Genomic DNA, 144,179 nt, shown 5'->3' on the forward strand with positions numbered 1-144,179 from the left:
TGCTAGGCTGTGATCTCTTAAGCAAATTGAATATGACCTGACCTTTACAGATCCAGAGATAGTATGTGCCACCTCTGTAATGTGTGCCCTGAGGGCAATGGTGATAATATATGCCCAAGTCGGGGAAGTGGAGGTTCCCGGCATTCCTGTTCACCCCGATATGTTTGTGTACAGGATTACAGTTTTGCTTGAAGCAGTGCCCCAGGTTGAAAAAGTATGTTGGAGGGTATATGTATATGATTTCTTCAAAAATATTTCAACTAATGGAGATTTCACAGAATCTATTTCACCAAGAAACAAAATCTACTTTTTACTTTTTTATAATGCGGGGGGGAGACCCCCCTCACCCATTCCTACCTAACTTATACCCTTACCCGACACCCCATCTATTATGCATTACCAATATACCATTTCCCCTACCATTTTTGGTGAAATGGGTTCAGTGAAATGGTATTAGGTGAAATGGTATTTGAAGAAATCTACGGTAACGTTGGAGAGTGTCATCTAATTTTATCTTTAGACCCGTTGTGTCCCCAGAGCTTGTAGCAGGTACAATAATTTTACTGGACTTGCAGGGATTGGTGGTGTCAGAAAAGAGGATTGTGGTAGTGGGAACGGATTCAGACGGTTGTGAATGTGGCACAGTACTGTGTACTGAGCCAACAGCCCCTTTAGAGAAATGCAAATGACGCAGAATTGTTTGATAATCGGGTTAATGATGGAGAAATATTGCTGGCTATTTGCATACCCTGTGAGATAATTGTGGAATAGTGCAAACTGCAGCGTTCTATGATGGGCCTTGTAGTACCGCCCCTTTCACTGAAAGCAACCTAGCACAGGTTCCTAAGATGTTATTATATACAACCAGTGGCCATGATGTACGCCTTTTACAGGGAATGGCGCCTATTCTAATTATGCTCAAACCAGGTGCAGTGTTACCCCGGGTGAGAAAATATTCACTGTCCAAAGTGGCCAAGGAGGGGATACAAGATACCATTTCCGCACCCCTAAAGCAAGGAATTATTATGAACTCCAACTCCCCATGTAATACGCCTATATACCCAATTAAAAAAGGCGAAGGATTCAAGTTGGAGAATGATCCAAGCTCTCTGCCCCTTGTATGACATTGTAAAAGCACAATTTCCAGTATTTCCTAACCCTGCAACCATTTTGTGCAGCATCCCAAAACAAGCGACACATTTTACTGTAGTGGATTTGAACAGCGCCTTCTTTTCCATACCCCTGCACTCAGCCTCTCAGTACCTCACCACGTTTACACCTGGCGGAAAGCGGTACAAGCACATGAAATAACCACAGTTATACTGTGAGTCCCAGAGTATCATTAATAGAATACTCCATGCAGATTTAGGAAATATTCAGATGTCCAGCACTATCATCCAATATGTGGACAACTTGCTAGTTGTCCACATATTGGATGATAAAGGGTATAACGTCGATAAAGCTAAGTTGCACTATTGTCTCCAGGAGGTTCTCTATTTGGGGCAATTGATATCTTTTCCATGGGAAGAAAATAATACCAGAATGTGCTGTATCAGTACACAATGCTCCCCATCCAAGAACTGTCAAAGAAATGCAAAGGTTCCTTGTACTGTGTAATTACTGCACAGCGTGGATCTTAGATTATGCCGCGTACACTAGGCCCCTATTACTAGTTCCTCAAAGAGGGGCAAAAGACAGGCAATAAAATAACGTGAACAGAGGATATGCTCACATGCTTCAATGAACTGAAAGAAGTTCTTTCCACTGCCCCAGTATTAGCACCCCTGATTATACACAAGTGTTTTATTTGTTTTCTCATTCTGACACCCAAATGATGACAGCAGTATTCACTCAGAAAAGTACAATGGCCCAAAGGCAATGGCCTATTACAGTGGAATGCTGGACTCAGTGATACAGTGCCAGTTCCCTTTGAAACAGGCGTTTGATGCCGATGCCTTTGCAGTAGAAATGAGCAATTACCATGGGGTGCTCCATAACATTGTATGTGGAACATTCAGTATTTGCCATATAAGAACATATTAAATGCATACTGACCACACAGCGGGCATCCACATATGAGATGATTCTATCTAGCCAAATGTTCCCATAGTGCGATGTAGAACAGTGAACCCTGCTACTTTTCTAAGAGAAATGTGTAAGAAGAAAGACTTTGCTAAGCAGGATTGTGTGACCTTTGATGGGTAAGAGGAGGACATAGCAAAAGCAAAATACAGCCCTCTTGAGGTGGGGGTACTTTTTGTTGATGGTTCAGCAACTATTAACCAGGCTATGGGCCTGAGACATATGGGTGCAGCACTTGTACGCCTGGCGGATGGCGAGTACGAGACCTTGGTACAGAAAACACCCCCCATGCATTATTCAGCCCAGGCAGCAGAGCCTATGGAGCTTATTGAGGCGCATTTAGAATCCCAGGGATGTCGGGTGACCATTTATTCTGATTTAGCCTACATGACCACAATGGTACACTCTGGGCTTGCAAAATTGAAAATTAGGGGCTTTAGGGGCCGTTGATGGGTCCCCGGTCTAATATGCAGCACTATTGAATGCATTGATCAATGCCCTTTCTGAGCCGTCAATGACGGGGGTGGGTAAATGCACCGCCCATACCAATGACACTGATGAAATCTCACTCGGAAATACTGCCGCTGACCCGGTGGCCAAACAAGCAGCTTATCTCCCAGTGCATAATATTTCCAAATACTGAGTAACAGCACAGCGATGAGAGCAGGCGCTAGCACCGTACACATCACTACCAACAGCACGAATTATTAAATTACAAGGCCGAGCGCCACAGGAGGAGAAGGAGTTGTGGCAGAAATCGGGGGTGCACACAGTCCACTGATCTGTTGTGGTGACAAGACAGCATGGGCAAAGTTGTTATGCTGTGTGAGCTTTGCTGGTCGCATTCGACCAGTTGCATCATCCGGCTCATTTGTCAAAACAAAATATTGCTGCAGATATACAGGAGGACTGGTTTGACCCCAATCTGTAGGAAGTGTTTACAAACATATAGTAGTGGCCACACATTTTGAATGATAAGAGGTGCACTGCCCTGACCTACTGGGCCCTTTCAAGAGCTTCACATTGACTATACCGATATTGGAGAGTGGTGGTGTAATGGGAGTAGGTATCTAATAGTGGTGGCATGTCCCTTCTCCCGGTGGGCCAAGGCAGGTCCTTGTGCACATTCAGAAGCTAAGTGCATAGAATGGTTTTTGGTTAGAGAGGTTTTTCAGCACTGGGGTGGGTGTGACATGTTGTGGTCAGACAATGGCACCCACTTCTTTAATTAACTCTTTAAGCAAGTGGCTGAATTATTGGACATCAAGCATTGGATGTGCACAATTTATCACCCTCAGGCCAACAGGTTTGTGGAGAGGATCAATGGATTAATTAAGGCCAGGCTGTCTAAGCTGTGTGCCAATCTGCAAAGAAACAGGGTGCACTGCCTCCCTCTTGCCTTGTTTAGTTTGTGCATGTAGCCCAGTTTAAGTTGTGATTTTGTTATTGAAAATGTACATTTCTAAGTAAAAAAAATCGAATTTATCCTTACTATGTGTGCATGAAAGTTCAATATTGAAAGGGCTGTTGTTGAGTTTATGCATAAATTGGTTAATTTCTGCCGTGTTTCCTGTCCAAATTACACAAATATCATTGATATATCTTTTCCATACCAGGAATATATCTCTAAGCCTATGATACTCTGAGCTAGTTTGTGGGTTATCTCAAATTGTCACATAAACAGATTGCCTCTTGTCAAGGCATACTTAGCCCCCATTGCCACTCCTATCAATTGTGTATAGTAACTATCATTAAAATTAATATTGTTGTTTGACAAAATAAAGAGAAGTATTTATTCTAGAATTTCACAGTGAAGGTAGTGTGATACTGATTTATTTTATTTTAATTTTATTTTATTTTATTAAATGCTGAAAAGACAGTAGGGATCAGGGCATGGGAATACAAAACACACAAGACACTACGAGCAAAACATAAAACATAGCCCTAATAAAGGCTGCTATAAGGAGGCCAAGTAATGCCTACTCAAACAGGTAAGCCTTTTCGAAAAGAGAGAAAAGGTGTTTCCCAATGCAAGTTGGGAGGAAGGGCCTTCCAGGCAAAAGATGCTGTATAGGGAAAAGATTTTCCATTGGCTTTCAGCCGTTTGGGGCACGGGCAAAGTAGTAACATAGAGTTACTTTACTTGAACCTAGCATTTTAGCAGGTTGATAAATGGTCAGTCTTTTCTTTAGATATTTGGGAGCTGCAACATAGACTGCCTTATGAACAAATCTAGCCATTTTGAATTGAATTGTGGCTCTTATAGGGAGCCAGTGGAAGGACTTTCGATGTATTGTGATATGCTCACTGGGTGGTACTTGTTATGTATGCCAAACCGCATTTGTTTTGAACCACTTGAAGGGCGTGAAAATTCTTTTTGGAAGCACCCCCCAAAAGGGCGTTACAATAGTCCATTCTAGATAGGAAACTAACCCTATTCATATTCAATGTTTCACAGGTCTTCTCTAAGATCAGTGGTTTGATTTTCCTCAGGAATATAAGATGGTATTGTGTGTTATGTATGATATTATTTACTTGTGCATCAGGGCTAACATTCCAGTACAAGAAAGTGCCCAAGGCTTTGATCTTTATTTCAGTTTTAATCACGCATCCATCTAACAAGAAGGAGCTGTATTTGAGGTCCAGTTTTGATCTCTGATAGGTGGAGGCAAAAAGTAGAATTTCTGATTAAGCATCGTTAAGGCACATCCAATGCTCAACCATCCATTGTATTACCATTTTAAAAGTATTATTCAATCTAACAGAGTCCTGTTCATAATTGCCATTGAATCTCAGCATGAGCTGAGTATCATCAACATAGTTGGTGAAACAGATATGTGTGCCCTCCAGCAAATCACACAAAGGTTTCATATACATATTAAACAAAGCTAGAGAGAGACAGGCCCCCTCCGCTACTCCAAAAAAAATGGGGGCATAGTCTGACAAGGCCTCACCCCAATTAACTGCTGAGACCCTATTCTATAGGGAGAAGTGAATCCACTTTATAGCGTTTGGAAAACACTTACCCGTTTTGTCCAAAGATGTCAAGAGAGTGTGGTGATCCATTAAATCAAATGCCGCTGATAGGTCCAAAAGGACCAACAGCCCACATCCACCTGAATCTACAATGCTAAGCATATCTAAATGCAAATCCAAAAGCGCACTTTCCGTACTGTGGCCCGGCCTAAAGCCTGTCTGTTTTTTTATGGAGGACATTATTATGTTATTATTTACCTTATGGTGTCAATTGCAAGCTCATGTTACATTGATGTGTAGAGTGCCTTTGCATTGTATGTCACTAACATGTAAGGTTCTTGTCAATCTTTAGTGTCCAATATTTGTAGTATGCTCATTGAGTCCCTAGTTTATAACTCTAATATGTACTCGTAGTCGCTCATCTGGATATCAATGTATTTAGACATTGGTTCAGTGATCCATCCTATAGTTGACACGAAAGGTCTCAGACCAAAATTGTCTTAAAAACATTTCCTAATATACATAATTACATTTAATACATTTGCTACATTGGACACCCAATATTGTTCTGCTGAATACATGCATATTACACAAATCATACACGTTTATTCCCTGCTATATTTATTTATTTATTTATTTAAATTTGTATAGCGCTCAAGCAGCCCGGGGGCATTAAGGCGCTGTTACTTGTAAGAGCTTAGTTACAGAGGTACAAGCATGGTAGCAGTCGTTGGCACCTTATAAATCAATACAGGAATAGTTCCATCATTACAAACATATGCAATTTGTATTACAACTTATGCAGTGGGTCATATGTTTAGAATTCAAGCTGTTACGAGGGACCTTATGAGAATGGGATGGTTTTCATTGCTTTACAGAAAGCGATGAGGGAGGCCTCACCTCGAATTGTGGTACATTTCAATACAACTACTATTGGATTTTCCCCACACCCTCAATCACACTTTCATGGTTACAAACTGACATCATAAATCTACTATTCACAAACACTCAGAACACATCTACTAAATGTGTCTATCTCTTTGGCTGTTTGACAGACAGCCAAGGAGATAGGCACATTTAGTAGATGAGTGTCCAATGTAGAAAATGTATCAAATGTAGATATGTATATTAGTAAATGTTTTTAAGACAATAAACAGAAAAGGTATTTATGGTGAAAACAAATAGGAAAAGAGACATCATTTATTGAGTGGTAATCACTGTCTAGCACTATTAATCTTGATCATAATTCTTTTTTGTTATGGTACATCAACCTGGAGAATCAAGACTTTACCTGGTACCCTTGTTTAGTGTTTTCGGTTCACTAACCTGCCAGGGCTTCTCTGCTCTATGTTCAGTTTCTCTCCTATCCAGCTCACAACATTTCTCCAATATTGGGTCAGCATCCCTTTCTCATTATCTCCACTGCCTTTATTTGGACTCTTGTTCTCAGCAATGTTTGTGTCAGTAATAATTGTACAATGTTCATACTGGTAAGAATTGCACTGCCTTTACTTTGGCTCTGGTACTTTGGTACTTTTATCATTAATGATTTCACGTGGATTCTCTCGTCTAATACGCAGTGCATGGCATTCACCCAGAAGAACCCCGGTAACCTGTTCACTCTCCCTGGGCTTACCGGCACTATACGGCATCTTCAGCATTCCTTGTGTTTCACCGGCTTCTGCGCTCCCGGTCCATTGACTGGCAGCGTGTCTTGTGAGTTGTTCACTTCCCACTTTGCCTTCCTCTGTGTTCGGTAGCTATGTGGAATCAGAAAAATACAATATTAAAGCTTTTACACCATGCAAAGAGAAATACACCGACACGGGCTTGTAAAGATTCCCAGAATCTTTATTACAAAACTGAACAGTTACAAAACAAAGTACACAAATAGCTATTTGGCCATCAATACATCACAGAGACCACCAGCAGGGTTCAATGTGAGCAGTGAACAGGATTTGCTAGCTGGACATCAGCGTATTTATACATTTTCATTATAACGATGTCCAGCCTCTTTCAAGTTAATCATGTACTGGGCTAGGGTCACGCCAGGTTCGTTCCTAATTTACATATCTCGTGCATGCGGTTTACTTTTTAATACATTTACTAACAAACATTATTATTCTCTAAGTTTAACTTTACACTCTTTACATATGCTTTAATACAGGTCAAACAAATGTTTTGCATGTCGTATTTGGATGGTGTTATTGTTCTCGTATACTTGTAGGTTAACATCGCCAATTCAAGTAATCCCCTGATCCCGAGGTCAACAAAGGACAAGGTCTACATGACCCTAACATGTATCCTGAAGGCAGGTTGGACATTAACTCTCCTCCGGAGGTTGAAGGGGTTAAAGCAAGAACAAGAGAACACAAGACGGCCATTTTAGGCCACAGGGTAACTTTGTACAATTAACTAAAATGGCGGCTCTAACCTAAAATGGAGGCTTGATTCACTCAAGGTCACAACCTTGTTATACGGATTTCCTCGCAAAGCGACTGGGCATAGGCCAACATATACAATGAGGACGAAACAATATTATATCAGTTCTAACAAACCCTCCTTTTGGCCTATGCCAAGCGCTAAACTACCTTCAATCATTTTGCGATTAACTCTACATTTCAACATCTATACCCCCCGAATCATTGTCAGACATATCTATTGCCATTAGATCAGACACTAGAGTTTCTTTCAACACATACTCCTTGGAAACCTTATCTGGGGCGTATATTTTATGCCCTAATACACTTGATGCTTGCGCGCAACATCCCCCTAATACTGAACATATACCAGGGAGACACTGTATACAACAACAAAGGAACAGAAAACTTCCAAAGATAATCAGCAGGGCTGAAAACAACTTCCATCCCTACGACCGTAGGAGGTCCCAAAACCATGCACTAAGTTCCCAGTTTCCCTCAGGAACATGCACTTCTGAACTAAGAACATGTAGATTTTGGATAGCCCTAAAGATCGTTGAAGAGGAGTCTGGTACGTAAACGCAGCAAGCGGACCCCACTAATTTACATACTCCCCCACGCTCAGCCAGAATGACATCTAACGCCATCCGGTTCTGAAGAGCCACTAATCATATCGCTTTCTGTTCTAACGTCATATTATAGAGTATGTCAGTGGTCCGGTTGATGGTTCTCTCCAATACTCTCGCTAGTCCCCTGATATCTTCTGAATTCATAATTTGCCCAATAAATGGCACAAAGGATTTCATGATGTCTCCCAGAGTTTGCGCTGGAGTATCCCCTTTCACACCTCGTTGTGGACGAGTTTTCGAAATTTCTGCAGTACTGGCAATAAATACCCCAGGTAATAGAATCCCTAAATAGCAGGTTCCTTGCCAATCCCTGGGCAACCATGGAAATGCCACATTACCACAAACAAAATAGACAGGTTCGCCTATGTACAGAGGTCTGTTCTCACTAGTCAAATTCGCAACCTTGGCGCATTTTCTAAAATTACCCATTGACCGTGTTCCATTCCTCTGTATGCAAGAGGATACTGAATCAGGGCTATGATTAACAGAATAAGATGGATGCGTGGCATCCTTATTGCCTATAGGAGCCATTTTGAAAGAGATCAAAGACTGAAAAGGGCGAGACAAACTATCAGAGGGCCTAACAGAAGCAACGTTTGGTTTACTCCTATTTGCAAAAAATGAGCATCCCAGGGGCATCAAAACACGTTTTTCAAAACTATTCAAATTTGCACCATCAAAGTTCCCTGAGATGCTGTCATTCCATCGGCCGAAGAATAGTGCTCTAAGAGACGCATAACAAGCAGTTGTCAAAGGTAAAGGATGAATATACCAACCTAGCCCCTTATCCCCATGTTGCGGTAGATGTGAACAGATCCAGCAATTGGTTCTATTTAAAATTGCATGAGTGGCATTCATGATTAACAAAAGGGTATTATTCTGATAGTTCCATCTATGCGAAGAATCTCTAGGCGATAAAGTATGCAATTGCATGGAAGGAGTGGGGATAACAGATAAATTTTCAATAGGTAAAAAGTCCTCTAGCGGATATGCTTCCTCCAGATACCATAACCCAAAACCAACAGTTACTAAAAATCCAATTATTATTACAAAAAGGCAACAATACACTTTGGGGGTCCCATTGCATGCTTGATCATTGTCTCTGCTAGTCACATATTTATCTAAAAGTTCGGTACAAGCGGTAGCGGGTGCAGACATTGTAGTCTTCAATCAAAAAAACACCAATTGTTCGTTTGCTGGCGACTCCAGTCGCGCGTCTTCTCAATGTCTTTCCCACAACCCTTAGCCAACAGAATCCTTCCATACAGTCGGGCCAAAAGGCAAGCCTTCAAATGATTTCCTCAATCGCACAGTCAAACCGTGCTGTACGTCTATTTCCTTGGACGTAAATTATATTTCACAATTTCTGGTGCTGAAGGATCAGAAAAGAAAGTGTCATTACTTCCTACTGGAGGTGGCGAGTGAACGGAAATGGGATCAGAAAAGGATTGATCCGGAAGCTCCACTGTTGGAGAGTGCGGAGACAAGATGGCCGTTTTGTCTGGCCTGGTGAATTCTGGAACGGTCTCCGATATTCTCTTGTCGGTTGTTGCTGTTTCAGGCATGTTGGTTACAGCAGTGGGAAGGGATTCTGTGTCTTCTGTATCGTATGGCACAGGCTGCGGGATCCGTTTGGTGTGCGCCGCATGGATCCAGTTCTTACGACCCGCTACCCGCACAGCAGTCTGGGTGACTAGCAGGACTTGGTAGGGACCCCTCCACCGAGGTGCAAGGCAAGACGACATCTCAAAAACTTTCGTGAGTATCCAGTCCCCCGGTCATAGACTGTGACCAGGACCCTCGTATCGTACAGGTTATGTCTCTCGCAGCTGGTGATAAATTGAAAACAGATTTTTTTTCAACTAGTTGCAGTAATCTGAAAGAAGCACATTCTCTATATCCTGTAACAAGCTACTTTTTGGCATACCCCAAATATTAGCAGGTCTCCCCATTACCACCTCAAAGGGAGAGAGCCCAGTCTTAGTTTGAGGGGTTGTTCCCATCGACAGTAACACGATCGGTAAGGCATCCGGCCATTTTAACTTGGTGCCAGCACACGTCTTAGCGAGCTTGTTCTTTAGAATGCCGTCATGCCTTTCCACTAATCCGGCACTTTGGGCATGTCTGGCCGAATGGAACCGTTTATCAATTTGTAATCCTTTGCATATTTGTAGGATTACAGCAGCGATAAAGTGTGGCCCATTATCCAACCAGATGACTCTCGGCAGCCCAAACCTAGGAAAAAACTCTTTCTAACCTAGGAAAAAACTCTTTTGCCGTGGTTATGGCCGTTGCATCTCTAACAGGGAAGGCCTCAACCCACTTACTAAAAGCACAAATAACAACCAACACATATTTAAGATTATTGCAATGTTCCATTTCAATAAAATCAAAATGAATAACCTCAAACGGAATAGAAGATGGAGCGAAACCTCCTCTAGGAGTCGAGGTACCTTTTCCTACATTATGCTGCAAGCAGACCATGCACCCTTGGACAAAGCGCTTCGCAGTTTTGAAAATCTTATCATTGGCCCATACACTGTGTAGCATTTTAGTCAATTTACGCGCACAGACATGTGTCGGACCATGAGCCATAATAACCATCATTGTAATGTAGGCGTCGGAGTAACCATTTTCCTTCAACATTGTCCACCCATCATCATCCAACCTTCCGGCACCATCGACCCATCTCTTAGGTTCCTCTATAGTAGCATCTGCTTGAATGTCTTTTACAGAATCAATACTTTCACCAAAAGTGCAAATATTTACAGTTTTTCTTACAGCATACATTTCTGAACTAAAATCAGTGGCAGTTTGCTTAGCTATCTGATCAGTGAAAGCATTCCCTTTTCCTATATCATCTGTAACTTTTTGATGTGCTGCACATTTTATGATAGCTAGCTGAACAGGGAGTGTGAGTGCTGAAAGTAATCGCACTATTAAAGTGCCATGCTGAATTTTCGTGCCATGTGAGGTCAAAAACCCTGTTCTTTCCAAAGTCTACCGAAGTTGTGAACCACCCCAAAAGCATACTGACTATCGGTATATATATTTACTGTAAGTTCTTCAGAAAGTTCACAAGCTCGAGTTAACGCTATAATTTCTGCGGCCTGCGCGGAATTATGCATAATTCTTTTGGTTTCCACAATCGTGCTTAAAGTAGTAACAGCATAAGCAGCCGTGGATGTACCATTCGGAAGTTTGAAACAAGAGCCATCACAAAATAGCTCTCCTTATGGGCTGTTCAAAGGCGTGTCTTTCAGATCGATTCTACCTTTAGTCTCTTGTTCTGTCACATAAAGGCAATCGTGTGACGTTTCGTCACCATCAACAGTATCTTCCGGGACAGGTAAAAGTTCAGCCGGATTTAATACACAACACCTCTGAATTTGAATGTGGGGAGCAAACAAGATCAGTTCATATCTTGTCAATCGTGCAGAAGTGAGGTGTTACGTTTGAGTTCTATTCAATAAAATATCTACAGAGTGAGGTACCATTAGGGTTAACGCATGACCCAGGACCATTCCCTCACTCTGTTTTACAGACGCAGCAGCAACAGCTCTCAAACATCTCGGCAAAGCGCATGCAACAGGATCAAGGGAGGATGAGAAATAGCCGCACGGCCTATTCTTCCCTCCATGTTCTTGCGTTAACACAACCAAAGCACATCCATCACGTTCATGCACATACAACACGAAGGCCTTGTCATAATTAGGAGTTCCTAAAACCGGCACTGAACACAGCGCGGATTTGAGCAAGTCAAATGCTGTCTGGTGTTCCAAAGTCCATGGAAATGGCAAATAAATGCCCTTCTTTGTCAAAGCCAGCATTGGTTTAATCGTTAACGAAAATTTAGGGATCCACAATCTACAGTAAGAAGCCATACTTATCAGGGCTCTAACTTCTTTCTGTGTATTTGGGACAGACATGCCAGAAATAGTCTTTATTCGTTCAGGTGTCAACCGTCTTCCCTCCTTTGACAGGAGATAGCCTAAATAGGCAACCTCCTGACAACAATATTGGAATTTTTTGAGTGAAGCTTTGTGGCCATGTTTCGCTAGATGACAAAGCAACAACACGGTGCCTTCTTTACAGGCACTCTCAGAATCGGCAGCCAAGAGGAGATCATCTATATACTGTAGTAATGTGCAAGTAGTAGGCAACTCGAGAGTATCGAGCTGCTCTTTTAATGCCCTACTATAAATATTTGGACTCGCAGTGTACCCTTGTGGTGCACGAGTGAATGTGAACGAGCGTCCACCTAGGGTAAACGCGAACAAATGCCTGCTATCCTTGTGTATGGGAATACTGAAAAACGCGTTTTTGAGGTCAACAACGCTAAAATGAGTGGCAGAAGCTGGAATCATGGTTAGTATCGTTGTAACATCAGGTACAATAGGAAATTGGGGAGCCACAATTTTGTTAATAGCACGTAAATCAATTATAAACTGAAAGGGAATCGCATTATCACCTTTTTTGTATACTGGCAAAATGGGGCTGTTACACAGGCTACCCGTAATTTCCTCAATTACTCCACGATGTACAAAATCAGAGACTATACATTTCAAAGCCTGTTCGCCTTCAACTGAGATCTTATATTGCGGGATGCGAGGCAATTTAACTCCATGTCTCATAATAATTTTAACATGTTCAATTTGAAGAATGCCCACATCATTATCATCAATTGCCCGTAAGCATTCCGGAACATTACTGAATTCTGGCGGTAGAGGTCGAGTCAAAAACTGAGAGGCGAGTGATTGCTGAGGTGAAATTGTTAACCGAACTCCGTCCGGAGAACAATGTATTACTGCATGCAATTCCTTCTACAAATTTAACCCCAGCAAGTTCTCCCTACAGTTTGTGGTAAGTAGAAATGGACACTGCTCTGTGAAGGCACCCAGTGTTATCGGTACCGGCAAAGAGACCGGACAAACTACAGGAAAACGTTGGACTGCCCTGACAGGGGAATATTTGGAACCCGTCAATGGTCAATGGAACATTTCTGAGCTCCCGTATCTACTAAAAATAGATGCTTCCTATTTCCCACCGCCATCTCAACGTAGGGCCCTTTCTGATGAACGGGAATAGGCGTCGGTTCCAAATCCTGCTTTGGGCAATCCTAGCGAAACAGAATATTGTCAAAAGGAATCTCTTCAGAGAGGTACGGGGCAGAAGGATGATCAAACATGTTTCTATTATCCACATTCGAAACTTGCTTATCTTGTGAAGGAGGTTGCTGTGATTCTGGTGCAAACTGACCTCTGCCAGGGCCTCCTGCACCTGGGCGACCTCTGGATCGTCTACCCATGTTTCCAAATGACCTTTGCTGCAAGGTCGGACATTGTGCGCGCCAGTGGCCTTCCTGTTGACAATAGGCACACTGGTTAATGGTTACCTCACTCTGTGTCCCACCGTGCTCACGATCACACGCGAACGCCGCAGCTCACACGGTCCAGATCTTAGCCGTCCCTGCTCACCGCTTGCCACAAGTTTCCCAAGCCGGCAATTTGGACCTTTTCCCAGTTGCACTGCTTGAGCATCGAGGCCACCTCTTTGTTACTCCAGCTCTTCCGGGATAGAAACAGCTACTACTCTGTCCACCTGAGTTACCCACTGCATATAGCAATTTTAGCCATCTGGCCACCACCCAGGAATTCGTCCTGGTTAAGGGGTTTCCATTACCTTGGTTCCATGAAGAAGGCTGTGATCCACTGTCTAGCCGAAACGTCCTGGGACCATTCCCCCCCGGGGGGTATCAGGTCCCTGTTTTCCAATTTGTTTTGATTTATGTCAGTGACGTCGATCTACTTTGGTCACCCTCTAGCCTGGCTTTTGTCAGACCCATCCAAGGTTCTGTGTTAGAGCAACAAAAATGTTTTGTTGAGCTTGGTATCAATATGTTTTTGCTTTGTACATGTCTAAATATGTGAAGAAACAATATGTAATGAAAACATTATACAATGCAATGCTTGTACCATTCATAGGTCCAGGTAACTTTTGTTTGCTTTAAAAATGTACTGCATCCTATGTTTGGTTTATAAATGAATCCTTGACGGAGGAGAGTAAATAAAAAACACTCCCAGTCTTATACTAACTAAGTGTTTGTGGTATATATCCTTACTCCTTGGTACTTTCCCACTGTTCCTTTGTATTCATATCAATGAGTATTTTAACAAAGGAGAAGATATAGCAAATTTTATTTGCAGTCCAATCATCTGCAATTAGCTTTGACTACGTCAGCCAGGACCACCCCCCTTGTGTTTTCTCGTTTATGATAGCCCTTAGTCCTGTGCTTTGTTTTGGGCTTTCCCTTTCGTATATTCATAATGGTTACCGGAGCCAGGGGCGTACTTCCCTGTGGAATGTACTGACCTCTAAATTGATTACCCCCTCTAGGGTTTCTAACAATCTGTTGTAATAGGACTTTTGTTTTCAGGTCACCCTTTTTTTTTCTCAAGTTTTTCCTTTTCATTATTCACACGATTTTCATAGTACTGAGCCATGTGCAGCACTTCTGATTGAGACTTCGCCTGCCAAGCGCTTTCGGAAGACATGATCTATAACTGGATGTCAGGTAGCAATCCACGTACAAATTTGTCGACAAACAGCCTTTTCCCTGACTCTGTGCCTAAGTCTTGTCCAGTGAAATCTGAAAATACCTGTTCAAACCGATTGAAGAAATCGGTAGCACCCTCAGACTTTCCTTGGACACAGGCCCTAAGCTTGTCCCAAATGATTCTTTTTTCAGGAACTATAGTTTTCAATTTTACAATAATCCTATCAGGCAAGGTTAATATCACTTGAGGCGGTCACTCACCAGCTGATCTTTATCTATCTAGCCTAACCATGTTATCCCATGTATCTCCTAATCCAGGTACATCATCTACAGCCCTGATCTGTTTCCATAAATCAACTGGCAGGAGTACGGGAAATAATAAATCAATATCACTTAAGGTGAATACCGATGACTGTAAGACCGACTCTATTTCTTTATAGAACCCGGTCGGATTCTTTCTTACATCGGGAATAGATTGCTTTATGGTGTTCACTTGCTGTCTTGAAAACGGGACGTGAACAAACTGCGACACGTAACGTGCAGGGATGTCCACCGTGAGTATTCCTCGCGCAGCATCGGCCGCAATCTCAACTTTCGGGACAAATGTCGGAGGGACCTCTCTCATAGGCAACTGAGAAGTAGGCAGCTCTGAACGCTTACTAAGCAACAGAGCCAAATCAAGCACTAAGGCAGTCGAAGAAGTATCAATCTAAAAGGCTCTCTTATAAACACTCAATAATTCTGCGGGACAACAAATGTTTCTTTTTACACACTCATTCTGCAGGTATTCTACCATAACCTGTACACCTTCTTTTGCATTTCTAACGTATACTGACTATATGTGTCAAATACTTCATCTGGAGTTATCGACATATCCGAAATCCATCTTATTGCATCCTTTGTACAAATTCGTGCTTCCTCACCTTTTAATTCACGGTGAGGAGAAAACCGTTTCTGTAAGAACATAGTACCTAAACTATCACCTTCTGCTTCCTCATTCTGTAACTCTTCCAACTCCTTCCTATGCACAAAAATCCTCTCAACATGCTCATATACCTTCTCCGCAGTATCTCTGGACAACGCTAAGGCGTTCAAATCCCGTAACCCTTGTGGGAAATCTACATCGTTTAATCTATTCCACATTATACTCAAATGAGTCCCTAATCCTTCAATAAAAACATTTTTCTCAGGAATACCTTTTCAATTTTCGAGTGTGGAAAAAACATCAGCTTGTTCACCCTTCTGCATACAATGTTTAGCCCAAGCGATCAATTCATTCTTTTTTTCTGGGGACACAGTATTACGAGTCACAACCCTTGGTCTCGCTCCCTGGTCTACTACAAGCGATGCAGAATCACTTGGAAGAAGAAGAGTAGGCACATTCTGAATATCAACAGGTGGAGGCAAGGGGGCAGGCAAAGGAGCGACGGCTGGAAGAACAGGAAGAACAACAGGGAGGACCGGAGGAACTATAGGAGGGGGAATAACAACGGGAAGGGGCAAAGCACCAGGAGGAGGGACGTACGGAGGTGGCGCAGAGGCACCGGGCCTTCATTCATGCAAAAGTTTATTAATCAATTCATCTGACGTATGAAAATCTTTTGAAGGCTACATTTTCTGAATGCCTAATTGAAACGCCCTGTCCATGTTCCTAACTGACTCCAATTGTTTATTTTGATCATATAACCGTGCCTTTTCGACACTTGTCATATGTCTACGCATATGTTTCTCTCTACTCTTTTGTTGCTGCAAAGCTTCTGTTTTCCAACTATGCAATGCATCAAATGCTGCAGCTCTAGCCTTTTTCTTTACTAATACAGACTCTAGATATTCTATACGAGGGATTTCAAAGCTACCATTGGTTGGCCACCGAAGATTAGAATTATGTCTGGTCTGTCTGTGCCAAATGTCATTAAATGCTATACTACCAAAACCATAGTACATGCCGGCGACCCCTCCTGTGGTGTGGAATGGCTATCTTCCAAAGATTGCCTGTCACTGCGGAATAATGCCATAAAGCAGGCAGACAATTTCCCAGGCATATCAAAGTTCTGATATTACCTGGTCAAATAATTGTGCTCGCGAGCACAATGTGCCAAATTCAAATTGTCAGGGTTAAATTAAGAATCGGGTCATGATTCATCTGACCAAAGGACTGGGAGGCCGATCGGGTTACTAAGGACAATGCTAAGGACCCATGTGTCTGGTGATTTCGGCAAATGTACCCACCTCGATATATGGACCCTCGTCAAGACGTCGTCTCGGGCTACAGCTCACCGTTCAGGGATCGGATCGTGCAGTACTGTCGAGGAATTCACTTCTCGTCCAGAAGGGCTGCTTCTGTTGGCACCGTCCGATCCCGGTCCGGTAGCCGAGCCAACCTTCAACGAGAAGAAGTCGATCTTGAGGGTTCCTGTTCGGGCGCCATCTGTGGAATCAGAAAAATAAAATATTAAGGCTTTTACAGCATGCAAAGAGAAATACACCAACACAGGCTTGTAAAGATTCACAGAATCTTTATTACAAAACTGAACAGTTACAAAACAAAGTACACAAATAGCTATTTGGCCGTCAATACATCACAGAGACCACCAGCAGGGTTCAATGTGAGCAGTGAACAGGATTTGCTAGCTGGACATCAGCGTATTTATACATTTTCGTTATAACGATGTCCAGCCTCTTTCAAGTTAATCATGTACTGGGCTAGGGTCACGCCAGGTTCGTTCCTAATTTACATATCTCGTGCATGCGGTTTACTTTTTAATACATTTACTAACAAACATTATTATTCTCTAAGTTTAACTTTACACTCTTTACATATTGCTTTAATACAGGTCAAACAAATGTTTTGCATGTCGTATTTGGATGGCGTTATTGCTCTCGTATACTTGTAGGTTAACATCGCCAATTCAAGTAATCCCCTGATCCCGAGGTCAACAAAGGACAAGCTCTACATGACCCTAACATGTAGCCTGAAGGCAGGTTGGACATTAATTCTCCTCCGGAGGTTGAAGAGGTTAAAGCAAGAACAAGAGAACACAAGACGGCCATTTTAGGCCACAGGGTGACTTTGTACAATTAACTAAAATGGCGGCTCTAGCCCAAAATGGAGGCTTGATTCACTTAAGGTCACAACCTTGTAATACGGATTTCCTCGCAAAGCGACTCGGCATAGGCCAACATATGCAATGAGGACGAAATAATATTATATCAGTTCTAACAGCTGCGGCTGCCCGAAACAGAAAATTGGTGAACTTCTCCTGACCTGGCTCCTCTGCACACCATGCCCGTTGACATCTGCACAGCGCTCTGCAATCTGCTTACCTTCAGCATCGTCCACAGTGTCAGCATCCATCAGGTGCCTCTCCAGTCTCTGGCTCTCTCGTTCTCCCAATTCGGTTCACCTGTGTCCTTTTAAAATGTCCTGTTCTTTTTCTACAGTTTCCAATTACTAGAACGCAGCATTGGTTTACCGTGTCCAATCATCCTTGTTACGCCATCCCTCTTCCCTGTCTCAGTACCAAAAAGTGGGTGGAAAGGAAAATGAAATTCTAGGCTGGAAAAACCTGCGAAGTCAGTCTCTATATTAAGCTGTGTAGGCTGTTGCAATGGCACATGGTTGTCACTAAAGGCTATGGCTTAAGGGTTGTCTTGATTTTCTGATGAAAGTTATGGAGGCGGTTGTCACTCACCAACTGAGACCCTTTCTGGAGGGTCATGGTATTCTAGATCTCTGACAAATGGGTTTCCGCCCCCTGATGGGGATGGAATCCATTTCAGTTTCAATACTTGACAATGATCAAGGACCAGGGTGGCATGGCAGGTCTCATTCTATTGGGCCTGTTGGCCACCTTTGATACCATTGACCACACAATTCTCTTATCCAGACTACAGTGTGCTGGCATGTCTAGGCTAAGTTCTGGAATGGTATTGCACTTTCTTGACATCATGTGTGCGAATGGTCTCCTTTGCATGCTTTTCAGCATGTACATCCAACGCATGGCTGCTCCCATTTATTCCTTTGGGTTTCATGTCTTTTCCTACGCAGATGACACCTACATTTTGTTTAGGATGGATCTGGACTGGGCAGGAACCGCTGCTCAACTTAGATCCTGTCTTGAAGCAAACAGGGGTTGGATGGAGTCCATCTGGTTGAAACGTAACAGCGAGAAGCCAAGGATTTGATTGTTGGCCCCTCTGCCACTTCAGATAGCTGGACCTCTGATTTCTGGCCACTGTCTCTGGGCCCCCTCCATGTCCAAGCAAAAACAGTTAAGAATCTGGGTATTAAAATAGCATTCACACTGACTATGGAAACACAGATTAATACCACCGGTGCCCTGGGCTTTCTTAAGCTAAAGCAACTTGGGAAAGTTCTTCTGTTTATCCCTGGGGATCTTCACGCTCAAGTGGTAGCAACCTGCCTTAATGGCAGTCTCGACTATTGCAAAGCCACCCTTCTCTCCCAACCAGGGTACTTCATTCATTGTTTGCAGGTTTTGCAGAACAAAGCTGTTTGCCTGATTAAGGGTATTCCCTTCGTTCATTATGTCTGCATAACATGGCATAAGCTACACTGGCTATCCATGTAAGCCCGAATTCAGTTCAAGGAATTATTCATTTTTCATCAGGCATTGAATGGGAAGGGCTGCTAAACCATTCAGGATAAGATTTAGCGTTATTGTCCAGGGCACATGCTTCGATCAGCGGATGCAGTTTTACAGAAGGTACCGGCCTATTGTCATGAACGGGTGGGAGGTAGAGTTTTTTCTGTTGCTGGCCCAAAACATTGGAATGCTCTACCATGTGTGCTTCATTGCATCCAAGACTTTGGGCTCTTTGAACGCAGCTTAAAACCCACCTGTTGGCTTAAAGTGTTTATCTTTCCTTTGCATCTCGACAGCGCCATGATGCCTTTGGTCACAGTGTGCTCTACAAATAACTGATTGATTGATTGATTGATTGATTTACTTTGTTTTTCCCTTTCCTCCTGGAGCTTGTCCTCTCCCACGTGGTCCTCCCGCAGAAAGACACCCCTAGAGTCAGTGTCAGGTAGCTTCTGTCTTTCCCTGGCCACATAAGGGAGGCTTCCTTCCAGGAAATCAGTGACAAGGTTGTCAGATTCGTCACAGCATGTATTTGGATTTATCGTTTTGCACATGTTCTTTCTTTAATTTTGGATTGATATGGTCTTTCTGTGTATGGACGCATATTAACACGTATGTTCTTAAATTTAAGTGTCTCACTCAATCATGTTTTCTATGAAAAATTATACTTGAACATAAAAACTTGACTTTCTTATTTTGAGAGCCCTGAAAAGCTTTTTTTCTCAAAATATTTGTAGACTCAAATGCACACGAACTGATAAGTCAAACCTAATTGTTAATAAACTCAAAGTATTATAAATCCACAGTGGTGACTTTGTACTCTAGGGCTAGATAAATCTGCCAGTACACTTTTGTATGGTCCCAAATTGATATGTACGTAGACATTCCATCCGTTCAATTATCTCAGCAATCCTTGGCGCGGGTACGTGTCAAAGCAGGATATTGCATTCACTTTCAGAAAATTGCTGCAGAATTGCCAATAGTACAAGTGGGGAAGCCCAATGATTGGTAAGGAACATTGTGTGGACTTGTTCTTGTATGACTTACCTCCATGATTCAGGTAAGCAATATAGGTAGAATTGGACTGACTTCCCTGTTAGTGTATGTACACGTGATGATAAAAGCCCTTCCCTCGTCCGGGAGATCACATATCCGATATGGTTTAAGTCCCCCGTAGATCATTGCTTGGAAAATCGAGTTACAAACCTTTTGAGAATCTTGCAGAAACCATTGGGTCACCTGGATCCTTCCTGGCTTTTTACTAGTGCACATGGTAAATATGTGAAGCCTTCAGACAATCGATCTATTGATCTCACTAGTTACCATCTCAGAGAACTTCTGTGATCACTTAAGGCACACGCTGATGTGAGCAGTAACTGCAAGACTTGGTCAACCATGTTAACCCTATGCAGGAGGGCTTGCCAATCATACAGTCCTTTTTGAATATTTTTGGCCTGGGCCATTTGTTGCTTCACCAGATCTACAACCATACCATCCTCTCTCACATCCCCTGTACAAAATAGACTGAGTTCACCATGTCTTCTTTATTCTCCCAGCTCTCGTTTAACATGTCATGAATGTTCTGGGGTACTCTCCATAGACCGTTTCAAAAGAAAAGAAGCTGGTTGCTGGATATTCCAGAGAGCAAAAAGGGCCCCAGGAATCGAGTCACCCAAATTCTTCCCATCTTCATCTACCAGTTTTCCCAGGAGGTTCTTTAATGTTTGGTGGAAGCATTCTACTCAATTATCTGTTTAGTTGGGAGATGGAGGTGTGAAAGGTTTGTATCTTAAGGAAAATCCTTTACATTGTCCATTAGGTTGTACTTAAGGTGAACCCTGGGTCTATCAGTATTTCTTTGGGGAAAGAAATCAGACAAAAGGAGAATGCTAGATGTTTAACAATCTGCTGTGTAATCTTGTTTTTTCAGTTGGAAGGCATCCAATTTCATGTGGCTTTATCTTCTGGGACTCCATGATGTCCATACCCAACTAGAAGAATGTTACCACAATTAATAGCATGGGTTGGAGGGGTGTTCACCCTACTTCTACATTTAACATTTTTGGCAAATTTGAAAAGTCTCACAGAACCACTTGAATGTTGGAAAATCCGAGGCAGAAAAAAACAGCTCAGGATTAGTCCCTGGATGTTGACAATGTTTTACCATGGGACCGCTACCCAAAGTAACTCGAAGGAATAAAATCAATTCCCAAGAAACAGAGCATACACAAAGCAGGAAGTCACGCAAATTTATTGGATCCAAAACATTGTTACATTTTTAAGGCAGGTCACAGGAGCTGATTGGGCGGACTACATCAGTCCCCTATATCCAAACATCTATTAAATGACCGTTATTGGGTAGAATGGTTCTTTGGCAAAAATCACTAACATTCCTCGTGATGTCACAGCCCTTCCCAAAACGCCCCTCAACTATTTGATTGTTCTAATCAGTGTAAAACACTTGTTTGCCATGGGTTGGCAATGTCTAATATACAAAATGTCTTGAAATGGCAAGGGGCGAGACATTCACATGCGTCTGACCAATAATGTGCCTCACGGACATCAGTGAGGACACTGTACAATGTTGCACCCTAGGGACACCAAAACCTCCTCCCGCTGATTGGCTCCACGTCCCACGCCCCATAGGCCCCTCCCCTACCCGGTCTCACGTCTTGCTGCCAACTGTAGTCTGAAAAAACCCTGGCTGGAGTTTAATTAACCAGATTTAATTTCTATGTCTTTGCCTATTCTCCTTGTGCACCCAGGTGCATAGCTCATAGACCTGTAATGTATCTCTTAGATTGACTTTGTTGAGGCTGCGTTCACCTGGGAAACTTCAGCCGTGCAACATTTCAGCACACTGTTTCTGCTGAATGCTCAAAAAATACATACTGCTTGTGACACAAGGCCTCTAGCTCTATTATGAGCTGTCTGCAATGAATGCTTCTTTAACGTGGACTTATAGACGAAATAGCTTCTCTACTGTTCACATATTGCTCAAGAGCCCCCTACGATATACCTCCTGTAAGGAAGGCATGGTATCAACAGTAAGATGGACACAAGTGACCATTGTTCAGGGTTGCTTATTAAGCTTCGAAAAAAGGGTTTAAAAATGCCTATCTAATCCTAAATCTAGAGATGGGAGCAAGCTACGACAATCAAATAATAATAACGCAGTCCTAGTGCTGTCTTGTCAAAACAAAAGAACCTTTACAAAAAAAACCTATTGCCAATCCTTACCTCTAAATACAAATAGTGTGGGAAACAATGTTATGTAAAAGAAAGAAGTGTTCAAGAAATGATATGTCAGGATATTCAGGCTGCTGGACTCCCTTCCCAACGTTTTCAGCATGGGACAAGGCGGCACACTCGAGCTTAGCACAGTTTCTGGATTCTATACACGAGGGTGCAGTTCAAACATTAGCATCAGGGCCTTCCGTGCCCAAGTCTCTTTGCCTTTCAAAGTCTCTTCTTTCAGAGGGACTGGTGTGACAAAGAAACAATACGCTCTTTTCCTGTTAGGATTTCACAAATACTCAATTTCTCAGATGATTCACTATTGACATAATATGATATGGTATTTATAATGCGCCTAAATATAAGTGTTTTGAGGCAAGGAAGGGGAAACAGAAGGAGGACAAAAACAACAATCTTACTAGGTCTAGTGACATTCAGACCACGCAAGTACAGGGGAGCAGTGAGGGGAGAAGTGCCTGGAGGCGGGAGATGCAGGGGGGTGGACAAGTGCAGGACACGGAATCAGGAAACAAGTAGTGCAGCCAACGGGTGGCAAGTGTGAGTGCTAGAAGTTCAGAAAAGTGTCTAATAAGTGCAGCAGAGGGGACTCTAGGGTTACAGATACAGGCCGCAAGTGCAGGGGGTGCCAGGAGGCAGTTCGGGTTTGTAGCTGGACAGGCAGGGACCTCGGCCTGAATTCAGAGGGTTGCCAGGTGCCCAGTGCATGTATCAGACAGGAGATCAGCAGGGGAGAGCAAGAGAGAAGGCAGAAGCAAAGAGGAAGGTCTTGAGGTGCTTCCGGAACCAGAGATGGTTCTGCTCACGTTTTCGAGGCAGGCACCAGCCGAAGAAAGAGATCTGCCCCAACACATTGTTTGGAGAAGCGACTGATCTTCAAGGAGTTGGAGGTGGAGGAGCGAAGGGCTCGAGTAGGTAGATATTTCAGAAGAGAAAGTTGGAGGTATTTCAGTCCCAGGACCCAGAAAGCCTTGTGGACAATGCAGAGAGATTTCAGTGCTGGAGAGATATGATCCCTGGGCTTGAGACAAGGACAAGTCTTGCAGTCCTGTTCTGGATGAGTTGTAGAGGACAGAGAGTGGAGGCAGGTAGGTTTAGAAAGAGGCTGCTGCAGTAGTCCAGCATAGAGAGAACCAGAGCTTTGGAGACAGTGAGCTTCTGGGAGAAAGTGAGGAAAGGAAGAATATCTCTGAGGAGGTGCAGCTGGTAGTTTGACTTCTTAGAGACTTCAGAGATGTGAGGAGAGAAGGAGAGTGTGGATTTGAAGATGACCCCAAAGTTCTTAGTCTCACAGGAAGGAGCAGGAAGAGGGCGGCCAGAGAGTGACAGGAAAGGAAGGTGCTGGTGAGTCGATGAGGAGGATCTCCGTCTTACTGGCATTAAGGCAGAAATCATTGTAATCACTCATGTACTGCGGACAGACAATCCGGGATGAGAGAGGGAGTAGAGGCGGCTGAGGGGAGCCTGAAAGCGAGCTGAGTGTCATCTCACAGCACTGAAAGTTATTGATATTGATATTGATATTTTATTAAGTTGGAGCTGAGAGCAGCTATGTCATGGGTGAGATGTGCCAGGTATTGGTTGAACAACCAAGGACTAAGATTAGACACCTGGGGAACACCACAGGTAGAGAGAGAGAGGAGAGGAAGGACCCAAGTTGGACCTGGGAGGGTCAGTCAGAGAGAAAGGAGATCAGCAAGGCCAGGGCCTGATCAGTGATACCCAGGTTATCACAGAGCTGGTTGAGCAGGATGGCATGGTTGACAGTATCAAAAGCAGAAGAGAGATTGTGGAGGATTTGGACAGAAGGATGGTTAGTGTCAAGGTTTGAGAGAATGTCTACACAGATGTTCAAGAGAGCAGTGTCTGTGCTTCTGGCCTCTCTGAAGCCAGACAGATGGTCATGGAGACAACCAACAAATTCAGTGTGAATGTTATGCTGGGTGATGGCCAGCTTTTCCAAGAGTTTGCCCAGAAAATGGATAATGGAGATCAGGCGACAGTCAGACAGGAGGGGTCGGTTGATGGTTTCTTAAGAACAGGGTGCACAGGGGAGTGCTTCAGGGGGAAGGGAAGGTTCCAGTGGTGAAAGAGTGGTTGCATAAGTCAGCCAAGGCTGGATCGAGGGTGTCAATATGGTCCTTGATGGTTTGGGATGAATAGGGAAGAACCTGCTTGGACAAGACTTTCATAGATCAGAATTGTCTAGAAACATCGTCAGGGGTGAAGAAAGGAAATTAAGAGAAGGGAGGAGGAGAGGAGGAGAGGTGGCCACAGGAAAGGGCCAGGAGTAGCAGAAAAAGAGCAGGAAGAAGGATGAGAGGAACAGAAGGTGGACAGGATGTCTTGGGTTTTAGAGATGAAATGTGGAGCTAAGGCCATGCAGAGGGCCTGGGAGGGGACAGGAGAGGTAAAGACTGCAGCAGGATTGGCCAGCTCCGTGCACATTTAAAGAGTTTGGCCGAGTTGTTAGATGCTGCAGACAAGAGACGGGCTCTGATCCCCTTTAACGCAATCATCGTAGGATTTCCATGTATCCAATTTCTTGGGTGATTCACGGTTCACCCTGGATGCACCTCAACTGGGCTCAGATCCATTTTAACACAATGTTCAATCAGTCTCCCTCTGCCGGACTGTGAACAATTCAATTATCTCTAACACAGACTTGCTTCAACCCAAAACTTTCAATTGATCTCCCTCGTTCGGACTCGGACTAACTTTATCTGCTTTGTCATCAACTTTCTTGACAGTATCAACATCAAAGACGTTTGATTATGCACAGGATTTAGCTTGGCCCGTTGCAGGACCACTTTGATTCACAATCCTTTGGCACTCTTTTGCTTTTACCACCTCTCAGTTGGATACCTTACAGAGACCTTCAAATGAGCACGCATGCAGTGCCGGACCACTCTGTCAAAGGTATTGTATCTTGGTTTCAAAGTTCAATGACTCATCTGCTGTTCAATTTTACTTGCGTTGGTTATCACATGCGTTTAATACACTGTTCGCTTCAGCGCTCATCATGCAATGTTGACGCCTGCAACCTTGGCTTCTACACAGACTGGTCTGCCCAACTCACCCGCTGTGTTGATTTCACTGGCTCTGCTTTGTTGTAGTAGCCAAGGACAGTATCACGGCAGCAGGCTATTCTCCCTGCCTTGATTATCAACGCAGGAGGTCCCCGGGTACCTCTTACACACAATGCAGGATTCTTCAGATGTTTACTGGTTTTAGACTTTCTATTCTCGAGGTTTTGTGAAAGTAATGGTTCCTTGGCGAAAAGGTCAAGGGCACTTCCCTCCTTGCAATCGCCTTCTGTTTTGCTATTGTTCAAACTGGTGTTAAACTGCCAACTTGGAACTGCTGTTTTGTCGTGTGTTTTGCCTCTCTCAGAGTGTGCTCTCGTGCTCTGCCTTTTATCCGTGTGGGTAAGTTTAATGGGAGTCAGGTGTGTGTGATGGTCAGTAATTGCCTGTCCCTGTCTGACCATTGTATTGGGACATGTCAGGTATACAGCTCTGGTGTTAGTCCATTTTCTCTCATAGCGAGCTGTCCGTGAGAAAGTGTTTGTGTTGTGAAAGGAGGGGGCTGAGTTCCTAAGTATCCCACCTTTTAGTATGGGGTAAAGGTGTTACAGGGAAGGGGACACTGTGTCTCACCATCGGTGTCCCACTCCCACTCCCTGAAGACCCCTCACCCAGGTAATCCTCCCACACTGGTCCACCCCCAGGAACTGGATCCAAAAGTGAAGGCTGTGTCCTGGCCACCTGGAGGACAGATCCCAGTGGACTAGTGGGTGAGGCACTTTCTGGTTTCTCATACCCGCTACAACATCTTGCACCCCCACCCTGTGCCCACTCTATGCAACTACCTCGTACTGCCACCATGGAATTTCTCATGTTGCGCCTACTTCTGTGTCACCTTATGCAAGCTGCACTGGATTCAATGATGTCCCTACCCCCAATGCCACCCACTACATCACTCTTGACGTCACCACGTTCCGTGCGCAACTGGTACGTGCACCCCCCCTTAGCATTGTTGAATCTGGACCTTTACAACAATGTCCTGGTGCCCTGCTGCATGGTTGGAGTAGGTAAGCTCTAATACCATCTCCCTAAATGAGGTAGAGACTAACAGCTGATTCTGAGTGGGTCCGTCTACCTTTTAAGTTATTCTGCCCCTGTGCAAAAGCCCCATTCTTTCAACAATAAATCACTGCTGCCTATTTGACCATTGCTCCACTGCCACCACCTAGTCAAAAGTTTTCGGGGGTGGTGTCATTATGCTGGGCTGTGGCAAAGCCTGGCAAGTCTGTTGGCTGGACTGAGGGAGATGGTGGGATGTGTGGGATGTGTGGAACCAAATCCCTTTTCCCATCTAGCTGTCTGTCCCAGGACCTGGTCTTCCTCAACCTCTGGGCTGAAGAGGATTTTGCAGATCAGTTGGGCAATTCGGAACTCCAGTTTTAACAGGTAATGGGTATGGGGTGGATGAACGACTACAAGCAGACCATCAACTCATCCCCATAGTCCTGGTCTACAACACAAGCATGACAGCAATGCTGTTATTAGTAGCTAGGATGGATTTAGGTGCAATACGCGCAGAGGTTCGCTCTGAAAGGTGTATCTTCAGCCCCAAGGTAACTAAAGTACTTTCACTAGTGGGAACTATAATTTCATCATTACTGCACAAATCATTACCTGCTGACCATAATGTGGCTTTATGAGGGAGCTTGGATTAATCAGAAAGCCTCCTCACTTTCAGGATGGGAAGGGGTGGGCATTGTGAACCCCTTGGGTTGGACGCTGTTGGACACACTTCTGACACCATATATCACAGGCCAAGGACTCAAGATATAACTAAAAGCCAAGGCCTGTTGTTCAAGGGTGTAAATGAACAGTTGCAGGGAAGTGGCTCCATGGCCCATGCTCATTTCTGTGCAGGCTGCCATCTTCTACAACTTTTAATCTTTGTCAGTCACAGATATTCTGCAGCTCCTCGAGTGTCTCACTGGATCTGGTGGATACGTGAGAACAACTTGCTTACACTGGGCCCTCACAAACACTGACATTCAAGTTGTGCACAAACGTGCACTGTCCTTGATTGCCGCTGAGTTCTTCTGCTGGAATAAGTCTTTCATCTTAGTGTCCCAGGCTCCACAGACACCCACTGAAGTGGGTCTGTGGTCCTCCAGTGTTGGGTCGCCTTATCTCAGTTAAAGAATTGACAGCCACCCGACTGGTATTTGAGCGAGCGTATTTGAGCCATGAGATTACTTTTGGTGGGAGCTAACAGCCCTGCTTGTGTATGAGAGAGAGACAAGACCCTCCAAGACCACTGCAAGTCACATCCCCTACAGAAGGTTCTGCAGCCACCATGTCAGGGCTGCCTTACCCTCAGATGACAGCCAGGGGTTTTAAATCTTTTGCATGGAGCTACAAGGCAAGAGCAGGAAAACTTCCTCCCCCCGGGTGGCAGGCTGCGAACAAGAGTCTGTGACCAATTGAAAGGTCAACATATCCATTAGCCTCTGATTAATTGAATGAAGGCCAAATTATTGACCGAAGCAAGATATAAAAGAAGGCCAAGAACTAGTGTAAGGTGTTGTGGGGAAGAAAACGAGAAGCTGGTAGAGCTAGTGCAGAAAGGAACAAGGACAGTAGAAGGACCAAATAACCAGACAGGCTCAAATAACATGGTAAAACACTGCTTTTATCTCAATCTCAATGAAGGAATGCAGGGTGGATCATCATTCATCAACTCAATGTCTTTTTGATTATACTTAGTTTATATAATGCTAGATGAGTCATCTATGATGTCATCCTGCGTGGCACATTACAAAAACCTATTGAGGGGTAGTATTGGATTAGGGCAACATGTCTACATATAGAATTATATATGGGTTAATATCTCATTGGCTGCCCCTTGTCTGTAGGACATGCCCTGAGCTACTTCTACGCACGTAGCACACTGATTACAGCAAAGAGTATGGCAGCATAACAATACTTGCAACATTGTATGTAAAAGTGAAATGCAGGCTTTTCTGATTGGTTGGCAACCCAAATCCAACCTTGGACATTCGGCTCGCTAGCAGCACTTTCATAGAAATGAAACACAGGTGTTTGGAGATACACCAACTCTCCCCTTGTTTTCCCCATTAGTCTACCCTCTCTCATCGGTAGGCTTCATACCAATTTTCTCTCTTTGAAGATTGACTTTTCCATTCTGCACTGTCGCAGAACATTCAAGGGAGGATAGGCATACCATTATCTTAGCTTTAAGCCTAATGAATAGCCCTTGTTTGCGAGTTCTTCATCACATGTTTCAAGACCACGAATGTGTCAATTTCGACAGCCTATTCAACACTATTTGACTCAATTATATTGGGTGCTCCTCTTGGCCTTTACCGACTTGCTCACTCTAGCCCATACAAACGTTGTGCATTTTTAATTGTCCAATGCTTGGCATCCGTAAATGTTCTTGTTCCTCCTAATCTTGGAAAATATGTCCTTCACACATGGTCTGCTCATTGGACTCCCTTTGTACATTTCATATATCTCTCAAAATAACATCCTTGTTTTTGGCCCAATTAACTCCTCTATTTTGCAGGGGAAAAACAACTTTTTCATCATCTTTTCACTTTAAGATCCTGGGCTTGTATTTTGAGGTAGCTGGGTTCATTGACATGAGCCGTCATCCATCTTGTTCTAATGGTTGTCCTAAACATTGTATATATACCTCTCATAAACAAGCTTCTATATGTTCTTTCTACCTTGCCTTTCTGCGTATTTACAGTTATTGATCAGTGAGTAATTTCATTCTTCTTTGGGTCCTTAATTACTGTATCATTGAATACATGTTTTTCTTAGTTCTTCAGTTACATCATCATCATTTAGTATTTTAATTTAGTTTCAACTTAGGTTCTTACATCTTCTTTATGACATTCTTTCGCTGCCATCAGACTTTGTTTTAACATACATCCATTCTGTTCATTGCTGCATTTCAACAGCCCGGCAATGTGCATCCTTCTTGGTAAGTTTCCTCCATTCTATCAGCTTGTGAGTACACCCTAAATGGTTGCCTGAGTGCATATCATCTCTCATATACTTGATGTGGTACAGGAATATTGCACATATTCATGCATGGGTTCCCAATTGTGGCTCTTCGTCTGTCATTCCATTAGGACAGTGCTAAGGGGGGCAGAAACCAGGGAGAAGGTGTCCGCCTACTCCTCTTCACCCCCCCTTCCCTCTGTGTGAGTTCTCAAACAAACTCTTTACCTCCTCTTCTGCAATTCCTGCTTCATCTTCTTCTATCATTTCATCATATTTCCTTTTCTTCAGGACCCATATCTTTGTCAGCCCCCTCAGGAGACCGGCATTCTGTGTGTGTTCGTCCAAACTCAAGGTTATGAAATGCCAAGCCCCTGTTGGTGAACAGCATACCCATCGTCCCACATATTTCTTATAATCCTTGGGATAAAGATACTTAGTTCCTGAAGGTGCAAGAGTACTTTTCTTTATGTACTCTTGAGTACTGGCTTCAATTTGCTCAATTTTTCCAGCATCAATGTCAAACATTATCTTCATTCCAACAGCTTTCTTAGCTGTCGTTTTGCACTGTCCCACAATGATCCTTATGAGATAGAATCCTAGCAATAGGAACACTAGTATTGCTCCTAGCATCTTGAAAGCATTTGCTAGCCAAGTTGGGATCCATGAGAACAAAGATGTAAACCAATCATCATCTTCAATATTGTCTACTTCCTCTACCATTTTCATATGTAGGTTAGTCAATGTAGTTATCACTCCAGTTAAAGTTCCATTTTCTTCATAATGGGCAGGTACGTATGCACAGCAAAGTGGTCTGACCTTGGCGCACACGCCTCCTTTCATTGCTGTGATCAAGTCCAGGACATATCTGTTCTGAAGGGCCATAAGCCTTATTGCCCTTAATTCTTCGCTGATAACATTGAATCCCTTTATTGTTGTATTGATCGACCACAGCAGTTCTCATCTAGTGATCTGGAGCCCTTGGCGTTTACACCAGCCTGGAGTCGTGGCAAGAATATGCTTGTAAATATCACTGCCATCTGGCTGAACAATGTGTGTTCATCTGGTATCTCATTATACGCCACTATAGATTTTGCTAAGAAATAATTCTCTGTTTTCTGTTGGTTTCTGTGAAGCGATCTTCTCTTCCTCAGGTGTGCATTCATCTTTGGGAGGTCTACTATCTCTAGGTCACTCTGCGGTACTACCAAGGCTAACATGCTTACCACTACTAATAAACAAAATCCTCCCGAGTCTGGTGGTAAATTTATATATGCTCTTGTTCCACAGGCTCAATAATGATCCATCAAGACTGCGGTTCCATCTTTCATGCCTGGTATATCGAAAATCCAGCCGCACTTGATGTTTTCTATAACTTTTACTTTGACATTATTTCTGAAGCACAAAGATGCATTCTTTAGGGGCAATATCTTTAATGGTCCCCCTTCATCATCGACCCAAGTAAGTCATTTTACAATTTTAGGCCACTGGTCTTTACATTCCTTTTCTGCATCCATCATGACTGCTTCCCATTGTCAGGTTAATGCCAGTGTTTTGCACACAACCAATAATTCGGCCCATCCTATGGAAATAAGCATTATCTCTTCATTTGCATTGTCCTCTCTCCCAACATATTCTTATTTCTTCTTCACTCTTGCATTTATGCATGTTGTTGTCCACCCTCTTAATTCCTACTTCATTTATTCCAGTTTGTTCATATTTGATAATTTGATGCATTGTGTTTTGGTTTTCTCTTGATTTTGTATCCTGTACATAGTCATCTTCTCTCTGATTTGTATTCTTATTTAGCCATAGTATGGATGCTGTTCTTCCCTGGAATTGCCCTCTGGTTAGGCAAAGTGTAAGGTATATCAAACAGTGTGCCTTTTTAATTGATACTTCTGTAGTTATGAATATTTTGGATGTTCCCGAGGCATAGGGTATCAAGGAACAAACATAACAGCTTTTGTCTAACGTTCTTCTTCCCACTCTACTTTAATGTGCTGGTACCATAGGTTATTTTTTAAATGTACTGCCTCATCTAAATATGTGTTATAGTTTCACAATTTTCCCCACTCTCTCTTTTATGTTGAAAAATGTGCATTTTTATATTATGAAATCTTGTTAAACCGTAATCATATAGTGCCTCCTTATTGCGAATATTGGCCTAAGCCCATTCGCATTACACAGAAAACTGCATCTGAAATATTCTGCTTTTTGATCAATGTCGCCGCCATTTGAAGAATCGTCCACCATTTTGATTTCAACTCTTGTTTCTGTGCTCTAAAATGGTGGACTGTGTTTTCAACTTGCAGCCAAGCTGAACGACCTTTGAGTTCTGTTAATGTTTAGGCTGACCGAGAGCAGACTGTTGACCAATGTAAAGAAACCTTGTAACTCGAATGAACTGCACACGCACGGGGTAATGGAGCTGCTCCAATGCTACTCTCAACAATGCTAGAGGCGTAACTGGATTTCCTGTACTATCCTGCCTCAATGGTGGATAAAGAACACTATGCTTGTTCCATAGCTCTTTTTCTTCTTGCAATGCTCATCCTTGTATCTCAAGTAATTGTACAATGGACGTCATATTATATCCTACTTTAACCAACATGCACCGCCCTGTCGCTTTCCTTGTATCTTTTGTCTCACTTTCAACTATGGTTGAATATTATGCGGCACGTCTGGCCTCTAAGTCTGTGGCTTTGTTCCTGCGAGAGATTAAATCTGTTCTTTTTGAATGCGCCTGGCATTTCATGATGGCTATGTTTTCTAGAAAGCTTAAGGCTTCAATGAGCTTATCTAATAGCCCCGCATGTTGCACTGGAGTGCCGTCTGCACAGAGGAAGCCCCTCCTTTTCCAATGTGGCAGGCCTGTGTGTACAATGGATGTCACATAGGCAGAGTCGGAGAACACCCTCACTTCTACTTCAAATGTACCTCCTCAGGTCACTTTTAATACTGCTGATCCCGAATGTCGCCCCCCCATTTTTTTGATAAATTCTAGATGTACCGTGAATGAAAACCATTTCTCCTCTTCCTAGAGCATTCTCTCTAACATTGGAAATCTTTATATATAAAGCGGAATGCATGTATGTGTGTATGTTTGTCCAGCTATACAAATCCACACGATTGAACCAACTGCTACCAACTTTTGCACAGATTACTAACTTTCCTGGGGCAAGATTGTAGCCTATGTTTGGATGCAAAATATTCACTATGTAGATACCCTCATTTACTGATGCTCACCCTGATTCACTACAGTAGGTACTAGAAGGAGTCAACATTTTGAAAAGTGTCTGAATCAAAATATTCGATGTGTTGGTTATTCCTTTGAAATGTATTACTACTGTATACAGTTTGAAAGTGTTTATTAAAGTATTTTAAAGGGAATTAAAAATATTTAAAACATTTTTGTCATGCCACTTCAAATATGGGAAATGGCAAGGTTACAGTTTACATAAGTTCATTCACGAGAAGAGAGCGCAATCAATCAATCATTCTTGGACATTTTCTCAAATGTGCTGAAACCATTGTGTGACTGAATCATGCCGCACAAAAAACGAACGTCACTTGGAAAAGCTCCATCTGATGCAAAGCAAAAATCAATATCAAGAGCTTTTGAAACACAACAACCAACAGCAGCAGGACTTGCCAACCAGAGGATAAGACCAATTTTCTCCAGGGCAAATGAGATGCCAGAGCAAACTGAAGCATGACTTGATGACATGAGGACAAGAGCAACATACTCCAGGGGACATTAGATACCAGAGCAAACTGAACCAAGAATTGCCGACAAGAGAAACATCCTCCAGGGCACATGAGACACCACTCGATCAGGACACGGCCAACGCCGGGTACCCCAGCTAGTATCATTATAACATTCAGTGTAACACAGTCATGCACATGGTCATCTTCTCCCACTGGTTCAGCTATGAACGTTGCTAGATTCACTGTGCTACACTGTGGAAGTGAGACACTGATGCTTCAACAATATCTTTATTAACCCAACTTGGTTTCAGATATATTGGTTCACAATGTCTCTGACAGTTTCCTCACTGTCAAAAATCCCTTGTGGGTCGACTAGAGGAAGTTTCTTGACTGCCTCTTACTCCTTATCGGCCGGATAGGCCCACCATTCCCTTCTGCCTTCTCCGTCCTCACCAATGTTCCGCAAGGAAAACAACAACAAAGCCTGGTGAGTTTGGAGGCTTTTATGTGGCTGTCAATCTTGCTTCCCCACCAATCGTCTTGCTTTCTGTCTAGCATGTCTTCCATTGGCTACTTAACTGGATGCTGCCTTCCTTAAAGGCTGCTGTTAAGTCCGACCCCTTTGTTTCATTCCGGTAGTCCCAGGAGGCGTTCAGCTTCCCTGTGCAGGCTCGCTCCTGTTGTCTCCCAGCTCGTCTGGCATTAGGGGATGCTCCGCCCCCCTGACCGCCCGCTCTGACGCGGCGTCTCCCCTTCATACCGGAGAGATTGCAGCATTGTCGAGCTCCGTGGGCGTTCAGGATGCCTGGGGCTCAGAGTTGCTGCATGGTGCATTGGCAACCGGTCACGGTAAGTAGGGCTTTGGGTTGTGGCAGAGTGGTTGTGCGAACATTACTTCCCGTAGCGGGATTGGGTACGTGTCTGTGGGAACCCCCCTTTCAAGCCCTACTGGCTTCACCTGGATCTGTCCCCACCGTAAGCACTCTTCGTGTGCCGGGTCCTCCTTCTGTGACCCGGGTCTTCCTCGAGGAGGAGGCGGGATTCCCATACCCAGTGCCTGTGTCCCGGGTCCCGCCTTACATACACCTACAAATTTTGATTGACGGGTTTGAGATAATTACCTCGTACCCCGATGAGAGTAAATCAAATCCTGTGAGTCTTTCTGTAGGGGAATTGAGAAAAAATGACTTTTCAAATCGACAACAGTAAAATACCTGGCTGTTGATGGGATATTGCACAATATTGTTGCTGGGTTTGGAACTAAAGGAAACTTGTTACAAAGTGACCTTCAGCCATCTCAGGTTAGATTATAAGGTTTATTAACAGCTTCACAAGATACCTTTACAAGCAGTTACACAGGTTACAAGTAAGTTACATGAATAGGACAAGAAACCGGCTCCATCACACAGGCAAGGGGGCTTCCTAACTGCTGGACTAGAACCTGCAACCGGCAAGAGCTAACACCCAAAATTACCAAACAGCATTGGAGACGCTACCCCCCCAAACTACCATGTGGGACACACATCCACACTCGTACTGGATACAAACTGGAGGCTCTACTGAAAATGAATTAAGGGCGCTACACACAAATTACCAACAACATCGGCGGCGCTGCCTCCAAGATAACCTTGTGGCATAAACATCCACACCTGTACTGAAAATGAACTAAGGGCACTACCACCAGGTTCACTCATCTTCTTACCATACCCCATAGTCATAGCAGAGAACCATACTTTACTTCATACATCATTGAGCCTCAAACACTAACGTTCAAGAAGCAATATAGTACTCATTTACCAATAGAGATACTTGCCCTAACGCATTATCTGTCACAGACTCTAATCCAACTCATGGTTTCCTATCTAGAAGTCCATGTTGCATTGTGGCAACCTAAACTTGTTGTTTCTGACCCTAGGAGTCTATGTTGCATTGCCGCAAGCTAAATTGCTGCAATTCTTCAAATAGGTTAGAACTACAAAACGCATGCATCGTCACTCACAATGCACTCCTAACACCCCAACCAACACCGTTTGCTTCATACTAAAAATCCATGGGTAGTCCATACCCCCTATCCTGCAAATCCTCAAGATATTATAGCTAGTATATATTAAATGTCATCATACCACATAAACTGTCGTACCACACACTTGCGTATTCCACTATGCATTCTACCAACCATGCTACCATTAATGGTAGACATTGCCCTTATCTCCACCACAAAAAAAGGATATGTTCACATAGTCTCTGCTTTCGCAAGCCAGATCTTTTCCAGATAAGTCAATCCATTCCAGCTTTTGCTGGAAAGACCCTGCCCATACCACGTCTTGCTTACTGCACCATTCCCGCTTTGATTTCTCTGCGCGCAGATCATACTGTCAATTTTACGCATTCTTAAACTTTACTTTCTGCCAGAAATACTGTTGCTCCCGCTCACCTTACCGATCCGACCTTGGTATACTTTACGCTCAGCTCCCACTGTCCATTATACACAAGCGTAACTCTTCATGTCATCCTACCCAATACATGCTCCTCAGAATCTCCTCCGGACACGAAGGGCTTTGCTCCTTTACAACCCATTCCCCTCTCATGATCGCAACAACACTCGGGGAACAGATTCTTCTCATGAGCGCAATGGCACTCGGGGAACAGATTCTTCAGTGAGGCACTTCCAAATCACGTTAACCAACGCTTTTGGGTTCTTTCCTCAAACCCTTCCTCACATTACTACTATAACAGCCTTGTACACCAACCGCGCCGTAGCAGAATTCTGACAGCTGCGGTGTTCGAAACAATCGCTGACTCCACCTGCTATTGCGATTACATCATCATTCCCTTACTGCCTGCCACACCTCTCAGAGCTCTGCAACTCCAACCGACATCCTTACTTGAGCGGTCATCTTTCCCATACAGTTCAATGGTGCCTACGCATTTCGGCAGAAACAATTCTCTGGAACATATCAACCACAAAGTAATCGTAAACTGTCCACTGAGGGACATGCAATCCACTACAGTATCAGCTCACAGCACTCATAACCAACTATATAAGGGTATCAGGCATGATTCCATAGCCCCTCCTCTCTGCAGATGGGCACAGCATCCCCCTCATTGCATGGGGACACCTCTGTCTTCCAGTCTATAGGCCACAGCTTCCCGATCAGGCTCAAGCACTTTATCTTCACTCTCCATCTTATGGCCCTCTTTCCATCTTCAGCCCCAGGATCCAGCTCTCCCACTAACCTATGGGCTGCTGAAGGTCCCACCTGCTAAGGGGCTCTCCCTCCCTCCCTGTGCCCTGGGTGATGGATCTTACTTGATTTGTTTTGGGGCAGTGTGTCCTCTTGCTTCTTCCTCTGCACCCCCCCGCAGCAGATTCTCCTCTCATTTTCTTCGCCTTACACGCAGGTTCTTTATCTTCTCGACCAACTTGTTGCCATTGTTACAAAGTGCTCTTCAGCCTTCTCAGGTTAACTTATAAGTTTTATTATGAGCTTCTCAAGATACCTTTACAAGCAGTTACACAGGTTACAAGTAAGTTACATAAATAGGACAAGAAAGCAGCTCCATCTCCCAGGCAAGGTGGCTGCCTAACTGCCTGGACTAGAACCGTCACCCATACATTCTGACATTCAGACATCAACACTCCACATGATATCACAGCATTCCTTCTTGTCTAATCAAGCAATACACAACAAAACTCTGCTTCAACTATATGATTTAAGGAGAAAAGATCTTGTATGAATCTCCACGACGCCCCCCCTTTGATTTTTGACAGGGTACACTGTTGTGTTGCATGGAGAATCAGAGGGTACTAGAATGCCTTGTTTCATTAGGGCAGATATAGTTTTGAATATCCCCTCAACCGCTTCTCTGGACATCGGATACTGTTTTGCACGTGGCAAAATAGCTCCTGGTTTAAGTTTCATTTTCACTGCTCCTACCCCCTTCAGTAAGCCCACGTCATATGGACCTGTAGTCCATAAAATACTTGGCACCCTTTCGTTCTTACTAACGCCATTCTCTGTGGTATCTCTATGTTCTCAACTTTAATCCAATAAGTGAGACTTGTAAAGCATGCTAACTCATCATCTGAATAGTCATCCCTAAACAGTTCTTAGTCTGTCAAGTCTGTCAATCTATAGCCTTCATTGAGGGCTATCACTGTTCTCCATCCCCTTCCCTCATCGTCTGTCCCGTGAAGCATCACCCTTTCTTCTCTTACCACTGCTGCTTCTAATTCCAAAGGAATAACTTTCCCTTACTCATTATCCAAAGAATTGTATGGCCTGAACAAAAACATATCAGGCATCTTTATTATTTGACCTGCCAATTTAGGGAACCATGATAATAAAACGGTCAATCCATATAAAAATACTTCTTCGTCTGGAGAGACTCCCTTTAAAGCTTTATTTCCTGTAAAGGCTAATATATATTCCCTACATTCATATAATGTATCCCTGGGGTTGAACACACTATGCCTTTGTCAATAAAAGATATCATCATGTTAAGTTTTGTCATTAAATCATGTCCTAGTATGTTCACTGGTGTCTGTTTAAAGTATAGTAATACCATAGACATGTTGTGTTCTCCTATAGAAATGGGTAATTCATCTGTAAATGGAACTAAATCTGTCACCCCAGAAAATCCCTGAACATTCATGGCAATGCCTGACATTGGATATTTTCCCTCATAGACAGAGGAACGAGTTGCTCCAGTGTCTGTAAGAAATGAGAATGTCTTGCCTCCTATCGTCATCTTGACCCTTGGTCCCTCTTGGGGCGCTGGTGTTACAGATAGTACTGAACACATCAGTTTGTTCTGTGGGCTATCCTATTGTGGGTATAAATGCATGCCTGTGCCTGTGAAAGGATTCCCTCCTACCACAGTCACAGTCCCTAATTTGGGTTTTGCTACTTGTGTAACTCCCGTGTCCATTTGCCATTGTGAAGCTCCTGTCTGTTGCATTTGGATGTATTGTATTTGTTGTGTGGGCTCCTGTTGCATTTGCATAGGTGTTTTCTGTTTTTGTCCCTGTAATGACTGTGTCTGCATTGGTACTTGTTGGAATTGCTGGGGTTGTGACAATTGTGTCTGTAGTGGCACCTGCTGAAATTAATGTGGTTGTAGCACATATGCTTGATTCTGTGTGTGATCCTGGGTATAATATTCTTGTGTATATGTATTGTATTGTGGAGCATATCCCATACCCCCTCTTGGAGATTGACAACTGTTGTTGCATGCCTCCTCTGCTTCTACATGCTCTAGCCATATGTCCTATTTTTTCCACAATTCCAACATGTTAAGGGCTGTCTGCCATTAGATCCTCCCCTTCCTTGAGGGTTTTGAAATCCTCCTTGAGGCCCATTCCATCTGCCTCTTGGCATATAATTGGGCATTGGCTATATTATTTTGCTGCGGGAACTGCATAACTTGCACATTGCTTCCCTCATTACTTGTCAATACTGCTTCCTCTATGGCGAACATAGCGATAATTTCTTCTGCACCAACTTCGCCTCTTCTTGCTTTCTACCATTGGCATTCTTCTTGTTTTTTCTTGTAGCATTCTGACATAATGCATGATTGCCAATTGTATCTCTGGCCATGGTTTTGCTTCCAATCCCACCTCTTTCCTTAACTGCCTCTGTACTGGTTCTGGCAGTCCCTGACACAATATGTGGTAAAATTACACTACCGTTTCATCCTGCGGTTTGGGCATCTCCTCACTCCACCTGTCCTGAATATCCTCAATAAAAACAATGGGGTCTTCAGCCTCCCTCATTTTCCTAGTCATTATCGCCCCAATATTCGATGTATCTGGATATTGTACTCTAAGCGCTCGACATATGTCTGCTCTACAATTATTAAATGGCGCTCCATCATGCACTGTTTTTCGCACTGTTACCTTTGGGTACCCTGGCCTTTACCAAATGACTTCATCTCTCTCCCCCAGTATAGCTGATAATAGGCCTTTTATGTCGCCTGTAGCTAAAGTCATTCCTGATGTCCTTAATCCATTTTCCTGCACCGGAAGTCAAACTCAGCCGTGTGCATTGTAAATTTTCCTTATCCATCTGTGGCCATGGTATATATTGTGGTTGACCCCCTCCTTTCTCTAATAGTAGGAATTGTGAAAACCCTTGTCCTTGGTCATACCTACCCACACTCCTTGTTCTACAGGCAGCATTGTCATCGTCTGCTTGTTTTTTCCCTGGCAGTGCCCTGAATCTGCTCACATAGGAAGGGGACACCTCCCATTTACTATGCAATCGTACTTGTGGTTGTTCAGTGTATGATATAGGGTCCTCTAGATAAAACCATTCTACCCCTACATTTGATTCTCTTGAAAATCCGTATGCACCCTCTTTTCACTTTCTCTCATTTTGTATCTTTTCTTCATATGACATTTTCATGCCCCTTCTTGTATGACTATTGTCCTCTTCCGCATCATAAAGATCTAACCCATTTAAAGATAATTTTCTGTGATCGTCTGCTCTGACATCATCTAAGCTTCCTCCTATTTCTCTAAAGGAGGCTCTTTGTTCACCCTCTTGACTTCTATATCCTTCCTTATACCTCATTTGTCTATATCATTTCCCCATCATTGTTCCTATGATCTCTGTGTCTTCTTCTCTCCATGTTGGTATGTCTAATAATCCTTGCAACCCTCCACGCGACCGGTTGTGACCCTCTCTCTTCTTCAGTTCATTCGGGCGTTTCTATGGGAATAATGCTTCTACAGCATAAATATTCAATCTCATCTTTAAATCCCCTACTTCTGTTTATTTCTTCCTCTCTTCTCCTTATTTTCCTGAATTCCTCTTCCTCTCACCTGCTTTGTAAACATTGTGCTTTCAATCTTTGGGCATCTACTTCTTCTCGTTTCTCTTCTTCTAGCCTCTCCTTTTCCCTTTTTGCCACATCCTTTCTTCGGTCTTCCCTTTGCTTACATTCCTTGTCCCTTTCTTGTTTGTATAGCCTCTCTTCTTGATTCTCTTTCACTTTCTGATCTCGCTCTTCCCTTTTCTCTCTTTCTCGAATGCCATCAATACATTATCATCCAGTTTGAGCAACATGTGTCCTCCCATCCATTAGTTATGTACTATTGTACCTTTAGCTATATCCTTTATTCCTTTTTGTTTCTCTGACTCTTCTTCTGTCTCTGTTTATTCCGTCTATCCTTTTTCTCATCACGCTGTTTACTTTCATCATGTGTCTGTATATATTTGCATTATTTACTTTTACTCTCTTCCTCTGTCTCTTTACAAGTATAGGCAGGGGGTTCGTGTAGTGGGATAACATACCCCGCTGCTGATTTCAATTCCTTTAGAGCGTAAAATCCCTTCTCTTTATCCTTTACGTCTCGTTTCTCTGTAGGGAAAAGAGGAGCTAAAGGCGTTACCTCTTCCCCTTTATGCTGACTAAGCATCCACTCCCTATAGAGTGGGTTTTCTTTCTCATTCTGGTACATTTTCCAGAGCTCTAATACTGTGAATCTTTTCTCTAGCTTTTCTTCCCTTATATGTGGCATGTAAATATGTCACCAGATTATGTAATACCGTACTTGCCAATGAACCTCCTGGAGGCAAGGGCATGAATATCTTATTAGTCGTGTCCTTAATCCATTCGGAATGGTACTTCCTCTATACCTTGGTAATGGTCTGCATAAATGTGTGAGAGGTGTTTCTTCTAGGATGACAAGTCAATTCAGACTGCCAATACTTACCCAATTATTTCCTCTTCCTTCCAAGTTTATTAAATATATTGTTTTAATATATTTGAGCAGGCACCATCAATCGCTGCTCGAATTCCAGAAAATCAGTACATTTTCCTTACCTTTTTTGATTATTGTTTGAAAAATCTATTAACACTGTTCTTCTTGATCCTTTGTTTAATTATTTGTTATAACGTTATTTGTGTTTTAGTATCTTTAAACTCTCTTCTTTATTCATATTTTGATTTCGTCTGTTTCTAGGTATTAGATTGACGTCAATCGTTTGCCCCAAAAATGTAAGGAAAAAATTGGTTATTTATTTATGCTACCATTTCTTATTATTTTCTGTCATTCGTTTTAAGCATGTTATCTCTTATACAAACATATTATATCTGTTACATATGTGCACTTTCAATATATACATATATTCCCCTTATGTAGGTCTTTCTTTACTGTCTCAGTAAATGTAAATCTTCTCTTTTTGTTACTCCCTCTGGGAGTTTCACACAAGCTCTTCTAATTGGCTCTGACTTTAGGAATCCTTAATGCTCCGATATGGAACTATAGCATGTGCCCTTTCTGTATCTATTGAGCCCATTAATTCAAGGTATTCTTATCGTTTTATAATCCACAAAATCCAGTTTCTCTTTATGTCTCTTATATATACAACATAACACAATTACAGTCTCTCCCCCTCTATATTTTTAACAGCTGCAATGGTCTACTTACATCCATGGCTCAGCTCGAGCCCCTCGGCATCGACTCTCCCTTAATCAACCAGTTCACCTTTCATTTGCAGGGCACCTGCGGGGACTGAACAGGAATTTTGTCAAAGGGGGACCTGTCAACTGTATGTTGATCACGTGATTCTTTGCATGCCGTTCTCTGCAGGAAACTCTGCGATCGCCTGGCTTGTGGCGGCAGCCGTCAATCGTCGGGGAGTCTAGGTCTGGGTGCTAGGTTTATTAGACCTGAACCATCCTCTGCTACCAAATGTACTATAGCACCTTGAAGCGTCTTTGTGCTAGATGGAATTACCAATAAAATGTCTTAGACCAAATAACTGGACAGACCCAAAGAAGATGGTAAAATACTGCTTTTATCTCAATGAAGGAATGCAGGGTGGATCATCATTCATCATTCATCAACGTGATTCATGCATAATGCTCGATGCATCATCTATGACATCATCCTACTTGGCATTTTAGAAAAACCTATCGAGAGGTGGGATTGGATTAGGGGAACATGTCTACATATAGAATCATACATGGGTTAATATCTCATTGGCTGCCTCTTGTCTGTAGAACACGCCTTGAGCTACTTCTATGTATGTAGCACACTGATTTCAACAAAGAATGTGGCAGCAGAATAATACATGCAACATTGTATGTAAAGGTGCATGGCAGGCTTTCCTGATTAGTTGGCAACCCATATCCAACCATGGACTTTAGGCTCGCTAGCAGCACGTACATAGACAAGCAACCCAGGTGTTTTGTAAGCTCTCCACTTGTTTTCCAAATTAGTCCACCCTCTCTCATTGGTAGGCCTCATGCCAATGTCCTCTGCTTGAAGACTGACCTTGCCAGTCTGCACTGTCTCGGAACATTCAAGGGAGTGTAGGCACACCATTATCTTAGCTTCAAGACCAATGAACAGCCCTTGTTTGCAAGCTCTTCGTCACGTGTTACAAGACCACAAATGTGTCCTTTTCGACAGTGTATTCAACACTATTTGATTCAATTATAATGGGTGCAGTTGCTCCTCTTGGCCTTTAGAGACTTTCTCACTCTATCCCATATAAACATTGTGCACTTTGAGTTGTCCATAAATGTTCTTGTTCCTCCTAATCTTGGAAAAATAAATATGTCCTTCACACATGATCTGCTCATTGGACTCCCTTCGTACTTTTCCTTCATCTCTCGAAATAGCATCTTTGTTCCTAGGCCAATGTACTCCTCAATTTTGCAAGGGAAAAACAACTTATTCATCATCTTTTCTCTTTAAGGTCCTGAGGTAGCTGGGTTGATTGACATGAGCCGCCATCCATCTTGTTCGAATAGTCGTCGTAAACATTGAATATATACCTCTCATAAGCAAGCTGCTAAACGTTCTTTCTACCTTGCTTTTCAGCGTATTTACAGTTATTGACCAGTGAGTTACTTAAAGGATAGTTCCGGGACTTTTTTTTTATTGTCCCTACGGGTCGGCCATGTGTTTGTAAGCATAAATCGGTAGATCGTAGGAAACTTTCCTATGGACCTTACCCGACTTTTCGCCCATTATCGCACTCGAAATCAGCCTCCATTTTGTGATAATCCTATCATTCCGCCGCATCGACCTGGCTCACCTGCCTTTGCGGCACTAAATCAAATCCCCCGCCCCTGAAACAGACTTTATCAAAACATTCATATTCCCCGCCTCTATCCGTGACGTGACTGAGCTGCGTAGGCAAACGCGCCCAGGCGTCTTCTACGCGACTCCACACAGACCCCGGAAATCAACACAGATCAGCTCACAATACAGCGCACCACAATTCGGAATATGAAACTGTACTTTGAAATCAAACCGCAAGATTGTAAATGTGGTAAAGTACATTTATTTGACATCAAATGTTTAGAGAATATTCAGCGATTTGCATTTTTATTTGCTCATGTTCCAAAAAGTTCGTATTGAGGAACGCGATGGTCCTTTGCTGTACACAGGGTCTTAGAGCATCTCACAATACAGCACCACAATTCGGAATGTGAAACCGTGGTTTAAAAGCAAACGGCAAGATTGTACATTTGGCAAAGTACGTTTATTGGACATCAAATGTTTAGAGAATATTCAGCGATTTGCATTTTTCTTTGCTCTCGATCCAAATTAGTTCGTCTTGAGGGAAGCGATGTTCGTGTGCAGTACACAGGGTGTTGGTTTACGATAAAAATAAGCTCTTCTGTCGCACTGATAATCGCATGGCTGTTCCAACAACGAGGCACTAGGCCACCACAACGGTAGGTATGTTGCATCTAACCGTTAGTACCGCGTAAGGGCATACTTGTACTTGGCGATCGTCCCATAAAATGGTCAGGGTGGTAACGTTGTTCACGCGGAGAAGCAACTGGCGGCTGTAGAAGCCGTCTGCCGGTGTCTGGTACTCGTGACACAGACAGTAGTGAATGATGTACCTAAAAACATAAAAAATGAAATTAGTCTCACCATCAGATCCTTATTAAAATTATTCATTTCATAGCGAGGACAGCGCTACTGGGTGTACACAAGTGTTTAAAGGCGTGGCGAGGCATGGAGGGGGGGGGGAGTGGAGTACAAGGTAAGTAGCATAAAATAATAAATAAATAGGGCCAGCTGGTGGCAAGTGCAAGGTAAGTGCAGAACAAGTGCTGGGAAGGGGGGGCTGTAGGATACTGAGACAGTCCCCCAGTGCAGGGGTTGACAGGGAGGCAGTGCAGGTGGAGAGTGGAAGGGCCCAGGACCGAGGTCGCAGACAGTGGACCAGTTGTAGCAGGGGAGAGGGAGAGAGAAAGCAGAAGCAAAGAGGAAGGTTTTGAGGTGCTTCAGTAAAAGCAGATGTTTCTCCTCCAGATAGTGCGCGGTAGAAAACACTATGCCACATAGAACGAACAAGTACAACTGAACCCGTCTTTAAAGCCACTGTATAGTAATGAAATTGCGGTATAAACTCATCAAAAGTTACTTACATTATATTTGCATTTTCCATTGTGTCTCTGTGTAGGGCAGACCCGAAACACCACTCCTTCTTTGCCGACGTTACTTCTTCTAATGAACGTGGCTCATCGTTTCGTTTCTGAAATTTTATTCATTATCTTTTCTTAGTCTTTCAGGATGGTCCCGGCCTGTCAAGGTCAAATCACAATAGAACCTTATATTGGGTCGTGGGCCGTTCCGCCACCCGAGCAAAACATCAAAGCAGCTGACCTTCACTTTGAGCGAGCACACATTTCTAGTTAGCTCCAGTTAGTGTAAGGGCATCTTGTCTGCGTGCCTTTTTTTTTTATTGTCCCTATGGGTCGGCCATGTGTTTGTAATACGGAAACATTCTATAATTTTTGTAAAAATGATTTATATTACTGTTTGGTTTAATTGCAATGGGCCTGCAACATGAGGAGACTTGAGAGAACAGACAATCGAATTACAATCATTTAAACCGTGATGTGTATTTCTCAATGAGCTCTGCTTTAGGTGGACATGGAACAGAGGCAATGTTGGGTGGCAATGCAGTTGTCCCCTGCATAGGTTCGTTCACCACTCCATGTATGTGCCTATCGAGGACATCTACGATAAGTCTCTCAATAAACTCATATTGCATATCCTCAAACACTGGTTTGATCACCCATTGTTTACTTCTTTTAGTGAAGGCCTTATTGTAGCGAAGCGTCCCTAAAGTTCCGGTCGTCCTACTTTGTTGACGGCCAACATTATGGTTATGTGCCAAGACCGCTAGAAGAGTCCGATTTATCATGCCTTCCATGCCAAAATGCAATCTTTTGGGCCTGTACTTTAGGCACATATTGTGGAACACCTCCAAATCTCCTGTGTGGCAGAATTCCGTGAGTCCCCTCAAATCTCTTGTTATAGTTTTATCAAATACAATCTTTTCAATGGCCTTGTGAGTGGGTGATGAAGGAATCAACCACTTCTTCTTCCGTGCCTCCTCTGTGGACAAATGGCCATGTTCACATTTGTGGAAATGCTCATTTGTCGACCATCGATGTACGTTGCTACAGTGCAACATTACTGACCGCCATTTTTCCAGTAGAATTTCCAACGACCCTTCACATGTTTTTGAGCTCCACCAAAGATGGTTGCTGATTGACTTGGACCACTGTGAAATACCTTGCATATCTTTTTTTTTTCCTGCAGCCGACAATTTTTTATTGATTGATTTTGCAAGATGCCAAACGTCAAATTGGTGATTTATATTTTTGTACTGTTCTCTCATTGTCTTGGCAATTGAAACGTGTCTGTCCGTGGCTATCAGGTCGATCACCATTCCCCGCGATTGTAGTTCTTGCAATGATGCTACAAAGCCAACTTTCTCCATGGCCACTGAGGATGTACTTTGTGACACCTGCACGACCAACGAACTCACAATTTTCTTACTTTCCATGTCCTGAAAGTGGTAGGTGCAGTACTTGGCTGAAAATCCTGGACTGTCGCATTGTCCATCACCGGCTAGCCTGAAGCGTTTGCCCGCGAATGTACTTTCCATTGACATTTTTTCCATTCTCCAAGCTTCGCTGATGGCTGGAAATAGATAATCGGTTTGGTATTTGTAGAACTGACTTTTCGCAATGAAATGGATTCCCACAAACTGAAAGAAATACTGTAACTTTTTAAAACTTGAACCACTAAAAAGTGCGGCCGCTGCACAAAGTAGATTGCCTGCTGGCAGTTGCCCCAGCATGGGTTGTGCAGACCATGCGAACGGATGATATTGTGTACAGGTGGCATGTATTTTAAGGTTAGTGCCTCGAATTGCACGAGTCACATTAATCAATGGCTCCCCACATACTTCCCCACCAACCCAATGCCCACATTTCATCATCATAATAATATCCATCAAACAGCTATCGAATACAATGAATTTGGCCTCTTTCCTTATACTGTCACTCTGCATCCCAGCTGGTTCGGCCTGTAACGTTGAGGACATGTCACTCGCATGAAAGGTACAATCTCTGATATCGTCTTCCGCTATGCTGAGTGATATTGATGGTGTTTCATTGTCGTCCACTTCATTCTCTTCCATTGCAACATCTGTTCCTTGTCCGGAGATGGGAGAAAAAAACAATGTCTTCAACTTTCGCGTGCTCTTATTTTTTGCGGGTGTGGATTCTGTGAATTGATCTACGACTGCATCCAAACTACCAGGAGGACATTCACTATCAATGGCTGGTGGTGGTATAGCTCCGTTGTCAATCACTTCATATTCTTCCCATTGGCACGATGCATCTCCAGTCTCAAGTCCCTGCCAAAAGGTTTGACAAGCAACATCTCTCGTTCGCTTCACTGTCTGTGTAGATCTAGTTCTTACACCCACTCGCAACTAGAGGACAGATTAGAAAAGGGATGTTCAGTTTAAACACAACTTACAGTATTGAACTATTGACAGTGAAAGACAACATAATATAGTGAACAGGACACTAACCTTCTTTTGCTTTCTTTTCTTTGAAACTTTCTTTCCTCGAACTTCAACATCTGGACGCTGTTGCTCCGACTCGTGTGTGCATGTCTCCACTTCCTCTCGCGCTGCAACGACTATACTTTCATGATAAGCACATCCATCACTCACTGAGGCTCCATCGACTCGCTGAAACATAGAACTTTCATTAGTATGTATAATAATATTGAAAACACAAAATGTACTTGGGGACCAATACCCATACGTACATCTCAATAGCAAAACACGAATGAACGCATTGTGTAGAACATTCAAACGACAATAGTTCACGCATTGTTGATCTAGTTAGATTGAACTGTCAAGATCCATACCTCGGGCTCCGCATAGACTTCCATTGATGATATTATTGAAGATGAGGCTTCAGCAACTCCCTGAAACACAGTAATTGCATTAGTATGGTTTTGTATTTTGTTTAAAAGAACATAAACTTTCTGCAGGCGTCAACGGCTCATCTAAATAGACCTGCACAAATGATCAGTTGTCTAAAATAAATAATGGATATCTAAATATGATTCGATTTGCTCCATCGTTGGAAGTGTCACCACCCAGAGATCTGCATCAACTACTAGGGGTGATGTTCTTGTTGAAGAAGCTCCGTCAGCTCCCTGAAACATAGTACTTGCGTTAATAAAGAAGGAAGTATAGCGGATGTAATCACGTCATTTGATCTCGCATGATTGATCTGTCAGTATCCATACCTCGAAATGCATAAGAACATCAAGGGACGCTGTAACTGCGGTGCACACTTCTGCAAGCTGTTGCGCCGACCCGTAACTGCATGCTCCCCCTTCCTCTTGGACTAATGCTCCATCGACTCCCTGAAACATAGGACTTTCATTAGTAATGAACACAATATTGAAAAAAGAAGACACATAGGAGGGCGACGACAGAAGGACATACCAATGGCTAAAAACGAAAGAAACATTGTGTGTAACAATCACGCTACAAGAATGCAAGATCTGATGATCTCCATCGATGGAACTGTCCGGAAACGTACCTCGAGCATCTGAGTGACATCTACGGTTGTCGTCAATGCGTTGGACTCCTCAGCATCTCCCTGAAAGACAGTACTTGCATTATTTTGGATAACAATAATTATAACTGAAAACAAAGACTAGAGGACGAGTACTGTGGTGTACCATTAGGTAAAATAATTACACGATCAATTAAAACTATTGATTTACATGCCTAAAACAAGTCAGTGTCAGAATAGCTAAGTAAGATTACCCGATAGGCGCTTGAAGTGGCTGATGACTGCAATAACGACACGGATGGAGAATCTTCAGCCTTCATATTGAGTGGATACATAAATGGGGAAATTATTGTTAGCTAATGCTACACACTACCGCAATGCCGAGAGATAAATACGTAAACTTGACTCACCAGTGGAGGGATGTGGACGAATAGAGTGGGAATAGCGGTTGAGAGCAATTTTCGCCTCGCTCGCGGTGTTTTCGTCCTTATTAGCAATGATGTGGAGTACATGTCTGGGCTAAAGTGCCTGCTGCAGATGCGGTATCGATCACCCCTCTTGTCCGCAAAGACTTCTAGGACTCTACTTTCTATCTCAGAGGCTGGATATCCGCAATATCGGACCCATTCTCTTATCTGATCTATTGTCTTAGGGAAAACATGCATTATAGTACCTTCAGATTTGTTATGGGTCTTCGAAGGGCAACCGCCAATGGAACAGGCAGGCATTATGGAAAGTTCTGAAAAGTAAAGATCAACAATTCTCTATGAATACCAATGTGTTAAAACATTAAATGACACATAAAAGGTTCAATGCAAGGTCCGTTTTGGTTCTTGGAACTATACACGTTATTCACATGCGGATAAGTATTTCAATAACTTTCAAAAAATAGAAAAAGTAATTTGACTAAACTCAGAACATGTGACTAGTTCCTTGCATGTACTGTCGTGAACGAAAAGAAAACATGGATGCAATTTGATGACTACTAGCAAATAGATATAAATTTAAAAATTGGACGCAAAATGATTATGGTACATGGACTTACCTTGACGAACAAACAGTTAGATGCAGGGATCAGAGTAGTTTCTTGTCGTAGAACAGGGAGCAGTTCACAGGTTGCAAACTGACGAGTTTGCTCAAAGTGGTCACGGAAGTTCACAGAGACGAAGAGCAGATAACCAGCACCTTCACGGGTTGACTAGCAAAGCGCAAAGAAGTTCTCATTAGAAATATGAAGTGGGTTATAAAGAATTCGAAACAGGGGTGTGTTTGTGAATGAATGACGTGTATATGTCGTGGCATTATGCGGTCTGCAGGGGGCCGTCCAGCGTGAGGGGGGATGCTTGGCAGGAGACACGGGGTCTGTAGGTAGACATGGGAACAACAACCCATGCTCTATAGACCACTTTGAAGTGTACATGGTCTTTGGCACCTCTTGGCCTTTATCGCTCCCTGACAGCTCCACTTGCCAGCACAAGTACCCCGGTGCGAACTGCCTTTGATAGGGCGGGGGGTGGATCGGGGCGGTGGTCGTGCAGACAAGACACAGGAAGACTCGTGAATGGAGACACACTTATGTGGATTGCAGGGGGCCGTCCAGCGTGAGGGGGGATGCTTGGCAGGAGACACGGGGTCTGTAGGTAGACATGGGAACAACAACCCATGCTCTATAGACCACTTTGAAGTGTACATGGTCTTTGGCACCTCTTGGCCTTTATCGCTCCCTGACAGCTCCACTTGCCAGCACAAGTACCCCGGTGCGAACTGCCTTTGATAGGGCGGGGGGTGGATCGGGGCGGTGGTCGTGCAGACAAGACACAGGAAGACTCGTGAATGGAGACACACTTATGTGGATTGCAGGGGGCCGTCCAGCGTGAGGGGGGATGCTTGGCAGGAGACACGGGGTCTGTAGGTAGACATGGGAACAACAACCCATGCTCTATAGACCACTTTGAAGTGTACATGGTCTTTGGCACCTCTTGGCCTTTATCGCTCCCTGACAGCTCCACTTGCCAGCACAAGTACCCCGGTGCGAACTGCCTTTGATAGGGCGGGGGGTGGATCGGGGCGGTGGTCGTGCAGACAAGACACAGGAAGACTCGTGAATGGAGACACACTTATGTGGATTGCAGGGGGCCGTCCAGCGTGAGGGGGGATGCTTGGCAGGAGACACGGGGTCTGTAGGTAGACATGGGAACAACAACCCATGCTCTATAGACCACTTTGAAGTGTACATGGTCTTTGGCACCTCTTGGCCTTTATCGCTCCCTGACAGCTCCACTTGCCAGCACAAGTACCCCGGTGCGAACTGCCTTTGATAGGGCGGGGGTGGATCGGGGCGGTGGTCGTGCAGACAAGACCAGTTTGCCGCAGGGCCTCACCAAGGAGAGGCCATCTAACTGAATGTAAGAGGATGGCTGCAGGATCTATCTACTACATGGAATGCAGGGGGGTGAGTTTATAAATACCTCACCCTCCCAGGAGAATATACACTAGATTCATTTAAAAAATCAAAACAACCATTGTTAAAATATATGTTGGGCTTTATTTTAGATTTTAATTAAACATAAATAATAAACATTACACATTGTAAAGTTGAGGTTGCAGCACATCGAGGGAAAATCCGCGGTATTGTCCACTGTCACTGGGGAAATGTTGTCTAATGGCAAGTACCGCACAGGCAGGTATTACTCTCCGAACGCGGTGTCCGAGCCTCCCGTGAAGCCACCAAGTGAAGCAACGATAGGCCACCAGCCTGTACCACCTGTGAAAAAAAAAGATGCAAACTGTATTAAACTGACCAAACTTTCTTATCAATGTCGATTCAGGTAACACATGTCATTTTTCTTAGAAAAAAATTATATCTAGAAAATGCACTATATGGAACAAATTTACATGCGTTCGAATGATATGTAAATGTAATTTTATATGTGGGAGACGACCATGAAATAGTGGTGGCATCACTGACATCACAAACAGAGTATACTTACTCGTTACTCGGATTACGCGGACGAACAGTGCCGCGAAGTTCGTGCATAAGCACCATCATCATCCTCAACACGGTCCGTGAGAGGCAGGCTTCCCTGAACTCTGGCAGCTCGGTGATGCATTGCGGACTTTGCTCGCCTTCCTGCAGACTTTGCTCGCTTTCCGAAATGTAGGCCAAGCACCCGGAATTTTCACGGCAGCAGCAGTTCTCCTCCTCAGTTGGCATTAGCTCGCACCGATTGCACTTGCACCAGGTGGAGACGCCGTCCATGCGACATGGTCCAGGCTCTTCATCCGTTGACTGGTCCTCCCAACTGCCGTCCGAATCCCCATCGTTTTCGCGTGCTTGACTTTCCAGTAGTTCTTCCTCGATGTACTCGGGCTCGTACATATACGGCATTATTGTGGCCATTGTGCGGTAAAGATAGTAAAATAATTTACAGAGATGGTACAGGTGTTCACACGGGCTACAAGCGGCGAAGGTAGCTGACCAGAGCACTGAAACGAGTCACAGAATACTCAAAGTAACACAGAGAGAGGAATGGAATCGAAAATCTGCTGCTGTGTGTTGTGAAACGGTCTGTTTATACTTATTGGGGAAAGAGGCGTCCTGCCATTTCCATGGCAACACGTCAATAGCTGAGGCGCAGCGATTGTTGACACGAGACGTGCTTGAAATGGGCAGTACGCGTCTGCTGATGTCAGGCTCAGGGGCGGGGGATTTGATTTAGTGCCGCAAAGGCAGGTGAGCCAGGTCGATGCGGCGGAATGATAGGATTATCACAAAATGGAGGCTGATTTCGAGTGCGATAATGGGCGAAAAGTCGGGTAAGGTCCATAGGAAAGTTTCCTACGATCTACCGATTTATGCTTACAAACACATGGCCGACCCGTAGGGACAATAAAAAAAAAGTCCCGGAACTATCCTTTAATTCTTCTTTGTGTTTGTGTTTACTGTATCGTTGAATATATGTTTCTCTTAGTTATCCAGTTACATCATCATCCTTATGTATTTCATATCGTTTCAGCATAGGTTCTTACATCTTCTTTATAACATTCTTTCACTGTCATCAGACTTTGTTTTAACATACATCCATTCTGTTCATGGCTGCATTTCGACAGCTTGGCAATGAGCATCCTTCTTGTAACTTTTCTCCATTACATCAGCTTGTGGGTACCCTCTAAATGGTTGCCTGAGTGCATATCATCTCTCATATACTCGACGTGGTATAGGAATACTGCAAGGATTCATGAATGGGTTCCCAATTGTGGTGCTTCATCTGTCATTCCAATAGGACGGTGCTAAGGGGTCGGAGACAAGGGAGAAGGTGTCCACCTGCTTCTCTACATTGGAGAAGAGAACCTGGAGACAGAAATAAGAGGGGAAGAACGTAGATGACAGAGAAGGAGTTGAACCTAAAAACAGGGAGAGTGTGTTAGGCAGGAAAGAAAGAAAAAGATCCTAAGAGGACAGATGTGGGATAGAAAAATAGCAAGCCAGTCGGGAGGAAAAGGATGCCCTATAAGAAGGTAGAGTAGTAGCAGAAAGAGAAACATTGAGAAGAGAGGAATTTGAGGTCACAAAAGAGTGGAAAAATGACAGAGTGACAGAAATAGACTAGAGGGAAGGACAGCTTTATGTCAGTATGTATATGGGTTTCATTTATATGAACGTAAAGTGTTATGTCTCTGTGCAGGCATAGACAATCTGAGGGCATGAAGTCTTGCAAACTTGGAGCAACCATGTACTTGGAAGTTGCATGAGTTTGGGTATGGCTGTCATTATATAACCTGACATTGTTACACAGAGGCATGGTTGTAATGGGGTGAATCTGTTTAATAGTTTATTCTGCTGTGACTTTTTGCCCTCCTTTGAGTTTGTACAATTTGTCAGTTTTATTGAGGTTCTTGTAAGTCTGGATTATTTTCTATCAACGTGGGACCCGCTTCTCTTGAGTGGATTGCTGGAAAGGTGGGACTTCTGGAAGGACATGGAGGTTCCAGGGAAGGCAGTTAGACACATAGGGAGGAAGATGGAAAGCCTGCTATTGGGGTCCTTTACTCATGCTGATCAACCAAAATATCTTTAATACATTCCAAGCAAACATACCTTCATGTGTAGAGGTTAAAAAGTACTGCCATGTAAGTCATATTGGTGCAGTGTATTTTTGTTCTTCAGGGCATTGATACATCCCGCTATTTATGGATACTTGGAGACTCTTGGATCCACTGATTTCAGTGCTTTGTGTAGAGCATTGGACTCAAACTGGTGGAAGAGCTTGGCTGTGAAATCAAGTGGTATAGACATTGTGGATTACATGAGCTGAGGTAAGGGCATTTTTGTAGTCTTGTGAATGCAAATGTGATGGTGTGGCTGATGTTTTCATCCTACATGTCGGTGTGAATTATCTTGGGTATTCCATGGGCACTGACCTGGAATGTTTCAGTTTTCATTGTGCTGTGTTTTTCTTGTATTACCAACCGTTATTAATCATGGGTGAGAGGCACAGTAGCAATTATCAAGATTGAAAAAGGTTGGAGGAACATTGATGTGGTAAAGGCCAAGTATGTGTGCCTTTATGAGTGATTACAGAATGTGTCACATCTGCCACTTCAACTTCGAAGCAATGACCCCAATGGTTTCTTTGGTGACGGTGTTCATATAATGACCATGACATCTCTATTTTCTACCAGAACACATTGGATGTTTTTTCTGCTGTGTTGAAGTGAACCATTGTTTTTTTTTAGAAAAACTAATTCAAATATAATTCTTTCAAAGTCTTTTAGCCTGTAATATATTAATGTTTTACTAAGAAAACTCTCGCTCATATATTCATATCTTTGATTTTAAAAAGTTGCTACTCAAATACAGTATTTCAATTTACATTTCATCACAAAAATGATTACAGAAAATTAATTAGGTTAGTCCCATCTTCAGTTAATATGTTGATATCACAGTTGACAAGCGCAACGTTTTCGGGATTGACCTCTCTTCAGGATTTACAGAAGCTAAAGATATATCAGAGGGATCTTTTGGAATAATTGAAACTATTAAGCCAATAGTTATACATCTCTTCATATTTAGGGCACGAGTCACATTTGATTCTCATCCAGTGTCCTTCTAATGTTTAATTATTTGTTTGTGTTCTTGTGCTGGTAGCAAATCCAGCTTTCTCCTTTACATCAACATTCTATGTAGCTTATGGCTGCAAATTAACAGCCAATGTTAAATTCCCTAATCTATTAATAATGGAAATTACCTGGTGCATGTTAGTCATTGATGTCGTATGCACGATCAAAAGTCATTATTGAGTTGCCAAATATTTTTAAAAGAACCACTTATAGTATTTGCCGCAAACCAAGTCTAAAGGTCCTTAAATATTAGCCTGTTCAAACATACCCATATTATATTAATTACAGAACTGCAACAGCGACCCTCTATTTATAGTTAATTTGAACTACTCCTAGGAAGAGCAGTTTGGGAGATGCTTGTAACTTAGCTGTTTTTCATCTTTGATGAAATATAGAAGCAACTGATATTTTTCAGTTAACAGCTTTGCCCATAGCACCAAAACTTTGCACTGGTGTAGTGCAGAATGAATTTGTGCCATTATAAATATGCCTTGAAATAATACATATTTGCACTGGTACAAAAATTACATGGTGCTGGATTAAACCTTCTGTTAAATTTACCCTAAAGTGCAGATTTACAGGTTTGATGGGGCAGGCTATTGCTGCACTTTCAAGTCAAAACAGAAGCAGAGTTAATACGGAACCACAATAGCATGTTTAACACCCTCTCACAGGAACAGCTGCACAACAGGCAGCTGTCCTGGGCCCTGGCATCAAAGGAGCACACCAATCCACACTCTGTAGCCCCACACCAGGGTGCTGCATTTCTAATGGACTTTCATCCTAATAAGAAGGGAAGGGTAGACAGGAGGGCAAACCACCATATCACATCTCCATGCTTACTCTCTTCTATAGACCACCACTCAACTAGAACATAGCGATACCAGGCCACATTCGGGATAGCTGTTCTCATACCAACACCTGCCTCATACTCCCCATCACCCTAATTAAACACAGCTGGCTACACACCCGCCAGCCTAGGCGTTCTCCTCAGGCCTAAAACAGCCAGAATCGGTCTGGATAACACCATGCCAGAACTAACACATACTCATGATCTCCCAAACACCACACCTATCGCTAAGAAGCAGCTATCATACGAACGCCACACCTGCTGCACACATATCCGGTGCTCACACGCACATTATGACTCTCTCTCTCTCTCTACTGACTTGAACTATGGTTCCCGAGGGCATTCAACCTACCAGCGCCTTGAGATCATACCAATGGTACATAAGGCGCTATATAAATGCAAAGTAACATAACATAACATAACAATGGAGAAATACTTCCATCATCTTGTTTCTCTCTGTCTCTCTCTGTCCTTCTTGTCTCCTCTACTTCTTTTGGAGCAAAGCACTTTGGGTGTGATGACAGAAGGGCAAAGTCCACTCAATTCAAGAACAGGTATTGTGTGACTTAGGTGGGCTAGCTTTAGTCCAATGACCGGCAGACGTTTACCTTTAAAAGAAGGGCTCTACACCACTTTTATAATCATCTTGAAGCATCTTTGAATCATCACTTGAGAAGATTTAATTTGAGCCTGCTGGGAGGGCAGTCCTTTCCAGATTCCTTCAGTTGTGAGGTGAAGGCAGTTGTTTCAAGGCAGAGGAGAGCTATGTCCCCTAACCATCTCCAGGGACCAATGGGGGTGACCTGTTGCTGGAACAAGACCTGCCAGCCTCAGTAATATCCAGGACCCCAACGTGTTGGAGGACACCTGCAGTTGTGTGCCAGCCTCCCCTGGGTTTGGGAGCACGAGAACAAAGACCCATCTTGCCCCTGAGTCCCTGCATTCATCCTCACAGTACCTGAAAGCCAAAACAGCAAGAATCCCAATGTTTTCAACGTCAAACCTCTCCAAGCTGTGATTCAAGTATGTTCGACACTGTTCGAACCAGCAGGACTCTCTGGAGCTGCTGTTGGCCGCCTTTGTTCTACAAATGCAAGTTCACCCATTTGGACCAGTTTGCTGATGTACATTGCCAGCTGAAGCGCATCGCTGACTTGGCTCGAAACAAGAAGTACCACTGCCAGTGCATTTGCTCAAACCACTTTCAGACCGCCACCTGATTTATCGCCACCACTACTGTAAGTCGATCGAACCTGGTGTCCCTCAAACTGTGATCTTCAAGCTTCAGCATTGAACCGACTTGCCTATGTATCCTGTTACCAGCTCGCTGCCATAGAACCTCAACCATCGAGCCAAACATAGTGACCGCCCGTTCCACATTGCAGTAACGTTTTGAATCTCAGCTACCTTCTAATTCGACTTCGGCTCAACACCTGCTCACTGTCGGATCACCACAACTGCTTCATATTCACACAGAACAGAAACGAATCTTTCGAACCACACACAGAAGTCCAGGTCAACGTCATCGAACTGCCGAATCGACTGAAAGGTTATTATTGACTGATATCTGCCCCCTTCGTCCATCATTGGGCCCTAGAGATTGGATAGCTCACTTTAATCCCCTTTTGCAAGCTCAAGACATATTCTGTGAACATTGTGGTATTTTAATTGTATTTTTCCCTCTCTGTCTCCTTACCCTATATGCTGCATCTATTCTGTGTTTGCATATTCTGCGTTCCTTCTACAGGGGTGGGTTTTTACAGTGTTTCTGCTTAGTTATTATGTTACATGGTCTGTTTGATTCAAGTATACATGTTTATAAAACCTAGATTGGACATTCCTTTATTTTGGACCGTTATATTTTGCAGTTTGGGTTGCTACTGAATCACATTCACAGCACTCTTGAATGACAGTATAGCCTTCCCTCGGCCCAAGTTGCCACAAAAAGTGGAGTCATGTATATCTCTTAAATGTGGCTATTTTAACTTTCTGATTTTGTTGGATCGCGGTTTGTAGACGTATGAGGACTGAGTAGGCGCTTTAGCCCCTGCCCATCCGTGTACCTCTGCAGGGCAGAAGTCGGTTTGTCGCAGCATGGGATCTGTATTTGCTAGGCACTGCCATCATGGTATTTCCTGGCCATAAAATGGCAACAGCTGGGAAATGGTATGAGTATCTAGGCTTATGATGGCAGTGATGGGAAATGCCTACTTAATACATATCCAGAAGTCAAAACTGCCGGCTTTGCCAATGCTCGTTTTTAACATGACTTCAGTGCAACAGACAGATGTAAGGACACATAAACAGCTAATAAAACAAGTGGTTAAATGCATACTTGGCTGGGGCATATTTACTACACAAATAGTGCATTTACAGCTGTAATCAAGACATTCAACTCTCAAAAGACTGTTTAGAAATAAAACTAGCAGGCATTATAGGGCACAAACTTTAAGGTTACTGTTTGCTAGAGCTTGCAAAAAGAAATACCAGTAGGATGTGTTTTGAGGGGGCTTGGGTAGTGAGTGGAAGGGGATTGACATGGCCGAGGACACCTAATCCCACAGTTGCTGCGATTGGGTATCCTGGGCCCTTATGCAGCCTCTGGGCCAGGGGTGCACAACTGAATTTGACAGAGGGCCAAAAGTACCTTACATGATGGCTATAGTGGGCCGAAAAGTAAATGTGGGTCGCGCGGTCGGCGCAGTGGGGCGTGGCATGGCAGGAGGCTTTTTCAACCCCCAATTTTTATTAAACACATGGAAAAAGAATACGTTTTTGAGGTGTAATTATTTTTATTTGTATTTCAAACTTACATTTTGTACTACACATTTTCCATTGTTATCATTTATTTCTATTTAGTTATTGCATATCGTCTGTTTAATTAAATTATACATATTTTATTGATCCTTGATTGCACATTCCATTATTTTGGACTGCTATACTTTGCTGTTTGGGTTGTCCAAGAGGAGTCAGGTTTCCACAAAAAGCAAAGGATGTACATCTCCTAACTGTGCCTGTGTTAGCTTTATTTTTGGGTTCACTCTTGGAGTGCGAAACTATACCCCATGGTCCACACCCCTCACCCAAACACTATGCCCCATGACACCCACCCCTCAAGCAAACACTGTGCCCCAAGACACCCACCCCTCAAGCAAACACTGTGCCCCAAGACACCCGCCCCTCATGCAAATACTGTGCCCCAAGACACCCACCCCTCAAGCAAACACTATGCCCCAAGACACCCACCCCTCAAGCAAACACTATGCCCCATGGCCCCCAGTTTCCAACCAAACACTATGCCCCACGGCCCCCACCCCCAACCAAACACTATGCCCCATGACACCCACCCCTCACCAAACACTATGCCCCATGACACCCACCCCTCATCAAACACTATGCCCCATGGCACCCACGCCTCAAGCAAACACTATGCCCCATGGACCCCACCCTCAACCAAACACTATGCCCCATGGCCCCCACCCCTCAAGCAAACACTATGCCCCATGACACCCACCCCTCAAGCAAACACTATGCCCCATGACACTCACCCCTCAAGCAAACACTATGCCCCACGGCCCCACCCCTCAAGCAAACACTATGTCCCATGACCCCACCCCTCAAGCAAACACTATGCCCCATGACACCCACCCCTCAACCAAATACTATGCCCCATGGCCCCTTCCCCCAACCAAACACTATGCCCCATGGCCCCCACCCCTCAACCAAACACTATGCCCCATGACACCAAGCATGCACCATGCATACATACTCATACAGACCCCAATCCCCCACCTCTGCATACAAACTAACAAGTATACACCATGCACCCATACAGACCCGAACCCCCCACCCCCCAACTCAGAACACAAACTCACAAGCATACACCAATACACTATGCACCCATACAGACCCAAACCCCCACCCCCAACTCAGCACACAAACGCACAAGCATACACCAATACACTATGCACCCATACAGACCCGAACCCCCATCCCCAACTCAGCAAACAAACTCACAAGCATACACCAATACACTATGCACCCATACAGATCCGAACACCCACCCCCCAACTCAGCACACAAACTCACAAGCATACACCATGCACCCATACAGACCCGAACCCTCACCCCCAACTCAGCAAACAAACTCACAAGCATACACCATGCACCCATACAGAACCGAATCCCCCACCCCAACTCAGCACACAAACTCACAAGCATACACCAATACACCATGCACCTATACAGACCCCCACCCTCAACTCACCATACTAACTCACAAGCATACACCCATACAGACCCGGACCCCCTAACCCCCAACTCACCAAACAAACTCACACGCATACACCCATACAGACCAGGACCCCCCAACCCCACATCTCAACACACACTGCACTTGCACACAAACACATTCAGGCAGACCCGACACACACCCCCCTCCGCATTTCAACATACACTGAACTTGCACGCAAACACATTCAGGCAGAGCCGACACACACACCCCCTCCGCCTCTCAACACACACTGCACTTGCACAAAAACACATTCAGGCAGACCCCGACACACACCCCACACCCGCATCTCAACATGCACTTTCATACAACAACAAACATTCAAGCAGACCCGACACTCCCCTCCCCCCCAGCATCTCAACATACACTGCACTTGCACACTAACACATTCAGGCAGACCCGACACACACCCCACCTCCGCATCTAAACATACGCTGAACTTGCACACAAACACATTCAGGCAGACCTAACACACCCCCCCGCATCTCAACACACTGCACTTGCACACAAACACATTCAGGCAGACCCGACAGACACCCCCATTCCGCATCTCAACACACACTGCACTTGCACACAAACACATTCAGACAGACCTGACACCCCCCCGCATCTCAACACACACTGAACTTGCACACAAACACATTCAGGCAGACCCAACACACACCCCACCCCCGCATCTCAACATACACTGCACTTGCACACAAACACATTCAGGCAGACCCGACACACACACACCCTCCGCATCTCAACACACACTGCACTTGCATACTGCATACAAACACATTCAGGCAGACCCGACACACACAGCCCCTCCGCATCTCAACACACACTGCACTTGCATACAAACACATTCAGGCAGACCCGACACACACCCCACACCCGCATCTCAACATGCAAGCAGCACAAAGATGCGACACACACACACACACAAACAAATGTCCCACCTCCCAAAAACAATCTGTACTTACCGGGCGACGTGCTGGAAGACAGGCTAGTTGGAACACTGGCGAGGTCTGGTACTACGGCTGGCGTGGGTGTGCCAAGGCTGAAATGCCTTCTGGCATCAAGCCTTACTTGCCACACCAGCCGTAGTGTTGGCCCTCCATTGGTGCAGCACACACGTACTACGTGACTCATAGAAGCTACTTGGTGCGTGTGCACTGAGCCAATGAGGACCAGTGTTTTGTCTGGCCTGGAAGACAACAAAGACTTTTCCCAATGGAGGGCGGCCGATGCTGCTTGCGGGCCACCCTCCATTAGGAAAGTGTTTGTTGCTGGCGGGCCGAACAAAATGGCATGGCGGGCCGCAACTGGCCCGCGTGCCATAAGTTGTGCACCCATGCTCTGGGCCCTGACCTCCCTCACCCAATTGGCCCAGCTCCTGTCTATCTGTACTTGCACTTACACCCTCTGCCCTGGTGGCTCGCACTTACACCCCACTTGGCTCCAGGCCGTGTAGCACTCAACATTCCTAGCACTTCATCTGTGGCTCACCCATGAACTCAGAACCCACAGCACTGACCCCCTGCCTTCTTCCTTGCTGCATTTGCAAATTCTGAATACTCACAAGGCATAGCAGGTTCATGCTTTACTCCCCCCTCCCCCCAGACTGCTCTTATTTTATTGTGTTTTTAATGTATTTTATTACTACCCGGCAAAGGGTCAATCAGAATGTAACAAACATTCTGATTGGCTGTCGCCGGGGCTTAACCCGACCGGGAATCCCTCGGCCGGGATTCCTATCCTTTGCTCCCAGCGGGGGGCATGGCACCCCTCAGCCAATGAAGAGACTCGAAATGGGGCAATCCCCGCTCCGAGCCTCCACACGGCTGGAGGATGCCATAGTCACCCGCTAGGGATTCAGGTAAGTATTTTCTTTCTTCCAACCCCCTCCCCTGCAAACTATCCCCTCCCACCCTCCCAACCCCACTTACCTACTTTTTTCTAATTTTTGGGGGGCAAACGCGGTGGAAACACTTCTGTCCCCTACGCGTCCATTCCTGATGGCCTCCATGGAAAGGGAAAACGGATTCCATTTTTTTTCTGTTCCGAAACCATGCAGCATTTTGGAACAGAAAAAATGCTATTAGTACCCTGGTCTTGCGGGCCGGGGTACTAATAGCAATAAGCCCGTTGCTGTGGGTGCATTACTGAGTCAGGTAATGCCCCAGGGCCTTCATTAATGCCCTCGCTTTGCACTGGCCTATAACTATGGGCCATGAGGCATTACCTGACTCAGTAATGCTCTCGCGGCTCAGGGCTTATTGCTTAAATATATTCCCACCCCTGCTCCCTCCCTTGCACTGCGGGCACTTTAAAACAGTATTTTCTTATTGTAGAAGTGCCTAAAAAGTCAACAATAAAAAATAAATAAATGGGTAGTGAAATGGGTGAGTAAATAACCAAACAACACCCAAAAGCAGTGTTTTCCTCCTCACATAACATCGCCCTCCTATCTGTACTCCAGTGCAATAGATTGGGATTTCAGCACTAGGGGTCTTCCGTCCCTCATCAACATCCTCCCTTGTCCTGCCACTCCTGTGGCCCCTTTGCCACCACCGATGAGTGTACCACACTCTGTACCCCTCCTCTCCTCAGAAGACCTTCAAAGGTGGCAACCAGCTACACTTAGCTAAGTTCAACTCAGACTCTGCCGTCAAAAACTCCTCTGACATCTGCTACCTCCTGGAAGACTTTGACCTTGACTTCCTCCCTCTCACGAGATGTGGTTCACTGCCAGCTCTGTCACTATTTGTGACAGACTCCTCCCAGAGGGTTATAAGATCCTCTTTAAGTCCAGGCCTAACCTGTCTGGGGACCGAGTGGCCCTGATCTTCCCTGAATGGGTTGTTGCTACTATCCTACACATTCAGACCACTCTTCCTTTGAATGCCTCATCTGCAGGCTTGGTGTCTCTCCAAACCTCTTGTTGACTCTTGCCTCCATCTGCAGGACCCCTTGTCCAGTCTTCCTCTTCCTCTCGGAGTGGTCTGACCTCACCACTTCTCTCCTGGCCTCCATCTCCAAGCTTCGCTTCCTCAGAGACTTCAATATTCACCTTGACTCCCATAATGCGGCCTCTGGACGCTTCCACAGGTTCAGTGACTCTCTTTCCCTTACCATTCTTCAGTCTGACACACTCAGCTGGACACATCTTGGTTGCCCTCATCTCAGCAGACATCCCATCTCCACACCTCTCACTACACCTCTCTCCTGGTCTCGTGGGCCCCCAGGCTAAGCCTCTGCGCGCACTGCCAGACTCCATCTCCGTCATTCAACCGATGAATCAAATGTCAGATGCTGCCTTTGCTGCCACTTTCACACCCCCACTCCGGCCTCTGGCTCTCTCACTGACAGAGTCCTTGCTAACCTTCACCTCTCCATCTCCAACACTCTGGACATCCTTGCCCCTGTCATGAGGATCCGCATGAAGCCTGCCTCCAAGCACAACATCTGATATGATTCCGACCTAGCCTCCCTGAAACGCAAGTGCAGAGTTGCTGAATGGAAGTGGCAGGCTTTGAGCACTTCCACTGGCAGACTGGCTTGTGCCTGCCCCAAATCTAAAACAGACTCTCCATCCATTCAAAGAAGAAGGTCTATATCCAAGTCTGCATCTCTGGGGCCACTAGCAACACAGCCCAACTGTTCAAAATCTGCAAGGAACTTGCAAATCTTACTGTAGTTTCCACTTCTGTGCCATCCTCCTGCACTGCACTGGCCTCTCACTTCATAACCAAAACTCAGGACATCCTGTCTTCACTCTTCTCTACAACCCTCCCTTCTCCATCACGCACTCTCAGGCCTCCCTTGGCCCCCCTCTCACCTTTCCTCCTACTCTCCTCCTTCTCGCCCATACCACTGGATGAGGTCTCTAGACAAGTAGTCTCTATGAAAGTGTCCTCCAAACAGGTGCTATCCTGCTCCTCCGGGACTATCAAGGACGACATTGCCTCCCTTGCTCCAGCCTTGGCTGATTTCTGCAATCACTCCTTTGCCACTGGCTCCTTTCTGCTACCCCTCAAGCACTCTTCTGCACCCTCTCCTCAAAAAGCCTTCTGCCAACCCTTCCTGCCCGGCTAACTGGTGCCCTATCTCCATTAATCCCTTTCTGGGTAAACTCTTGGAGAAGCTAGTCATACCCCAGCTGATCCACCACACTGAATCTGTTGGTTGTCTCCACGACCACCAGTCTGGCTTCAGAGCAACCAGAGGCACGGAAACTGCACTCCCGAACACTTGTGAAGACTTGCTCTAAAATCTTGATTTCATCTCTCCTTCATTCTCATCCTTCTTGACCTTTCCCCTACCTTTTGATATGGTCAGTAATGCCACCCGTATAAATCGGCTCTGAGATACCCTTGGCATCACAAACCTGGCACTGGACTGGTTGACCAGCCATCCCAGGTTCAACTGGGCCCTTTTCTCTTCCCCATCACTCTCTCCAGCTGCGGCATCCCTCAGGGCTCTATCTCTCTGTGGCTCTTCAACATCTACCTTGCCCCTCTAGCCCATTTGATCTCCGCCTTCTCTCCTCAATTCTATTGTTATGCAGACGACACATAGCTCTCCTTCAACCTTCCCTCCACTGCCTTCTCCTCTTCCTTTCTCATTCATTCCTGACTGTCTGCTATTCAGGCATGGTGTGCTGCCAACAATGTCTGTCTTAATGCCAGTAAGACTGGGATCTTTCTCATCAGGGCCGCAATTCCCTGCTTCCCCCTACTCTCTGGCCCCCTCCCCTCACTCTCTTGTGAGGCAAAAAACATTGGTGTCATCTTCGACTCCTCTCTCTCCTTCTCTCCTCACATCGCGGCCCTTGCCAAGAAGGCCCACTTTCCTCATCTTTCCCCAGAAACTCAATGTCTCCAGAGCTATGGTCCTCTCTTGGCTGGAATACTGCAATGTCCTCTTCCTCAATCTGCCTAAATTCTCCCTTCGCCCCTTCAACCAATCCAGATTAGGACTGCAAGATTTATCCTTGTCCTCAAGCCCAGACACTGCATCTCTCCAGCCCTAAAATCTCCCCACTTGCTCCCAGTTGCTGTGAGGATAAAGTTCAAGGCCCTCTGCATCATCCACAAGGCTCTCGGTGGCTTCGGACCCCACTACATCCAACTATCTCTCCCTCAATACCTCCCTACTAGAGCCCATCGGTCTTCTAGCTCCAACTCTCTGCAGATCAGACGCTTTTCCAAGCAGAGAGTGGTGGTAGATCTCTCTCTTCCGCAGGAGTCTCCCTCTGGAATGGCCTCCCTGGCCCTCTCAGGCTTGCGCTGGGTCTCCTTAAGTTCTGGGAACTTCTCAAGACCCTCCTTTTCTCTTTTTCCTTCCCTCTCCCCCGCCCCTGCTAATGTCCCCATCTGCTGCATTTTGACTGGCTGCCTGGTTCCTTCTGATTCATACAGGGCCTCCCTCCCGCCCAATTCTGCACTTGCCCTACCAGGCTCCCTCCCCTGTACTAACCTGGTGGAGCCTGCACCCCTACTGAACCCATCCAGTCCGTCCTCATACTCAGTATGTGGACCTTCATTCCCTGCGTTCCATGCATTCCCCTGGCACTTGTCCACCTAGCCTCCCCTTTCGCCCCTTCCCCTCCCCCCAGCACTTGCATGCTCTCCACTCCGACCTGCACTTCATTTCACTCTGACCGGCACTTCTCTCCACTTCCCCCACTCGCCCCTGTTACTGCGCTTGCACGATCCGAATGACACAAGGCCTGGTAGGACCATTTTTGTTATTTCATCCCTGTTCCCCCCACCCTCTTTTGTTGTGTTGCCTCTTGAAACACCATTTGCGGTATAGGCGCATTATAAATACCTAATAAATAAATAAACAAAACAAAAAAAAAGAAGTATAAAGCACTAGAATGAATGTGGCATAGCTCTCAACCATTTGTGTTGCAAAGGCGGGTGAAATCACCCGATTTTGTTTTTGGCGGGTGAGACGCCCATTGGAATGAATGGGCGTGCAGGAGGCTTGGCGGGTGAGTCAGCCCTTTACAAGGCGGGTGACACCCGCCAAAAGCGTGTGCGTTGAGAGCTATGATGTGGCTTGGGCAGAATGAGAATTCTTTTGCTGAATGTCTACTTCTTTCTTCAAACTTTTCACTTCTGCTTGGAAATGAAAGCCATCACACTAAACGAGATGATCATGTTTACTTCCACTTTGCTTTGCTGATTAATCACCTGTGTAATGGAGCTTGTTGTAAAGGGAAGCACAAATATGCAATGGGCATCTGTATTAAAAATCAGGATGCCATCTGGTTCGCAAATGCTTTCCTGTGCAGAGGAGAAAGGGGTGACGAACAGTGAGCGAATAGAACATACATAAAGAATAATGGCGGTGTCCAGAGCACTGCCCTGTTCCTTTGGACGTCTTCCAACAAGAGGCGGTGCCGAACAATGCTGTACAGGCCCGAACATTGGCACAGACGCACGTATCACGTGACAGGCGTCCTTTCCTGGGAGCCATTAAAGAGGAGTTGTTTTGATAGTTGAATTTATTTTTCCTTGTTATGTTTTGCTTCCAATTCTCTAAATCTCTTCCTCTGAGTCGTTTCTCGGCCAAGATTTTGGCATTTTATCAGCTGTTTTTTATTACCTGTATTTCTTTTGCTTTTCCCAAAACTGTTCCAGCTGTAACTCTGTCAGCAGGTTCCTCTTCTCTCCTCCTCCCTCCATTAAGGACTTGCAGATGGCCTCTTAGCGCGCCATGTCACTGGGTTGCTTTACCAAGGGATCTCGCCTCTTGCCTTTCACCAATGGGCTTTCACCTTCTGTCTTTTGGGGAGACATGCATGTCGTCAGTTGGTATGGGCAACGGGGGTGTGGCTTTGTCAGTAATGTGGTAGGGCACAGGTGATTCTGCGGTGCCCCAACAGGTAATGCATACTAAACATGGTAACAGGATGTGGATGCCTCATTGGTAAATCCACCCAGATACCACCAAACTGTATTACCATTGCCGGGCACTCAGCCCGGCGGTGTTACCTCTGGATTAAGAGTGCCGGTAACGATTGTAAATTCCCATTTGCCGGTCGCCCATAGTTACAATCACATCGTTTCACGCCTCCTACTCAGAATTCTGAATGCCACTCGCATTGCGGTATTCCCTTTCATTTACTGGTCTGCCCGGAAGGAACCATTACACTCAACTGTGTTGCTATGAGTGAACTGAGAGACAATTGAGCTGATGGAACACTGTATATGCTCTATGATATGATATGGCATTTATAACGCACCTGTACACAAGTGTTTCAATGTTATCATTATACTAGGAGCTACTCTGTATTCTATTCAACCATGCCAAGTTCTTCAGTGGTGAACATAAGGGGAGGCAACGCCAATGATGCATTATAGTATTCCCACCAATGCATAATAAGTGGTAAATAAAAATGACCCCATTTGTCAGTGGCTGAATATTGTGCCGATTTCTTTTTGCATATTTAAACTTGTCATCTTGGCAACACTGACAAAAATGGATGGAAAGATATACCCTGGCATGTGCCATTCTACCGTCAGTTTCCGAGCGATCCTTTGGAGACCACTGACCTCGCATTTGGTGGGGAAATGGGAAATGGAAGACAACATGGGCGTGGCATGCCTGAGGGAGTCTTTTGTATGGTACACACTTGCAAATCTCATATAGGAGATCCCAACATTTCCAGTAAATAAAATCAGGCACAGTAATGTAATATGATTTTCGAAGGATCACATAGTTTGGTCACTTGAGAACTTTAGGACTTGTGCCCGGGTGTCCAGGTTCAGCAGTCTGCAGGTTAGGCCATAGGCTACAACTCCTTCCATCACATCTTCAATTTTATGCCAATGTTAACAGCTAGCCGCCATGAGCTTTGGTAGGCCAGAGCGAAGCAAGGACCTCAGCTCAGGCTGCGGGCCATTAAACCCCATGTCTGCCCCCCCCCCCCGAAGGGGTGCATATAGTTTTCTTTTTTTTCCTTCTGATGGGAGATCAGCTCAGCACAAGGCCATCTCACGTTAGAGGAGCATTTTTTGGCAGAAAATGCCACCATTGCAATGGAAAAGGGACAAGTCCCTTTTCGGATGATGGCCCATGGAGCACATGATCCAAAATGGACACCATCATCCAAAAAGAGACCTCATTCCTTTTCTATTTCAATAGCAGCGGCCAGACAGGAGGACCTCGAGGACCGCAGCACAAGGCTCCGGTCCCGCAGGTAAGTGGGGGGGTGGGAAAGGGGAATCAGTTGATTTGAGGAGGTGGAGAGGCAACAGGGAGAAGTGCCACCTGGGGAAGTGCCACTAGTGGCTGGGACAGCAGTCAGGGATTGTGTATTCTCGGCCACTGTTCCAGCCACCTTGTAGAGGAGGTCCCAAATAAAGTCTGCACTCCCATCGTCCATTTTGAAGTACCAGGAACATTCACACCAAAATATGTGACGTATGATGAGCAAATAAACCAGCAGAGAGCCGCAGTAGGGCTCTGCCCAGTACCCATCAGACTAGTAACACCTATTGAAGTACCAATACCTAGACAACCTTGGACAGTAAGGTATCCATTGAGAAAACCCTACCAACAAATTAGACAAAATGAAGATTGCCTAAGTACCGTCCCGGAAGAAGCCAAAAAGATCTTAAAGGAAGACGAATGGTGATGTCATGAGAGCCCAGACGAACTCACAGATAGAACAAATGATGAACCAAGAATGACACAAGGAGATGAAATGCCATGAGAAAAGAGATTGTGAGCTTAAAGTGACAAGAAGCTATCAAAGCATAAGAGAGTTAAGCTGTAAGCAGGATGAAGATATTCAACCAGCTAACGCCTGTACATATGCTTGAAACCGCAAGAAAGCTAAGAAAACAGTGCGGCTTGCTATGCTAAGTAGAAGAATAGCGCGGCAAGTGCCATTGTTCATAATCTTCCTCAAAACGAAGCACATTATTATAAGTGCGACTCCACTTTACACGAAAAGCAAAATCGACTCAGGTTACTAGAGGCCAAACAAGACAAGATTCATATTCTAGCAAAATGAGAAGAGACGGCTGAATCGAAACTCAGCCGATGCAACTCATGTTAAGAGAGCCAAGGTCATACCAATAGAAGGAACAAACAGTAACTACATCTAATTGAAACTTAAGAACAGAATATCCTGTCTCTGAAAGGTCAAGATAAGGAAGAGTAGGCAGGTGGCAAGCCAAATAAGAATTAAATGCACAAATTGAGAGAACCTAGGATAATTCACAGTGTCTGCATCACATGACCATCCAAGCGAGGAGAAGCACGAGTTCACACCAACGCTTGGCATTCGCCCAGGAGGAGATATCGGAACATTCCCAGACAGAAGATGCAGTTTCGAGGCCAACCACAGTAACATAATTGACACATTGTTGTTGAAGTGATGATTGATTGTAGCCTTAATTGGAGAAAGGCCGGGCAGCTGAGGGGGCACCCTGCACCTGGCTGACCATTCTGTGTGCTGCTAAGTAAAGTGGAAATGTATGCATGGGGTTGGTGCCAACCCAATCACAAATGACCACACAATCTAGGGTCCTATAGTAGTATAACCAATGGGACGTCGTACTTTTAGTGACGTCTACAGTAGTAATTTTGAAGGAAGGGCTTAGACGCCCACCTGACAGTATTTACCCAATCCCCTCACTCTGTTACCATATACAGATATAGCACCTATATTAAAGTTACCTTTTCCTAGCCAATAGATTTGCATATTAACTTTTGAGTGTTACACGTCACTTATGACGAATTTTCTGTATAAATGATGTGTTTTTTATGAAGTTCGTTGGAGTTGAAGCGAGACGGACTATCACATCACTGCTGATTGCCATGACTCCCCGTTTTTTGTACTTGTCATTAAACGGACTCCCTTTGTCAAATCATTGAGTTGTCCTTATTGATTGGTGTTGGAGTAATAATTCTGCACCCCCATCCATCTCAAGGTGCAGCTATCTTGTCTTAAAGTACTCTCGGAGCAAACCTCGGCTATATGGGCCGGCCAGGGGTCTCCTGAGTACAACCTGACTGGGTGGGCGTCCTTCCCAGGGAGCAAATTCTGCATACCTGCTTCTCAAAAGTTAAACTAATATTCTATTGCCAATGTATTTGAGTTGCAAATCACCAAATCACACAGTAAATACACCTGATAATTTACAAAAAAAACCTCTATAGAAACATATGTTAGTAAGATCATCAATGCTTTTCACTCTGGAAGTGAAAAAGAGCACAGAAGAGAATTTATACATACAAAATTATATTGGGAGGTTCGGGAGAGAGAAAGAGAGAGCTAGAGAGAGAGAGAGAGAGAGAGAGAGAGAGAGAGAGAAATAAAGAATGAAAGAATACATGCTGTTCACCATTGTCAATTTAGTTGGTACTGTTTCCTGTAAAAGCATTACCACCAGTTACATTAATATTTGAATGCTGACATACATACAAACCAAGTTCCCTCATAAAGACATTATTCATATTATACGTATTTCTGAGTACATACTCCACTACATGCACTTTAGGTACTTGGCAGTTCGCATCAGTATTATAGTTCCATCCTTGCAAGGTAGTGGTGTAGTGTTAGTTACATTTTTTATGTCAACCTTTCTGGCATGGCTTTGTTTTGCTGTTGTTTTGCAGCGTTGCTGGTCATTTTAATGGTGGGAGCCTCCCCGCATTTCCCCAGATCCCTTTCACTGCATTTGCCAAGGTACGTTTTGGAGATAAAGGGCTAGAGGATAGGGAGTATAGGGTTGGGGAGCAAAGAGTGGTAGGACGGTGGGTATGAAGGGCTGCCCTCCCATAAAAATACCAGAAAGAAATGCAGTGAAATGTCCACAAGGGCGTCCTGTTATAGATTCATGTTGCCATCCCCATCAGTTTTAGATCGAATATATATATATATATATATATATATATATATATATATATATATATTCAGTAAAAAAAACTTTGTTAACGGGACGTTATGGTTAAGTTGCGCAACTAAAAACCTATGAAATTCAGTGAAAAAACTTTTTTAAAGGGACGTTATGGTTCCAAGTAAAACCGAAAAAACCCTGAAATTCGCCAGTTATGGTAAGCTAAGCAACCATAACTCGCTCCACCACCGTGCACTGCTAAGACTAACACCCACAACATCAAAGATGACATCACAAATATCATTGATGACATCACTGATGACATCACATGTCTGGCTCACTCTTTTTACTTTTGCTGACATATCTAGGCCACATGGTTTTCTTCAGTAACAGTCAGAAACTAAACATTTTATTTTATTTGTAGACGTATCCTACAAGTAGGTTCTTATAGTAATTCCAGTCACATCATATGAAACATATACATAGGGGAAGACACAAGCTTTAAAGACAGCATTATTTTCATGCAAATAAATGATTGCTCTGTTTCAAAGCTGCTATTTTCCCTATGTATATGTATATTGGTATGTGTTCTTGTCTGGGGGTAATTCATAGAATTCAGCGCACAAGTGGCGCACGCGGCTGGCGCACAGTGTGCGCGTGCGAATCCCTGCGCCAGCTGCGTGCGCCAAAATACATTCCCGCGCACAGCGTATTCATGGATTCCAGCCACCAAAACCAGCCGTGGCGCACAGTGGCGCAGCGACCCTGCAGCAGCACCAGTTATGCCCCCAAGAACGCCCCTTGCGCAGGGAAAAGGCATCAAAATCCCCAATCCAGCGCAAAGGGCTGCGCTAACCCTGTACCAGCACAGCAAGCGGGGTATGTGTATCAGTGGGGTGCGCGGGAAGTTCCTCACGTTATTTCAGCTGGGTACGTGTATTTCAGGGGTGCGCGGGAAGTTCCACACGCGATTCCATCAGGGTACGTCTACATCAGGGGTGCGCGGGAAGTTTCACACGTGAATTCAGCAGGGTGCATGTATATCAGGGGTGCGCTGGAAGTTCCACACGCGAATGTCCTGGGTACGTGTATTTCGGGGTGCGCGGAAACTTACACACGTGAATTCAGCAGGGTACCTGTATTACTGGGGTGCGTGGGAAGTTTCACACGCGATTGGCCCTGTGCGAGCGTGGTACGTGTATTTCAGGAGTGCGTGGGAAGTTTCACACGCGATTCCATCAGGGTACGTGTATATCAGGGGTGCGCTGGAAGTTCCACACGCGAATGTCCGGGTACGTGTATTTCGGGGTGCGCGGAAACTTACACACGTGAATTCATCAGGGTACCTGTATTACTGGGGTGCGCTGGAAGTTCCACATGCAAATGTCCTGGGTACGTGTATCTTGGGGTGCGCAGGAAGTTTCACACGCGATATCAGCTGGGTACGTGTATTTCAGGGGTGCGTGGGAAGTTTCACAAATGATTCCATCAGGGTACGTGTATATCAGGGGTGCGCTGGAAGTTCCACACGCGAATGTCCGGGTACGTGTATTTCGGGGTGTGCGGAAACTTACACACTTGAATTCATCAGGGTACCTGTATTACTGGGGTGCGCTGGAAGTTTCACACGCAAATGTCCTGGGTACGTGTATATTGGGGTGCGCGGGAAGTTTCACATGCGATGTCAGCAGGGTACGTGTATTTCAGGGGTGCGCTGGAAGTTCCACACACAAATGTCCTTGGTACGTGTATCTTGGGGTGCGCGGGAAGTTTCACACGCGATATCAGCAGGGTACGTGTATTTCAGGGGTGCGCTGGAAGTTCCACACGCGAATGTCCTGGGTACGTGTATCTTGGGGTGCGCGGGAAGTTTCACACACGATATCAGCAGGGTACCTGTATTTCAGGGGTGCGCTGGAAGTTCCACACGCAAATGTCCTGGGTACGTGTATTTCGGGGTGCGCGGCAAGTTTCACACGCGATATCAGCAGGGTACGTGTATTTCAGGGGTCCGCTGGAAGTTCCACACGCGAATGTCCTGGGTACGTGTATTTCGGGGTGCGCGGAAACTTACACACGTGAATTCAGCAGGGTACCTGTATTACTGGGGTGCGCTGGAAGTTCCACACGCGAATGTCCTGGGTACGTGTATCTTGGGGTGCGCGGGAAGTTTCACACGCGATATCAGCAGGGTATGTGTATTTCAGGGGTTCCGTGGAGTACTACACGTGAATTGGCCGTGTGGGTCCTCCCAGGTGTTTGCTCCACAACCTCCACGGCCCCTGCAGGCAGCCCACACCACGGGGGACTAGCCTGCACCCCCACCCATGTCCCCCAGCACCCCCACCCCCCAGCACTGTGGGGCACCCTCCACCAGGCCCCCAACTCATGTCCCCCTGCACCCCCACCCCCCCAGCACTGTGGGGCACCCTCCACCAGGCCCCAACTCATGTTCCCCTGCACCCCCAGCCCCCAGCACTGTGGGGCACCTGCCAGCAGGCCCCCAACTCATGTCCCCCTGCACCCCCACCCCCCAGCACTGTGGGGCACCCTCCACCAGGCTCCCAACTCATGTTCCCCTGCACCGCCACCCCCAGCACTGTGGGGCACCCTCCACCAGGCCCCAACTCATGTTCCCCTGCACCCCCACCCCCCAGCACTGTGGGGCACCTGCCAGCAGGCCCCCAACTCATGTCCCCCTGCACCCCCACTCCCCAGCACTGCGGGGCACCCTCCACCAGGCCCCCAACTCATGTTCCCCTGCACCCCCACCCCCCAGCACTGTGGGGCACCTGCCAGCAGGCCCCCACTCATGTCCAACTCATGTCCCTCTGTACCCCCACCCCCCCAGCACTGTGGGGCACCCTCCACCAGGCCCCAACTCATGTTCCCCTGCACCCCCACCCCCCAGCACTGTGGGGCACCATCCACCAGGCCCCAACTCATGTTCCCCTGCACCCCCACCCCCCAGCACTGTGGGGCACCCTCCACCAGGCCCGAACTCATGTTCCCCTGCACCCCCACCCCCCAGCACTGTGGGGCACCTGCCAGCAGGCCCCCACTCATGTCCAACTCATGTTCCCCTGCACCCCCACCCCCCGGCACTGTGGGGCACCCTCCACCAGGCCCCCAACTCATGTCCCCCTGCACCCCCACCCCCCAGCACTGTGGGGCACCTGCCAGCAGGCCCCCACTCATGTCCCCCATCCAACATGTCATCACAATCTAGATCCCTGGTCCCTATGGTCAGCCTCCAAATGCCAAACACCCACCCGAGTATTGCATCCACCTACTTAGAAATGGCAATAACATGATAGAACCCCAATTGCAAGTTTGGAAATGAACACATGTCCCTCACATACACCCAATGGGCGTCAGTGAATCTCAAAACCCATATCATGATATGCATGAAACCAATGAGATGATACTACACATTGAAGTTTGAACAAAAAATATGTATTAAAGGAAAAATAAATTGAATCAAAAATAAACAAACAGAAATGGGAATTTAAAAAAATAAAAAGCAGCATGTCCGTGAAATAATGCAAAACCAAAAATCATAATCCAAAGGAATGGTGTCCAAAGTCACAGTCCACAAAAGAAAATCCAATGGAAAATTATAATTGAAAGCCATTGCTCCATGGGTAAATTGTAAAAAAAAAAAAGAAAATCCAACAGTCAACTATATACAGATGAACAAGCCAGGGTCCATGATCCCAACAGAAGAAATGAAACCTATCTAATAACACTACCTAATAAAAAAAAACTATATACAAAAATGTGGCCCATTGTCCAAAAGGTCCAAAAAAAATGCAAAACCAAAGGAAACCTAACACTAACTACAGAACTATTTACAAGGGCAGCGGGCTAGTCCGACAGCTCACTTTTGGATGTCCCGGGCCAGGGCATCATCGAACTCCTGCTCAATGTCCCGGAGGCGGTCCTCCTCCATGGCCCCGAAGGTCTGCAGGGCCGTCGACGTGTCCACCTCCAACACCCTGCGGATTGCCTCGAGGCACTCGGCCCGCCTCAGGGTCTTCCGCATGGAGTTCTCCGCCCTGACCATCGTGAGCCGTGCCTCTTCTGCCCGCTGCCGCTCCGCATCTATGGCGTGGCCCAACCGCTGCCACACGGAAGACACTTTCGCCGTGCCCTCCGGCCGATGCCTGCCCCTCCTATGTCGAAGGCCCCGAGCCATCATGGCTCCCACCACGTTGCTGCTGCTGCTGTGCCTCTGCCCGTGCACTGCCTCCCTCTGCCTGCACATCCTCTGCTGGTTGGGGTGCAGTCGTTGATGTGGCCACCCCTGCTGGACGTCCGACTCCCAACTGTGGCAGGGATGCCCCTCCACCAGCCTGGCTGCACCGTCAGAGGCAGCTCCACAGGGCACCCAGGTGACTGATGGGTGGGAAGATGGTACGGAGGATGACTGGCGCATAGGGGGTTCAGTTGAGGAGGGGGTCGTAGCAAGCCCCATCAAACGGAGGAATCCGGCCTGGCTGACCTGTCCCAGTAGGCCGACGCGGTCAACGAGCCATTCGAGATGACGTGCAGTCTCCTCATGAAAAGACTGCAGGTCACCTCGCATGGCCCGTTGACGCAAGGCCACACCAGTCAGGACAGGCTCAACCCAGACCCGGATAGCCACGTCCGCAGGCAGAGGAAGGCCAGTTGTCGTGAGCTCATCCCCTGCCTGAAAACGGGTCTGGACGTAGTCATCCCTCCTGGTGCAAGATGATGCAGGGACAGGATCAGGGACAGGATTGCACACAGGCACCTCCGCGGCGGCCTGTGCTGCCTCCTGTCCCTGGTCCTGCACTGCACCACTAGCACCAGTGGAATCCCCACCTCCAGACCCCGTTTCTGTTGCTTGCACGGCCTCCTCCTCCACCAAACCCACCACCAACCTGGATGACTCCGTGCCATCTTCCCCCATTGGGCCCTGTGGGGTCCCAGCTGCCCCTTCTGCTGCCGAGGAGTCCAACTCCAACCTCCGCCTCTTGGACCTCCCCCCGGCAGCTACGGCCTGGGACGCGGCACCGGACTCTTCACTCCCCGACGAGATCACAACCTGGGAGGGGAGCCGGACCTTGGGTCTCCGGCTGGTGGTGGGATCCCTGCCGCTGTGCTCCACAGCACCTTCTCCGCCCTCTTCATCAGTTGACGCTGCAGACAGGGAGAAATAAAACACAGGCATCAGGGCACTGTACAATGGACACATACACACATGACAGTTGTCAATGAGTGGCATTGGCAAACCTCAGACATGCCATCACAATCCCCAACACACATGTCATTTCAACTTGCACACATGAGCCATACCACAGCCATATCGCAACTGCCAGCACCATCCATACACATACAACAGCATGAGCAGGCAATGGTGAGCCAGACATCACATGCAACACAGGGAGTGCACTACACATGTACACACACCACCACACTTGCATGCATGTGTACACCTCTGCCAAGTGTCGCAGTGTTCAGATGGGCATCCATGTCACATCTGCCAATCAGGCTTCCACATCCCGCTGTCACATGCATCCATGTTGCATCATTGTTGCAGCCTTGTCAAATACACACATGCACATGTACACAGTGCTGATACATGCAGCTGAAAACAACATACATGCGTGACATCACAAACATGTCTACTTACATACACATTCATCCAAACATGTGTGCCCACACAACTGCATTTGGCATGCAAGCCTACACACACAAGCACCATCCATGTCTCACACATTACAGCCCTCGCATGTGTTAGCCTCACGGCCCTGTACACCCCCACCCATACTCGACCCCATACAAACAGATGTGCAACCTGCACACTACTGAAACATCATCACACGCACAGCTCACAATCAGGATGCATGTACACTTGCCGCTCGACTCCAGACGGGTCTGCCTCTCAAGGACCTGGACGTGGAGCGCTGGGGATATGCGTTCGAGGACCCTCATCTGATCTTCCGACAAGTGGCCCCGGCGCCCCTTAGCATCCGCTGCCTTCAAGAGGCGCCAGGCCTTGTTCAGGGTCCTGGACCTGAAGTCCTCCCAGCGCTTCTTGACATGTTGGAAGTCGCGGACTGCCACCCCCTCCGCGTTGATGGCAGTCACGATGTCCATCCAGATCCGAGTCCGTCCTTCCTTGTCGGCGCGGGAACTTCCGAAGAGGGCATCATACTGCCCGAAGACTTGCTCCACCAGGACACCAACTTCCCTGGCACTGAAGCTGGTGCCCCTCTGCCTCTCTGGCCGGGGGTTGTCAGTGGTGCCAAATGTTGCAGTGCCCGACATGACAACCCCAGAGGCAGGAGTGGGTGGGCAACTGGGTCCTGGGGCTGGGCTGTGGAGCGATGGAATCCCAGTCGGGAGTCTTCGGTTCCAGCAGGGGTGGTCACAGCAACAGCACCCATGGCTGATGTGCAGGCAGCAAATGGCAGGGCACGTGGGCAGCAGGCAGTCAGGCAGCAGCAGATGGCAGGTGGGAGCGTGCTCGGGGCTCTGGGGGGCAGTAATTCGGCCTTCTGGGCAGGAGCGTGGTCTTCCGTGTGCTTACGCGTGGCCAGCTTGATACGGAGTGATTTGGCACGTGAAAATTCTGCACGTCAGCGTGTAATTCGAGGAAAGGCCCTTAGCGCGTAAGCGCATCTGCACGCATACGCAATTTCATTGGACAGAAGGCCCCTCAAGCGCAAGCGCCCCTGTGAGGCACGCAGGCGTGCATGGGCATTTCAGTGTGCGTGAAAAACTGCACGTCCGCGTGTAATCCGAGGAAAGGGCCCATGCGCGTAAGTGACGTGACGCGCGCGCGCAGGCGTTTCCCTCAGCACGGGTTAAAGGTGAGCGGGGCCAGCAGTTCGCTGTACGTGCCTTTCATGGAGACCGACGTGTGTTGCTGCTTCCAGTTGTTTCGCGCGCCATCACAACTTCACAGCTATCAAGGACGTATCTCTTCTTTTGGCAGGGGTATTGGCTACGCGTGTTTTTCTGCATCGCGCTAGTCAGACGGTGAGTCGCACACGCTCTTTTTCCCACTGCGGGTGTCCCTGTGTATCACACCCATTTTCGATGTCATAGTAGCCTGCGTGTCCCACGCGTACGCGTTATTCGTATTACTGGGTGCCACCGTGTACTGCGGGAGGTTGAATCCATGCACGTAGGCTGCAGGGTTGCGTGCACGGTTTTACTGCAGTTTTGGGGTGCCTGAGCATTGCGTGACCCGTCACTACATCACCGGGGTCACATACAGCCTTGCAGGTGCAGGGGGGCTGTTAACATCTTGCTTCCCACCCCCTTCACCCCAATTGCCCAGGTCAATTGTGGTGTACACCTCCCATTGGCACCACTCCATCTGTGCCGGCACTACTACATCTGTGCCATGGTTGGGAGGCCACCAAAGGTGAGGGGCGCCTCAGCTGGGCATACTCCTCATGGCGGGCGTGGTCGGGGACGTGGCCGTGGTGACCAGGGAGTAGGAGGACTCCAGGGTGTCCAGTGCGGCCACAGAGGGGGAAGAGGCAGGGGTGCGCCACTTGAGCACAATGTTGTGCCATGTGTCGGTGCAGTCATGCCACCAACCCCTTTGGTTCCGGGGGATGCAGCTTCTGCATCTGGCACTGGCGCCCGTGTGACCCGGCAGTCTGTTCTATCGACTGCCACGGGCCCAAGGGTAGTGGTAGCTGCAGGTGCAGCTGTGGACACCGCCACCCAGGCTCAGGGTGTGCCAGCGCAGGCTGCGTTCGCACTTGAGGAGCCCTTGGTAGATCTCCAAAAGGCCAGGAGGGAAACCATAGGGGCAGGCCGGGCTGCTCAGACCAAGACACGTGTCCCTGGGGCAGTTATGTCATCTGCTGCCCCAAACAGCCAGGTGTTGGCAAGTGCAGGGGCAGATGCACCCAACAACACCCCGGTTGTGAGTCTGCCAACCAGGACCATTGCGGTCAATGACCCTGCCACAGCTGATGTTGCTGCGCAGGGTCCATTAGAGGGCACCCAGCTGCCACTGACACAAGTCAGGCCTTTGGTCGTCTCTCCACCTGCCACTCCCTCGGCTCAATCCACCGAACCCACTGGCCATACTGGTCAGGGCGGCATTAGCCAGCCAGGGTCTGCGCCACAGTCCAAGAGGAGGAAGGTTGCACCTGCAGCACAGGCTGGGACCCCACACACAGCCACAACCTCCTGCACGTCGAGGAAGAAGCCTTTCTGCAAGCAGGAACTGGACTTCCTCGTGGACTACGTGCGGGGCCACAGCCGTGACATGCTAGTGGGTGCCAATAGTCAGACTACGGCTGCCCAATGTGACACCCACTGGAAGCATGTTGCGGAACATGTCAGTTCATTCGGCCATGAGGTGCGCACGGCGCAAGAGTGCAAAAAGCGTTGGAATGACATCAAACGCAGCACTAAGGCTAAGCGTGCCTCTAATTACAACTTGACTCTGGTGACTGGTGGTGGGCCTGCACCAGAGGAGGAAGAGCTCACTCCGCATGAGGCCCTCGTTGCGGAGTTCATACCACCTAAATTGGTCGAAGGAGTGGGAGAGATGCTGGACTTTGATGCCCAGTCCAGTGAGTGTTGATACGTGTTTGTTGAGGACGTGTGTGTTTCACTTGTGGGATGTGTTGTGCATGATTGCCACTACATGTGACGTGTACATGGTTCTGATGTGTAAGTAATGCATTGCTTCCGTGATGCATGTCTCCTCTGCCTGCATGTGGGGACTCCATGTAGGCATGCTCCTTTGCCCCTCCTCCGCCACTCTGCACCCCAGTTCCACCTTTGCACTGGTCTGCTTCAATCTTGCCAATGTGTACTTTCTTGTTCATGCGTCCTGTGTGGATGCTAACTTCCAGCATAGAATCTGCCAGAAATATGCCGTGTGGTACAGCCTTAGTACTTGATGCAGGGTATCTCACTTGTACTGTGCATAGGTCAGATGTCCCGCAGGGACATGAGTGCCCATTCATGCTCCATGTGCATTGCACGCATGCCCATATGTGTCCTTGACTGGATGATCACTGTAATACAAGTCCTTGGTTACATACATTGCATGGCATCTCATCAGCCTTCCCATGTCAACTGTGGCTCAGTACTGCGTTGCACACATGTTTAGGGTCTGACAATCTGTGTGGCTCACAGGCCTCAGCCTGTTCAATGGCCAATGACTCTGTCCAACTGTTGTTGTGTCTTCTTCACACATGGGCGGCATCCAGAGTTTTCATCATGTGTCCTGCTTACTGTCCCATCATCATTTGCAGTGTTGTCACTTGAATCACATTAAGCTGTTGATGCCAGTCAACACTTCCTGTCAATACACAGGTGTATGGTCAGCCTTTTGATACCATGCTAGGCATCCCTGCTTTGGTACTGGGGTGGAGGGGTGCTTGGCTTCTAGATATGGTACACATTGAATGCACAATGCACGTGATGCCTGAATTTGACCTTGCACTGCCTTCACATTTCCTGGCACACACCATGGAGTCCTTGTACATGTAGGTAGTGAGTGGCGTACACATTTTCTGCACTCCATAGACCCACTTCCATGGAAACTGCCACCTTTCAACAGGTCTGATCACAGAAGCAATTCAAAGTTGACCCAGCATGCATGCCAGGTTATATGTTGTGTGTCATATGTCTGCCTGATGCGTTTGCTGTCGGTGTGTGTGTGTTGTGTGCTTCTGACATGTGTAGTGACCTTTGTTCTCTCTATTTTTCAGGTGATGACGCAATGGAGGCAGAGGATGGTGTTGTCATGCCAGACACAGGGTTGTTACCCCTACATCAACCCGGCACTAGTGGGGGTCGTGGGGTGGGAGGCCACGAAAACCCCCAAGTGCTACAGTCCATCTTGTCTCTGGCTGCCTATGAGTCCAGCCTTGATGACGACTCTGACGTCCATGTTGAGTTGGATGAGCATCAAGTCCATGTGTCAGGGGTGAGTGATTCTGATGTGGACACTCCTCTGTCTGCGACACCTGCACTGAGGGATCAGACAGTCTTGGTTCCTCCGCCCGTGGTGGATCGGGACGCAGGGTCACCCTCCACACCAGTCACTGATGTGCCTGGGACATCACGTCGACGGGGGCATGTAGTCGTGCAACCGCGGGCGGTGCCAACACAGCGAGGACCCCCGGTCCTTGGGTCCCGCAGGGGTCAAGCCCGGCAACGCGATCGCCGCGCGCAACCGCAGTATACTGAGTGGGAGCAAGACATGACTGCCAATTCAGAACGGCAGGGGGCAGCAATGGAGAACATCGCTGAAAGCATGGAGCATGTGGCCCGATCTGTGCTTCCCCCTGCTAGGCAGGTGCTTCTCCAGCAGCAGGCGGCACGGTCCACGGCCCGCTCGCTCAGGCTGGGCATGGCGGCCTCATACAGGGCACGCCAGGCTGAAATGTTGTCTCTGCGTCAAGCAATTGCTGCTCACGCAGAGGCGCACATGGATGCCCTGAGGGAGGAGTATGCTTCCCTCAAATCCACTCTGGGTGTCCTTTTGATGTCCCAGAGGCAGCGGGCAGAGGAGAGGTTTGCACAGCTTGAGCGTACCATCTTGGCTGAGCTACAGGCTTGCCGGGAGGTGCAGCGGTTGTCCAGCCAGGCCTTGCAGGAGGAACTCTGTGTTACACGTGCTACCTTGCAAGAGGAAGCACGTGTATCACATGAGGTTCTGCATGCAGACCTACTTCACATCGCCACACAGAACCAGGCTCACCCGTCCGGCAGACTTCCTGCCGACGAGGGGCAAGCTGCGGCTAGGCGTGGCCAGGCTACTGTGCCACGTCCTCCTTTCCAGGATGAGCCAGACTCAGACGACCATCTATCTCCCACATAGGTCGGGCTGTGCAGGCGTTGACCCATGGAGGTTTTTTTTTTGGCTCAGGATCATCGCATGTGGATGTTGAGCAGCACCCTGTACCTCCCCCCTCCTGGGTGCCTCCCCTCCCCCCCGGGTCGTATGTGGCCATTTTTTTATTTTTCTTTTAGTTTAGTTAGTTAAGTTTCTGTTTGATAGTTAGTTTAATTAGGTAATGTAGGTTTTCCATAGTTAGTGTAATTAGTTAATATAGTTTAAAATTGCTTGTCTATTGTGCTTTCATGTGACGGTGCGGTGCTTTGTGGCTTTTGAAGGCATCCACTGTCTGTTCCAGCTGGGCCCTTCAGGCTTGTCTTGTGTATGTGTTTGCTGCTTGGGGTCCTTGACTCACATATGCCACTCCTGCCTCCCTTATCCATGGGCTCGCAAGGATGGTTCGGTGTGACAACCTATTACACAAGGGCTTTGGTCTGTCATATCTGTGGCATGTCTGGTGCTGTGTGACTTGTGTTGACACCCCTAGTGGGGGTGATTTCGGTGTTATTGTCCACTGTTCAGCTTTTGCTAGATGGGGTGTTTCATGATGTGTACATTCATTGCTATGCATTGTGTAGTATGTTTCTTATCTTTACTGTACACGTGCTTGTTGCAATTCATGCCGTAGATATTGTGTTCCACACTTTGGATGTGAAAGACGGACTGATGGTGTGATTTCTGATGTAACTCTCTGACATGGTCAAGTAATGGGATGCCTGAAGAGACACACACAGATGACTTTAAAGCATTAATCATGTGTTTCATGCCCTTTCTGCAGGGGGATGAGCCTCCAGAGCACCTTTGCCAGCAGACATGGCCCATTGGACGTCGGAATTCTGGACACGTTTGTTGGTGCCCACATGCACATGTGTGCACGAGCAGAGGCACAGGGATTGCAGACCTACATCCTAGAACTGCTGACGTGTTCCAAGGAACTCCAGGCAAGGTGAGCAGCACAGGGGGGCCACAACACAGCAAAGCTTGCACCAGGCGAGTTGCACGTGCAGGCTTAGTCACAGCACTGAGGGTGAGCTTGGACGAATATTGGTGTTGAAGCACACAATGCAGCTCAGATGTGTTGGTGGACTGATGGCTGTTGATTGTAAGGTTGTCTGGGACACCTGCAGGGGCAGTGGCACATACCCTCCGGTACACCAAGGTCCATTGAGGCACTTGTATCAACCATGTAGCCTTCCGAGACATGGAAAGGGGCAGCTCACAGGGACATACAGCAAGGGACATACTCGGGTGCAGTGCATTTCATTTCCATGTACATTTTGATAAATGCACTGCCAACTTTGTTTCAGTCATGGTGGTACACAACTTGCTCTGAAGTCATGCCTTGCTATATGGGTCTGTCTGCTTACCCAGGGAACATTGCATGTTGTCTGAATTGTGACACATTGGTGTTCCATTTGCCACGCACCCACCGGCGGCTGACTTACTGCATTGACTGTGTATGACCCATCACAGGGGTAATGTTATATATGGGTACGAAGCATCTACACCAGATTGTCTGTTTGTAGAGTAGTTTGTTGCTATGAAGCATATTTGGTGGTGTGTTTTTGTGTAATAGGCACATACAGGTTGTTGACTGTGGCTCTCTTTGCAGCATTGCAGTGCTCCTGTAACTGGACCTGAGAGGGCGCAGGCAGGAGGCCAGCACTGAAAACCAGAGCTAAGTGTCTTGTTGTTTTTCTTTCAAACTGCTCTGCATAGGCTTGCTGGGGGGTGCACTAATGCATGGATGAATGTGTAATTCAATTTGGTATGTTTTTTCCCCCCTAATCACCCGGAATCCTATCCAATTTTGAACCCTGTACCCTCTACCCGGTGTTCCTGCTTCCCGTACCTATCCAAGCAACGTTCCCTAACCCTCTTTCCCCGCTGGGGTTGTGGATGCCTGTGTAAGCCCCAAACTTGCAGGCGCCAAAACCCTAGAGGGGGTGGTTGGTTCGTGCCACTCCTAAGCCTGGACTACAGAAGGCCATGACAATGATGTCCAAGTTTGTTTGGATTGTGTATGTGTTCATGCAGGTAGTACATTTTCGTGCATTCACTACTTTCATGTGTCATTCCTCCTCCCCTCTCCTGCCACTCATTCCAGTTATTCAGTGTGCCAACACCTGTCCCGACTGCATATCCCTGACCCTCCTTCTCCACCAGGGTCTCAGAGGCCTGTGTGAGTTTGACCTTGCAGGCACCCGGGACACGGTGGGGGTGGTTGTTTCGTGACACTCCCGCACCTGTACACGGGACCTGTGACAGTACACATCTGTTCATGGTGCATCATTCTATGTTATGTACCACACATGGTTCGCATCCTGTTGTGACATTGTTTTACTGTGCTACCTTGGTTGTCACATCATTGTGGTAGTACTTGGCCTTTGTGAGGTACTGCTACGTCAAGTCATCTACTGGAGGGTGTTCTGGTTCGTTTTTCTGGCTTGGATTTTGTGATTTTGCAAATGAGTGTGGACTCTGAGGGTGCAGGCACCTTTTTACACACACAGTGGGAGATGGGACGAAGGGGAAAGGTGATCCTGTGGCCAGGTGGAATTGAGGGTTGAAGGCTCCATGACCCAGGTGCAGTTGTTCAGTGGGTCATGGTCATTTGTGAGGGAGGGGGGGTTGTTGTTGATAGTTGCCTTGCCCTGCAGTGTGATGGGAACCCTGACCTTGTAATGGTGGTATCCTATGTACATGTTGTGTTCTGCTGATCAATGCCTGTTCATGTGTTGTGTTTGCCTTTCAGGTGTGAGGGGATAGTTGTGGTTTGACATGCTGGGGTGTACACATGGTGAATGTTCACTTGTGATATGTAGAGGACACTGATGGTCACTTGATTGCACATGCATATGTTGAGTGCATGTCCTTACTGACCCACACACTTGCACTCTGATGCACTACATGTACAACCACCCTTGCATATCCACGTGTACACTGTTTGCCTTCTGGTGCCCACTGTGTCCCTGCAGCACATGTTCTGTGACCAATTATGGATCCTGTACATGCCTAATTTGCTTTTTGATGTGGTCTGTCGCTTAGATGTGGTGCTCAGGGTGTGCATCACACACAATGGCTGTTCACTGTGCTGTGCACTGAGCAGTGTGTTGCAGGAGTTGGACACAGCACACAGAAGCTGTAGTGTTGATTTTGCAATGCACAATGTGCATGTAGACAGGCATTCATTGTTATGTTACGTCTACAACTCTTGTAATGCATTTGGAAATGACTTATTTTGGGTGGGAGGTTGTTTGTCAGTCATTTCATCTGATTCCATGTCAGGCATCATTGTCTGATGCCACTGTACATTTTGGACATGGCAATGTGTACCTTATTGTTACTGTGTTGGTGTATGGGTATTGCTTGCCATGTCATGTTGTGGTTTGGGAGGGTTTGAGTGACATAACAGTGATGGCCATGCCCTGTTTTGCAGGTGTGTGTGATTCACACCTTGCATGTCAGGGTCATCCACTTCTCAAAGCAACTAGCTGGGGGTAGATCTCTCTCCGCGGCAGGGGCCTCCCTCTGGAACAGCCTTCCTGCCTCACTGGAACTTAAGGAGAACCATCTCCGGTTCGGGAAGCACCTCAAGACCTTCCTCTTTGCTTCTGCTTTCTCTCTGCCTCTCCCTTGCAAAATTCTTCACTGGAACTGCACTGGATCTGCAACTGGGCCATTCTCACCGACCTCGGTCCCTGGCCCAGCCACTCCCCACTTGCACTGCCTCCATGGCAACCCCTGCACTGCGGGACTGTCTCTCTATCCCTACAGCCCCCCCTTCCCAGCACTTGTCTGCACTTACCTTTGCAGTTGCCACCAGCTGGCCTATGTATGTGTTTTTAGTCTACTTACCCCGTACTGCACTCCCCCCTCCCCTTCCCCTTGCACTTAACCCTTCCCCCTACCCCTGCACTTGCACAATCTAAATGACACCTGGCCTAGTAGTATCGTTGTCTGTCTTCCCTTGTTCCCCCCTCCCTGCCTCATCGCACCTTGAAATACTTGTGTATAGGCCATATCATGTCATGTCATATGTGTGCCTTTTGGTCACACAGGATAGCTTGTGTTTAAGTAGCTAGGGATGCAGACAATGTGGCACTTCCATGGCAACCATCTCAGGGTGGTAGGGTTGTGACAGTTGACTGTCTCGTTGTCATCATCGATTGTCACCTGGTATGTGCCAGGCCTGTGTGCACTCCGCAGGGGTGGAAGTTTAGGTGAAAAATGTGGCCACAAGCTGGGTCCGGGCTTCCTCGCCACGTAAGCTGTCCCCTCCCATGGGCAGCGCCTGTGCCTGTGGTTGGGGATGTGGGGGCACCACCATGTCCACCGGTACGCCCTGCCGTGTTGCAACATTGTGCAGGACACATGCTGCCACAATGATCCTGCACACTACTGTGGGTGCATAGAGTAGCTGCCCGCCAGAGCGGTCAAGGGAGCGGAAACGTGACTTGAGCACTCCGAATGTGCGCTCCACTATGGCCCTGGTTGCAATATGGGCGGCGTTGTATCTTACCTGGGGTGGTGTGGTGGGGTTCCGGATTGGCGTCATCATGTGGTTGCTTAGAGGGTAGGCACTGTCCCCTGGGGAGGTGTAAATGGTTGTGATTATTGGGGTTTGTGTATTTGTGTGTGTGACATGCATGCATGTGCAAGGGCATTTGTACTCACCTAGGAGCCAGGTGTCGCCATGCTGCCCAACTTCCAGGGCCCGGCTCAGGGCAGACATTCTGTATATGAAACTGTCATGGTTGGAGCCAGGGTAGTTTGCATAGACAGAGGTGATGATTCCCTTTGCATCGCATACCACCTGTACATTGATGGAATACCAGTGCTTGCGGTTTCGGTAGATGTGCTCAGTGGCCCTAGGTGGACGTAGGGCCACATGGGTGCAATCTATGGCACCGAGCACTTTGGGGAAGTGTGCCACCGTGAAAATATCCAGGACAACGGCCTGCCTTTCTGCGGGTGTTCTGGGCATGTATATGTGCCTGCGGACTGAGGGGCGCGCTGTCATGATTGCCAGTACCTGGTGTAGGCAGCGTGACTGCGTGGCCTGTGAGACCCCCCCACTATGGCAGTAGTCCGCTGAAATGACCCAATGGCCAAAAAATGCAGGACATTGAGCACCTTCTCCAAGGGGCTCAATGCTTGGGAGCAAAGGGTGGGGGATGTAAGGTCATCTTCCCACTCCCTGACCAGGTCTAGGATGATATGGGGTCGAAACCTATACCTGCCGTAGACCTGGTCGTCAGGCATCCCAAAAAGGCTTGTCCGTGGTGCGAAAATGTGTGCCCTGGCTATTCTCCTCCTCCTGCGGTGTCCCACGATCAGTGCTGCGACAAATGGGGCATTCATTGTAGCTTTATATACGTGTTTGTTGTTTGCGCGCACTTTTATACTGTGTGCGGGGACACTTCCGCCTGCCTTCATGTGGTGGACGCGTTGACGCCTGTGTGCGTCTTTTGCCGTGCGCGGGTTTCCCGTATTCAAATCCATGAATACGGATTGTTGGCGTGCGTGTGGGCGTTCTGTGTAGTTCCCTGCAGTACTTCCCCAGTTACGCCTTCTTTTTCACGCGTTATTCCCCATTCCGCGTGTTACGCCCACTGTTCCGCCCACTTTGGTTGTGTGCGCCGCGCTATGTGCGCTTTTGCTGTGCACGTAGTGCACGCCGTGTGTGCCTGCGTGCGCCATGGCAGGATTGGGCGCACGGACAGCGGGAAACACACGCAGCGTCTTCCTTGAATCGCACGCATGCGCGTGCGCTGCGTTTCTCACGCTTGCGCTACCTTGCGCCTGCTTGCGCTGGGATTTTCGGTGCACGTTTGCTCCATGAATCGACCCCTTTGTGTTTTGTCTATAGTAATGCAATTATGTAATACATGGGTTTTATTAGCTACTTATTACATATTTCACAGTACACAAAAATCTATTAAGAAAAAAATTATTATTTCATTATTCAACATATTAACATTACGAATATTATACCTTCATCTTGCACGCTGCACACAATGCAATGTTTCTGCATTAGTAGCTTAGTATACTAGATTGAACCCCATAATAGAATGCTATTTATATCAATGCATCGTTCAAAGCACTAATTAGGGTATGATATTTATTGCAATGATCCTTGACACTTTTTTCGCAACATTATAATAAGAATCCCTTGTACACATATTTCATGAAAAGTACATACACATGTGATGTCATCAGTGATGTCATCAATGACATTTGTGATGTCATCTTTGATGTCGTGGGTGTTAGTCTTAGCAGTGCACGGTGGTGGCGCGAGTTATGGTTGCTTAGCTTACCATAACTGGCGAATTTCAGGGGTTTTTCGGTTTTACTTGGAACCATAACGTCCATTTAACAAAGTTTTTTCACTGAATTTCATAGGTTTTTAGTTGCACAACTTAACCATAATGTCCCGTTAATGTTTTTTTACTGAATTTCAACGGTTTTTAGTAGCGCAAATTAACCATAAACTCCCTTTAACAAACTTTTGTCATTAGCACGCAGACAATATACAAAGATGCAGTGTAAAAAGCAATTTCTCAGGGATGGCTTTACACAGAATGTTGCAAAGTAAGAATTTATGCTCGTTCACTGTGAAGGTCAGCTGCTTCCATTTTTTGCTTGCGGGCCGGAGTGGCCCACGACTCGCACTATAAGGTTCTATTATTTTTTTACCTTGACAGACAAGGATCGTGCCAAAAGACTTCTTTTGAAGGAGGGGTGCAAAAACATAAGAGATGATAAGGAAGACATTTCTGAAACGAAACCGCTTTTATATATTATATCACTATGAGAAAGATCATTGGCACAGACAGAGTCGTATTTAGGGACTGCATTACGCGTAGACAATGGAAAATGCCAATATAATGTAAGTAACCCTTTAGATTATTTTATACCGGAATATAATAACAATAGCGTGGCGTTAAAGCCCGGTTAAGTTGTACTTGTTTGTTCATTGTGGCATATTGTTTTGTACCGCGCACTATCAACGCCGAAGTGGTCCCCTGTCGCTTAGAGGGCTCTGAAAAAGGCAGAGGAGAGAGGGTGGGTTAGTGGGAATAAGTTAACATACTCCGTTGCACTATCATCGCTAGCAAATAGTTTCACGCCCTAATAAATAAAATGAATATTTTTAATGAAGATCGGCTCGTGAGACTAATTTATGTTTTTAAAACAGGTACATCCTTCCCTACTGTCAATGCCACGATTTTCAGACCCCGGCCGACGGATTTTTTAACTGCCAGGTGCAGCTCCTAGTAAACAACTTCATGACCCTCACCATTTTATGGGACAATCGCCAAGGACCAATATGCCCTTACGCGGTACTAGCGGCTAGAAGCAACATACCAACCGTTATGGTGGTCTAATGCCTCGTTGTTGGAACAGCCTTCCGATTATCAGTGCGACCACAGTCCTTCTTTTATCATAAAACAACACCCTGTGTAACGCAAAGGAACAGCGCGTGACGCAAGATGAACTTTTGTGGATCGACAGCAAAGACAAATGCAAATCGCTGAATATTCTCTAAACATTTGATGTCAAATAAATGTACTTTACAAAATGTACAATCTTGCTGTTTGTTTTAAATCACAGTTTCATATCCCGAGTTGTGGCGCGCTGTGTTGTGAGATGATCTGTGTTGTTTTCCGGATTCTTTATGAAGGCGCGTAGGAGCAGTGTTGGCAACTCCTTAGTAAGAAAAGTAGCTATTGGCCGTCATAAAAGTAGCTAGAAGAAGCTAAATGATGTCATAACCTAATTTGCATAATTCACCAGGTGCATGATGGGTGATTGCCGAGGGCATGGTTGTTATAGCCTCTCATTGAGCTCACCCCTTTTTTGTAATGAAAGTCGCGAATGCACAGATGCAAACTCATTACATCCATATGCATACATTCACATGCAAATACAGTAGTATTTAAATAAACCCCACAATGATTAGGTTGTTCTGTTGTCGCTTCTTAAACGTGTACTGCCATTTTTAATATGCTAGTATTTTATAATCCATAATGCCTTGTTGTTGGAACAGCCTTCCGATTATCAGTGCGACCATAGTGCTTCTTTTATCATAATCCAACACCCTATGTAGCGCAAAGGAACAGCGCGTTACTCAAGATGAACTTTTGCGGATCGACAGCAAAGACAAATGCAAATCGCTGAATATTCTCTAAACACTTGATGTCAAATAAATGTACTTTACGAAATGTACAATGTTGCTGTTTGCTTTTAAATCACAGTTTCATATTCCGAATTGTGGCGCGCTGTGTTGTGAGATGATGTGTGTTGTTTTCCGGGTTCTGTGTAAAGTCGCGTAGGACTGGAGACGACTTGGCGCATTTGGCTACGCACCCTGTAATGTCAAGGAGAGAGACGGGGAATATGAATGCTTTGATAATGTCAGGCTTAGGGGCGGGAGATATGATTTAGTGTCGCAAAAACAGGACAGCCAGGTCAATGGGGCAAGTGATAGTATTATCACATAATGTCGGCGCACAGCAGCCTGATTTATCGTTTGTTTAGTGGACAAAAAGTCGGGTAAGGCCCATAGGAAATTGTAATGTCAGCGGACATAAGGAGGGTTCTTAGAACACTTTCAACCTGACAACGAACAATACGAACAGCGTTCTCAGAACACCCCCAATTTGTTTAATTGCAAACATTTCAGGACACCGCGAGTGTTCTTAGAACACATTCAACTTGCCAGAGTACAATACGGACAGCGTCTTCAGGACACCCCCATTTTGTTTATGTACGACATTTAAGGACACCACAAGTGTTCTTAGCTCAATTTTAGCTTGCTTGCGAACAAAACGGACACATACTCCATCCTCAGAACACCCCACCATTTAGTTTATATAGAAAATTTCAGAACAGTCGTGTTGTCCGCAGACAAATCGAACACAACAAAAGCGTCTAGCACATAAAAAAAACAGAACATTGAACCTATCTCATACTCCCCCACCCTCCCCAAAAACTCTTACACACCAACACACTCCACTAAATACAATTTTTAATCCAAGTTTCACCGCGCTGTCCGAGGTCGTCGGCGAATGCTAGATGGCGGGCACCACAAAAAATCTGACGCGCTTCACGCACCACGCCGTCCAATCAGCAAACACGTCGCATGTCCGCTAACATCACGCAAGCCACTTGGCCAATCGGGGCGCTGTCCGCGGAGCGAACAGGGAAGTCCGTCCGCAGAGTGAACGGAGATATCACAAATTTTTTTGCCTTACATTTTGGTCATTTTAAAAAAAACTACTGGACGGATTTACACCAAATTTGCAAAAGCACGCATTCTGGGACAGGCTGTCATGCCTGCTGGACATATCTCTGGACCAGGAACGACCTCTCCATACAAAATGAGTTACGCCCATAGAACCGCTACACCATTCTATTCGTACTGGAGGTTGTTTGATGCATTGCCCGGAAAACGACGTCTGCATTTTTCACGTCGTTAAATTCACGTGACTTAGTTCCGTCACGTGTATCACAGCAGTACGTACATAAGCAGCGTGGAAACGTCGATCGCTGCTTATGATTAATTCATTTTTGCCGTGTTGTAGTTGAACTCCGGACCTGCGTCCTCGCATTCCCTTCAGCAACTTCTTTGGCCTTTTGGAGCGTGTTTTCCTCCACACGCTAATTCCTGAGCTGCGTGTATCCTGTTTGCCTGCCAAATCTCCACGTGGACGCTGTCTGCAAGCGCGGCTGTCCTGAGCTGCGTGTATCCTGGTTGCGTGCCAAATCTCCACGCGGATGCTGTCTGCAAGCGCAGCTGTCCTGAGCTGTGTGTATCCTGGTTGCGTGCCAAATCTCCACGTGGACGCTGTCTGCAAGCGCGGCTGTCCTGAGCTGCGTGTATCCTGGTTGCGTGCAAATCTCCACGCGGACGCTGTCTGCAAGCGCGGCTGTCCTGAGCTGCGTGTATCCTGTTAGCGTGCCAAATCTCCATGCGGATGCTGTCTGCAAGCGCGGCTGTCCTGAGCTGCGTGTATCCTGTTCGTGTGCCAAATCTCTACACGCGGACGCTGTTTTCAAGCACGGCTGTCCTGGGCTGCGTGTATCCTGTTTGCGTGCCAAATCTCCACACGTGGACGCTGTTTACAAGCGCGGCTGTCCTGGGCTGCGTGTACGCTGTCGCGTGCAATCCTGCACGTGGTTTTCTGAACTACTTTGAACCTTGGTACCTGTGACAGTTAACAGGTGAAATTCTAATTTTTGTTCTTCGTGGGAAAGGAAGCATTTCATGAACTATTGGAATGTGATTGTGCACAGTACTTTGGACGCTATCCTGTGGTGCACCAACCCGGTAACTAGCGTGAGCCTCGTGCAGTTCGGGATAAGTCTCCCTTACTAATCTTCCCCTCCTTTGTCGTTGGTTCAACTCCTGGTTTTCTTCAAGAGACTTTCGTTGAATACTTCAGTTTTGCCATAAGGTTAGTGTTTTGAATTAATGCTAATACTGTGCGATCATAGTGATTTGATTTTGGGACAGTTTCTTATGATACTTTATCTATCCTAGGCATACTTACGATACAATACCCACGCCCTTTCCAGTGATCCATCTCTCGGCCTGTTTCATCAGTCAGAGAGTTGCATTATTTGGAAGGTCTAATTTGACCTACCTACAATCAAGTCGTGTGAAAAAGGATCCGGAAGAGCCCTACCAATTGTATCCTTTTTTGGTTACCGTATCCTTTTCAATTAATACATTGGCGATTTAGGACACAGGCCCCCGCTCCTGCCGCAAATTTGGTGTAAATCCGTCCAGCGGTGTTCACTGATTGGACAGTGTTAAGCGTGAAGCTTGTCAGGTTTTCGGTAGCGCCCGCCATCTTGGTTTCGCGGACGTCCGCGGACAGCGCGGTGAAAGTTTGTTCAAAATGTGTATTTAGTAGAGTGTGTTGGTGTGTAGGAGTGTTTGGGGAGGATGGAAGGGTATGAGATAGGTTAAATGTTGTGCTTTTTTATGTGGTAGACCTTCTTTTTGTGTTCGATTTGTCTGCGGACATCATGTGTGTTCTGAAATGTTCTAAATAAACTGAATGGGGGTGTTCTGAGGACTCAATATGTGTCAGTTTTGTTCGCAAGCAAGCTGAAACTGTTCTAAGAACACTCGGGGTCTCCTGAAATGTTCGCAAATAAACAAAATGGGGGTGTTCTGGGGACGCTGTCCGTATTGTTCTGTGGCAAGTTGAATGTGTTCTAAGAACACTCGGGGTGTCCTGAAATGTTTGCAAATAAACAAAATGGGGGTGTTCTGATTACGCTGTCCATATTGTTTGTTGTCAAGTTGAAAGTGTTCTAAGAACTCTCACATTGTCCTGAAATGTTCGTAGGGGGTGTCCTGAAGACGCTGTCCGTATTGTTCGATGGCAAGTTGAAATTGTTCTAAGAACTGTCTCGGTGTCCTGAAATGTTCGCAAGGGGTGTCCTGAAGACGCTGTCCGTATTGTTCGATGGCAAGTTGAAAGTGTTCTAAGAACACTCAGGGAGTCCTGAAATGTTCACAAATAAACAAAATGGGGGTGTTCTGAGGACGCTGTCCGTATTGTTCGTTGTCAAGTTGAAAGTGTTATAGGAACTCTCGCGTTGTCCTGAAATGCTCGTACATAAACAAAATGGGGGTGTGTTCTAAGAACACTCGCGGTGTCCTGAAATGTTCGCAAATAAACAAAATGGGGGTGTTCTGGGGACGCTGTCCGTATTGTTCTGTGGCAAGTTGAATGTGTTCTAAGAACACTCGGGGTGTCCTGAAATGTTTGCAAATAAACAAAATGGGGGTGTTCTGAGGACGCTGTCCGTATTGTTCGTTGTCAAGTTGAAAGTGTTCTAAGAACTCTCGCGTTGTCCTGAAATGTTCGCACATAAACAAAATGGGGGTGTGTTCTAAGAACACACGCGTTGTCCTGAAGTGTTCTAAGAACTCTCGCGATGTCCTGAAATGTTTGTAGGGGGTGTCCTGAAGACGCTGTCCGTATTGTTCAATGGCAAGTTGAAAGTGTTCTAAGAACTGTCTCGGTGTCCTGAAATGTTCGCAAATAAACAAAATGGGGGTGTGTTCCAAGAACACACGCGTTGTCCTGAAATGTTCGTAGTGGATGTCCTGAAGACGCTGTCCGTATTGTTCGTTGTCGACTTGAAAGTGTTCTAAGAACTCTCGTGGTGTCCTGAAATGTTCGCAGGGGGTGTCCTGAAGATGCTGTCCGTATTGTTTGTTGTCAAGTTGAAAGTGTTCTAAGAACTCTCGCGTTGTCCTGAAATGTTCGCACATAAACAAAATGGGGGTGTGTTCTAAGAACACACGCGTTGTCCTGAAATGTTTGTAGGGGGTGTCCTGAGGATTCTGTCCGTATTGTTCGTTGTCGAGTTGAAAGTGTTCTAAGAACTCTCTCGGTGTCCTGAAATGTTCGTATGGGGTGTCTTGAAGACGCTGTCCGTATTGTTCGATGGCAAATTGAAAGTGTTCTAAGAACTTTCGCGTTGTCCTGAAATGTTCGTAGGGGGTGTTCTGAAGACGCTGTCCTTATTGTTCGCTGGCAAATTGAAAGTGTTCTAAGAACACTGGTAATGTCCGCGGACATTAAAAGTTTCCATAGGCCATAGATGAAATGTTTTACTCTATGGGTGCGATATGCTGTGATTTGGCCATGCACCCAACACTCCATGCCCTGGCCACAACCACCGCAGCATATCACATTTATAGTTGCTTATAACTTTGGGTCAAAAACAAATTTATAAGGAACAAAGTTATAAGGTACTATGGGTGTGATATGCTGTGATGGTTGTGGCCAGGACATAGAGTGTATAATATACTTACTGTTTGGTTTAGTAACTGGAGTACATGTATTTCTGTGATAAAAGAAAATAGCACGTTTTTACATTGTATAATCAACATTTTTTTTGGACCCTCATATTTAGTAGATTACAAACCAGAGTACTGTGCAATTTGCTCAGTTTCTGTGTTCGTTGCTAAAATCATTCGGTCCTTGGGAGAAAAAAAAATCCATGTTGGATTAAAAAAAAACCCTTTTTCTGTTATGCTACAGTTTATTTCTTTGTTTGTTTTCAGTGTTCATTTGTTGTTTCTGGCTAATGCTTTATACATTGGGTTATTTTTTTTGGAGCAGTAACATATTATTTATTTGTTTGGATATTATGACATTTTGGAGCAGTTAGATACTAATAGGCGTATTCTAACTGTCTATTTTGTGATATATTTTAGTGGTATTGATTTATCTGTTTGGATATTGTTAAATTTTGGGACAGTTAGATACCAATTGGCATATTCTAACTGTCTATTTCTTTTATATATTTTAGTGGTATTGATTTATCTGTTTGGATATTGTTAAATTTTGGGACAGTTAGATACCAATTGGCGTATTCTAATTGTCTATTTTTTGCTCTAATTTAGTGGTATTCATTTATGTGATTAATTGTTGTAGAATCTTTGGGCAGTTAGATAGCTTTTGGAATATTCTAACAGTTTATATTTTTTACTGCAAGTTTACTTGAGGTTTAAGTACAGTTTAGTTATCAAATTTTGGTTTTAAGAACATTAAATAAGCGTTTGTAAGATTTGCTGGTAATCTCTGCTTTAGAGTAATGGTACTATCATTACATTGAAACCATCCACATTTCTTTTTAATGTATGCAGTGTATCGCCCTGAATTGGTTGTGGCTCCTGAGTGGTAGATTATACCTATTGTTGTGAAGGTTTTCTTACCAAGTGATATTTGACCATGTGTGAATCCAGTCAGCTTGCAGTTGTTTTTGGTACCATCTGCATTGTAACGTAGAAGCCTTAGTATTACGTATTTACTATGTGTTTGTAATACTAACGTGGAGCGATTATCTGAATTGCAGGTAGAACATAATTTCCATGGTTTGCATTTTGTACAAGTTGCTGAAATGGAATGGATTCACGATTAGGTATTGATATATATACGAAGCGTTCATTGGGAATTTCTTCTTATGTCACATTGTTGCACATAGTGCATGCATGTTTCCACATGTATGAAATCTGGAAGATTTCATTTATAGGTATGTTTTTGTTTTCCAGTACTTGTAGTAAGTACATTTGAAATTATTGTGGATCTTCCTGTGAGTTTATAGTGAATTTCACCATTCCAGCACAGTAGTCCAATTGTTGTCTTATTCCATAAACACTATACGTGTTGTCACGATTGTTTGCTGCATTTCTGTGAAGTACTAACATTTGCAAACACAATGGGTCTGTACTGTGTAAGTAAATGTTGTCAACAATTGGTGGTAATTGAAATAGAATATTCATTGCTACATTTGCATAGCAACTTACACCAACTATATTTGAGAGTTTAAATGGACCAGGTAGTTCTGTATCTGACTGCTTTTTTTGGAGTTTGTCTTCCTTCTTTGAAGAAGTACCTGGTTTACTTTCCCTAATTGATTCTTTTTTGCTTGTGGTACTTGATGAGGTATTACTTTCTTTTACTCTCTTTGGAGGATTTGCAGTGACATCCTGTTGCTTTTCTGTTTGATTTATTTTTATTTTATAATGTTTTACTTTTTGTGGAACAGAATATGTGTTTAGATGGGGTGTGTATAGTGAGCGAAGTCTATTGTATTCTAAAATGCAAGGAATATCAGCGTTTATTTTACTTGCATCAAAGTTGATTAGAAATAGACCGTCAAATGTACATAAGCGTGATAGTGCTACGTAGCTCATGCCTTCTTTAAAGACTGTGTTACCAATATCTATCATTGCTTTGTCTAGGGTAAGACCTTGTGATTTATGAATCGTGACTGCGTATGCAAGAGTTAGAGAAAATTGTTCTCTGCGTACATACATGTCTTTGAAGAGAAGGAATCGAGCTGTTGTGCGTCCCATCCTTTTAACTTCTGAAAGTCTGTCAAAGAGTGTTAGGCAGAAACCTGTGCAGTTCCCTCTGGGACCACTGCAAAAGATTTAAGACTACAGGTGTTTGGCAGTAAACCCACTTGGTAGCAGTCTGTACCACACAGATTCACTTGGTAGCTGTGGCTGAGCAGTCAGACTTCCCTCAAGTAGAGTTAGGCAGTATACAGAGTGTTCACAATAGGTCAAGAGAACACAATAGAACAAGTAAACACTGACCAGGGCTTGGTGTAAAAGAGATATAATTATTTATTTAAAACCACATCTAGAAAAACACACAGGCACTAATAGAAAGCAATTCAAAAACACGCTCACTAAAAGATATACACTCCCTTAAAAGAATATTAGACAAGACTTAAGTAAAGCCCCACTTATTTTCAGACAGCGGTGAGCGCTTAACGCAGATGGCACTCTAATAATTCATTTTAAAAGGGAGAGAAAAAACAGAGAATAAATTGAAACAGATCCCAAACCTTTTTCACGAACACAACAAGGGAGGAAGGCAAACTAACATGAGGGATTCAGAGTCAGTAGGCCGGATCCGCTTAAGAGGATCCAAATGAAATGTGTCCAAGGTCACACGGTTGCAGTGCACGAAAGTCTTGTAACGGTTCAAAAAGGAGTTGGACCAAAGAAAGGGACCAGTTAGAGGGTTAAGGCGGCCAGCCCAGTCCAGAAGGTTAAGGGGTTATTATTACCTTGTAGCAATCTTTAGAAAGGGAGGCCTGGCAGACACGGTACCTTAAAGTGGTGAGAACACTCCAGCGGGGGCAGTTGTTCCTGACAGCGGATACAAGTCGGTGCTTCGTCCGGGGGAAGAGAGGATCTCGTCGGGGAGGAAGACAGGAGTCCGTTGCGCTGCCAGGGAAGAAACCAGCCGCAGAGTTTCTCGGGTACAAGAAGCGGTCTGTTGATTCGCGGTTCAGTGGTGAGTGGCTATCCGGCTGCCGGGGTGTTTGGCACGGGCAGTTCGACCACAAACCGGTCTGGGGTGCGAAGAAATAAGGTAAACTGGTTGTGCCCACCAGTCAGGGGAAGAAGCCTCTCCAGCCGGGAGATCTTCTCTGTCGTTGGGAAGTGGTGAGTCGGTTCCGTAGGGCTCCACCGGTGGTGTCGTCGTGGTAGGTCGGCTCAGCTTCTCGCTCATCGGATTCTCAGGTCCTGTGGCGACTTCTGAAGTTCCAGTTCCCAAAGCCCTGCTGTTATGCAGCATACCCCCATTCACTCAGCCTAGCTGTCAATCGAACATGCTAAGTGGTGAGCCGGCCGGCTCACCACTTGAGCCAATCACACAAGAGTGCGACTTGAGTTACCAAGGTAACTCAGTCCAGGGTGCCTAAACCCCCTCCCACAACCCCTGTGGTACCCAGACGGAGTGGCACTACTTTTGGAGGCTTCTGTGGAGAAGGTCGAATATAAAAAGTAGTTTCCACTGCCACCAGCCAAAACGCGATCAGGGGGGACTGAGACGTGCCCCCTCGAATAACAGACCCCGGGGCAATCGAATTGCCCCGACCAGTACGTCCACAATATGATGGTTTGTATTGGTTCCTGTTAATAATTTGGGACTAGTAAAGCCAATGGTGACTTTACATGCCCTGGGAGACAGTAGTCAGTCCCAGGGTATGGAGTCTATGGTGGGGTGTCACTATGACACCCCTGTGTTACTGCACGGAGGGTGCTGTGTAACAAACATCGTAAAAACACATGAGACCCTATGGAGTAAAGGACCCCATAGCCCATAAAATACATTAACAGTCAAAGGAACACCATAAATCATGTCCATGAGTGGGAGAAAAAGAGTCTCACTCTTGGCAGGAGAAAAAAAAACAAACTCCAGAAATCCAGCAAAGCTGCTGGGGGACCCACTAGGTTAGGAAATTCAGCCTAAAGAGAGAATTCTCCCTAACAAAGAGTATATTGACAAACTGAATTTTGTTGTCACGTGGGTATGTTTGAAAGCCAAAAACTGTACCCAGTGCTCCATTAACTAGTCCTTGGTCCACGTCAAGGTTACATTTAAGCATTACTCTGCAATTTAAGGATAATTTTAATATCTTTTCTAAGCCTGCTGTGTTTGAGATTGATGTTTCTAAACTATTTAGTCTTGTGGTGGCTTGGTCACACACAGGTAGTATCATACCATGTACATCTAGTCTGTCTGTGGTGCTAATTTCCATTATTGGTTGCATTTCTTTACTTAACATTATTTCATTGAATTTGAAACAGCTTGCAAGAGTTGGCATTAAGGCCATACAATTGACATTTTTGTGGGCTAATTGTTCCATAACATCTGTAGCACATGCATTATCGCCATAAAGTGCATTCATTTGCCGGGTTTTCAATATTGTTTCTGCTTCTTTAGAGAGTATACCAACTCTGATACTTTTTAAGATGTTGGCATAAGTGAGATCTGCAGATTGCCACATGTTTTCTGTTAATTCTCTGTATTGGAAATGTTGTTTCATTGAATTTTGAACAGCTTGCAAGAGTTGGCATCAAGGACATACAAGTGACATTTTTGTGTGATAATTTTTCCATGACATCAGTAGCACATGAAGTATGGCCATACAGTGCATGGATGTGCCGGGTTTTTAATATTGATTGTGCTTCTTGAGGTAGTACACCAACTCTAATACTTTTAAAAATGTTGGCGTGTGTGAGGTCTGCAGACTGGCACATATTTTCAGTTAATTCTCTGTATTGGAAATGTTGCCAAAGGTTGACATTTCCAATGCTGCCAACAGTTTTACGGCAGAGTTTGTGTCCTAATGTTTTAAAAATAGGCTCACCTTTTACTGGTGTCAATTGAAGAAGATCTCCGAAAACAATAATGTGTTTTCCTGCAAAGAGCGCTTCATAGTTTGTTTTCAGTACTTCTTGTAATCTGAGGTGAATCAAAGCCAACAGTAGGTTGGATACCATGCTCACTTCATCTATTAGTAGCATTTTCATTTGTTTCAATACTCTGCGTAGTTCCATTGCAGCTTCTGCAGAAAGTTTGTAATAGTCTAATTTGTTCTGGTGTTCTACTGGCAATAGTAGTAATCGGTGTAAAGTGACACCACCTATGTTGTAGGCAGCTAAACCTGTGGGGGCAGTGACAACAGCTGACAGTTTGTTGTTTGTCAATTGTTGAAGGAATTCACTGATGATTTTGATTAGGAATGTTTTGCCAGAACCAGTTTCACCACTGACGTACAGTAGTATAGGTTTATAATTATGGCAGGAACATTCTTTATTTTGATGTTGTACACCATGTGCAATTTGTGCAGTACCAGTTAAACAATCAGCTGCTTCATATGATCCACATTCTCTATGGGAGAGCATTTTTATGCCCAAGCTGTATAATTTCTGAGACACTGTTTTATCTGATGACAGGTCATTCCAGAGGTCTTGGTGCTCTGTCTTTTCTGCTTTGGTTAAGTATGCTGTGACATATCGTGCAACTGCAGTAGAATTGTCTGCAATGTACTGCACATTTATCCTTGCATTCCATAAGTGGGAAATGATTACATTATAATCATTGATATATTTTTCTTCTTCTTTTATTCTTTTTATGTAATATGTATTTTCAGGTGACTTACCTTTAACACTATGTCTAACTGAAGACATGAGGTTGTTCACTTGACCTGTATTTGTAACTGGTCTAGGGAAACCAAATCGGCATTTGGTGTAGTATTTCCCTTTGTTTTTGTATTTGCGACGACAATATTTGCCACATTTATGTCTTTGAAATTGTAAAATTTGTGCATGAAGATCACTATTTGTGGGTTCTGATGGAATTTCACAAGTGACATATTTTTCAATAAACTGTAAAACAGTGGCATCACTGTCTTGACCAAATTTAGGAGCATCTTTAATCCATAAAAGCATGTGGATATGTGGTGCTCCTCTGGCTTGGTATTCTTTTCTCCAAAAGAAGTGTTGCACTTCTCCAAGGAGAGGAACAGTTTTATTACAAAATAAAATGTAGCATAGCAATGAAGCGATGGTGAAAATATCTTGAAACATTACCCGGTTCCAAAGAACAAAGTTCTCCTGGTGTTAGTATATCTATGTGTGTTTTGTTTTTATTTGATATGCATAGGAAATCATGTAAATCTTCCCATGCATATTCTGCACAACTTAATATAACAAACCAAGTGGGTGGACCAAGGTTTCTGATCATACAACGTACATCTCCATGACGTCGAAACCAGTACTCTTTGCTAATAGATTTGTAATATTTGATTGTAAAACCTCATCCTTTTGTTGCACTTTTTGTAATAATTGTCTAGCTGTCGTATTTCGAAAGTGGGATCCTGATTTTAATATGTGTGCAACTCCGTAACATAAAGTTGCTAGTTCACTTTCAAAGAGTAGGTGGAATATGTATTCCACATTTTGTCTAAATCTGTGATCTTCAGAATACATCCATAATGAGCGGTATTCTGAAGCTGATATTTGAATAGGTCTATCATCATACCTTCCTCCTTTGCCAGTAGGAAAGAGTAGAGGAAAAGCACGTGCTTCTATACTTTTTTCCCATATGCTGATTGGTGATCCTTTTGTTTGACGCATTTGGTATGTTTCCAGTGCATCTTCTATGGTGTCATTAGAGTGCAAAGGATGAATTGTATAATGGTCTAAAGTATTTGATATTGTAGCAGGATCTAGTAGCTCAAATTGACCAGCTTCTTGTGTTTCTTGAATTATTTCAGTTGTATCTTTCAAGTTTTCTTCAATATTAATTTCTTTGTAATATTCATTACTCTCTTTAAGATATTGTAAGGCTTGTCTAACTTTATGTAAATCTACCAGCTGTTGCCATATTTTTTTGTCTTTTGTAGGTACTCCATCTACTAAGATAATTAAAGATTGCTGCATTGGACGTTGCACTCCTAGAGTATGCACATTTTCTTTTAGATCTAATGGTAAATAAACTACTTTTCCACGAATGCCTTTTACCAATTCAGAGGGAGGTAATTTTACTGTTTTTGGTTGAAGGCGTATTATTGCTTGAAATGGGTGTACTGTTTGAATTATGATGCTCTCATATAAATTAAGTTGTTGAAGGGGTTTTGGTAGTGGGTATAATTCCAAATTATTTGTGATAGCACGTGAAGGAGTTTGGTTGTTGTCAAGTTTTGTAGTGCAGTAACTGCAAAGTATTAAGGGGTCACTTATTTCGTATTTGTTTTCTGCCACAAGGTAGAGAGCTAATTCAAACCATTTAGAATCTTCATTGTCTTCTATTTTATATGATAGGTCTACAGTTTTCGTGTTACGTTTATAAAAATTTCTGCGGCAACATACACATACATGGTTTGGTACTTCAGCTGATGTACTTTTAAATTTTAGTATTTCTTTTTTGTATGTGTTTAGCAAAAGGTTGCCATGTGTAGAATTGTTGCTAATTTGGTTTAAAGCTATTTCATTCTGTAAATGGCTTTCACTTCCAAAATATTTTTTCTGGATATAGTCAATTTCTTGAAGTAGGTCTTTCGCTGTACTATGTAGAAGAATGTTATTTAAATTTGCTAGTGTTAAAGCAGGACTTTTAGCATAGTACAGTTTATAGACTAGATTTCTTATAGATGAATGATGTGTTGATATTCTTTTGATATCATGGAAGGTGGTTTTACAAGTAGGTCCTGTAATGCAGGCCAATGAATGTCCTTGTAGTCCTGTGTATTTGCGCACTGGACAGGTATCCATATGTTGCAGTAGTTTAATTTTGATTTTGTCTTTGCTTTTTACATATTGATTGAGGAATTGGCGTAAAGACTTGAAAAACTGTTTAGGAATGTTACATATTGACGTGCATGGCCATTTGTACACTAGACGCTCTGATCCAGTTGAATGGAGGGGTAATTCTAAGTTTTCAGGGCATATTTTTGTAAGGAGTACTTCTTGTCCATCATGGTATTATGAACTTTTTCATAACCTCGACCACTGCTATGTATGGCAATTGTATTTGTTTGCTTTTGTTTGTACGCTTCTTCATTAAAGTATGATTCTGTGCTCGTAGTGTGACTCCATTCACCTCCGCAGATACTTAAGAAGGTCTTTCTGTTGACATTTCGTTTATTGAGAAGTCTTTTTTGTAATTTAGTTATTCGTTTTGTTAGTGGTTTCATTTTGTTTAACACTAAAATAAATAACTTTCTTTTGAGAAGAATTGCACTATCAGCGCTTCTAAAATTAATTTCCTACGATAGGTTTTAATCATTGAACCTGATTTCTCTCCTGTTTTTATAATATTTTATAGGACTTTGTGATGGAACATTTTGGCTAAAATACTTTTCTTGGTATGCTTACTTTGCACTATATTAAAATTTAAAGAATTAGTTTTATCTGTAGTGATAGCTGATTTTCTGTTAATTGTTTTTTGGTTTGTTTTACATTTTGATAGAGGAGGCAAAGTTTTTGTACTTGAAACTTCTTGTGTTTCACTAAATGACTGTATTAGATGTTTTGTTTCAACTTTTTTTACAAATTCTGCTAGAGATGGATGCTTATGTTGGACACTTTTATTTTCATTTGCTCTACTTCTGCGTTGCTTTCTACAGACTTGACTTTTGGTAGGCATTCTTTAGGGTCTGTTGAAAAAAATAAAGAAGGTATGGGTTGGGGTGTTCTGCAATGTATGTGTGCTGTGTGCATGAGTGTTTGAGTAAAATGATGTATGTAATGGTGTCTGATTGTGCATTGGGAACTATAACTAGTAGGGATGTGTATTCTTCAATTAATATGTTACTAAACTCAGGTTTAGATGACAGAAAAAAATAAGCTAGTGTTGTGGAGAAGTACAAATAGTAAATCTAATGTAAACAATAAAAACAGTTGTTTGTTCTATAATATGAAAATTCTAGCGGTTGAGTTGGGTAATTTGTGTGTCCAAAAGTAGGAATTTGTGCGCCATTCTGGCTGTCAATCGCTGTTTAAGACATAGGGATTTTTGGACAGAATGGTGCACAATCTCTATTTTTAGGCACAGAAATAGCATGAATTAACTTTACAGTATGTTTGAGTAATAATACAAATATTATGGTGATATTCTACTTACTTTTATTCTAAAATGAGCTTTATATTTCTTAGTTCTTCTTTGTTCTTGAAATTCGGCTGCTTCTTTTTAGGAGAATGGTCTTCACTGCAATTGTAAAAGAAACAAATTAGTAATTTTGTTTGTATATAGCATTGTTTTTAATTTAGACATTGATTTATTTAATTGAAATCCTCAGTGCCTTCCTTAAAACCATTAAAACTATCTTATTCACATAAAATACGTCGCACCAGTTCAATACATATGACATGTTGTTAATGAACAAATTGTATTGCAATGAGTAACTGTAACAAACAAAATATCTTTAGTATGTCTTGTGAAATTCATAATGTACCACTGAATGCCACCATTTCGGTAACTAAGCTGTTCTAGGTAATAGTGCATTAATGTCATGCTTAAATTAAAGTAATCAAATAAATAAATAAATAAATAAATGTAATTGTATAAGTATTATTTTTTTAGATTGGAACATACAGTGTGCATGCATGCAATTTTGTTTGAATATATGTAGTCTATAAATTTCATTTAAAAAATGTTAGTTTAACACGATTTGAAAGTGTATGTATAAAGAAAGTAAATAATATAAAAGTTTATAAGTGATAGTTGATTTTAGGAAATTTGAAAAAAGACAGTAGATTCATTTTACAGATTACACAAGCTAAAAGTCAGTTTGAAAATGTGTTCATGTACTGTACAGAAAATATGCATACCTGTAGTTTGTGTTCATGCATATGGATATGCATGGAGCTGCAAGTAGAAATCTTGGAGACTTGTACAGTATTTCTTGTAGATGGTGCTTGCCAATGATATGACACTTGTACTCAGAGAGATTCACAGTACATTTGCAGTGCTGATCTATGATGATGCAGTTAGATGTAGAGGTCTTGAATGTGATTGGTGCATGGTCATGTGATTTCTTAGCTACATTCAATGAGGGAATGGCACAGAGAGTGAAGTGGAAATGGTAGAAGGGCTGTTCATGTTACGATATGTCCGCAGACATGGCAGTAGTTCGCGGACATCAGGAGTTACATCCAAGGATTTTTGGGTTCAGAAGTCATGCAAATGAGAATGAGCAGTGAAGGGATTGGTCAGGAAAGTTTAGTGGGTGTGTTGTGCCAGGAGAGAGTTTCTCAGATACTCTTTTTGCTGAGAGAACAACAGATAGCTATGGCTGTGTGTTTCAGAAAACAGATTGTTTGGAGTTTGGAAGATTTGTGGATACATTGGTTGAAGGTGCATGCAGAAAGCTGTGGAGTAGCTGTAGATCTTGGATTTCCACTGGCATGGAGTACGTGGAATGAAGTGGTTGGACTTGCTACCTCTCTGTGCTACTTTGGAAACAAAGCAACATCCAGACATAATTGTAATTCATTGTGGAGGGAACAGTTTAGGACATGTGTCTGGAATTTCTTTGCAATTTGCTATGAAAGAAGGACTTGGGAAAGTCATAGACATGTTTTCGAATTCTCAAGTAATATTTTCACGGATTGCGCAGAGACAAATGTGGCTTCGTTCTTCTTCATTTGGTCCACAAATGGAAAAAGCAAGGCGCAATGTTAATAAGGCTGTTTGTGCATTTCTAAGAGATTTTGGCATGTCCTCTTTTCACAATGAAAATATTATGTTTTGTAGTACATACATTTTTCGCAGAGATGGAGTCCATCTTACTTATGCTGGCAATCAGATTTTTCTGAGAAATGTACAAAATGCATTGCGACCTTTTTTAGAAATACAGCATCCATTTTGAAGTAGGTGTTAAGTATTTATACATACATATTTTAAAAAGCTGGTCAAGTGGCACAGCGAGTAGAGCGCTCGCTTTGGCATCCGTGCAGAGCCTGTTAACGCAGGTTCAAATCCCGGCGGGGCCAAACTCAGCCTTTTTTCCTTCCGAGGTCGATAAATGAGCACCACACACCGTAGGTAATAATAAGCAGTGCTCAGATACCTGAGGGTTTGTAGCGCTATATAAATGACTAATTATTATTATTATAATTTTTGACATACAAACACCTCCCAAAGGCTCTTTTCAGAGCCACCACTTCCTCCCAGAGAAAAATGCAATGGTAACAATAGGGGAGTACCCCAATTTTTTTAATGTTCGCGAACTGTCCAGGGACTTTTAAGAAATACAAAGGGCCTTGCTTTATTTATCTTCACTTCTATTTTTTAACTGTGAAAGGCGGCTCTGAAAAGAGCCTTATTTTTTTTGATTTTTGTAATTTTGTATTTTTTTTTGGTTTTTTAGACACGACACACTCGGAGAGGAGGGGAAAGGAGGGTAAAGGGCGGACACCAACCACAGGGATAAGAAAGGGCGAGCTGAGAGAGGAAGATGTAGAGTGGGTTTTATTTGGGTAGTGAGCAGGTCTTCTCGTGCTCTGAGACGATAGTCTCAAAAGCACCCCGAAGTCACTCCCCCCTGCAGAGTACTGTATCACAGTACATACATACAACTGTGACCCTCGAAAGGTAAGGGTCATCAGAATCTTGTATGGCCTGTGAGGCATCTTGAGGAAGTCACTGTCCCACAGAGGTGGTCCTTGTGACAGGATCAGAAACAGAGGATGAAGTAGAGGAAATCAACCTACTACGTTCTTCGCAAGGTACAACCTTGCGAATAGCCCCAGAGTGAAATGACCTCAGCTGTCGCTTCATGGTCGTGGTCACAAAGCTGTACGAACCATGCTTCCCACGACTGAGTATCATTTTGCACTCATTGCAGATAACACGGTTCGCATGAGCCTTAGGACCATTCCCATAAATGGAAAATAACCGCCACACCCAAGACTCACGTCTAGTGCGGGTAGTAGGGATTTCCTCTACCTCATTCTCGTCATCCTCTTCTTCCTCCTCTGCATCCTCACTCCTGTTCCCCTCGTCAGGCCCTTGGGAAGGTGGTGGTGGTGGAGGGGGTGGGGGTGGTGCTGAAGCAGGTGCAGCACCAGGTGGCAGTTCTGCAGCCAGGGATGCCATCTCGATGGTGGATCAGCAAGTTGATGGAGAAATAGCTGTGCTCTGAAGAATAGCCAGAAACACAATGAGAATAAGCTCTAGGGCGTGGTCTTTTATAGGGGTGCATGTACGCGGTTCGCGGACATGCGCGCTGTCCGCGGACAGATCAAACACAAAAAAGGGTTCAAAAAGTTTCAAAAGATATGTAGAAACTCAGGATTACTATGTGGGACTTGTGCCATAATGAGTTTTTATGGAAAAATATTGTGGATTACTCGAAAATGTACTTTTAAATTGTTCGGGGACACAAACAGTGTCCGCATTCAGAACACGCAATCAGCATGGGCGCGGTCACATGATCCCTTCGCCAACAGGTCCGCGAAGGAAGCTCCTGTCCACAGGACACCAAATGCACGGACATTGGTTTGCGCATGCGCGTTGATGTTCTACGGACAGTGTTCGGGTCCTGAATTAATTAAAAGTGCGTCACACATCAAACGAACATTTCTGGACATCGCGTATGTTCTAGAACAGTTTAAACTTGCTAGCGAAAACTACGGACAGATATAGTGTTCTTTAGGACACTTTCATTTTCGTTTGATTACAAACTTTTCAGGACATCAATTGTGTTTTTAGAACAGTTTAACTTGCTAGCGAACATTATGGACAGTTATAGTGCTCTTTAGGACACCTCCATTTTCGTTTAATTACGAACATTTCAGGACACCAATTGAGTTCTTAGAACAGTTTGAACTTGCTAGCGAACAGTACGGACAGGTATAGTGTTCTTTAGGACACCTACATTTTCGTTTAATTACGAACATTTCAGGACACCAATTGGGTTCTTAGAACAGTTTGAACTTGCTAGCGAACAGTACAGACAGGTACAGTGTTCTTCAGGACACCTCCATTTTCGTTTATTTAGGAACATTTCAGAACACCCGCGCTGTCCGCGGTCATCTACATTGTTTTAAAAAAAATAAAAAATGGGAAGTAATTACAACACAATATAAAAATGTAACTTTATTTCACATATATTAATAATTTATAGCAGAGCAGGTGAGGCAGAAACAGAAACAAAAACAGGAGAATTAGGGGTTTCAACATAATTGGTATCAGGTGAAGAAGGGATGGAAGTCTCATCAAAACGTTTTGGATTATGGAGAGGGTTTGGGGATAATTGACTGGGATATAATGCGAGGGGGGACCAGAACAATTGGGACAATGGCATGAGGTTTTTGTTTTAAAATGATCCTCAACAAAAGTTTTCAAATTATTAAAATGCTCAATAATAAATCAATTTTTTCTTTTAAGCGTGTTTTCCATAACAGTTTCTTCAGACATATTTTCTATTTTGGTATGCTCTGAACAAAAAGAAATATATATGTTAAATATATATAAAATACTAACAATTAAATGGTTTATATTGTAAAGTGTGTACCATTAGCTTCACTATTTTCTGACATTTTGTCATGTGGGAAGTGCTCCTCTAGCCATTCCAGAGTACTAGACATTTCTGTTAGAAAAAATATATATATTTTTTTTTTTAATCTAATACAGAAAGTTTATAAAGATATGAGTAAAATGATGTACACTTACTATTTCAGGTAAGATATATTATGAGTACTCTGTAGGTCTGGTCTTGGTCTTAGTTGTGGAGTGTCTGTGAGGTAATTATGTTGGAAGCCTATTTATCTTCTCTTGGTAAATTCCATTTTAGAATATATTGTATTTAAATGAATGGTTAGTGCGGTACATATATGGGTTACATTTCTTATGTATTACTACATATTATATGTATGTGTACTACTTTGTGATTTTTTAAATGTTATCATGTTGTAATATAACAATAAAACATACCCCCCCAGACTTTTTACGTAGTGGTACTGTTGTCCGAATATGTCCGCTGACATCAAAAATGTTCGCGGACATTACATTCAGTAGAAGTGGTTCAGTATGTTCCATATTACATGTACATAAAGTCAAAGTTACTATTGTTAAGCTTTGCTACTAAAAACCTATGAAATTCAGTGAAAACAACTTTGTTAAAGGGACGTTATGGTTAAGTCGTACTACTAAAAACCTATGAAATTCAGTGAAAAAACTTTGTTAAAAGGACGTTATGGTTCCAAGTAAAACCGAAAAACCCTTGAAATTGGCCAGTTATGGTAAGCTAAGCAACCATAACTCGCGCCACCATTGTCCACTGCTAAGACTAACACCCAGGACATCAAAGATGACATCACAAATGTCATTGATGACATCACTGATGACATCACATGTGTAGCCCCTTTATCTTTCATGAAAAGTCTGTACAAGGGTTTCTTGTAATTTTAATCAAAAAAAGTGTCAAGGATCATTGGAATAAATATCAAGTGCTAATTAGTCCATCCAGTATACTAAGGTGCTCATGTAGAAACATAGGCATTGTGTGCAGCATACATGATGGAGGTGCAATATTCATAAGCCTGCCATGTTGAATAGTGAAATGATAACTGTTTTCTTATTAGACTTTTGCATACTGTGAAACATGTGATAAGTAGATAATAAAACCCACTTACTACATAATTGCATTATTATAGACAAAACACAAAGAGACAACACCACATACAAATATGAGTATATACAAGGAAATTGAAGAAAGAAAACAGCAGTAGTAGCAAAAAGTGTTCATAACCTAACTGATTACCTTTATGCAGAGAAATGATTGCTCTGTTTCAAACCTGCTGCTTACCCTATGTATATATATATATATACATATATCACATGATGTGCCTGGACTCTAAGGAAAGTAGTGTGAATACAAGATATAAAATTAGGAACATATACAGGGAAAGTACAGTAATAAAAAACAACAGAACTATCAGAAAGTGCTGACAACTCTACTGATTATTTTAATGCACAGAAAGGATTGCTGTCTTTCAAGCTTGTGTCTTCCCCTATTTATATGTTTCATATGATATGACTGGACCCTAAGGGAATTATTGTAAGAACATACTTGAAGGATAAGTCTACAAATATATTACCTTTTCCAATTTTAATTCCTGACTGTTACTGAAGAAGACCATGTGGCCTAAATATGTCAGTAAAGGAAATAAGGGGGAGCCAGACATGTGATGTCATCAGTGATGTCATCAATAAAATTTGTGAGGTCATCTTTGATGTCCTGGGTGTTAGTCTTAGCAGTGCACGGTGGTGGCACGAGTTATGGTTGCTTAGCTTACCATAAATGGCGAATTTCAAGGGTTTTTCGGTTTTATTTGGAACCATAATGTTCCTTTAACAAAGTTTTTTCACTGAATTTCATAGGCTTTTAGTAGCACAACTTAACCATAACGTCCCTTTAACAAAGTTTTTTCACTGAATATATATATATATACATATCTATATATATATATATTCAGTAAAAGAACTTTGTTAAAGGGACGTTATGGTTCCAAATAAAACCGAAAAACCCCTGAAATTCTCCAGTTATGGTAAGCTAAGCAACCATAACTCGCGCCACCACCGTGCACTGCTAAGACTAACACCCAGGACATCAAAGATGACCTCACAAATTTTATTGATGACATCACTGATGACATCACATGTCTGGCTCACTCTTTTTTTCTTTACTGATATATCCAGGCCAGTAACAGTCAGGAACTAAAAATTCACCATAATGTAGTACAAAGTACTATATTTGTAGACTTATACTTCAAATATGTTCTTACAGTAATTCACGTAGGGTCCATTCAAAGCATATGAAACATATACAAAGGGGAAAACACAGACTTGGAAGACAGCAATGCTTTCTATGTATGAAGATGTAGATGATTAGTAAGGTTATCAACACTGTTTTATAGTTCTGTTGTTTTTTTTATTACTGTACTTTCCCTGGATATTCTCATATTTGTACACATTGCACTTACACTACTTTCCATAGGGTCTAGTCACAATATGTGATAGTTATACATAGGGAAGTAGTAGCTTTGAAGCAGAGCAATCATTTCTGTGCATGAAGATAATCAGTTAGGTTATGAAGATTGTTGGGTAATACTGCTGTTTTTTTGTTTACATCACTTTCCCTGTATATGCTCTATTTGTATGTGTTGTTGTCTGTTTGTGTTTTGTGTGCAGTAATGCAATTATGTAGTAAGTGGGTTTGATTAGGTACTTATTAAATGTTTCACAGTATGCAAGACTCTAATAAGAAAGCATGTATAATTTTAGTATTTAACATGGCAAGATTATTAATATTGCATCTTCATCATGTCTGCTGCACACTATGCCTATGTTACTACATGTGTACCTTAGTATATTGGAAAAAACTTCATAATACAATGCTATTTGGATTAATGCATTACTTAATGCAGTACGTACCTCATGATATTTATTCCAATGATCCTTGACACTTTTTTATTAACATTACAATAAGAATCCCTTGTACAGACTTTTCATGAAAGGTAAATGCACATGTGATGTCATGAGTGATGAAATCAATTACATTTGTGATGTCATCTTTGATGTCCTGGGTGTTAGTCTTAGCAGTGCACGGTGGTGGTGTGAATTATGGTTGCTTAGCTTACCATAGCTTGGCGAATTTCAGGGGTTTTTCGGTTTTACTTGGAACCATAATGTCCCTTTAACAAAGTTTTTACTGAATTTCATAGGTTTAAGTAGCGCAACTTAACCATAACGTCCCTTTAACAATGTTTTTTTACTGAATTTCATAGGTTTTTAGTAGCGCAACTTAACCATAACCTCCCTTTATCAAAGATTTTTTTACTGAATACACATATACATAGTGTGAATGTGATAGATGTGTACTAGGATTCCCTTACTTTATATACATGTAACATAGAACATACCAAAACCCCTGCTTGTGATTTTGATGTCCGCGAACTGTGCTTATGTTCGCGGACGGACGCGGACAACAGCAACACTATCCAAAAACTTAAGGGGTATCTTAGATTGTTCTATCATGCTATATAAACACTGAACAAGTTCAAAAAGCAGCATATAAACATATTATATGTAATAATAAATAAGAAGTGAAACCTATATATGTAACACATACAAAAACAAAAAGGATAAGCTTCCAACATAATTAACTCACAGAAACTGCACAGCTAGGAGCAACAGCAGACCTACACAACAGTAAGAATACAATTTACCAGAAACTAGTAAGTAAACTTAATTTTTCTTATATATTTCTAAACTTTCTGTATTAGTTGCACTAAAAGTAATATATTGTTTTTACACAGAAATGTCCAGTACTTTGGAATGGCTTGAGGAAAATTTCCCACGTGAGGAAATGTCTAAAGACAGTGATACTAATGGTGGACACTTCTCTTTATAAGCAAATTGATAATCATTACTTTATGTGCACTTAACATATATATATTTTTTTTAACAGACCATACAAACATTGAAAATAATACACCAAAAGAGACATTAGAAAATACTCTACAGCACATTGAACAAAAAATGGACATGCTTATGGAAAATGTTAATCTTTTGAAACCTTTTGTGGAAGACCACATAAAAGAAAAAATTAAATATCATTGTCCCACATGCACGTGTTCCCCCTCTCCATGTCCCAGTCAACTATCCCCAAACCCTCAACACCAAAAAAACATTTTGATGAGACTTCTATCCCTTCATCTCCTCCCATCGATCCTCTCCAAACCCCTAATTCCCCATTTGTGTCAGTTTCTGCTTTCCCCTCTCTTTCATACATTTTGTATCTGTATATAATAAAAAAAAATATTATGTGTCTTTTAATTCAATCCTTTGTGTCTTATTTTTTTAAAAAGGCAGTTGAGGTGTCTGCCGACAGCGCACCTGTCCGGAATGTCCGTAATTACAAAATGGGGGTGTCCTAAGAACACCCTACCTGTCAGTACCGTTCGCAAGCAAGATGGAACTCTTCTTAGAACACACCCGGTGTCTGAGATGTCCGTAAGTGAACAAAATGGAGGTGTCCTAAGGACACTATACCTGTCCGTACTGTGCGCAAGCAAAATGGAACTGTTCTTAGAACATGCGCGGTATCTGTGATGTCTGTAATTAAACAAAATGGAGGTGTCCTAAGGACACTACACCTGTCCATACAGTCTGTAGAACATCTACGCACATGCCCACCACACCCATAAGTCCTACGAACATCGCTCCTGTCCGTAACTGTCCGTCTCACTTGTCTCGCACTTTTAATTTGTTTGAGGACCCGAACACTGTCCGTAGTCCATAGAACACCTGCGCGCATGCACACGACCGTTCCTGTGCATTTGGTGTCCTGCGGACCCCGTTCCCTTCACGGACGTTTTTTCGCGACGTCATCATGTGACCGCACCCGAGCTGAGCGTGTGTCCTGATTTGCAGACACTGTCCGGGTCCCCGAACATTTTAAAAGTACTTTTTCAGACAATCCAAAGTATTTTACAGTAAACATTCACCATTGCACATGTCCCAGACAATGACCCTGGCTTTCCACATACTTTTTGGAACTTTTTGAACCTTTTTGGGATGTTCGAATTGTCCACAAAGCGCACCCCTCAACCCCTATAAAAGGCCACACCCCAGAGCTGATCTTCATTGTGCTTCTGGTTATTGCAGATTGACTTTTGCTGCCTTTACTGCTCTTGCTGAGATTATCTCATCAACCCTGATGGCATTCATGGCTGATGCTGCTCCAGCTGGTGCTACATCTGCCTCAGCACCACTGCCAACCCCTCCACCACCACCACCACCCCTGCAGAGGGGAACAGGTGTGAGGATGTAGAGGAGGAGGATGAAGAGTATGAGGTAGTAGAAGTCCCTACTACCGGCATTCGTCGGGAGTCTTGGGTGTGGCAGTTGTTTACCATTCATGGTGATGTACCAAAAGCACATGCAAACAAGGTCACCTGCAACCAGTGCAAAATGGTGCTGAGTTGCGGGAGGCGTGGTTCATACCGCTTTGGTACGACATCCATGAAGCGACACCTAAAGTCGTTCCACAGTGGGGCCATTCACAGGGTTGTACTTTGTGATGAACGTAGTAGGTTGAGTTCCTCTACCACATCCTCTGTTTCTGACCCTCTCACCACAAGAGACACTACTGTGGGAGAGTGCACCCCTCCAGATGCCTCACAGGCCATTCACGATGCTGTTGACGCTTACCTTTCAAGGGTCACACTATTGTGTATGTACTGCGACGCAGTACACTGCAGGGGGGAGAGTCTTCGGAGTGCTTTAGAGACTGCAGTCACGCAGCATGAGAAGGTCTGCCCACTACCTAAATAAGGACCACCCTACATCTTCCTCTCTCTACCTGTCCTTTCTTATCCCTGTGGTTGGTGTCCATTCCTTGCCCTCCTTTCCCCTGTTCTCCTAGTGTGTCGTGTGTAAAAAAAACAAAATAAATATAAAAGAACAAAAATAAAAAAAAGGCTCTTTTCAGAGCTGCCTTTCACAGTTTAAAAATAGAAGTGGCAAATAAATAGTGCAGGGCCCTGTTCATTTTTTAGAAGTCCGTGGACAGTTCGAGGATATACAAAGTTTTGGGGTGCTGCCCTAGCAAAACCAATGCACTTTTCTCTGGGAGGAAGTGGTGGCTCTGAAAAGAGCTTTTTGGTGGTGTTTTTGTGTGTTTGAAAAACATGAAATCATCAACATCTACTGCAAAATAGATGACTGTAATTCCAAAAAAGGTTGCAATGCCTTTTGTACATTTCTCAGAAAAATCTGATTGCCAGTATAAGTAAGATGGACTCCATCTCTGCGAAAAATGTATGTGCTAGGAAACATAATATTTTCATTGTGAAAAGAAGACATGCCAACATCTCTTAGAAAGGCACAAACAGCCTTATGGACATTGCGCCTCTCTTTCTCCATTTGTGGACCAAATGAAGAAGAATGCAGCCACATTTGTCTCTGCGCAATACGAGAAAGAATTACTTGGGAATTTGGAAACATGTCCATGACCTTCCCAAGTCCTTCTTTCATTGCAAATTGCAATGAAATTCCAGACACATGTCCTAAACTGTTCCCTCCACAATTAATTATAATTATGTCTGGATGATGCTCTGTCTCTAAAGTAGCACAGAGAGGTGATAAGTCCAGCCACTTCATTCCACGCACTCCATGCCAGTGCACTTCTACATGAGGGAATCCAAGATCTACAGCTACTCCACAGCATTCTGCATGCACCTCCAACCAATGTATCCATGAGTCTCCCAAAATCCAGATAATCTGTTTTCTGAAACACCAGCTATAGCTATCTGCTATCTGTTCTTCTCTCAGGAAAAAGACTTTCTGACAAACTCTCTCCTTACACAACACACCCAGTAAACTTTACTGACCAATCTCTTGCTCTGCTCATTCCCATTTGCATGCCTCTCCACCCCAAAATCTCTGTATGTAATATGCGCTGTCCGTGGACTACCATCATGTCCACGGACATATCGAAAATCTGAGCATGGTGAATGTAAATTTAAATAGTGTGCCCCATTTCCCCTTTGAGGTTGGCTCTGAAAAGAGCCATTTTTTTGTTTTTCTTGCAGATGCTTGACAGACACCTGTTATTTTGTATTTTCTTTTCTTTTTTTCTTACTTTACTCCTAAAATCTTCACAAAACCTTCTCCAAAGCAACCCTTACATTCCAAAACAGCCTGGCATTTCCCGTAAAAGATAAAGAGATGCCATCTTCTTTAAAATAAACAGCATTACTGGAATCAATATTCTCATTATTACAGAAGAACATACCAGCTCTAAGCATGAAAGCACACATGCCTCGGTTGATTGCACACCTAGCAATGTTTTGCTGAGGACAAAAAACAGAACTATTGTCCCATATTGCCCTAGTCACTAATCCAGAAAAAATTACTTTGGTATTTGGAAGGACGTTCATTACTGCTTGAACCAAGTGTTCCAAATCTGCCAATTAGATCACTGTATACCAACATGCTCTCTGTGCCACTAGTAAAAAAAAAACAGAGCGGGTGGATCCAGTTTCCCCTATCTCGCACCCATTCACTGGAATGCCCTACCTCCTACAATCCGAGCTGAGGCCTCCCTCACCACCTTCCGCAAAGCTATGAAAACCATACTCTTCTCATAAGACCCCACACATTAGCATGAATACTTACCACATGACCCAATGCATAAGCTGTAACACAATGACCAAGTGCAATGTCTGTAACAACAGCATTATGTTCTGTAATATCCATAATGTATCAACGATCGCTACTATGCCTGTACCTGTGTAACTAAGTTATTGCAAGTAAAAGCGCCTCAATGCCCTTGGGCTGCTTGCGTGCTATATAAATATAAATAAATAAAAATAAAAACAAAGTAGGGGCACTGACATAGCCCAAATGGAAAGTACCATAGTGCAAAACTACCACATGGGGACTGTTCATCCTGCCCATATCTTCACAAACTTGTACAATTCCCTTTACGTTGCAATCAGGCAGAGTGCTCCACACCACCTCCACTCCTTTAATATCAAAATTGTTTGACACAAGCCTGCATTGAGCATACTGCTGTAAACCATGCACAAACATATCTCTAAGCACCAACACCCTGACTTTCTTCACCTCTGCATCTTCACTACACACAGTCTCTTTCAACACAAATCCACAACGTCAACATCTGAATGGCTGATCTCTACAGTCCCCTTTCCAGGCTGGATTTGCTGGAAAATCCCGGATGTGGCATGCCCTGACCGCGGACAGCTGCGGTGTACGCGAAGCGCGTGACTCTTAGCCAGCCCTTCTACCCTTTCCACATCACTCTCTGTGCCATTTACAAACATGTCTGCTATCTACATTTTATTTTTACACACGCAGCTATCTAAAAAATTATAATATTAGAAGATGGGAGAATAATTGTAGAAAAACACTTAGTAGTGTATTATAAAATTACACACAGCCAGGATAAGATCATGCATCTTCATACACTCACACAGATAGACACTATCATTGAAAAGCTCCCACCTGCAATAGCACCACTGCCTGTAAATCACATCCTTCTGATGTATTACCCACACCTTCACAAATGCATACATGCCATGCTTTTCTATACAGTATCTGACATTTACCTTATAAAAACTGCAAAATAAGTATATCATTATTTCTTCTTTGTCCTAACATTCAATAACACAGCCTTAAAAAACCAAGTGAGTTTCATACACTTAGTATTCTACTGATTTGCAAAGCATTTTGAACTAACATATTGTAAGTAAAATATAAAGGATGCACATAGTCAAAGGAAACTGCATGCACACACTATGGTCATATATCAAACAACAATACTACTACAAAAACATAAAAATCAACGTCTAAACTAACATCAGTGCTAAAACACACAAAATTATTAACTTCTTTCTTTTACAATTGCAGTGAAAACCACTCTCCTGAAAAGCAGCTGCATCTGAAGTACAAACAACACCTCAGAAGAAACCTGCTCATTCCACACAAAAAGAGTAAGTGCAATACTACCATAATATTCTCACTGTTACTCAAACACACTGTGGGGTTGATTCATGGAATTTGTGCACCAAAAAACGCAGATTTGTACAACATTCTGCCCACAAATCCCAATTTGTTAAACAGGGATTAGCAGACAGAATGGCGCACAAATCCCCCTTTTTTGCCACACAAATGACATAACTAAGCCCCTAGAATGTTAGTATTACAGAACAAAGAACTGTTTTAATTCTATACCATTAGATTTAGTATAAGTGCTTCTCCCCACCACTAGCTTACTTTCTACTGTCATCTGAACCCCAGTATAGTAACACACAAATAGAAGAATAGCCTTCCCAACTAGTTGTAGCTGCCCAATGCCCAATCACACACCACCACATACATCCTTACCATCATACTCAGACACTCATGCACACAGCACACATACATTGCAGAACAGCCCAACCCATGCCTTCTTTTTTTCCAACAGACCCCAAAGAATGCATACCAAAAAGCAAGTCTCTAGAAAGCAACACAGAAGTAGAGCAAATGAAAATAAAAGTGTCCAAAATAAGCATCCATCTCTAGCAGAATTTGTAAAAAAAGTTCAAACAAAACAGCTAATGCAGCCATTAAGCGAAACAAAACAAACCTCCAGTACAGAAACTTTGCCTCCTGTATCAAAATGTAAAACGAAACAGAAAGTGATTAACAAGAATTCAGCTACCACTACTGCTAACACTGCTCCTATAAATCTTGATGTACTGGCAAGTAACCATACCGAAAAAAGTATTTTAGCAAAAATGTTCTGCCAGAGAGTCCTTCAGAATCTTATAAAAACAGGAGACAAATCATGCACAACCCTTAAAACCTACCATAGAAAATGTATTTTAGAGGCTTTGATAGACAGTGCAATCCTTCTCAAAAGGAAGTTATTTATTTTAGTGTTAAACAGAATGAGACCACTAACAAAACTAACTACTAAATTACAAAAAAGACTTCTCAATAAACGGAATGTAAACAAAAATAACTTCTTAAATATTTGTGGAGGTGAATGGAGTCACACCACGAGCACAGAACCATATTTCAATGAAGAAGCTTACAAACCAAAGCAAACAAACACAATTGCCATAAATAGCAGTGGGCGAGGGTATGAAAAACTTAATAATACCATAATGGAACAAGAAATACTGGTTACAAAAATATCCCCAGATAACTCAGTATCACCTCTCCATTCGACTGAACCCGAGCGTCCAGTATACAAATGGCCATGCACGTCAATGTGTAACATTGCCAAAAAATCTTTCAAATCTTTACACCAGTTCCTCAATCAGTGCGTGAAAGGCAAAGACAAAATCAAAATGAAACTGCTACAAAATATGGATACCTGTCCAGTGCGCAAATACACAGCACTACAAGGACATTCATTAGCCTGCATTTCAGGACCTATTTGCAAAAGCACCTTCCATCATATCAAAATGATATAAACACATCATTCAACTATAAGAAATCTAGTCTATAAACTGCACTATGCTAAAAGTCCTGTTTTAGCACTAGCCAATTCAAATAACAATCTTCTACATGGTACAGCCAAAGACCTACTCGAACAAATAGAGCATATCCAGAGAAAATATTTTGGAAGTGAAAGCCAATTACAAAATGCAATAGCTTTACAACAGACTAGCAACAATTGTACAGATGGAAACCTTCTACTACACACATACAAAAAAGAAATACTAAAATTTAAAAGTACATCTGCTGAAGTACCAAACCATGTGTGTGTGTGTTGCTGCATAACTTTCTATAAAAGTAACACAAAAACTATAGACATAACATACAAAATAGAAGACAATGAAGATTCCAAATGGTTTGAATTAGCTCTCTACCTTAAAGCAGAAAACAAATACAAAATAACTGACCCCTTAATACTTTGCAGTTACTGCAATACAAAACTTGACAACAACCAAACTCCTTCACGTGCTTTCACAAATAACTTAGAATTATTCCCACTACCAAAACCGCTGCAACAACTCAATTTATATGAGAGCATCATAATTCAAACAGTGCACCCATTTCAAGCAATAATACGCCTTCAACCAAAAACAGCTCAATTACCACCCTCTAAATTAGTGAAATGCATTTGTGGCAAAGTAGTTTATTTACCATTAGATTTGAAAGAAAATGTGCACACTCTGGGAGTGCAACGTCCAATAGAGCAATCTTTAATTGTCTTAGTAAATGATGTACCTACAAAAGACAAAAACATTTGGCAACAACTCGTAGACTTACATAAAGTTAGACAAGCCTTGCAATATCTAAAAGACAATAATGAATACTACAAAGAAATGAATATTGAAGAAAACCTGAGGGAAACTACTGAAATAATTCAAGAGTCACCAGAAACTGGTAAATTTTAACTTCTAGATCCTGCTACAGTATTCAATATTTTAGACCATTATACAAATCATCCATCACACTCTAATGACACCATAGATGATGCACTAGAAACGTACCAAATGCGACAAACCAAAGGATCACCAATCAGCATATGGGAAAAAAGTATAGAAGCACGTGCTTTTCCTCTACTCTTTCCTACTGGGAAAGGAGGAAGGTACGATGATAGACCCATTCAGATAACAGCATCAGAATACCGCTCGTTACGAATGTATTCTGAAGATCCTAGATTTAGACAAAATGTGGAATACATATTCCACCTACTCTTTGAAAGTGAACTAGCAACACTATGAACTCACCACACCGGCCACCAAATCACAAGACATTGTTAAAGACCAAATCTGGTGCAATTCCATACAATCTGCCTTGTTAAATAAAATTGAACTCCTACAAACAAAAATTAAGGAGCACCACAAAAACCTATCACTGCACCTCAAATCTCACACCACCACGAGCCACATGCCCACCCCTAGCTCGGGAACCACATCCACCAAAGCCCCCACTACCCCGTTCAAATTCAGGGAAGTCACAGAACACGAAGTTATTGAGATAATGAACAAGATCAAACCATCCAATTGTAAAGGAGACCCCTGCCCCGCCAGCCTGATCAAAGACTGCACTGAAACACTCGCCCCTTTCCTTAAATCATTCATCAATGCCTCTTTCAAAGCCAACACTGTCCCTGACAGTCTAAAAGAAGCCTGGGTGCGCCCGCTTCTAAAAAAAACCACCCTCGACCCTGAAGTAGCTACCAACTACAGGCCCATCACCACTGTGCCTTTCCTGCTCAAGATTCTGGATAAAATGGCCTACACACAAATCCAGGATTATCTCGAAACCAACCATATCCTAGGAAAAAGACAGTCAGGCTTCCGACCAGGTCACGGAACAGAGTCAGCCCTACTTGATCTGAAAATACAGCTTGCAGACACTATGGATAAAGGCAAACCGGCACTCCTTCTCCTACTGGATCTATCTGCCGCCTTTGACCTTGTCAACCACGATATCCTAGGCATGCACCTAAAAAATGAAGCACACTTCTCCCCGGAAGCCATTGCATGGGTTGCCTCATTCCTAAATGGCAGACTCATGAAAGTCTTCTCAGACACTGCCTCGGCAACCCCTACCACCATCCACTGCGGCGTCCCACAAGGCTCCTGCACCGCCCCCACTCTCTACAATATATTCACCCTTCCTCTCTTCAAGGACCTCGACTGTCGTAACATAGCGTACACCAACTACGCAGACGATACGCAGGTACTACTCCCTCTAACTGGGACCTACGAAGAAGATGCTACTGCATTAACCAAAATCTACACAGCCATCCAAACCTGGATGGCGGCCAACGGCCTCTGCCTAAACGGGGACAAAACCGAAATCCTCATAGTAGGGACCAATGAAATTCTCAACAAACTCCCCCCCCAATACAAATCCTTCAACATTGACAACTCCACCATCTCAGTCTCCAAGTCTGTTAAAACCTTAGGCGTTCACCTAGATGCCTCACTATCTATGTCTCGCCAAGTCAACGCCATTGCCTCTTCCTCAGCACTTACCACCAAGATGATAAATGCTGTCAAGCCGTTTCTCTCCGCCAAAAACTGCCTGTCCATCGCCAGAGCCACTATAGGTACAAAACTAGACTACTGCAATGCACTGTTCCTAGGCACCTCCGCCCACAACCTAAAAAAACTCCAAATCACGCAAAACAATGCGCTCCGGGCAGCACTGTCCATTCCAAAAAGAGAACACATCTCGCAAGCAAGGAGAGATGCCCACTGGCTACCTGTGAAGGAACGCATACTGTTCAAAGCCATGACCATCACACACAGATGCCTATCCCTGGATGCCCCACCCTATCTCGCAGAAAGAATCACACCGAAAGCCTCCATCAGACCCACCAGAGCTCACCGCACCAACATGATTGATGTCCCCACGTTTCAAAGATCCAGGGCGGGAGGAACCAGCTTCCAACACCTCGCACCAAAAAACTGGAACTCCCTACCTACCTCACTAAGGAACGAAAAATCATACCATACCTTCCGTAAAAACCTCAAAACCCTCCTATTCCGCTAAAGTCTGCCACATTCACTCTCATGCTTGCATTGTATCCACAGCATAGCATAACCTTTAAGCTCAATGTTTATTACCAATGTGAAATGTACTATGTAACTCGGTTACATCTGTAAACACATTCCTATGCTTGTGTTCATGACTAAGTCTGCTGTAACAGCGCCACGATGCCCCAGGGCAGTTCTGTGCGCTTTATAAATGCAAATAAATAAATAAATAAATAAATATGTTACGGAGTTGCACACACATTGAAATCAGAAACCCACTTTCAAAATATTTCAGCTGGCTACGCAATTACTATAAAAAGTGCAAAAAAAAGATGAGGTTTTACAATCAAGCATTACAAATCTGTTAGCAAACATGCGTGGTACGAAAAAATACTGGTTCCGACGTCACAGAGATGTACATTGCATGATAAGAAACCTTGGCCCACCCATTTGGTGTGTTACATTAAGTTGTGCAGAATATGCATGGGAAGATTTACATGATTTCCTACGCATATCAAACAAAACCAAAACAAACATAGATATACTAACACCTGGAGATTTTTGCTCTCTAGATCCTGTTAATGTTTCAAGATATTTCCATCATCACTTCATTGCTATGCTACACTTTATTTGTAATAAAACTGTTCCTCCCCCGGAGAAGTGCAATTCTTCTTTTGGAAAAAAGAATACCAAGCCAGAGGAACACCACATATCCACATGCTTTTATGGATTAAAGATGCTCCTAAATTTGGTCAAGACAGTGAAGGCCACTGTTTTGCCATTTATCAAAAAATATGCCACTTGTGAAATTCCATCGGAAGCAACAAATAGTGAGCTTCATGCACAAATTGTACAATTTCAAAGACACAAATGTGGGAAATATTGTCATCGCAAATACAAAAACAAAGGTAAATACTACACCAAATGCCACTTTGGTTTCCCTAGACCAGTTACAGAAACAGGTGAAGTGAACAACTTCATGTCTTCTGTTAGACATAGTGTTAAAGGTAAATCACCTAAGAACACATATTACATAAAAAGAACAAAAGAAGCAAAATATATCAATGATTACAATGCAATCATTGCCCTCTTATGGAATGCAAACATAGATGTGCAGTACATTGCAGACAATTCCACTGCAGTTGCACGATATGTTACAGCCTACTTAACCAAATCAGAAAAAACAGAGCTTCAAGACCTCTAGAAAGACCTACCATCGGACAAAACACTGTCTCAGAAATTGTACATCTTAGGCATAGAAATTCTCTCTTATAGAGAATGTGGCTGCTATGAAGCTGCAGAACGTTTAACCGGTACTGATTTGTATGGAAAATCTGAAAATATTGTATGGCTAAGTCTTGGTCCTGCTAAATCTAGAAAAAGAGTTCTCAAATCATATGACGACACAGAAACAATAGCCAAAAATGATCCCAACAGCCAAGACATTTTGAAAAACAATTTACTAGACACATACTACCCAAACAGGAGTACCACTTTGGAAACCATGTGTCTATACCACATAGCCCAAAACTTCACATACAAAAATAATATAAAACCCGATGAAAAAAAAAGGTAGATACAGAGTGACAATTTGTGAAGGCAGCTTAGTGAAACTTACCAAACGAAGCTTAATTAATTACCTCAAATTGTCATTAAAAACTCCTCAACATAAAGAACTATATTACATGTCCCTGCTACAACTTTTTAAACAATGGAGAAAAGAAGAAATGTTACTAGATATCTATGACTCCTCTGAAGATGGTTTCAAAGCAAATGAAAGCACTATAACCGATGTAAACTTTACACAGTACAAAACAATGTTGCACAATGAACAGTAACACAAAGAAGAACTCCAGGCCCAACTAGATAAGGACACTCCTGACAGTAGTCAACCTTCTGTGACAGGAAGCCAGGAACCACCGGGACAGCCACTAATAGCAAATGAGGAAGAATTAGCTATGACAGAAGTAGAAAACACCATGTCTCACTATGAAGAAGATACAGAAGACTTAACTGTACTGCAATCAAAACTGAACAATGAGCAGCTTAGCATTTTTCAAGAAGTAACAAAAGAAATTGCACATGGTGTACAACATGAAAATAAAGAATGTACCTGCCAAAATTACAATCCAATACTACCATACGTCAGTGGTCATGCTAGCTAGTTCAGGTAAAACATTCTTAATCAAAATCATCAGCAAGTGACAAACAACAAACTGTCAGCTGTTGTAACTGCCCCCACAGGTTTAGCTGCCTACAACATAAGCAGTGTCACTTTACACCGATTACTACTCCTTCCAGTAGAACACCAAAACAAATTAGACAATTACACACTTTCTACAGAAGCTGCAATGGAACTACGCAGAGTGTTAAAACAAATGAAAATGCTACTAAAAGATGAAGTGAGCATGGTCTCCAACCTAATGTTGGCTTTGATTGACCTCAGATTACAAGAAGTACTCAAAACAAACTATGAAGAGCTCTTTGGAGGAAAATACATTATTGTTTTCGGAGATCTTCTTCAATTGACACCAGTGAAAAGTGAACCTATTTTTAAAACCTTAGGACACACACTCTGTTGTAAAACTGTTGGCAGCATAGGAAATGTCAACCTTTGGCAACATCTCCAATACAGAGAATTAACTGAAAATATGTGCCAGTCTGCAGACCTCACATATGCCAACATTTTTAAAAGTATTAGAGTTGGTGTACTACCTCAAGAAGCACAATCAATATTAAAAACCCGGCACATCCATGCACTGTATGGCCATACTTCATGTGCTACTGATGTCATGGAAAAATTAGCACATAAAAATGTCACTTGTATGTCCTTGATGCCAACTCTTGCAAGCTGTTCAAAATTCAATGAAACAATGTTGTAAAAAGAAATGCAACCAATAATTGAAATTTGCTCTTCAGACAAACTGGACGTACATTGTATGACACTACCCATGTGTCAACAAGCCACAACAAGACTAAATACCTTAGAAAACTCTATCTCCAACACAGCTGGTTTGGACAAAATATTAAAATTATCTTTAAACTGGATGCTCAACAGCTCGATTCCTTCTTTTCAAAGACATGCATGTACGCAGAGAACCATTTTCGCTAACTCTAGCATACGCAGTCACCATTCACAAATCACAAGGTCTTTCCCTAGATAAAGCATTGATAGATATTGGGAACACAGTCTTTAAAGAAGGCATGAGCTACGTAGCACTATCACACTTACGTACACTTGGCAGTCTATTTCTAATCAACTTTGATACAAGTAAAATAAACGCTGATATTCCTTGCATTTTAGAATACAATAGACTATGTTCACTGTACACCCCCCATCTAAAAACGTATCCTGTTCCACAGAAAGGAAATCGTTGTAAAAGAAAACTACTTCAAACAGAAATGCAACAGGATCTCACTGCAAATCCTCCAAAGAGAGTAAAAGAAGGTAATACTTCATCAATAACTACAACCAAAGAAGAATCTACTACTCAAAGTAACTCAGGTACTTCTTCAAAGAAAAAACACACACTCCGAAGAAATGACTTGGACACAGAACTATCTGGTCCATTCGAATTTTCAAATATAACTGGTGTAAGTTGCTACGCAAATGTAGCAATAAATATTCTATTCCAGTTGCAACCAATTGTTGACAACATTTACCTACACAATACAGACAAATGCAAGCAACAATCCTGACAACACGTGTTCATGGAATAAGACAAGAATTGGACTACTGTGCTGGAATGGTGAAATTCACTATAAACTCACAAGAAGATCCACAAGAATTTCTAATGTACTTACTCCAAGTACTGGAAAACAAAACCATACCTATAAATGAAATCTTCCAGATTTCATACATGTGGAAACATACATGCACTCTGTGCAACAATATGGCACAGGAACAAATCCCTAATGAATGTTTTGTATATGTATGCATACCTAACTGTGAATCCGTTCCATTTCAGCAACTTGTACAAAATGCAAAACATGGCAGATTATGTACAACCTGCAATTCAGATAATCACTCCAACTTACAAATACAAACACATAGTAAATATGTAATACTAATGCTTTTACATTACAATGAAGATGGTACCAAAAACAACTGCAAGCTGGCTGGATTCACACATGGTCGAGTATCACTTGGTAAGAAAACCTTCCCAACAATAGGTATAATCTATCATGCAGGAGCCACAACCAAAGCAGGTCACTACACTGCATATATAAAAAAGAATTGTGGATGGTTTGAATGTAATGATAGTACCATTACTCTAAAGCAAAGATTACCAGCAAATCATATAAACGCTTATTTAATATTCTTAAAACCAAAATTTAATAACTAATCTGTGCATAAACATTAATAAAATTTCAGTTAGAAAACTATAAGCAGTTACAATACGCCAACAGGTATCTAACTGCCCCAAGATTCTGCAACAACCAAACAGATAAATCAATACAACTAAATTATAAAAAGAAATAAACAGTTAGAAAAAGCCAACATGTATCTAACTGCCCCAAGAATCTGCAACAACCAAACAGATAGATTAGCAATTTGAGAATATAAATAAAAAAGTATAACCAGTTACAATTCGACAACAGGTATTTAACAATCTGCAACAAGCCAGCAGATAGAACATTAGCCAGAAACAACAAGTAAACACTGAAAACAAAGAAACAAATGTACTGTACCATAAAAAAAAAAGATTTTTTCCCCACAGACCCAATGATTTAAGCAACAAACACAGAAACTGAGCAAATTGCACAGTACACTTGTTTGTAAACTACTAAATATGAGGGTTGAAATAAATCAGAAATGTCTATTATGCAATGTAATAAGTCTTTATAAACTACCTACACTAACATGATCTTTTCTTTTATCACAGAAATTGACAGAGAATATATCTACTCCAGTTATCCACGTCATGAAAAAAATATATCCAATCACAAAAAATCAAACAAAAGTATATTATAATAAATACAACTCATAAATACTGCTCCATAACGTAACCATTGAAGCAAACATCTAACCATACACCACAATACAAAATGGATATGTTATACTGCAGTGCTTGTTTCCAAACTCTACAATCTTAATGAAATGACGTAGCCAAAACTTCACATACAAACTATACAAATCAAACAGTACACAAACTGTAGATTTGTGGATATTTGATAGACGTTTGATTCTATGGGTGTGTTATGCTGCGGTGGTTGTGGCCATGGCCTAGAGTCTTGGGTGCATGGCCTAGGGCCTACAGCCTTCGGCCATGCACCCAAGACTCTAGGCCCTGGCCACAACCACCGCAGCATAACACACCCATAGAATCAAACAATTCAACTGTGCTATATGGGCTACTGTATTTAACTGTGCTATATGGGCTACTGCAATACACTTTTTATGTCCGCGGACAGCCGCAGTGACCGCGGACATGACAAACACATCAGGGGCGCCTGCCACCTAAACAAACACAGCATTTGATCCATCTCTTACTCCCCCACCCTCCCCAAGCACTCTTACACACCAACACACTCGCCAAACTTGTATTTCTCCCCGTTCGTCGCTGCGCTGTCCGCGGATGTCCACGGATCCAAGATGGCAGGCGCTTCGAAACAATCCGACACACCTCATGCTTCATTCCAGCAAATCAGTGGACACATCATATATCCGCGAACATGACGCAAGCCGATTAGCCAATCGTTGTCGTGTCCACGGAGCGAACAGGGAAGTGTGTCCGCGGAGCGGACATAGATATCACACATTTTTTGTGACCTACTTTTTAGTCGTTTTAAAAAAAAACTACTGGATGGATTTTCACCAAATGTACAAAAGCACGCTTTCGGGACCAAGCCGCTGCTCCTGCCACAAATTTGCTGAAAATCCGTCCAGCGGTTTGGGCTGTAGGCATGCGCAAAGTTTTTTCCCCATTCAGTCTATGGGAAAAAAGAAATTTTGGGACCCCCTATACCTTTGCCCCCGCCCTAGACCAAACCTCACCAAACTTTGCAAAAAAATTCTGAGGGGGCCATATACTTTATTTGCAAAGTTTGGTGAGGATTCGTCCAGAGGGAGCAAAGTTATAAGCCATATATATTTAACGCGCCCTTGCGGCAGTACCTAACACCTGGGCCTCCATTCATTTCCGTGATGAGAGCTACATCTGATAAATTAAAAGGATTTTGAGCTACTAAGAAAAAAATTTAGCCATTTAGTGGCTACTGTTTTTATTATCCCATGGCCCAATTACTCTGGCCATTCTAGGTACCTTAATAGTACAATTTTGTTACACTCAGCCACTTTTCTAGTTAAGTCTTGACACTTATTTGATGATATTCGCTGATAAAAAAAAACACCTTCATCTTCCTTTATTCACTAATACACACTTGAAAAATGACTAAAAGTCATAACAAGTGATTTATTATTTCTGTACAATTTACACTCCCGCCATAAGGTGAAACAAGTAATACATCTTATCTTTGACATCGACTTCCTCCGTAAGGTTAAAAAAAATTGACAACAGCCCAATCGTATATATGTCCAGTAATCACAGAAGCCATGAAAATGCAGTTGGTAATGACACATTCGTTTTCTGCAGTACTTTCTTTGTTAGATGTGTAGTTTCAAAGCACTGTAAATTAACATTATTACCACATACCTCAAAGTTGATTTATTTTTCTCAGTTATACACCTGGATCTTGGGGCACTGCTGCCTTATTGTTATACCAGGTTATCCCCTTGTCCCATTCAATCCCCTCTCCATGCCCCGGGCACTGAGTGTTACCATTGTACTGCATGCTTCCTTTTCCCCCACCAGGGATAGCAGCACTTTTGATCCAGCTACATGCCAATAATTGACTTGATTTGATTGTGGACTAATCAATGTGCAGCAAAGATAGCATTATCTCAGGGAGAGCAATAACAGATGAGTAACAAACATGAAAGCAATAACTAAAAAGACTGTTTTCATTACTTTCTAAAAGTCAGCAGGCTAGGGAGGGGACGGATTTCCAGGTCAGGGCCCATGGGTCAATGCCTTGTCGGATGGGGGCTCCACGTCACGCTACACTATGCAAATCTATAATGCGCGGCGGCCAGATTCCTTTCCTTCTCCTATATTGTTAAGCATATTTATTTCTGATCTTTCAATTTGGTTGAGCAATATTAATGGGTTGCCCCCTGCACCCCAAAAATGATAGCTACCCTGTTCTTTCGTAGGCTGATGACCCAGCATGTCTATCGCCGGCACAGCCGTTGCGGCAATACTGACATTTCTTTGGGGCCTACTCCTCAAGAATGACCTACCCTTTAAGAGTCTAGTATTGGAGGCCCGTCAATTGAGCATGATTGTAATACTCGGATGGAGCTGGCAAATAACTGCATGGGCTTGAGGCCTAATCAGAGGTGCAGCTTGAACACCTATATCAAAGTGCAGCATAATGAAGCGCCCATCCATATACGGCCAGTCAACAAGGTGAAAAAAGAGACATTGGGCGGTGGTTCAGGTGAACACTTGATCCCTCTGCACAAAACCAATGGCTGTTGCTCTTCCTTTATGGAGCTCAGCTTGGGGGAACAATGCAAAGCAAATGCTGACAGAATGCCTTGTCTCACCACCCATAACCTGATGCCAATGATCCACAACAGACTGGAAATGTGCCTATACATCACAGAGGTTATTCCAGCTGGAGCAGTTGAAGGATGGCAATGTCACCTTGTCCGGCCATACCTAAATCAGCATGCAAAGCTCTCCCATGGCTTTAAAACCTACCCAGCACCTCGCATTGGCCCGTTGGGCCCTCTTAAGGAAACTTTCCAGACTAGCTCTCTGCCCGGCAGCCCCTGTGGCTAAGGGCCCCTAGGCAAAGGGTGGCTCCATCAGAGGCGGTCCCAGCTTGGTGTCAGCGGGGGAAGCCAGTGGCCAGCCGTCCCCCCTGCAGTTAGTTGTGAAGGTAGTAGTGGCCCGTCTTAGGCCAACACCCTCCTCCACCCACAATCCTCTCGTAATAGTTAACTCTCAAACACAGGTGTGCTATTTTCTCCTGTTGAATTTGCACTGTGTGAGTATTTAAAATTGCATTGTGAAACCTAAGCCTTTTCTCCACTATTCTGGACTCTCAAACTTAGGTGTGTTTTTCTTGTGTTTGTTTAAAATTGCATTGTGTGAGTATTTAAAATATGCATTGTGTGAGTATTTAAAATTTCATTGTGAAACTTAGGCCTTTTCCCCACTATTCAGGACTCTCAAACTTAGGTGTGTTTTTCTCCTGTTTGAAATTGCATTGTGTAAGTACTCAAATCTTAGTGCCAGTTATCTTGCTCATTGTCAACTTTCTCTTCTGTTCTGGCTGTCTAGTTGGTGTGCTCTCTGCCCTGTGTCCTTTCCTAGTGTTCTCCCCTTCTCATTGCCTTCCTCATCTCCTCTCCCTACCTACTCTATGGTGGTCTCTGTCTCTCCTATCTTTTCCAACTGCTTCTATATCAACTATCCTGGTCTACTCACTAAATCTGATAGGAAGAAGTTTAAAAAGGACATCCTGGTCTCCAACCCAGGCCTCCCTATCGCTGACACCTATACCAGTGCCTCCTCCAGGCAAACTTTCACTGACATCCTCTTTGTTGTTCCCTCACCAGACCTATGGACTCTTCATATGGTCTCTGTGCTCTCTCCTTTCTCTTCCTCTCCCATTAATGGTGGCACCCGGTGGGATGCCCTCCTGGCCTCCTTCCTCTCCTCTAAGGCTATCATTAATGTTTATGTGAATGGCCAGTCTTGGTCCAAGGCCCTGAGGCCAACCTTCTCTTTGATAGACGCTTCCCGCGTCTCATCAATTTCCTTTCTTCTCCTGCTGTCCCCACTGCCCCCTCCATGGCTTCCTCACCTGCTCCCTCCTTCTTGGCTATCTTGCCCGCTCCTCCTTCCTTTTCTGCCCCCACTCGGGCTTCTCCTACACCTCCGCAGGGCATACCTCTGATTTGTACCCCTCCCTGAAAGTCTTTCAAAGACAGAAACCATCTCCATATTGCCACTCAAAACTCTCGCTGAGCTGTCAAACACTCCTCTGACATCTGCCGCCTTCTGGAGGAACTTGACCTCAATGTCTTCGGTCTCACCGAGACATGGTTCACAGCCAGCTCTGTTACGAGCTTTGACACTCTCCTCCCTGACAGTTACAAGATCCCCTCCGCACCCAGGTCCAACAGTTCCAGGGGGGGTTTAGCCCTGATCTTCCCAGAGTGGATACCTGCCTCTGTCATACTGTGGCTAATATCTACCTGGTCAGATCTCCTCCTTCCTCTCCGAGTGGGCGGACCTCTCCTCTTCCCTCCTGGTCTCGACCACTCAACTCCTCCTTCTTGTAGACTTCAACATACATCTGGATGCTCTCTGGCCTTCCTCTGGATTCTTCCACGACCTTTGCGACTGTAGATGCTCTGACCTCCTCAGACCTTCCCCTTTCTATCTCTCTCACCACTCCTCTCTCCTGGAGTGATCACCTTCTCCGTTCCTCCCATTTCACCCTATCTACCCCTCAGGCCAAGCCAATTCCAGCATTGCCACCCACCTTCTGGGTCATCCAACCCATGAAGCGCGTGTCAGTTGATGCTTTTGCCGCCACTTTCTCACCCCCTCCTCCCCCTTTGGCTGACTCACACCCTGACAGAGCCCTTTCCATGCTCCACTCTGCTATATCTGATACTGTCGACGTTCTTGCCCCTGTCATGAGGATCCGCCTGAAGCCCAAATCCAAGTGCAACTCTTGGTACAACTCAGGCTAAGACATATAGGTACAACTCAGACCTCGTCACCCTTAAACGCAAGTGCAGGGTGACTGAGAGGAAATGGCGTGCTTCTGGTACATCCTTTGACAAACTGGCTTACCGCCTGCTCCAAAGGCAATACCGGCTCTCTGTCCTCACCAAGAAGAGAGCCCACATCCAAGCCCGCATCTCTGCGGCTTACAACAACTCGGCTGAACTGGCAAGGAACTGGACAATCCTGCCACAGTCTCTACCTCCCCTGTCCCTTCCCAGGCCCTCTGCACGGCTCTGGCTTCTCATTTCATCTCTAAAACTCAGGACATCCTGTCCTCTCTCCTCCTCTCCCCTTCCCCCCCTCTACTCCTTGCTCTTCCTCTGGTCCTTCTTCGGCCACCTATCCCCCCTCCTTCTCTGCCTTTACCCTATTCTCCCCTGACAAGGTTTTCAGACAAATCCAATCTATGAAAGTCTCGTCAAAACAGGTTCACCCCTGCTCCTCCAAAACCATCAAGGACCACATTGACTCCCTGGCTCCTGCCCTGGCTGGCTTCTGCAACCACTCTTCACCACAGAAGTCTTCCCCTCCCCCCTGAAGCACTCCCTTGTGCACCCTCTTCTTAAGAAACCCTCTGCCGACCCGTCTTGCCCAGCCAACTACCGTCCAACCCCCATCACTCCTTTCCTAGGCAAACTCCTGGAAAAGCTGGCCATCTCCCAGCTTAATCTTCACACTGAATGTGTTGGTGTCTCCATGACAATCAGTCTGGCTTCCGAGCTGCCAGAAGCACGGAAACTGCTCTCCTCGACATCTGTGAAGACCTGCTCTCCAACCTTGACTTCAACACCCCCTGTGTCCTCATCTTACTTGATCTCTCCTCTGCCTTTGATACTGTCAACCATGCCATCCTGCTCAATCGTCTCAGTGATAACCTGGTCATCACCGGTCAGGCCCTGGTGAGGCTGACTTCTTTCCTCTCTGATCGACCCTCCCAGGTTGAACTTGGGTCCTTCCTCTCCTCTATCTCTATCTCTACCTGCGATGTTCCCCAGGGGTCTAACCTCTCTCCCTGGCTGTTTAACCAATACCTGGCATTTCTTGCCCACCGCATTGCAGCACTCTTCCCCAACTTCCAGTGCTCTGCGGATGACACTCAGCTCATTTCCAGGCTACCCTCAGCCGCCTCTTCTCCCTCTCTCATTTCTGACTGTCTGTCTGCCATCCAGGAGTGGTGTGCTGCCAATGATCTCTGCCTTAATGCCAGTAAGACTGAGATTCTCCTCACCAGCACACCCACCCCCTCGTTTCCTGTCTCTCTCTATCTGGCCTCTCTTGGCCCTCTTCCTGCGCCCACCTGTGAGGCCTAAAACCTTGGGGTTATCTTCGACTTCACACTCTCCTTCTCGCCTCACATCTCTGGTGTCTCTAAGAAGTCAAACTACCAGCTACACCTCCTCAGAGGTATTCTTCCTTTCCTCTCCTTCCCCCAGAAGCTCACTGTCTCCAGAGCTCTGATTCTCTCTAGGCTGGACTACTGCAACAGCCTCTTTCTAAATCTGCCTGCCTTTGCTCTCCGCCCTCTGCAACTTATTCAGAACAGGACTGAAATCCCTGCTCTGGCTCCCAGTGGCTGTGAGGATTAAGTTCAAAACCCTCTGCATTGTCCACAAAGTCTTCTGGGGCCTGAGGCCTCAATACCGTCAACTCTCTCTTCCTAAATATCTTCCTTCTCGAGCTCTTCGCTCATCCGCCTCCAACTCCCTCAAGGTCAGTCGCTTCTCCAAGCAACAAGTTTGCAGTAGATCTCTCTCTTTGGGTGGGGCCGCCCTCTGGAACAGCCTCCCTGCCTCACTGAAACTTGAGGAGAACCATCTCCGGTTCCGGAAGCACCTCAAAACCTTTCTCTTTGCATCTGCTTTTTCTCCTCCTCTCCCCTGCTGAACCCCTGGTTGAAACTGCACTGGTTACCTGGCCACCCACTGATCTCGGGCCCAAGTCCCCTCCACTGCCAGTCGCACACCTGCACTGCCTTCCTGGCAACCCCCGCCGTCTGGACTGTCGCTGTATCCCTCCAGTCCCTCTACCAGCACTTGAAACCGGATGTCTGCACTTCCCATTGCACTTGCCCCCAGCTGGCCATACTTACTATGTTATTAGTCTATTATCCCATGTACTGCACTCTCCCCTCCCCCTCTCCCTTGCACTTTCCCCCTTCCCCTTCCCATGCACTTGCGCAATCTGAATGACACCTGGCCTAGTGGTATCGCTGTTTGTCTTCCCTCTGTTCCCCCTCTCTTGCCTCGACACACCTTGAAACACTTGTGTATAGGCTCGTTATAAATGCCATATCATATCATATCATATCAAACTGACTGCATTATTTTCATTTAATATTTGGTATATCGACTGTGTCAACAACTATAAGTATGTCGCTGATATTGAAAAGGAATGGTCTGACATGTTAATATCCAACATTAAGCAGTGAATCAAAGGGTTATTGGGTGCATGGAGCTGGTACTGGAAGAAATGCAATGTATTTAACTCTGCGTTGGGGCAAAATCTGGTGATTTGGCAGCACTTGCGGGTCATTTAAATGATCGGAGCAAGATTTCACAAGATTACGAATAAACCAATTAATGCTCGGAGAAGAATCAAGTATTTATAACTCCCCAGATGTGGGTGATTGTGGTATATATACTCTCAACTAGTGCACTATTTGGTCATTTACTATCTATGCATGAACACCTAGCCAATCTATAGCACCAGGATGAGCTTGAGCGTTGGGCGATGAGGAGGCAGCCTGGTATCATCACATTACCTGGTGAAATAGTTAAAGCTAATATCTAGTTATGCAATGTATTATTGAGAGGTGTTCCTAGAGGGTTGGTGGCACACTGTGTCAGGCACTTTTCCAGTGGTGTGGCACATATCCACCTCTATTGTATTCAGTGTTTCTATCAGGGGCACAATTATCTGATCGGTACCTACATGATATTTTGCTGAAAAGAACTCCTCCTGTGTACCGTGGCTGACCTGGTCCCACAGCTCAGGTGTTCCCCTTCAGAACTGCATGCAAAATCTATAGCTTAATATCACGTTCCTTTGAAAGAAATGATGCTGCAAAATGCACCAGCCGCCTCATAATTTTCAAACCTTTATCTTGGAGAGAATATTCACAAACCTGGCCCGGTGCATCGCTCTATGGGGCCGATTCATGGAACAAACGTGCGCCGAAAATTTTGGCGTAAGCGTGAAAAAACAGTGTGCGTGCGATTCATGGAAGTCCCTGCGCGTGTTACCCTCGGGATATTTCCCAAACCCGTGCGTGGCGCACACGGGCCCACACGTCATTGCAACATCCCGAACGCCGTGCGCGACGCGCACAGGGAAAGCGCACAATGTCAGTGCACACACCAAACAGGTGGCGGGACACGGGGCATAACACGCGGAATAGGGAACAACACGTGAAAAAGAAGGCGTAACTGGGGAAGTACTGCAGGGAAATACACGGAATTCCCACACGCACGCGAACAACACGTATTAATGGAATTGAATACGGGAAACCCGTGCATGCTAAAAGACGCAGATAGGCATCAACACGTCCGCCACACGAAGGCAGGCGGAAGCGTCCCCACGCACAGTATAAAAGTGTACACAAACAGCAAACACGTATATCCAGCTACGATGAATGCCCCATTTGTCGCGTCATTGATCGTGGGACACCGCAGGAGGAGGAGAAAAGCCAGGGCCCGCATTTATTTTCCCCGGACTAGCCTTTTTGGGATGCCTGATAATCAGGTCTATGGCAGGTATAGGTTTCCACCCTGTATCATCCTAGACCTGGTCAGGGAGTGGGAAGATGCCCTTACATCCCCCACCCTGTGCTCCCAAGCATTGAGCCCCTTGAAGAAGGGGCTCAATGTCCTGCATTTTTTGGCCACTGGGTCATTTCAGCGGACAACTGCCATAGTGGGGGGGGGTCTCACAGGTCACCCAGTCACGCTGCCTACACCAGGTGTTGCAATCATCACTGCGCGCCCCTCAGTCCGCAGGCACATATACATGCCCAGAACACCTGCAGAAAGGCAGGCCGTGGTCCAGGACTTTTACAGGGTGGCACACTTCCCCAAAGTGCTTGGTGCCATAGATTGCACCCATGTGGCCCTACGTCCACCTAGAGCCACTGAGCACATCTATTGAAACCGCAAGCACTGGCATTCCATCAACGTGCAGGTCGTATGCGATGCAAAGGGAATCATCACCTCTGTCTATGCAAACTACCCTGGCTCTACCCGTGACAGTTTCATATACAGAATGTCCGCCCTGAGCCGGGCCCTGGAAGCTGGGCAGCATGGCGACACATGGCTCCTAGGGGAGTACAAATGCCTGTGCACATGCATTCATGCATGTCACACACAGACAAATACACAAACCCCAATAATCACAACCATTATCACCCCCCCCAGGGGACAGTGCCTACCCTCTGAGCAACCACATGATGACACCAATCTGGAACCCCACCACACCACCCCAGGTAAGATACAATGCTGCCCATATTGCAACCAGGGGCATAGTGGAGCGCACATTCGGAGTGCTCAAGTCACGCTTCCGCTCCCTTGACCGCTCTGGCGGCCAGCTACTATATGCACCCCCAGTAGTGTGCAGGATAATTTTGGCAGCATGTGTCCTGCACAATGTTGCAACACGGCGGGACGTACCGGTGGACATGGTGGTGCCCCCACATCCCCAACCACAGGCACAGGCGCTGCCCATGGGAGGGGAAAGGGCACGTGGCGAGAGTGCCTGGACCCAGCTTGTGGCCACATTTTTCACCTAAACTCCCACCCCTGCAGGGTGCACACAGGCCTGGCACATATCAGGTGACAATCGTTGATGACAAAGAGACAGTCAACTGTCACAACCTTACCACCCTGAGAATGTTGCCACAGAAGTGCTACATTGTGTGCATCCCTAGCTACTTAAACATAACCAATCCTGTATGACCAAAAGGAACACATGCAAGGTGTGTATCACCCCCCCGCAAAACAGGCCATCACAATCCCTGGTATGTCATCCAAACCCTCCCAACCCACATCACCCTTGTCTGCCACACCATGACATGGCATGCAATAGCAAAAGCCCAACACATGACCAATAAGATACGAAGTGACATGTCATAAATTAAAACTGGCCCGAGACAATGATGCCTGACATGGAATCAGATGAAATGACTGACCAACAACCTCCCACACATATAAAGTCAGACACAAATGCTTTCTACCAGTCGTAGCATGAACACAACACTGAATGCCTGTTCACATGCACATAGGGCACTGCAAAATCCCAACTCCCGAACCCGTGTGCTGTGTGTGTCTCCTGCAACACACTGCTCAGCACACAGCACAGTGAGCAGCCATTGTGTTGCAGATACACCTTGAGCATCACATGAAAAGGACAAATCAAATAAATAACCAAATGACGCATGTACAGGATACCCAAATGGTGATAGATCATGCGCTGCAGGGACACAGCGGGCCCGAGAAGGCAATCTGTGCGCACCTCATGGCTGAATGCACTCACATTATCCGCGACATGCTTCCAGTGGGTATTCCGAAGAGCAGCCGTAGTTTGACAATTCGGCCCCACTAGCCTCTCAGGGCTGTGGTCCCGCACGTAGTCCACAAGGGAATCCAGTTCCTGCGCACAGAAAAGCTTCTTCCTTGACGTGCAGGAGGCCGTGGCTGTGTCTGGGGTCCCAGCCTGTGCTGCAGATGCAACCTTCCTCCTCTTGGATGGTGGTGCGGACCCTGGCTGGCGAATGCCGCCCTGATCAGTATGGCCAGTGGCACCGGTGGATTGAACCAAGGGAGTGGCAGGTGGAAGGACGACCGGAGGCCTCACTTGCGTCAGTGGCTGCTGGGTGCCCTGGAATGGACCCTGCGCAGCAACATCCACTGTGCCAGGGTCATTGACCGTGACTGTCCTGGTTGGTAGACTCACAACCGGGGTGTTGTTGGATGCATCTGCCCCTGCACTTGCCAACACCCGGCTGGTCGGGGCAGCAGATGACATTACTGCCCCAGGGACACCTGCCTCAGTCAGGGCAGCCCTGCGTGCATGTACGGTGTGCCTCCTGACCTGCTGGAAATCTTCCATGCGCTGGCAGACCCTGAGCCTGGGTGGTGGTGTCCACAGCTGCACCTTCAGCTACCACTACCCTTGGGCCTGTGGCAGTCGATGAAACGGACTGCCGGGTCACATGGGCGCCAGTGCCAGATGCAAGAACTGCATCTCCCGGAGCCACAGGGGGTTGTGGCACCCCTGCCTCTTCCCTCTCTGCAGCCACCCTGGACACCCTGCAGTCCCCCTACTCCCTGGTCACCCCGGCCACGTCCCTGACCACGCCCGCCCAGCTGAGGCGCCCCTCACCTTTCGTGGACTCCCAGCCATGGCACAGATGGAGTAGTCCCAGCACAGATAGAGTAGTGCCAATGGGAGGTGTACACGACAATTGTCCTGGGCAATTGGGGTTGAGGGGGTGGGGTACAAGATGTTAAAAGCACCCCTGCACCTGCAAGGCTGTATGTGACCCCGGTGATGAAGTGACGGGTCACGCAACGCTCAGGCACACCTAAACTGCAGTAGAACTGTGCACGCAACCCCGGTAATCCACTTGTGTGGAATTAACCTCTCGCAGTACACGGTGGCACCCAGGGACAGGAAAAACACGTACGCGTGGGACACGCAGGCTACTATGACCTCGAAAATGGGTACGCGATACACAGGGGCACCCGCAGTGGGAAAAATAGCGTGCGCGACTCACCATCAGACTAGCGTGATGATGAAAAACACGCGTAGCCAATACCCCTGCCAAAAGGAGGGATACGTCCTTGATCCGCTGTAAAGTTGTGATGGTGCGCAAAACAACACGAAGTAGCAACACACATGTCGGTCTCCACGAAAGGCACCTACAGCGAACTGCTGGCCCTGCTCACCTTTAACCCGTGCCGAGGGAAACACCCACGCACGTCACGTCACTTACGCGCTTAGGCCCTTTCCTCGGATTACACGCATTAACAGGCGGACATGCTGTTTTTTCATGTGCTGAATCACTATGCACCCGTCACGAGGGAAACGCCAGTGCGCGTAACATCACAGACACACTTACGTGCTAAGGGCCTTTCCTCGAATTACACGCTGACGTGCAGTTTTTTCTCGTGGCGAATCACTCCATATCAAGCTGGCCACGCGACAACACACGGAAGACCACGCTCCTGCACGGAAGGCCATTTTCCTGCCCCCCAGAGCCCCGAGCACGCTCCCACCTGCCATCTGCTGCTGCCTGCCTGCCTGCTGCCCACATGCCCTGCTATTTGGTGCCTGCACATCAGCCACCTGCAGGGGTCCAGTTGCTGTGTCCACCCCTGCTGGAACAGAAGACTCCCGACTGGTATACCATCGCTCCACAGCCCAGCCCCAGGAACCAGTTGCCCACCCACACCTGCCTCGGGGGTCGCCATGTCGGGAACACCATCAGAGAACACTGGCGACCCCCAGCCAGAGAGGCAGAGGGCTACCAGCTTCAGCGATAAGGAAGATGGTATCCTGGTGGAGCAAGTTCTGCGGCATTATGATGCCCTCGTCACACCATTGCGTGCAGACAAGGAAGGACGAGAGAGGATCTGGGAGGAGGTAGTGGTTGCCATCAACACAGAGGGGGTTGCAACCCGTGACATCAAACACGTCCGGAAGCGCTGGGAGGACTTCGGGTCCAGGACCCTCAGCAAGGCCCGGCACCTCTTGAAGGCAGGGGATGCAGAGGGGTGCCAGGTCAGCCTGACCAACATCCAGTCGAGGGTCCTGGAATGCATAAGCCCAGCGCTCCACATCCATATCCTTCAGAGGCAGACCCGTCTGGAGTTGAGCGGTAACTGGTCATTCATTGCTGTGTGAAACAGGGCATGTAGCAGTGTGCTGGTAGTCATCTACTTGCCTGTATGTGTGACATAGGCCATGTATGGATGTGTGTGTGCAGGGACATCATGGTGCTGCATGTGAGACCAGTCATGCGTGAACCACATGGATGGTGCATGTGTTACAATGCAACATGGGGAGCAGCATGCGGAATGCACACATGAATGCATGCCTGTCTCTGTTCTTGGACATGGATGGGGTGTGAGAGATGGGTGCTGCTGTCATGGACATGTATGGTGTCTGTGTGTCTGAGTAGCGTGTGTGTGACTTTGAAACGCCATGGATGCATGACACACGTCCGTGACAATGTGTTGATTCACTGATGCGGTCTAGTCATCCTTGTATCCACTGTGTCTGTGGTGTACGAGGCCAGATGCATGAACCTCCGGTGATGTGTGTGCATGGGATCAGTATGACCCATGATGCATGTGAGTTTGAAGACAACATTTTATGTCAATAGAGGCCCTTGAACATGGATGCAAATGTTGATTGCATGCACCGTGCCTGTTTCTGCATGTGTGTTGCCTGCATTGACCCATGTGTTGTGGAGGGACAGGATGGAAGTGACGTTTGACAGTGCCACTCATGTGCTATTGCTTCCTGTATAGGGGATTATTGTACAGTACCCTGATGCTTGTGTTCTGTGTCTCCCTCTACACAGCGTCGAGTGAAGAAGAGGGCGGAGACGGCGCTGTGGAGCAGAGCAGCGGAGATGCCTCCACCGGCCGGCGACACAAGGCCCAGCCACCCTCCCAGGAATTACCATCATCCCGGAGCGAGGGGACTGGTGCCACGTCTGCCACTACGGCTGCAGCGGAAGGGCCAGGTGAGCCCCTACAGGGGCTTGCGATGGCGGAAGACGGTGCAGAGCCAACCAGGTTGGTGAACTACACAGAGGAGGAGGAGGCCGCTACTGAGCCGCACATGGGGCCTTGTGGGGGTGGTACCACTGGTGCAAGTGGTGCAGTCCAGGGCCAGGGGCAGGAGGCAGCTCAGGTCACCGCGGAGGGGCCTGTGCATGTCACTGTCCCTGACCCTGTGACTGCACCACCATGCACCAGCAGGGATGCTCCGTCCCAGGCCCGTCGGCAGGTAGGGGGGAGGCCCACGTCAACTGGCACTCCACTACCTGCGGACGAGGAGACCCATGACCGTATGGGGTCCGTCCTGATTGGTGTCGCATTGCACACACGTAACATTCGTGATGACATGCATTCTTCCTGGGGGGACCACGCACGCCCTCACAAAGATCTGCGTGGCAACGTGGCCCAGTTGGGAGGGGCCCTGGTCGGAGGGTTCCTACATGTGTCGAGCACTCTGGCGGCCCTCTCCTCCCCTCTGGAGACTATGCTCCAGTCATTCTCCCTGCTGTCTTCCGGGCCAGATTCCACCAGGGCCCCCTGTGGACCTGGCCCGACCAACGCAGCCAGCTTGGTGGAGATCACATCCCTGCCACAGTCAGTAGTCGGAGGTCCAGCAGGGGTGGACACCCCACTAACTGGAGACCAGCAGATGGAGGATGTGCTGGCATCATCGGGCAGGGCACATGGACGGCAGCAGTAGGCTCAAGGCGGGAGCGATGAAGACTCGGGCCATCAACATCAGAGGGGCAGGCATCGGCCAGAGGGCAGGAGGACCCTGGAATGGGAGTGCCTTCCGTGTGGCAGCGGTTGGGCCAGCGATAGATGTGGAGTGGCGGCAGGCAGAAGAGGCTGGGCTCATGGACCCTGGATTTGTACTTTGTATATAGTTAAACACTGAATTTCACTTCTTTTTTTTGCTTCTGTTCCATGGATCAATGGTTTTGTCTTATTTTTTCACTTTGGATTTGTTTTGACGGACAGACACTTTGGACGCATGTGCTTTTGGATTGATTTGGATTCTGCTTTCACACATGTTTATTTTATATTTTGGACATGCAGCTTTTTCTTAATTATTTCCATTATTGTGTGTTTCATTTCATTCCCTTGCTTTTGTGTTTAATACATTTTTATTTCATACTTCAATGTGTGGTATTCTCTCTTTGGTTTCATGCATGTCACGATGTGTGTTTTCTCAATAACATGCATCCATTGTGTGTGTGTGATGGAAATGTGTTGATGTGCATACTTGCCATTTGGGATGCATCATGTGATGGGGATTTCAATGTGGGGTGGATGTAATACTTGGTTGTGTGTTTAGACTGGGGTGGCCTGGGGTGTGATTTGGGTGGCCATAAGGCCCATGATTGTGGATCGTGATGACGTGTTGGGGGGAACATGAGTCAGGGCCTGCTGGCAGGTGCCTGTCACTGCTGGGTGGGTGGGGGTGCAGGGACATGAATCGGGGCCTGCTGACAGGTGCCTGTCACTGCTGGTTGGGTAGGGGTGCAAGGACAAGAGTCGGGCCTGCTGGCAGGTGCCTGTCACTGCTGGGTGGGTGAGTCGGTGGGGGGACATGAGTCGGGGCCTGCTGGCAGGTGTCTGTCACTGCTGGGTGGGTGAGTGGGTGGGGGGACATGAGTCGGGGCCTGCTGGCAGGTGCCTGTCACTGCTGGGTGGGTGAGTGGGTGGGGGGACATGAGTCGGGGCCTGCTGGCAGGTGCCTGTCACTGCTGGGTGGGTGAGTGGGTGGGGGGACATGAGTCGGGGCCTGCTGGCAGGTGCCTGTCACTGCTGGGTGGGTGAGTGGGTGGGGGGACATGAGTCGGGGCCTGCTGACAGGTGCCTGTCACTGCTGGGTGGGTCAGGCCTGCTGGCAGGTGCCTGTCACTGCTGGGTGGGTGGGGTGCAGGGGGACATGTGTCAGTGCTCACTTGGGCATGGTGACATGTGGGCTGGCTGGGGGGCATGGCCAGGGTGGATGGGCTGCCTGCAGAGCATGGCCAGGGGTGCAGGGTAGTCCCCTGAGTTGTGGGCTGCCTGCAGGGCCTGGGGAGGGGGGAGAGGGGAGAGGGCACACCTGGGAGGACACACAATGCCAATTCGCGTTGAGGCACCCCAGGAATACACGTACCCTGCTCGCCCAGCGAAATCGTGTGTCGATCCCCCCGCGCACCCCAGAATACGGGTACCCCACTCGCAGAAGGCCTATCGCGTGTGAAACTCCCTGCACACCCCTCAGAATACACGTACCCCGCTCGGCCAAGGCCTATCGCTTGTATAACTTCCCACGCACCCCCAGAATACACGTACCGCGCTCACACAAGGCCTATCGCGTGTGAAACTCCCCTCGCACCCCTCAGAATACACATACCCCGCTCGGCCAAGGCGTATCACGTGTAAAACGTCCCATGCACCCCCAGAATACACATACCCCGCTCGCACAAGGCCTATCATGTGTGAAACTCCCCACGCTCCCCTCAGAATACATGTACCCAGCTCGGCCAAGGCCTATCGTGTGTAAAACTTCCCGCACACCCCCAGAATACACGTACCCCGCTCGCACAAGGCCTATCACATGGAAGACTTCCCGCGCACCCCCAGAATACACGTACCCTGCTCACACAAGGACTATAGTGTGTGCAACACCCTGCGCACCCCTGAAATACATGTACCCGGGCCTATCGCGTGTAAAACTTCCCGCGCACCCCCAGAATACACGTACCCCGCTCGCACAAGGCCTATCGCGTGTGAAACTCCCCGCGCACCCCTCAGAATACACGTACCCCACTCGGCCAAGGCCTATCGCGTGTAAAATGTCTCACGCACCCCCAGAATACATGTACACCGCTCGCACAACAATACACGCAGGCACCCCATCCACCCTGGGCATGCCCCACAGGCAGACCACGCCACGGGGGGGTACTTTTTCTATGCTATTTACCTGGAGCGTGCGGGGTACATGTATTCAGAGGGGTGCACGGGGAGTTTTACACGCGTTTTCGCTGCCGCGGGAGGGGTACGTGTATTCTGGGGCGTGCGCAGGAAGTTTTACACATGTTTTCATGGTTGGGGGGCTGTATGCTGGTCCACTGGCCTTTGCGCCATGTACTGGATTTGTGCGCTGGTCATGGTGCACGGGGAGGGGTTGGGGGCGTAACTGGCACTGCTGCAGGGTTGCTGCGCCACTCTGCGCCATGGCTGGTTATGGATGTTGAAATCCATGAATATGCTGTGCGCTGAAATGGGTTTTGGTGCACGCGGCTGGCGCAGACTGCCGCATGCGCACAATGTGCACCAGCCGCGTGCGCCACTTGTGCACCGAATTCTATGAATTACCCCCTTAATCTGTAAAGGTCTTGAGGCTCTGTTGGCTAACCACGAAGAATGCTGCAAGTTGGACTAGATGCAGTCACATTAGATTATACCCTCAAATGTGCTGCAAAAGTAGTGGCTGTCTCTTGGGTTAACAATGAAAGACTCTTTGCAACAATGACAATTTCGAAGCCTGTGGATCATCAGTTGGTGAGGGAATCTCAAATCGAAATCAAGCTAGACCCCGCCTGCTGGAAGGTGCCCTGACTCTTAACCTGCTGCTGGGGCTGGTCACAAGCGACATCAGATTGGCATGCACTCCAGGTTGAAATGTGATCATTGCTGATGTGATTAAGGCTGAAAATGGAGCAGCACTGCAGCAGCTTGAGATGAAATGTGTGTGGCTGTGCTCCCGATGTGTCTGGGAACAGCCACACTCTGTGGTGGTGGGGGAGATCACAGGTGCCAGTAGCCTGCTACCTTGACCAGAGAGCTAACATCTGTCATGCATATTTGCCAGAGCCACCAATGAGTGAAGGCTTATCTCAACGGCACAGCCATGGATGTTGCTGGTTGCTGATCGGCTGCTTGCATCCTGCCAGGCCCTTAGCTTTTCCGTTGAAGGGCGTGTAGCCTGAGCAGTGGGAAGGTGTGGTTCATTCCTGCTACATATAGGGATGCTGACCAGACAGCTCGGGCCTGCAGTTGCGGTGCACAGACCGAGCCAGGGTCTGGCAAGACAAACAACTGATTGAGACTGGGTACGTGCAATAGACAACCGCGGATATTGATGGTGGTGTAGGGGTTAGCAATTCTCTGGCCACAAATGAACAACTATGGGGAAGGCTGTCTGAAGCACAGCTTCCCTGGTAGTGGGGAGGCACTGCACATAATAAGAGCTAGGGAAGATGCTGATCTGGAATCTCAATAAGAGCTTGAGAGGAAACAAGTTTGAAGGGTGGATTTAAAAGAATAATTTAAATTTTTGGCCTTTGAAATCACAAGGACACAAGCAGTGTAATTTTTTTTAAGTAAATGCTGGTTCTGTACTTGAGGGCAATATTTGTAAATTTTGCTCTTTTTATCGGCCATCTCACCAACACTTTGTTCCACTAATTAGGTCCCATTTTATCTCAGAAGCATAGCGGACGCCGAGTATTGAGCCAGTGTTTATCATTTCTCCTGTAGGGGGCTCCTTGTCATTCAACGAGTATGCCCTGGCCACACACACACACATGCACTTTGGGGAAGAGGAGCGTGAGAC

Source organism: Ambystoma mexicanum, chromosome 7q (genome assembly GCF_040938575.1).
Source record: "Ambystoma mexicanum isolate Mex_15411 chromosome 7q, UKY_AmexF1_1, whole genome shotgun sequence".
NCBI classification, from domain to species: Eukaryota; Metazoa; Chordata; class Amphibia; order Caudata; family Ambystomatidae; genus Ambystoma; species Ambystoma mexicanum.